Below are 144179 nucleotides of genomic sequence, written 5' to 3'. Positions count from 1 at the left end.
CTCACTCTTTTTTACATTAAGGCGTATCATGTAGGTTAAAGGTTTTTTTGCTTGCAACACACTCAAGTATGAAATTGACGGAAGATAAGAACTACTTTGTCCACTTAGTTTGATTATTTTCCCTCCACAAATTCTATGGGTCCATGACATGGCTGAGTCCTGGGCCAAACTATCCCCTACTCCCCGATCACTCAACATTCCCCTCTTGGATAGAGTTAAACAACAGTAACATTTCAGTCACCCCAAAAATGAACAGTAAACATTATTTGCTCGTTTCATCTTGTAGAATGAAACAACCGAAGAGTAAATCACAGTGACCCTAAATCAACCCCAGCTTAAATGATTGCAAAAAGCTTTTAGAAGTCAATGAATATAGTACTACTATAGTCATATATTACCGTAGCCAGCAAGTATCCTTCCTGGGAAAAATAAGCCAGTGACCCTAAGTCACCCCAAAAAATGGATGAAGTACCACTACCAGTCCTTGTTGATGAGGCTTACAAATATGAGAAGATGTTCCTGCAGAAAATTCTCTTTCAGGGTCTCTTTATGTTTTTTTAGTTACTAGATGAGGGTATGACATGACTGAGGGAAGCCTTTTTGTTACTCACTTCCTATGTTGCTACTTCAAAATGTTCTAGGAAATCTCACACACAGACCATGGGATGGAGTCAGGAGAGCTATACCCCTTTACTCTACGTCATGAGATATCGTGTAGTTGGATATTGCTTGTTTCTGCTACAGAAGCCACTCTAACATAGAAAATGTGGAATTGCACCTGGTGACAACCGTTTTCTAATGCTGATGGCAAGGTAAATGATGGCTACAGACAAAGGGAACTCCCGCACCGCCACAATATAAACCACGTTGAGGTGCTCACTAGGTAGAGAATTGATGTATACAGAAGAAAAGGAAACCTAGTATATCCGCACTCTATCAAGCTAAATGTATAATTATTTTATTAAGATACTTTATTGGTGAACAATGAATAAAAAAATGGGCTTTAAAATAAGAAAATGTGTCAAACAGCACGTGACTGTGGTCATTCGTAACTTAACTAAAGGTAGTTAAGTAGTGTATACATATGGAGATCCTTGATTGATATTTAGGATCTGGTGCTATGTATATAGCCTCCTATAGATATGGAGATAAGTCCGTGATGTACCCAGCACACAGAATATCAGTCCTAATGTACACGTATATTCTCAGAGCGGGTATTGGTAAGCGCTCTGAATCAATGGTGACATATATGTGGTGTATATGTATAACATGTAAGCAAGGCAAAGTAGATATCTGTATGTGACTATATGTTGACGTTTGACTGATGTATTGGTCCCATTCAAACACTAGAAGCTGCCTACCATAAGGGTAATACCTAAGGAGGCGCTCCGTGAGTATAGCCCCTAGAGCCTAATAAGGCAAAGGTCTGCAAGTATAAAATCAATATAATGATTAATGTAGACACCTTCTTGGGGTACCTTGAGCAATGCCTTATTTGCTCTAGTAGTGTAGACAAAATGTAGCATGGCTACGGGACTAATGAAGGGAATATTAATGCATCCTTAATAAAGTCACAGGCAGCTGCTCATGTATATTCTCTGCACTAGATATATATATATTTATTTTTTTGTATTTATATTGGCTGCAGTGGTACACGGAGTGTATATCATTCACCCACAAAGACCCCCATGTACGGGGAGATGTTGGTTGGGGAATGTACTCACCCCAACATATGTGCAGCCAAAACTGTGCTGGAGGTATGAACAGATAATGGTATGAGTCTTTAACATGCGGTGGATATAGTTGCAAAGGTAATTATAGTATATACCAGGACCCATATACACCCACCCTGTCAGGGAAGTGTTAAAGGGTAATATGCAAGAGAAGCACACACAATCAATGCTAAAGCCTAGTATATAAAGGGCAGTGAGCCAATCACAGGAGGGAGATGTGTGAGAATTCCTCCAATGACGGAGCACCGGCTAGGGCAGCAGAGATAGCTAGCACAGGTGCTTATAGATTGCCAGTGGAAGTAATTAGAAACTGCACAGTTCTGCAAGGCTATAACCAAAAGCAGAACCGGATTCCTTACATCACCAAGCGGACGCAGTCTCCCACCTTGTCGGCGGTTCTCTCCCATACATGTTTATTCTTTGGAAATGGGAGTGAGATTACTCTTATACATTTTGATTGAATACAGTTTTGTACAATACACAGTATTGTGGCTTTTTTTCTCTTTTCTACAATCTACACCATTCCCATCCACTGAGGGGTTTCCTGGGATATCGATCCCCTATAGGGCTCCAGTCAGAGAGAGAGAGGAGTCTCTGACAAGTCTCATACATTAGGATCCTTGTGAGTGCAATCTTATCAGAGCTTACAGACTGATGTACTGTATCACTAGTGATTACTATCTGCACTATTATTGTTATTTTATATTTCATGTACCACTGGATTTCACCAGCGCTCCACCTCACACAGAAGAAAAGAAATCAGCAAGGAGAACCCTGAGCGGAGTGGGCACACCGCCAGGCAGCATTGGTAAACCAGCGCTTCAGCACAGTAGTCCAAAGCTGGCCGCTGCGAAGGGAGAGAGCAGCAGGCCACGGGATCCAAACAGTAACCTCTGCTAGGGGAGAATGCAGCAGGTTGCAGAATCCAGACAGGCAGAACTCAGGCCTCTGCGTAGAGAGAAGCAGCAAGCTTTCGGGAAACAGGAACACAGGCCTATGCGTAGAGAGCAACAGCAAGCCTTCGGGTAACAGGAACACAGGCCTCTGCGTAGCGAACAACAGCAGACAACCGGAACCAGGACTAGGGACGAGAACTGGAAACTAGAGTGTAGTGAAATCGTTAGTAACACACGAGACAAGCCAGAGGGCTTGTGGCAGAACACATGTAACGTCCATAAAGGATTTATGCTCGGCACTGGATCAATGCTAAAGCCTAGTATATAAAGGGCAATGAGCCAATCACAGGAGGGAGGTGTGTGAGAATTCCTCCAATGACGGAGCACCGGCTAGGGCAGCAGAGATAGCTAGCACAGGTGCTTATAGATTACCAGTGGGAGTAATTAGAAAATGCACAGTTCTGCAAGGCTATAACCAAAAGCAGAACCGGATTCCTTACATCACCAAGACGGAGCATACATATAATGCTGCTGCCATTATCAGAAACTATGAACTGTAAAACCCGGGGAAAGTCCAAGATGGGTCATCTATGTATCAATGGATTTTTCTAGTTTTTCCCAAATATTGACACCAGTATGCTTCTTGATGAAGCCAGTGCTACACATAGCAGTTTGCTTCATTATGTGAATTATATCTGATGATTTTGAAACAAGGTAAAAAAAAAAAAAAAAAGAGTAAGGCATCCAAATGGTAGTGACTATCATGTAATCTTTAGATTGGCCTGGGCCTCCAGTCCACATTTCTCTGCATAGGTGCACACATGAAATATATATATGCATGGTGCTACAGACTGTTAACAGAACAATTGATATAGATATAAGAGGTTATTCCTTTGTGATGCCTGGATTATATATCTTGAAGTGAGGTAAGGTACTGTGTGTGGTATCCTGGTTGGTAAACCAGCAAAAGCAGCACTTAATACATCCAGGAACCAATATAGTGAATGTCACCCCAATTGAGTACCCAATTTCCTTATAATCACAATAAAAGACATGTAGCAAGCAAAAACTCACAGATCTGAGGCAGGGTCCATGTTGATCCAAGTTCCAGGCCATCTGGGTGTGCCTCCGTCAGTGTGGATAGAGATGCAAAATGAAGAAGAAATAGCAGAGCACAACCGGTAATATCCAAAAAATTAATTAGAAGGAAAGTGCGTTATCCATTAAAATGATTTAATGGTCAAAGTGGAAAAATAGCAAGGCATACCTTGAGAAAGTGCTCTGTGTAGCACGAAACATGTTGGTAGGGTAATGCCTTGCTATTTTTTCCACTTTGACCATTAAATAATTTTTATGGACAACGCACTTTTCTTCTAATTAATTTTTTGGATATTCCTGGTTGTGCTCTGCTATTTTTTCTTCTAGGTGCTAGGTGCACACATGGCATGATGGAAGCTTTTAGGGCTTTTTTGCATTCATCTCCCATTGTAGCTCTGGAATGGCCCTTTCACAGAAAGTTCTTCTTGGTTGAATTTGGAAGCATGACCATAGAGTTGTTTGCAGCTGGCAAAAATCTGGCAAATCAATTGCATGTATGGGACACTACCATAACTGCCATAGTCTTTGTTATATTCTGTGCCACAGGGTGTTTGTGATCAAAGTAAGCTTTCCTTTACAAGAATTCCCTGACAGTTAACAGCTTTTGTGGTAGATAATATGGTATTATTATTAGTGACCTGTTTTTTTTTATTTTTCTGCTCCTGGAGAAGAAAATGCTTCTTCATCAGGATGGAGTATGCCAAAGAAGATGAGCAGGAATTCTTGGTGAGTACTGCATCTCCATCTAAATAATAAATAAATAACCAGTGAGACTGGATCTACTGTAGTAGAGTATTCTAAACATGGTGAAAAGTAATTTGAGATCACACTACTGTAGCTCTATCCCTTCCTGACACTTTTTTGTTCTGACAGGTCTTGCAGGGGATAACATTTCTGCATGGAGCATAACACTGCCAAAGTTCTAGGGTGATCGAGATTCCTGCCTCTGCTGACTCTGCACCTGGTTTTGCCCATTCCATTTTGCCTTGTCACCTGGGATGTCCTTATCAGGAGTATGTGGGTATAAATTGTAACGCTCTGATTCTAAAAGCAGTTCTTCAGAGTTCCAAGGGAAGTTCTCATGTATCTCCTGTAAATAGGTCTATGTGTTACTAAGCAGCTATTTATTTATTTATTTATAAAAATGTTTTACCAGGAAGTAATACATTGAGAGTTACCTCTCGTTTTCAAGTATGTCCTGGGCATAGAGTTAAGATGACAAATAATACATGGATACAATACATAGTTACATAAGTGAACAGGGTATACATTACTGTATATACAAGACATTGCATGCACAGTTAGAGATAATAGTCTTCGCACTGTTATTATTTTGGAGTCTAGTAATGTGCCCTGTTCTTACAGTATGTAGTTGCAGAAAGGATCAAGAAATTCATATCTAAGGAGAGGTATGCAGCATAGATCACATAGGGTTGCTAAACAAGGATTCTGAACATATGTCGAACTAGCCAAATCGGAAGGTTCCAAGTGCATTACTAGTGTAGCGGGGTACCCCCTGGCTACTATTCTATCCAATGGGCTGGCAGTAAACTCTGGTAATAACAGGCTTGCCAGTAGTTGGTATGGGGTTTTCCCCCTCACCTTTTGGTACTGCACTTGAGTGACAGCAGGGGGTGGTACATCCTGTTGTAGCTGGGACAATGGGGTGCCCGCCTTGTGGCTGTACTTAAGTGCAGGACTGCCCAAAAAGTTAGTGTGTTGTTGTTCCTTCCCTCTTAGGAAGGCAGGTCACACAATTGGGATCCTGAGATTAGGTCTTACCTATGTGCTCTTCCCTCCAAGGAGAGTGAGTGTGCACCATACCTCTTCCTCCACTAGGGAGGTGGGGAAGAGCTTGGTGGCTGCGGGTGCCCTTTGCCTGTAGTGATGGTCCAGGGACCATCATCCAGTCTGTTTCCAGCAGAAGACTGCTGGGTAATTGTTACTGCAGAGTGTAGTAATATACCCATTCCTGTTTTGCAATATACCTCCTGCCTGGTGCGTGACCTTACTGGGGGGAAAGTTAATAGTTCTACCGTGGAAGATCACCTTGAGTTCCTTGGGTCCACGGCAGATGGAGGCACTGCACTGCTAAGTAAATATGTGGGGTATGAACCCCAGAAGCCTGTTCCTGTGTCCCCACTACCATTGGTGGACGACTCAGCCCTCCTGGTGCCAGCAGGTATATACACATACACACATTAATGGCCCCTATCTGCGATTGGGTGGGGGAAACACCGTTACTCTAGCTTCATGCAAGACACTTCCATTACGTCCTTTTCTACTCGTAACCAAGTACCTCCTCTGGGTAGGCCAGGATCTACTAGAGGATGATTCCCCAATGCTTCTATTTTGCAATATGTTTTGTATCATCATCAGCATCTTTGTGTATGTTTTTATGTGGGTTTTGGACTGTGTTCATTTAACACGATTTTTGTTTCTAGAAAAGTTCTTGGTGCCCTTTTTTCTATTCCTACATTCATGCACTCCCAGCCTGCACCAACAGCACCATATTTGTGGTCTGAAAGACTGAGCATAAACTACATATGCAACTGCCGGTTCTGAGCCAATGTTTGAGGAACATCTCTTAGCATTTCGCAAACACTCCACTAGATAGTCTACAGCCGGCTGTAATGGATTAACACAGCGTGGGTCCCTCCATTTTAATGGGTCTCGAGCAGTGTGAATCCTACCTGGCTTCACCTGTCTGTAATAGATGCACAGTAAGAGATAGACTAAAACAGTCACTCTAACTGCGCGCCTCTAACAGGCGAGCATGCGGCTTTTATTTTAATAATATATTTTTGTAGCAGGGGATCTCCAGAGCTAAACTGCATTGATTTCACGTCCAGGGACCCCCTGCTTCCCGAGCTACAGGGTGCCGGTAGCCCAGCGGCCATGTTTAAATTCTCCCATGTCACGGCCCATGTGATTGGAAGATTTAAGCAAAGCAGAGGGATAACGGCACCTCATCACAGGGCCTGTAACTTGGGAATCAGGGTGTCCCCAGACCTGCAATCAATGCGATTAAGCTCCAGAGACTCCCTGCTATGCAGGGTGGGTGGTTAGGCCTACCTGGAAGGTTGCGGGAGGGGTTAACCCCTTCATTACCTTTGCGGTAGTATCCGCTATGGTAATGAAAAGGTTAACCACTCCCACTACCCACCCGAGAGGCCTAACCACCCACCCTGGTGCAACTACCACCTTCACCCACCTCCTAGAGATACAGTATAGAAATAATCTACATATTAAGATGACAATGTGATAACATTTATGTTGGCATGACAACAAGAAACTGAAAGCACTGAGTCTGGAATGTGAAGTACATAGCCAATAGAAAACAAAAGAATAAGAGTTCCCATAACCTGGCTTATCCAAGACAGTATGAGGATAGAAATAAATCACTTACAGCAAAGGGAGGTAAATTGCATTGGGACAGCAATAAAAGATGATACAGTGGTTTTGTATAGGCCATCTGTCCCAAACCCTGTTCACTAGTCAGCCAGTGGTGCTGGTATCTCTGCCATGTTTAAATGTCTCGGTCACGTGACGAAGGAGATTTAAAAATACAGTGAGATACCGGCACCCCATACAGAAGCCTGTTACTCTTGACGCAGGGGGTTCGAGGCTGAAATGAATCCAGAGACCCTCTGCTATTTAAATAATTAAAACAGCTTCATTACCTTAGCAGCTAGCAGCTAAGGCAGGCGTGTGCAATATTTTTCCCATGCGCTACCCTACCGACTCTTCCACCCTACTCGCGCCCCCCCTCCTTACTTTGGCTCTAGCATTCTGACGTCATGACGTCACGTCTCCAGAAACCATCTGAGCCAAGGTAAGTGAAGTTTACAGAGGCCTTCGCCGCTCCCCCGGCATTTAATTTAAATGCCTTTGGGAAGCCTGCTGGCCTCTGTAAAAGCCATGCCCCCCCCACCCCCCCCCCCCCTCGCAGGAAATTTGTGCACCCCTGTGATGAGGTAATGAAAGATTAAACCAGAGTACCTGGTTTATTGGGGTAGAAGGTATGGGTGAAAGGTGTAATTGCCCCAGGGTGGGTGGTTAGGCCTACCAGGAAGGATTCGGGAGGGGTTAACCCCTACATTACCTTAGTGGCAGTAACTACTATGGGATAAAAGGGTTAAACCCTCCCACTACTTACATGAGGCCTAACCACCCATACTGGGGCAACCACCCTTCACCCAACCCCTCTACCCCAAATAAAAATTACAATGCAAACACCAATACTAGCCAATACATCCATTGATTGCCAGTGTGGTTACCTATGCCCTCAATGGGAGCAAAGATAACTCTAGTGGCAATGAATGGGCACCCTACTACCCACACCCTCTACTCCCCCCCCCCCAAAAAAAAACCTTGCCTAACATATCTGGATAATAGCGTATTTGCCCATTAAAAAAAATAAAACATTACCCACCCAGCATAGAGTACTGTAAATAAAGGTTGTACTTACCCCTGCCAGGATGAAGGCCGATTTCATCCTCCTCGTCTTCACTGGGCACCGACCGTGAAATAAAAAAATCTAACTACTGATCTGTAACCCCTTAATCACCTTAGCAGTTATTAAACACTATGGTATTTAAGAGCTTAACCTCCCTCCTGCTACCCACCTTATATGCCTAACCACCATCCCTTGGGCAACTACCCCACCCCCTCTACCCATTGATTGTAAAAATTAAAAAGAACCATAAAACAAAATACATTACTGTGACGGGAGACCAGGCATTTGCACCGTTTATACTGAGATCATAACACTGAGCAAAGCGAGTTGATGAAATAAATTATCATTTATTCACTTAAACAGGCAAACACACTGTGAAACACAAAATACATGAGAAAGACTCACTTACTGGGGGGCTGGGGCAAAGTACTAGCCTTTCCTGGTTGAAATAAGCAAAGAAACAACATTTTTAGTTGACCGGGACTTGGCCCGAATTGTCCTGGAACTCAAATCGGCTTGAAGTTCCAGACGCCACTGCTCTCTTTCTTCCGGAGGTGCTGAAATCCCTTGACTGGGAGTTAATCCCAAACGTCCTGGAACTGTTTTCAGCTTGCAATCCTAGCTGCGACCGCTATAGTATGTTCAATTCTCAGAATTTGGCCCCGAAAAGTGGGACAGAAAATATTCTGCCTTGAAATTTCTGGCCGGCTCGCTATTTCTTTCGGAGCATCTTTTGGTCGTTTCAAATTTGTCGCTGCTGTTCTGGTGCTTAGAATCTGATCTCCGGATTGGCTGAGGGATCCTTATAGTGTAACATGGTTAGTCCACCCTGCTTCTCTTTTCCCCCCTGTCACATAAGTCCTTAGCAGTCTAGGCTGTGACAGGCAGTCCTGTGGGCAATTGATCCCCCTCATGCTACTCTCTGAGTGACAGAGGAGGTGGTGACTCATGGTCTGTGTACAGCCTATCAGGGTACAAACCTTGAGCCTGCCCTTCTAGTTCCTCAGGGAAGCAGTACCAAAAGATAGGAGTCTGCTTACACCCTTCCTAAGGAGTGGAAGTGTGTGACCTCTCCTCCCGGCTGGGAGTGGGAGGCCAGTCAGACCCTCATGGGCTGGCTGGGCCAGAAAGACCTGAGGCTATCCAATGCAGAATACGCATCATCCAGAGACCTGGGATTCTCTGAGACACCTGAAGCCGATGTAAGACCACCTGCTGCAGTGATGCAATAAAGTCCTTTGTTCATTTATACCCCTGCCTAAATTCCAGTCTGTGGGCAGGGATGTATGAGAGTGTTCTTTAGTGGGGATTGCCTCCAGAAACCCTGGAGTCCACTGAAGCTGGAGGTGCTGAACACCAGAAAGAACATCAGAGGTCACAAAAATCCTGTCCTGGTCTCCATCCCATCGCAGACAGCTCAGCACTCCTGGACCCTCACAGGTACGCCACACCAAAACACCTTGTAGCTGAAGCAGTATCTCCCAGCGGGTGGGGGTACATGTGTTACATAGTATTTCAGAGTTCATTCATGAAATACTACAGCCAATCCGAGCGTGGGAAATTTCCTACCAACCAATCAGAGCGATGCCAGTCTTCTGAAGCCGGACAAGCAGATCATCTGCATCAGCCAAGGGCATGCACCAACTTGGCACCTCAGCCACTTGGTATGCAGAAGCCACCCACTGGTTCAGACTTCTCACGGTCTGGGAAAGGCAAATGGTAGTCGAAGGACTTTTATTCATTCCAGGATGTGGGTGCTCAGCCTAAACCTCCTGTCCAAATGCTCTTCACACCTCTGACATCCTCTGTGGCTTTCATGCCCAATGTCCGGGTAGACACAGTGGCACCAAGCTGGTAGCCCAGTGACTCACCCAGAACATCGGTCTGGAAAGACCCAGCTCATAATACCATGCACAAGCATATATGTATTTTTAACGCACTGTTTAATAAAATATACATTTATATACTTTCTGAAGTCTTATGGTCATGGGGAATAGAATAAGTTGCATTTTATTCCTACTAGCCATATTCCCCATACACTATATTAGACTTATACTTCAAAAATCCTCGCAACCTTATGTATGGTTGGAGCACCCACAGAACCCCTACACTGGGTTCTGGGTGACCTGGGCATTAATTGGGTATCCCCCATTTAACCCAGGGACCCCTTTACCTTTCCAGGGATACCACATATCCCTATACACCTGTTACCTTTCTGGTCTGTGCTGAAGCAGGGAATTCTAGCGGTGAGTCGTGCAAATGTTTTCAAGGGGAGATTTTGCCAGAGCAATGTGTCTCAATGTATCTGAGAATCCGAACTGATTCCCGGGTACATTTTTGGGATATCCATCAACTCTGGAACCCGGCTAGCTAGACACATTCTGACAACACTTTCTCCGTAAAAAAACCCTTAAAACTCATAGCCAGCAATCTCTGCTTGCTGGCACTCCTGGAAAGGTAAAAACACATACATTCTTTATTATTGCATAATTTTATACAATGCATTGACAATCACTGGACTCAAGAGCTGACACTCCCGAACCCCAATACAAGGATCGTAGGTAACCAAACGGGCTTAACCTTTATTATTGAGCCTGGTTACCCTCTCACTGTCACAATTACATTTAAATAAAATAAAAATTGCCAATAAACCAATTGATTGTCACAGTGGTAAACCATGCCCACAATATGGGCATTGATTTCCACAATGGCAATTAATGGGCAACCTAAAAATTAACAATAACCACAAAATAAAATACATTACATTTTAAAAAAAAAAACATTTGACAATAAACCCATTGATTGTTACTACAGTAAACCATGCCCGCGATATAGGCATGGATTACCACAATGGCAATGAATGGGCAACCTAAAAAAAATCTAAAAAAAGAAAATACATTACAATTAAATAAAAATAAATATTTGCCAAAAAATGCATTGGTTGTCACTGTTCTTATCTATACCCTCACAGAGGCATAGATAAACACATTGCCAGTCAATGGCCATCTTAAAAAAAAGAAATACACAATAAATTAAATACAATCAATGTGTTTCTTACCTTTGCCAGGATGAAAAATCACCCTCCTCATCCAACTGCGGCACAAACTCATGCCCCACTACGAAAAGATTCTGAACAGCATTATGCGAAGAAGTCTATGATCCTCAGTTGCTTGTAGATGAGTCTCTGGTGAATACAGTAGTTCTTTCTTTCCTTTCTTTTATTTTCTTTGTTCTTCTCTTCTTCCTAATCCTACAGGTCCAGGAGATGTTGATCCGATGGCTTCTTGGTGTCAAATAAGACGTGATAGGCCTTATAGAAGGCCTGTGATGTCACATTTGACTCACAAATGACAGGCAGCATATCAAGCCCTTGACAATACTGCAGCACTCGACTATGCCAAAGTCTAGGCGGCAATCCTGGATCGCATGGGGACAACAGAGGATACCTATCGGCAACGCTTCAGAGAAGAGTGATATTCCTCAGGTATGCGACCCCAAGTCCTAGCCCAACGTATACAGGACTACTGCTGGCGCTGGCTAAAACCATAGACCCGCAGCTCCAGCGAGGTCACAGAGTTAGTCACCCTAGAACAGTTTTTGTGGGTTTTACCCCTAGGTGGAAGGGAGTGGGTTTGTTGGTATTCAGCCAAGACCCTCCGGGAAGCCTCTGAACTAATGGAGAACTTTTTAGTCGCAGAACAGTCATGTGCACATGGTCCATAGGGGGAAAAATAGTGGCCATTAAAAAAACCCGGTAAATTCAGAAAAAGCAATTTTTCTTCACTGGGCAGAAGCTCGGGGGCCAAATGGAGGGCTCCATTTGCTTTCGATATGGGACTTAGTATGCACCAACCAGGCCCTACCGGGGAGTGTCCCATGGGAGTCTACAAGAGACTCCGGAAGCCAGAAGGAAGTCGGTGTCCACCTCAGAGCCCATAGTGTGTTTTTTGTGTGGTGAGCAGGGGCACGTCTCGACATTGTCCCCATATGGACTGTAACTATTCTCACACCTACTTGACCCTGGGCAAGGCGATAGACCCTGCCAGAACTAAATTCCTAATATCTTTGGAAGTAGAAGGAATCCTTTGCATTACACAAGTTACTCTTTGATACAGCTCCGGAAGGAAGAAAATGCGTCAGAGGACTTTTTCTGTCTGTCAGTGAACTGGCGATTATGCCCAATAAAATTATTTTATTTTTTCATCTCCAGCCAGCCTTAATTTTCTAGCAGTGCTCAGCCCCTTTTTTCCCTATCTTCTAAAGTGTATGAAGACAGTATGCGTTTCTAGTCCCTTGATGATATTCCATATATACTCTAGAATTTGTCGTCTCAAGTCTTTTAGTTCTTTAATATATTGCAATCCATGGGAAATCTCTAGTAAATAAACAATGCAATTCATATGGTGATTGATTACATGTTAATTAGAAAATAGCATTCCAGTTATATTTCATTTAAATGAAAACTTCTTGTCATCGCATTTGCAACACTTATGTATGACTTGGCAGACTGCGGGGTTTTGCTCTCCTTGGCTATTGTGTAGAATTTCAATACACTAGGTTAGAGTTGCTGATTGAGTTCGCTCCTATAAAAATGATCACTGGGTTTTTTTGTAGAATCGGATTCAGAACTGGATTTCTTCTCAGTATGCTCCAGTGTTTTCTCAAAATCTTTGTAATGAACCGTGCCCCTGCTTTATACTTAGTAATGAATGGGATAAAATGTTCTGAATCAAAATGACTGTTATTCTCTCTACTCCTAAAATCATTATACTTAATCTGACTTTATCTACCAATCTGGCCTTGCTTAATGAATGCATCATCGACTAATCTTGAGCTTTATTTACTTTCTATCAATTCCATTTTTAGCCAGCTCCTCATCGTCTACATCACATGTACAATTTCTTTTTCCTTTGGAACTACTGTAGCTAAATGAAATAATTTGACCAACTGCTTATGATGGTAGCTTGAATGCATCTATTACTATCTTCTTCTTTTTTTTTTTTTTTGAGGTTTTAATGAGAATTTTACTGTATTCAAGAAACATTTCCAAATAAAAAAAAAAATACATTTTAAGTGGATCTGTCTTGTTTACGAAATGTAAAAAATAATTGGGTTTACATACAAGAAAAAACTGTCAAGATCTACACTGGTGCATTTTCAAATAAAAGCACATCATTGCTACAGATGTACAGTATCAAGACTTATTGGCCCAGTACTGTGGACAAAAACACAAAAGCAATAAATAAATCTGTCTCAATATTTATCCATTAAAATCATAGATGTTTCAGCATTTTGCCCTGTAACTATTAGCCATCATCATTCTACTACTAGAATGCATCCTTCCAATAACCTGGTGCCATCAGTGCAATATAGCAGTGTTATAAATAGGCTTTTGTCGTTGCATATTGATTCTGCACAACAATTGCCTTTAGAAACAAACACAAATGTATACGCCTTGCGAGAACGATAATTAATTGTCTAACAATGTCATGATTGTCACGGGAGACCAGATATTTACACCTTTATGCCGGGATCATTCATTGAGCAAAACCAAGAAGTAAAACAAATTGTCATTTATTCCATTGAAACAGATGTACACACAGTGGATTACAATTATACAGAGGAAAACACACTTACTGGGTTGGCTGGGCTACAAAACTAACCTTTCCTAGTTGAAATTGCACAGAAACAAAGTATTTACAAGTCCTTTAGATGACCGGGACTAAGCCCGCAAAGTCCTGCAACTGAACTCGGCATGCAGTTCCTGCCACCACCACTGTTTCCACTCTGGAGGTGCTGAAATCCCTTTACCAGGAGCAATTATCAAACGTCCTGGTACTCTTTTCGGCTTGTAGTTCCAGCCACGACACTACGTTCTATTTTCTGACTCAGATCTATTTCTCCCAGAGCATCTTTTGGTCAGTTCAAATCTGCCGCTGCTGTCTTGGCGCTTAGAATCTCCCGAGCTGATTGGCTGCTAGGTTTCTTATAGGATTTCAGTCCCATTCACAGAATACCTCAACCAATCAAAGCGTGGGAATTGTGCCACCAGCCTATCAGCATTTTGCCGGTTCCCTGAAGCTGGGTTGACACGGTTTTCAATTCTGCAAACGGCATGCGCTCCTCCCACCTTTTTTTCACTTCTGCAATCATCATTGGAAGCTGCACAGCCTGTCAGCCACGCCAATTATATGTGAGTACTTGCATCTACTGAGGGGAACCTGCCAATGAGACTGATTGTGGGTGGGCTTGTACTACCCACCACCTGTCTTCAGGAGCATAGTACCCATTCTGGTTGTTATATATCACTATCAATATTGGTTATTACGGATAACTTTGGAAGGTAGTTCTGGCATCATTATACCTTATTGTCCTGGCATTGGAGCGCTTTTGCCAATTTTTCTACCATTCACAGAATACCTCAACCAATCAAACCATGGGAATTTTGCCACCAGCCTATCAGCATTTTGCCGGTTCCCTGAAGCTGGGTGGACACGGTTTTCAATTCTGCAAAGGGCATGCGCCAACCTGGCACCTCTGCCTCTTAGCATAATGAACCCCCTGCTGAGCCAGGCTCCTCAGAGTCTGGGGGAGGGCAAATGGTTGCCTGATAGCCCTTATTCATGCCAACACCTTGGCATCTCTGTGGCTTTCAAGTCCGGGACCCGAGCAGACTTAGTGGCACCAACTTTGTAGTCAGCTGGTCTCGGAACCATGGACTTAGAAATCCCCAGCTCAAATACAGTGCACCAAGCATAATACATTTTAAACATACCTGATTAATAAAATATACTTGGATACTGTGTCTTGCTAAAAATATCTAAGTCCTCCTTTGTGTCAGGGATAGAATAAGAATTTATACTTGCTATTCTCACTAGCCATATGCCTGCCACACTGCAAAAACCTGACTTTATATTTTTACACAAAATAAACCTTGCAGCTTTATCCTATAGCTGGAGCACCCCTGAACCCCTATATTAGATTTAGGGTGACATGGGCATGAACTGGGCACCCCCCTTTATACTAGGGACCCCTGTACCATTCTCGGAATACCATGATCCCCTATGCCCCCTTTTCCTTTCTGGTCTGTGCTGAAGAAGGGACGCCTGGTGTTGAGCTTCAAGAACATTTTCAAGGTAGGATTTTGACCAGAGCATTGTGCTTCAATGTATCCGAGAATCTTACCTGATTCCCGGCTACATTTTTGGGGTATCCAGTAACTCTGGGACCCCGCTACATAGCCACAATCTGTAAAGAGTTTCTCCACAAAACCCACCCTGAACCTCATAGCATAGCAATCTCTGCTTACTGACACTCCTGGAAAGCAAAAACATAAAAAAATTCTTTATTGTTACATATTTTACATACAGGCACAGCAGTACATATAAGACAGGCAGGTTCAAAAGCTGAGACTCTAGGACCCCAAAACATGAATCAGGGGCAACCAAGTGGGCTTGACCTTTATTAGGGAGCCTGGTTATCCCTTCACCATCACAATGATCATGAATAATAATAATCAGATCACCAATAATCTTTATTGTGTGTTTTGTGTAATAGAAGACGATCTTAATCTAGGTCACAGGTTGAAAAAAGAACCATTTAGAAAATTTTATTAATAATCATGTGTAGCAGTCCCCCCTTACCTCCGGTGAGGGGGAACTTCTAAAGTTTCGCCGGAGCTCCGCACCGATCGGGAGTGTTGAGGCACCCATCGTGAGCATCGCGCATGCGCAGTACAAGTGAGGTGAGCATGTGCAGTGCAAGTTGCGGTGGCCATCTTAAATGGCTCTGCAGATACAGTACTGTGGGACTAAAAGTACAGAGATCCTCTGGGGGGAGGGAATTACCACATGGGGAGTCCCAGCCTAGGGCTCGAGGAGGGATACCTTTGGCATGCATACACCATGCGAGGCAGTCAGACGGAGGGCGGCAAGAGAGCAGGCAGTGTCCAGGGAGCAGTGCCCCTGGACTAGGCCTAGGCTTGCCCCCTTAGGCCCCAGCTACGCCATGAGTCACAGCCAGTTGAGTATTGCAGGGAAGGCCCCCAGATAGGGACTCTTCCCCTTAGCAGTATAGTAGTGATGTGACACTGGTGACCGGACGGCTATGTTGTGCTCTGTGTTCTGGGATCAGGCCATAGACCTACATAATAAAACTCTGTGCCCAGGACATACTTGAAAATGAGCGGTAACTCTCAATGTATTACTTCCTGGTAAAATATTTTATAAATAAATAAATAATCATTAGGTGAGACTCTTCAGCTTAAGCTCACCTCACAAGGCGGATCTGGAATTATAAGGAGTGAGGGGATTGGTGTCAGAGGCCCTGCGAGGTGGGACCTGACCGACCCTTATGATCCATCGGCGGTACCTGGTACCAAAGGTTCACAGGGGTAGCACTACCTGATACAGTGGGTGGGATTGACTGGGAAGGACACCAGGTTTATTGGTGCCACTGTACAAGCCATACTTTTGGGGAACCAGCAAGTGTTAGGCTATTGGGTGTTACCATTGTTATCGTTATTGTTATTTGTTATTGCATGTGTGTCAGTAAACATTAGTTATATACCTCTGTGTGTATTATTCATTACTGTATTTGTTCCTGTGAGGGGTTATCCCACCAACGCTGGGATCCTTCATAGGTGGAGGCGCAGTACTGAAAGGAGAAAGAGCTCACCCCAGGCTCCCAACGGCGGAGGTTTAGGCCTCCTGTGAGTAAACAGGTATATCAGCAAACATAGTTCCCTTAGGCATAGGGAAAGGGGGCTACACATGTAAAAAAAAAAAGAAAAATACTTGCTTCAGAGAAAAGCTATTTACCTACTCACATGGAGCATGATGCAAACATGGCATAACTTGTGTTTCTCAATGAAGACAATCTGACACCTACTGTTCATTTGAATGAACAACCAGCCAAAGAGAAAACTACAGCAAAGTTTTAAAACGCAGAATTAGAGATCATCGTGGAAACGTCAAATATGACATTTATTGGATGAGCGAGCGACGTGAAGACTTCAACTAGACTGTGTGGGCACTTTGGGTGTGTGTTTGTCCGTCAGTTTTTTGTTCGGCTGTTCTCTCTCAAGAGGCCGAACGCCTTGACTGATTCTGATGAAATTTTGGGGGATACCTTTCTGCCATGCTAACTTAGATCTTAATTTCAAATCGGTGCAGCCCCCATCTTGGAATCTGTTTTTTGTATTTTTAAGTGATAACAAAAATATAAACGGTACATCCTTTCGACCGGATTCTTTATCCGAAACATTTAATATTTTATTTTGCAACGTGTCCAACATGTCCAACATTTTCAGACAATTTTCTTGAACCGTTTCAGTCATTAAATATTTAAAATGAAAATAAATTGGTAACCACGGTAACAAACATTCTAATAGGTACATCAATGTAGATATACATACATGCTCAGACCCCATGAGTACTATTTGGATAGATATATACGTATACATTGTCCATTTCGGCTATTTTAATTCCCCCACTTTTTTTTTTACTATTGTTACCAATACAAATCTTTCCACACTTTTTTATTTCTTTCTAAAATCTCTTGAAATTATGTTTATGATCTGTCTATACTGGTTGATAATATATATATATATATATATACAGGCATACCCCGCATTAACGTACGCAATGGGACCGGAGCATGTATGTAAAGCGAAAATGTACTTGAAGTGAAGCACTACCTTTTCCCCACTTATCAATGCATGTACTGTACTGCAATCGTCATATACGTGCATAACTGATGTAAATAACGCATTTGTAACAGGCTCTATAGTCTCCCCGCTTGCGCACAGCTTCAGTACAGGTAGGGAGCTGGTATTGCTGTTCAGGATGTGCTGACACGCGCATGCGTGAGCTGCCGTTTGCCTATTGGGCGATATGTACTTACTCGTGAGTGTACTTAAAGTGAGTGTCCTTAAACCGGGGTATGCCTGTATATATATATATATATATATATATATATATGTAGAGGTATAAAGCACGGTTTTCAATTTGGGCAGCAAGAAGTTCATGTGGCGCTCTCTCTTGAGTAGGAATTCTAAATGACATTATGTTCTCTTCTGCTTTCCCTTTAGAGAGAATAAGTTCTCTGCGAATATCAAGCAGCCCTCATCAGAGGAAGAGAGAAGAGATGCACCTGGTGGCCTCTGTTGCCTGAAGAGTGAACATTGAGCCTTATCCCTTACAAAAATGCAAGAACTTGTCAATGTGTGTGATTCTGGTGGCTGGTGATACTTAATAGCAGCTACGTCCTCGTCGTGAGTCCTGGTTACTGGAAACAGTAATCATAAAATCAATTGAATGAGTATACTTAATACTGCAAATGTTGAAATAAAAGAAGAAACAGGTGCGCAAATCACATCAGGACATGGAAAAGAAGTAGAGACACCAAATAGTGCAATATTGTCAACCCCAACAGTGAAATCAATGTTGATAGCTCTATAAAATTTGCACTCACGTGTACATCGACACATATTGTATATCTGTTGGAGTGTGCATGCGGATACCAATATGTAGGCAGAACCAAACGCAGCCTTAAAATCTGTATCCAGGAACATGTCCGAAACATTAAAATTGGGTTTGACAAACATAGTGTGTCAAGACACTTTTCATTACATCATGGTAAAGACCCTTCTAGTCTTACTTTCAAGGGGATTCAGTTTATTCCAGTTAATAGAAGAGGGGGAGACAGAGTCAAAACATTATCCTCTAAGGAGACTTATTGGATACATAAGCTAGCTACCATGTCCCCCAAGGGGCTCAATGAGGATGTGGATATTTGGGCATTATATTAAAACCTCCAGCCCACGTCCTCATTAGATTTAGTGATAAGGCACTGCTATGTGTTTCCTTCTCCCTGCTGTAGCTTACCTGCTATTTCTAGTTAGATATATATATATATATATATTTTATATTGCTTAAGGAATTTATGATGTCTATTTAATCTTTTAATATACTAATAATGTGTTTCTTTTTATTCCAGCATGGTTTTATGTTCATGTTAGGTTTAGATTATATGCTAGTGTTTTTTTGTTTTTTTTTATATATATGTGATTGTTCATCTGTTAATAAAGTTGTTGTTTTAAAAGTAGAAATAAATCTTCCCTAATACTTTGACCTTAGCTCAGATGATTGGTCTAACTCTAATTGTTTGACCAATGAGACATCTCTGAGAGGTATTTAAGACCTCTGGGTAATGGCCAAATTATTCCCTGAAGTAGTTAGATCTACGAAACATGTTGGATGTATTAATGCCATAATTTTGCCTATATTCATCCTTTGGATTTGTATCACTATCAGCTTATATTGGCTGCCACCGTGCTAACTGAGCGATTTCTGCGCCGGTAAGAGACTGTAAGGGACTCTCCTTCTTCCTCCCTATTGATTCCTCCATTGCCACGAGAACTGTGACGTCACTCCGCTACACCACGTGACGGAGCGGTATCGTGGCACGCTGTGTAAGCCCCTGCAGCTGCGGAAGTGTTTGCAGAGCAATTCCAACAGCTCTGGACTGCCCTAAGATCATAGCAGCTGGGAAAAGCAGCAAATCTACACAGGAGAGACGGGGGACTGTAGGGGAATTCCCCTGGAGGCAGTATATCGCCGGTTGAGGAGCGGTCCCACCAAGTGTCTGAATCTGCAGTATTACCAGGCTGCTTGAAAGGAATCCCCTTGTGAGCAGCGTCCTGCTGTGTGAGGAGTGCATGAAGGATCCCATGCCCCAGAACCATCATAGAGGCTCCTGCAGAGACAGCTGAGTGCCAGACCGTCCTGTTTTACAGCTACAGAGTGGTAACCAGTGTATTATGCACTAAATGCACATGTTATTTCTATCTGATGTACGCAGATTTATTACCCCTTTAACATTGTAATACATTCTATTACTTACTTCACTATTTGGCGTTGTGCGCTGTTTTCTTTTTGTTTCCATTTCTTAGAGTGTGTGGGGTGCTGAGCCACCCCTAATGTTTATAGCAGCAGACGCCCTTATCAACCACATGGTTATGTTATAATTTAATTATTTAATCACTTATTCACTGTGGTATTGTGGTTTACTTTATTTATATATGGTTTAGTCACTGCACTGTATTCAATTATAAGGAGATAGATAGTAGCGCACAGTTTATTTCTGTTTTTCCATTAATAGAATATACATCACTTACAATAAGTAACAGTTACTGTATGCTCCTCACGTAAAGAAAAAATGTCCTAACAATGAAATAATCTATAAATCGTGGAAATATATGGAAAAGAGTCTTGTTGACAAATGACAAAGACTAACTACATGTTATTATTTTGTGTAACTGTACTATACTGTGTTTGCATACAATTATTCCTGAAAGTATCTGCATACAATACCATCCAAATGCATTTAAAATGTGTACATGCTATATAATTTAACAAACATTTGATGTGCAGGTCTTGGCCAGAGAACAAAATAGTTAGCTTAAATGCTGAATAATGAGATAACTTAATTGCCAACAGGAGTGAAGTAAAGTTATGAGTTTTCCTATCATAGTGTCTTTATTGTTTTAGTTATGTGTGAATGTCATGACAGTATACTGTAGCAATTGTATGGTTGATGTTGCCATAGAAATCCCCCTACTTCAAGGAGCAGTTCAGTCTAGGGATGGGGTACATGTATTTGTTCTAATATTAATTGAATAAAAGCAATGTAAGCTCATACTGTAAGTTAAAAACAATAACATCGACTTCTGTATATGTAATGATCGTCTTGGTGATCAATGCCTGTTCCTTTCCTTGGGGATCTTTGACACCATGGCAGAGTGCCTCCCTGGGGAACTCTCAGCCACTCAGACCGCAGCACGACCAGAAAAGGCTTTGAGGTACCTGGGAGGTTTCTCTATCGGGGTTTCAATGTAGCACACATTAATTACAGGGACGATCATCACATATACAGAAGATTATGTTATGTTTGGTAACTTATGAGCCAACATTCTTTTTGTGAATTTTTTTTTAAAACTACATGATTAATAGTAATTTCAATGCAATGATACAAATATGCATATTCGATTTCGACATTTCAATTTTAGATTACTTTTTGGGACGGTCATTCATTAGACAAGCTTATGCTCAAAGAAAAATGTGCACACTGGTTTAGATTCTGTAATAAAACAATTCTATTTATATATCTAGACATACACAATATTAGCAAGGTCAAAACCCAAACCCACTACGTTATAGATATACATATTTGTTTGTCAACTAGAGTGCTAATGGGATAGTGACCCAATGTATACAACAACAGATGAAGAAGTCCCAATGCTACATCCAGGACTGTGCCGTAACTGCAATTTTTGGGCATCCCATGCAAACATTTTTTAAAGGCCCCCCCTCTGTCACTCTCTTCCCCCCTTCCTCTCTAATTCTCCCCCGCCCATCTAACTCTCCTACCATCTCTAACTCCCCCCCTCTCTAACTCTCCCACCCTTCTCTCTAACTCTCCAACCTAATCTCTAACTACTCTCCCCCTCTCTATCTCTCCCCCTTGGCCAAAACATTTCAAGCCAACAACCACATCAAGGTATGATGCCTCAGCAAGTCCTACACTACCTATTTTATACTGTCTTCTGTATTTCTTCCACTTCACAGAGAGAAGAGGAAACAAAACAATAATATAGCCAACAACATGGGATGACATGTGGTACATAAGGGGTTATGGAGAAGGGACAACTCAGTGAGTAAAGACACTGACTGGCACTGAGTTTGAAGCAGGGGAGCCTTGTTCAATTCCCGGTGTCGGCTCCTGTGACCTTGGGCAAGTCACTTTATCTCCCTGTGCCTCAGGCACCAAAAACATAGAGTGTTACAGTATCTCCATGGGGCAGGGACCTGTGTCTGCAAAAGGTCTCTGTAAAGCGCAATGTAAAAACTAGCAGCGCTATGCAAGAACATGTTGTTGTTATTATTATTATTATTAAAATTAAGATGCAATGTATGTGCTATGTGTGAACTACAGTGCAGTTAAAACTAGTTGAAAACAAGATGTGCCCTAATAAATATAGGGGGGGGGGTGTAAATCTAAAAATAAAGTGCAAAAAGATGAACATTCAAATGGGTTGAATTGTTACAAAGAGTAACTACAGTTTTTCCATAATGTCAAACAATTAAGAATTAGAAGCATTTTTATGTGCCAACAATTATTTCACTATTTTGAACGTTAATATTTTTCCAGCTATAAGGAATATGTTATATACAAATTTAACATAATTTATATTAATTGTGAATGATACAGCATCTGTGTAGAATTGCAGGAAACAATTGTTTTGAAATATGCTTTATGTGTTACGAAAGTAGTACAATGCAAGGGCCTAAACAGACGTACCTTTAAATGAAGGCACACATTTTAAAAAACAGGACTTTTTAAAAGATAAACTGTATGAAAACAAATCAATCGAAATGGAGTTAAAAAAAAGTTTATTTTGTAGAGTAAAAATGAATGCAGCCTTAAGGATATAACAAGTTTAAGTTCTGTGCCAATATAAATACATCGAAACTCTGATTATGCATGGACAGTGCGATCAGTGCAGAAGTGATAACATGCATGTTTCACACTAATGTCCACATCTTGGCCAGCATTATAGGCTTGAGTTGCGATAGTGCTATTCTACATACTGTAATTGTGTCTTGCCACATCCAAACACTCCACCTCTTGCAATGATAATAATAATTAGTATAGTATTTAATACAGGTAGCCCAGATTTGCAAAAGATGACGCTAATGTCCTACATACACTGATGCGCATTTGCCCTTACAAAACAAAATTATCTACTTTCGCTATTTTTAAGACGTTAACAAACATTGAGATATACAGTAGGGCTTATTTTGTTTTCACCAGCAGGGAGCACTGTGTAACAGGAATAGAATAGATAAGTAAGCTAGGAAAACATTGATAATAAATGTATTATATACTAAAGAAATAAATAACATCTATTTGTAGTATTGGGGATTTCCCACTTTGAAGTGGAGAGAAAAACCTCAGTATTTATTGTGCAAATATTACATTACAGGTGAAAAATCGTAATAATTCATCGTCATTTTGCCTCACAGCCATGAAAATGGTTGTGTATATTTTAGTAAGCATATGGTTTATAATTGCCCACATGCAGGTAGAATTACTAGTGCAATGGTATAGCTTAATATTTGACTGTAATAATAAAATGTATCGTTAAACATGGCAGTATAAATAGGCTATTATGAAGCCAATTTCTGAAACAATGTTTTTCATGAAACAACAGTAAATATACTTTGTACCTTTTTATCTAGACCAGTGTTTCCCAGCCGGGGTTCCTGGATTTCCCTTCTCCCAGAGCAGGGAGAAAGAAGGGCCGTTGTTAGGGGGCTGGGCAATTTCCACCATCCAGATTGACTGCATTACAGCAGCAGCCATTTAGTAGGAGGTATCAGGAGCCTTGGGGGGTGAGGTCAAGCTGAAGAGGAAGCAGCATGGCCCAGAGAGACGTGCGTCTGTCTCTGTGTCAGTGTGTTCTGTGTCTGTCTCTGCCCCCTCTGTCTCCTGTGACTCTCTGCTCCCCTCTGTCCCTCTGTCTCCTGTGACTGTCTGCCCCCTCTGCCCCTCTGTCTCCTGTGACTCTCTGCCCCGTCCCTCTGTCCTGTGATTTTCTGCCCCCTCTGTCTCTCTGCCCCCTCTGTCTCCTGTGACTCTCTGCCCATTGACTTTCTGCCCCCTCTGTCTCCTGTGACTGTCTGCCCCCTCTGCCCCGTGACGCTCTGCTCCCCTCTGTCCCTCTGTCTCCTGTGACTTTCTGCCTCCCTCTGTCTCCTGTGACTGTCTGCCCCCTCTGCCCCGTGACTCTCTGCTCCCCTCTGTACCTCTGCCCCCTGTGACTTTCTGCCCCCTCTGTCTCCTGTGACTGTCTGCCCCCTCTGCCCCGTGACGCTCTGCTCCCCTCTGTCCCTCTGTCTCCTGTGACTTTCTGCCTCCCTCTGTCTCCTGTGACTCTCTGTCTGTCCTGTTGTAGGGGTGCCTCAGTAACTGAACACTGTCATTACGGATACCCGGGAGAAAAAAGGTTGCAAACCACTGATTTAGTCAGTGGCAGAGGAGAATAAATGTGTATACAAGGAAATCTGAAGTATATGAATTACAATTAAGTTAAGCAATGCAGTCATGTGATACCTTCTCTGCCTATTTAATAATTTAAGATACACTATATAGATTTATTGTGACCTAAAGCCTAACTGAAAACAGATTAACAAAATATAATATAATATGTATTACTGTTTAGAGAACAATACCTAGATGAGGAAAGATTGCAGTCACAACTGACCAGGAATGAGTTATAAAGCTATTTTAAAATAACTGAGATTATTACCCTAATACAAGTTTCACATACATATTTCCCTGAAACAGAGAACTACTGGAGATTTTAAAAATGTTGCATATGATCAAAAAATAAAAGGTAATTTGATTATATTGCATTTTCTGGGAGAACAACTTCTCTTACTTATCCTTTGTTTTCAAGCCTGTATATTAACATTCACTTTTACAGTGCTTTACTTTCCAATAGTCAGAGGAATTCCCCACACAGTTGCTGTTTTGTGGCTGTAGTTTACAAGTACAGCTCAAACCCCTTAAAACGCTGTGCATGGGGTCCAAAAAAACCACATTGTGTTATAAGCAGATCGCGTTAGAAATAATGTACAATTGTATGCATTGTACAATAAAGTATTTAAGATACCAATAATTGTGTTGTAAAGTATTCATAAATACGAACATTGGGAGCCACGCTTGCATCGCGTTATAAGCGGATTCGCGTTGTAACAGATCGCATTATAACGGGGTTGAGCTGTATTATATAATGGAGGAAACTGGTTGGAGTGAAGACAGAGCAAGTTCTCTCAAATATATAGGACATTTTAGAGGTTTATAAAGCTTTGTGGACAGTGCCAGTACTGACACATTTCTAAAACATACAGTATAAGGCCGCGCTTATATTGCTAGCGACGACGCCGCGACCGTCGCCACCAGCGAGAGTTATAATTTGATTTTCAGCGACTGTCGCCAGCGACGTCACAAAAGGGGGCGGGCCGCGGTCTCTGATTGGTGACATGTGGCGACTGTCTCTAAAAAATCAAATAGACCCGGCTTCAAAATTTTGGGTTGCTCCGTCGCTGTCGCGCTTACTATAAGCGCTTGCGACGGAGTCAATGTATTTGATTCAGTGCGACGTCACGTCGCCTTCGCAAGGCAATATAAGGGCAACCTAAGGTAACTTTACTTAAGGCTAATCATTTTATTTTTTACTTGAAAGACCTTAACAGTAGAACTGATGTGGGGATCTTTTAGCATCTAATTTTAAGCGCAAAGTTGAATACGCTTTGTGCTTTCACTCCTCATTAGGTAGAACTCTTAACCCTGCAGTTCACATAAAGGTATTTAACTGACATGTTATTTTTCTATGTATTGCACACGCAGGATATGTTCTAATGACACCTTACACAATGTCTTCAGTACCAAAGGGCATAGACATGGTCATACTCTGAAAAATGATGTGCCTTTTATGCAATGTATTTCAGGTTCCTCCAGCATTTATAATTAAGATTTCGGTCCAGAGTAACCAGTGATTACAAAATGTGATCAAAAGTGCCATACGAAAAGTTGTGGAATTTTAGGAGCACCCTTAATCTCAAGACTTTTGCCAACATTAAATTACACCTCTTTAGCAAACTTCTTATTTAGCAGAATAATATCTTGAGCCTGCTATTTTTGTATGATCAAAAGGCATACGCGGACATTGTTTAAAAGTCACAGGTACTGGAAACTAGAGAAAACATGTTATACAAATGTTCATATAATAAATCTATATTCCCCGGCCGCACTCGGGGCAGAAGATTTCATTGAGCTTTGTGAGGAATCGTTGGCCGACAAGAGAGATGGTGCATTTCACGCAGGTGAAGCAATCACTGTGCCACTGATGATCTTCAAATGAGATGTATTTGGGTCCTCCTTGAGCTAAAACAGAAGTGTATCAGAAAAAGTTGGTTACTTTGGCAGACTGTACAATGAAATACTGTATGTGGGTGAAAAAAAATGCCCCCAATATTAGAGATTTAATTTACCGAAATCTGGTTTGCTGTATTTTTCCTTGAACTAAAAGAAAAACTATCAAACTTTCCAAGTCCAAATTTTTTTTTTTAAACATAGATTCTCCAGCAAAATAGTTCAATTTTAAGAACTTTTTACTAATATTTTCTGTTTCTACCGCTTTTTTTTAAATAACTTTTTTGAAATGTTAATTTTCGTTAAATCTTTTTTTTTTCTTAAACATTTTAAAAAAAAATGTAAATTCAGTGATTTAACAAAAGTTAAGATAAATTAAAAAAATTTAAAAAGGCAGTTTTTGTGATGCATTCAAACATTTGACCATCGCAGTTCAAAATATTCATAACTTTCGACAATTTTCCCTAGAATTTAGCAAAAATGGCAGAACTGTATATAAATGGTAAGGTGATGAATTTAGGGTTTTAATGTTTAAGAAAACTTTTTTTGGCCAGCTTTGACAAAATATTTGCCCCCTTCACAAACTTCAGCAAAAAATGTGAACATCTGTCATGTTAAAGCAAATAATTTTTTCTATAACTGTTTTGGAGGCAATACAGAAACAGCATGGAGGGTTTGTTTGGTCTCTTATGGCATGGCTGTATTGGTCATACATTTAGAGACAACTCTATTTACAAAGTTTGTTCAGCAACTTCGGTGGAATACAATTATGTTCCCAAATACTGGCACATGTATTAGAATTATTGATTGTCCTGCAGCTCAGTGGTCATTATGGATATTGCGAAAAGGATAAAACAAAGTTTATTTTGGCCGGAGCCAACAGGAGCAACTAAAATGCACAAAATAGTTTAACTACCCGAAATGAGGGTTATGGGGGGAATCCTCTCTCGCTACGTGCTGGGCACTGCCATAGCTATCTTACCCAGGATGGTCTAGAGTCTAGGATTAACCATGGCTAAACCTATGAAGTACATGTTCACCTGACCATGTGTCTACGTTCTCTCACTTCCCCAGTGTTTCCCAAGCACTTCCCTCCCCCAATTTAGATTATGGCCCAAGCCTTCATTGTATGCTGGCAAGATTTTGTAGATTACCAGCACACCACACAATGGAGTCTTACATTCACACACAGTAAAATATACAAGCAGAATCAACACAGGGAATACATTTTCTACATTGGGAACTACAAACAAATAACGAGTCGTTTTAGCTGCAGTAAGATGGCCATGTGAGCCTATAGCATAGGTAGCCATCTTGACAGATGGGGCAAACAGCGCACTTAACCTTTAATATGCTTGCCAGGCTGCCCCTGCCATCACGCTAGAATTTGGCAAAAATGTATTTTTCTGTGCCTGTGAGGTTTTATCCTTCTTCCACTATTTTAGATTTTTACAACACATTGACTGAATTATTTTATGTAGTGTGGATACATTTTATAAAAACTACCAAAAATATAATTTGGCTACATAAATGGCAGATTTTGTTATGCAAGCAAATCCAGAGTTTGCTATCTAATTCCGTTGAAAAAATATTGTTTTATATTTATTTCTTATGATATTATTCCATGGCTCATAAAAACATTACTCAGTATGTTACTTATCCTCAGTTTTCTATCTAATTCTGCAGATAAAAGAATCATTCATATTTTGTTTCTACATCTTTCCAACAATTCCACAATAAATAGAAGAAGAAAAAAACGTGCATGTTAAACTTTTTCAGATTTCTAATAAATGACTTGACTTTCCAGAAAAGAACAAATACATGCATGTTGCACCATTTCTGCCACTGGGAGAATTTATCTACAAAGCTCATTGCGGCGTTAAGATTAAACATAAAAACCTTCCAAGAATCATTGCAACAATGAAAATGTCACACTCCCAGTGAGTGGGCTGAAGAAGCTATACAGCATGTCATATAAAAATAAGGATCTCTTCTACTTTATCATTATATGCTGTTATTTATCAAGAACCAATAGGTCATTTAAACAAACTTTTTTATTTGCCGTTGTATTTTGTTGATTTTCATTATGACGTTTTTATACTTTTGGCTTTATGTATCAACGGGCAAAATCGTTATTTTGTCGCAAGCTGCGCTAAAATATACCCACACCAGGATAAGTCTATGTATTAATCTTAGTAGCGCCATTTTGCCATACGTCTGCATCTGCCTGCGACAAAATGTGGGATTTATGGAGGAAGTGGCAGGAGTTAGGGTGTAGTTGCATTTGCATATTTGCGCACTTCTACGTAGTAAAACATTTGCAACTTGCCTTACTTTTCTGGACGGTTTTCTGCGTTGGTATTCTCTGTCACCTTATGGTGTAAGGTTTTCTCTCCGCACAAATTATGAGCAGAGCATGCACCAAATTAAAATAATGACAAATGCACATGAATACACTTCCAGCTCCTTACCAAATGACTGAGCTCATGTTACACTCACCAGTAATAGGCTTAGCACAAGCAGTGCATTTTGTCGCATATAGGATACTGAAACAGTCCATACAGTATGGAGATTCCTCTCGTGAAGTAAACTTTTCTCCAGCCAGTTTTTTGTTACAGTTAGTGCACAGAAAGCAATCATTGTGCCATTGCTGCTCTTGGAAAGAAACCTCACCTGTGGTGATTGCCTGATTTAAAAGAGAAAAGTCTTACTCTTGGACAACATATTTACATGTATTAAGAAAGTTGTGAGGGCAGTTGGATGCAAGATGTTTTGCAGGCATCTCTTAGGGGTTTTTTCATTGAACTGCGATAGTGAAGTCAATTGGAGTTTCCATGCGAGAGAGTCCCAATCGACACTGTCACTGTTTAATGAATTACTCCCTTAGGAGCATGTGCCCCATAGCTCCTATTGACTTAAATGGGAGTTAACATCGGTGCAGTAATAACCTGTACTGGCACTTGATGCATGTGCCCCTTAGTGTTCTGAGAGCCATGTACCTTATAGATCAGGAGTGGGCAACTCTAGTGCTCGAGGGCCACCAACAGGTCAGGTTTTCAGGGAATACCTGCCTCAGCACGGGTGGTTCAATCAGTGGCTCAGTTGAAGACTAAGCCACCTGGGCTGAAGCAGGGATATCCTGAAAACCTTACCTGTTTGTGGCCTTTGAGGATTGGAGTTGCCCACTCCTGTTATAGATCAACTATCAGCTTTTGGAAGGATGTCAACTGTGAACAATCTGAAGATTTCAAACCATTAGCATTCTGCTGGTGCTTTATACTGTAGGGCCAGGGCCTCTATTGACTGGGGTATGGACAGCTGTTTTTCCTTCTCTAAGAAGCGGAGAGCTGGAAAATAAAATAGCTCCAGAAGTCAGGAGATCTCTAAAAACAAAAGTCAAAGTTTGGTAGATTTTGAGATGATCCTTAACCTTGGTCTGATAATGCAAAAACTACAAATACAACGCAACAAGTGGTTCAGATTAATTAAGCGCCATTAAATGTGGGCAAATAACGCAACGTCACCTAAAACTGGAACACAATTTTCAGTGAGATGATGCCCTATTCACTAAAATAGTCAAATCGAAAATGGCTGAACTTGAGCTCGTTGGGGTAATGTCACGTTATTTTAAGGTGACTGTACATTATCCTAAGATATTGTGACATCATTCTCCCATCACTAATAATCAAGTGTGATGATTAAAGGTACAGTATGCTTTTTATGAAAGTAAAACTGGGTTAACATTACATTTTTGTTTTTTTTATGCATCGTTACTATTGCTGTGATGTTAACTTCACATTGTTTTTATGATAATTATCCATTTATGATATAAAATACATGTAATAATTTCGGCTTTTCTTGGTTTCATTTCATGCGCTCCTATTTTTGTTCTTTTGTTCGCTGAGTGTGCCCCGCTGATCACGGGAGACGAGGAGCTGCGGGGTGGAACCAGACAGCCGAGGGGGGAGTCACTTGGAGGGACAGCGCGCTCAATAGCAATATGTTTTTTCACTTTTGGAAGGGCCTTTGTTTTTATTTATACTTTATTTCACTATAGTATACTTAGTACACTATAGTAGTTGTAAAACTGTAAAGCAAAAGAAGCGCAGACAGTGAGAGGATGTGTAGTGTATTATTTTTAGTTGGTTACAAGGTATACTTTGGACACAATAGAAATGTAAAGGGAAATGTTGTCAAGAGAAAAAAACAAACAACCACTTAAGTCATCATATATAAATAGATTTAAATTGGACTAAACTCTTACAATAGAATAAAAAAAATCAAACCATGCATGAATACACATAAAAAAGTAAAACCGTGCATAGAAAGGATATACAAAAAAATAGAGCTACAATATAAAAAGATATAACAGAATGACACCTGCCGGTAGGCAAAAAGAGACTTGATTTTTCAGACAGACAGACCTTTATTAAGAGCAGAAAAAAGCTAAGTTTCAAAGGAATATTTGAACATATAATCAACACAGTAACTACACAACACAATATTAACCACGTGGCGTATCCCCACAGTACTTGGGGTGTGGTGGCACTAGTGTCCCAGTGTCCGTCCCACAACATCAGTCCTCACCCAAAGTGTAGGGGAGAAGCGCTACCCCTGAGAACTGTTGGTGCACTTAGATGGTATGCCTTCCCGGGCACTCCAGTACCCAGGTACTGCTGAATAGCACATTAATCCGTCTGATCCCTGATGTAAGTCAGTTCAGTCTGGCCAACGACGGTGTCTGCCTCTTCGTGGTGTGAACTCCCGCTGGACTGTCTCACCTTTAAGAGTCTCTTAGTAGGGCCTGGGTATGGTCCCACACCGCAGGCTGCGCACACCGCGTGCATCCATCATAAATTTGCTGACTGCCACTAATGTGCTAAGGGGAGCGTCCCTGTCTTGGGGACTTTCCTACAGCACACAAGCTAATAGTGATGGGGTCTAACTGGGACCTAAGGGGGTATCTGGCCTAGTCCAGCGGAGTACTTCTCCCCAGACCTTACCTCATTGCTTGCTGTCCTGCTCCCGACTGACGTGTGGTGCCAAGCGCGCCAAATGTATCTATATTGGTCCTCTGTGGGTCCAGGAGCCCTATGCGCTTTCCTGCGGCATGTGTTCGGCAGCCCCAGTGGCTGCTGGGACTTGTAGTCCCTTGCCGAGCCTCCTTAATGGCCACCGCAACTAATTGGGCACTGCACATGCACGGGCCTCCCACTGCGCATACGCGACTAGTGGCAAGATGGCGGCGCCCTTTCCCGACGTCCGCTGCAGAGCTTCGGCGACCCGGTCGCCCCACTGACCGCCTGCAGTCCCTAATGGCCCCGAAACTGCCCGCATGCTGCACCGCCATAGCCTCCCCCTTACCGCGCCCGAGGTAAGGGAGGGAAAGGGAGACCTGACTACAATACTGTATTATGCTTGTGAGTGTATCTAATGTACCTTATAACCAACAAAAAAAAAATATACTACACTATCATCTCCCTCTCTGCGCTTCTTTTCCTTTACAGTTTTTCATTTTTAAAGCTCTCATGGAGAGCCTATTCCAAATAAGCAGCACTGGAGGACATATTCAGAAACAAGTGGGAACATCTTTTGTAATATTGTTTGATAACTTTCTTAAAAGACAGTGTAGCCATGTTGTTAAATGGCCTACAGTTTTCCCTCATGCTGGCAGTAAGCCTGGTAAGCACAGGGTTGCCAGCATCCATCATGGAGGTTTGCCCTCACACCCTGGTGAGGTGTCATATGTATCCAAGGGGAGTGGTAACATGCTCTGAGTCCACCGTTAGTGACATCAGAGATGTGCCAGGTTCCTAACCTGTGTTGCGACCGAGCGGAGCCACGTGTCGCCTGTGCAGCGGCAGCTGGAGAAACGGAGTCCCACGGACGTGGTGACTAGTGGATCCGATGGCGGAGCAGTCGGAGAAGGAACCATCCCACGTCGACGGAACGGTAAGAGACCCTCTTGGCCCCTTCAGGCGATGGCGGTGGTAGCGGCGGAGAGAGGCCCAGACCAGGCCCGAGCGGAGCCACGAGCGGAAGCCGCCCTTCCAGATGTCGTAGTGGAGGAAGAGGTCCCGATTGGGGACCCAACCCAAGATGGCGACGAGTGCCGTGAAATGGATGACCTCACTTCCGGTGGCCATAGCGGAGCCGGCTGGAAGATGGCGTCGACCTCGCGATCGAGCAGTGGTACCAGGTCACCTGGGTCCAAGAAGAGCTGGCAGGCCCTGCGGAAGCCTGGGAGCAGCGAGACAAGAGAACCGGAGGGCAAGACCGATAGCACCGGGCCAGGTAGCGCCGAAGTGCGGGTCGTAGCCCCGCGGATGCCGATAGCCCATCCCTATGCCCAACCCCCGGCCGTAGTTAAAGCCCCTGCCCCTATCACCTTTTCATATGGGTCCCCATCCAGCCAAGGGTTGTCTGGGGAGTCCCGAACCCCATCAGATGAAAGGACTGGGGAGAGCTTGGACTGTTTTACGTCGGATGATGGGTCGGGGGGTGGGGGGGAGATATGCTCGCCAAGTGTCCGTGTCGAGTGATTGCCCTAGCTCCGTCAGCGTGCAGGTGATTAGTAGGCCCAAGAGATTAGGGTCCCAATCTCGATCAACAGGTACCTCTGGGATATCCTCGGGGGGAGAGATAGAAGGGGAATCAGAGGAGAGAGCGGTTGTAGTACCGGTTCCCGAGGAGGTTAGGGAGACCCGGTGATGGGCACCCACTTTCGAGGGGTACGAGGCCTGGTTGGACCGTACCCGGTTCATCTTGAATCAAGATGGGGTAGTGGACTATTGGTGGGCCCCCGGGGAATTTACCGAGGAAGCTCGACAGGAGGAAATGAGGCTTCGACTGTATGATATCAGTTCAGGGGTAGTGGACCCACAGGGACCCAGTAGGTTGAGGGATCCGGTCGAGCCCCATGAGCCCTTGTCATGGGTGGTGCCAGGGAGGGCAGGTGGCGCTAGGTTGATCCAGACAAGCCGGGCGGAACGGGCCATAGTGACCCGTTATAAAAATTCCCATGGACTGGAGTACCCCTACGTCCCTGAACCCCTCATGCAGGAGATAGAGGAACAGAGGGATGGATGGTTAAGGGAGACTATTGAAATGTACATTGTAAATAAAGTGGGCGATATTACTGGAAGAAGAGCAGAAGAGAGAATCTCACAGCTAATGAGGGTGTGGAGTATAGGGCGCAGCATATACATGCACAAAGCAGTATATAGGCCCGAGAATGGCTCCCCTTGGGAGTACAGTATAACGGTAACCTACGTAGCTGGCAGGGGAGTGAAGAAACCAGACCCCAGGCACTATTATTAGGTATAGGGGTTAGGGGGGGTCTGTTTCTAGTACAGTGCCATCTGCTGGTCAGCCAGCACTGAAGAAATTATGTATAAGAACGAAAACTGTATAATGTAAATTTGTGTTATAATTATGTTTTGCAGTGCTTCCTGGACGAAGGTACACCAAATTTAGGTCCCAGACGGGCCGTTGGGATTCACCAGGGGGAGAATGTAGCCAGTTGTTAAATGGCCTACAGTTTTCCCTCATGCTGGCAGTAAGCCTGGTAAGTACAGGTTTGCCAGCATCCATCATGGAGGTTTGCCCTCACACCCTGGTGAGGTGTCATATGTATCCAAGGGGAGTGGTAACATGCTCTGAGTCCACCGTTAGTGACATCAGAGATGTGCCAGGTTCCTGAGGTATATAAGGCACAGCACTGTCCAAAGTTAGTAGTTCTACAAGGTTGAGCAGAGCAGAAGGCCAGAGTGTACTAGTGAAGCAACTAGCGACACTGCTCTAATTGAGGGCCCAGCAGCAGCCAGGCTGGCTGGGCCTACACTGTGTCCAGGGACCTGGCACAGGAGGTGATTCCACTTCATTAACAGAGCATACCTTTCAAAGGGAAGTACCAGCCAAGATGAGCGGCTGAGTTGCTGGCTGTGAAGGGCAGCTATGAAGACAATAAAGATGTCCAGTTCTAAATCAACTCCACTGTGTGAGACTGAAGTTACTCTCCAGCGGAAGGCACCACCCAGAAGGAGTTCCTCATCAGAACCATCTCCTTGCGGATGCAGAGATCCTGATGAGGTGGAGGCGCTGCACTGTATGTAGGTAGGACTCTAGCACACTACCTCAGCTGCCTGCCTGGGTTGGTATTCCCCACACAACATCATGCGGGAGACTCAGGAGTCCTGTTGCCAACAGGTGCACCATCAGACACGACCATGTAATGGTTAGACCACAGGGGCCAATGTGAGATTGGGTGGGTCAGCTTTGCCAGAAAATCCGTTACAACAGCACAAAGACTTAAAAGTCTTTCTGGTTAAACTTTAACAATTATCTTTATGTACTAGGTTTAATAGAACTGTGGGGATTTCATTATATTGTTTTAATATATTTTCTAGAATTTGATGTTGACTATACAGTATATACTTTCTATCTTGCTTGTATATACAAAACATCTCTTCAGATAAAGAAACTACAAGTCAGCACACATGCTATTTTATATCTAAGATTCCCTCCACAGCGCACAGAGTAAACCTGCATACAGGCATACCCCGCTTTAAGTACACTCACTTTAAGTACACTTGCGAGTAAGTACATATCGCCCAATAGGAAAACGGCCGCTCACGCATGCGCCTGTCAGCACGTCCTGAACAGTAATACCGGCTCCCTACCTGTACCGAAGCTGTGCGCAAGCGGGGAGACTATAGAGCCTGTTACAGATGCGTTATTTACATCAGTTATGCACGTATATGATGATTGCAGTACAGTACATGCATCGATAAGTGGGAAAAGGTAGTGCTTCACTTTAAGTACATTTTCGCTTTACATACATGCTCCGGTCCCATTGCGTACGTTAATGCGGGGTATGCCTGTATAAGAACTATAATAGTTATATCTGCACTTCTTTCTTAAAGATGGCGTTACACGTCACCCTCTTTTTTCCCCACAGTAATTCTCCAAGAACAAGAGGAAACCGAGAGGAAGACAAATTTTACCAGTGATTTATCCAGTAATGAGTAGACAGTTTGAAAGTGGGATATATAGTAATTCAGTTATAAGGCCAGGAGACTGCCCAGACTCTAAGGAGTTGCCCAGTAAGGCTTTAAGAGATTCAGGTATAGCATATGAAGAGAAATTCATAGGTAAAAATGGGTTGATAGGAGAATTATTGCCATAGAGGATAGCAAAGAAAAATATCATTTGGGAGCACATTCAAGTCTCAGATAGGTCTGCAGCCCTGCTTTTCACCATTAGGCTGCAATTCCAGTCATGTCTGTGACACGCGCGCTGGTGGGGGGGCGGCGCGTGCACAGCGCTAACCGCGATCTGCGGTCTCCAGGAGAGAGGGAAGCTTGCGATGGGAGGGGGTGTGGTCGGGGATTTGCGGGGGCGTGGCCATTACGTCATGCGGCTGGTTCGCCCTCATTGGGTGAACCGCCGGTGGGGGCGTGGCCACTCCTCCGTCGCAAGGTTTGAACTCAATTTCATTGAGATTTTAAAATCTTGCAGTACGGCGCGGCTGCACCTTCTGCGTGAAGGTGCGTACTGGGCCCTTCCCCATTGAGGGGCGGTGCTTACACGCACAGCGCATGCCGCACCGTGCGCTGTGGCAGTTACTGGGACCGCAGCCTTATCTCTTAGGCTAGGTCCCCACTGCCTGCTGCAGCGCGCACTATGGCATGCGCTGCAGGGACAAGAACTGTCCCTCAATGAGGCTGGGCCCGCTACCTACCTTGGCCGCAGCGCTGCACGGCCAGATTTTTCTGAAGACAGGAAAACTGTGTTCAGGACTTTGGACGGAGCGTTGGCCACGCTCCCGGCGATTCAGCCAATGAGGGTGAACCTGCCAGGTGACATCATGGCCATGCCCCCCACCACGCCCCGTCCCGCCCACCCTGTCTTTCCCCCTGCAACTCTGCACAGACCGGGGAACAGAGCTGCACACGCCGCCAGCCTGGCAGGCGCACGTGTAGCGCCGACAAAGGGGCCATAGCCTTAGCATACAATGCTTACACTGCAGCCAGGGATTCTGGGAAATAATTCTGGGAAATAACATGCAAATGAGCACACAGTGTGTCACCATTTGCTTCTTATCCTTTTTTAAATGATAATTGAATCAATATGCTCAGACTCATTACCTTCTTACAGGACTTGCACTGATGAGCATATAGCTTCTCATAGCATGGCACACAATATATGCCTGGCTGCTTGGGAACAAAAGGCTTAGTTCCTAGTGGTTCTTGACAACTTTGGCAAATAAAACAGGTTTCATGCCAGTTACTTCCCTTAAACTCCATTTTACGAGATCCTACAAAACAAGACGACATTTTGTTAAAACAATAATCAATAACAAGCCTCATAGTGTTTATTTATTGTAAAACATTATGTCATGGTAAGGCCAGTTTTACACTCCCATCATTTAAATTTGAAGTTGATCATAGAGTGAGGCAGAAATTATTAACTATACTTGGCGTGTTTACAGAAGACATCATTAAGTTCTTATAAGAAAAAAACATATTTCCTATTAGGCAACTGTAGCACAATTAGAAGATTTGGGTGAACTTCTCTATTGAAGAAAAGAGCAGCATCTCCAGACTATTGCACTTATTACTTTGGAATTTCTGGACTATTGGAAATATACATATTTGGGTATTTAAATAATTTCTTATTCACAGTGGTCTTAGCGCATGTGGCTTTATAATGTCAAGTATTTTATTAGTATAAGGATATTATTTATTGGGCCTCTCTATTTCTTTGGTTAACTGTAGCTCAGTGTCAGGGAGGTTCCTAGTGTAGCATTTCAACTGAGCTATCTGGTACCATTCAGATGACTAATTTGCATAGATCATTTCTGATAGACAGGATGTATATACTGATCATCTAGTTTAAAATTAGGGATTCCTGACGTAGCTAGTTTTCTAGCGAAACGCGTTGAATTAAGGCAGACACGGAGCAACAACGTGGAGGAAAGACGCCCAGCTGTTTGGTGTTTCTTGCGGCCGCAATTAAGAGCACCTGTGGCAGAGCGTCCCTACTCCCACCAAGCGCAACTCACGGAGAGGAAGGAGCGGTGAGATTGTATCTTGCCTGAACCTCTCTGTTATACCATTGCCTGATTTTCACTGTTTTATTAGGTTCCTCTACGTGGGACTACTGTTCCTGTACACTCTAAGTGTGACATGCTCTAACTCACTGTTCCACATGTGAGTATAATGTTTGGGGATCACTGCTCATAAACTGCCTATTGTGCCATAAAGTGCTGTACTATTCTTCCATTTTTTTCTTTACATATATATGGTTTCCCGCTCCCTTACCACATCCATCCATCACGTTCCAAGGGAAACGAAGACTTTCCTTTTTTGTCTAAGTTGAGTGGGTATATTTCATATATTTATCTTGCTATCTGCTATTTGTGGGTACTTTATTCGGTTTCCTTGGTTATCAGTGGGTGTTACCATCCCACTGTTCTCTCCTGTTTGACTGTGACACTCTCTACACCTAGGCGCCAGTCCTGGTTTTCCTTTTGCAAGGATGTATATACTGTTCATCTAGTTTAATATTAGTTCATTTCTTGAATATCTACAGTACATGGACTTTGATCCCAGCTCCTATGAATTTCTCATGGTTGGACATATTGCCTATAACTTATATCTTATTGGCGTGCCCTCCTTCTCTGCTTACACCACACATCACAGTATCTTTCTCATTGACTGCTTGCCAGATTTAACCCCTTGCCTGTTATTTATCCACACATTATGCTTCACATAAAATTATAAGTTTAAGATCCCCATCATGTGCTGTAAGACACCTTCTGATGCTAGAGGACCCCTTATGGATCATTGACTTATGGCAGAAGGCTACTCAGTAAATATGGCCCTAAATCTTGAATTAATATAGCAATACAAAACTCTTCCTATAGAAATGTGGTTATGTTGTTACAAGTATTGTAGACTTCAGAAAGTATAAGATTAGAAAAATGTACAGTATACAAAGGAACTCTCTATGTTGTATGACTGCCTGGAAACAATGCCAAGCAGTTATATTCTCACTTCATATACTGTACATTGTGAAAGATGATTGAAGATTTATTCAAATTCACTTTAGGTAATGAAAAGTCCCAAATTAGCTAATGAAACATTTTTGTAATGTAACGTTACCAGGCATTATGGTCGCCTTGCAGTTGAAACACTTGGAGGAATACTCATTAGAATAGCACTCAATGCACAGCAAGAGCTCGTCCTTGGCAGCAAAAGGCTTCTCCACCAGAGAGCGGGTACATTTGACACACTTGAAACAAGCTTCATGCCAGTGACTGTCTTTGTATGCAAAGTCCTTCAAGATAAACAAATGTTAATTCATGTTTTTAATTAAAGAGTAAACAAATATGTCTCTGTTGCTATCAGTAACCATCTCAACGTGTGAATTAAGTATAATATACAGATGCAACCACCAGTATTAGATCACTTGCCTGGGTAAAAACTAAGGCATCTCACAGTAAATGCCTCAACATTTCCGTGAGATTCCTAATGGCCCATCTGATTAACACAGCAGGGGTCCCTGCAGTCCCTTTTCCAAGGCAAGTGATCTAATACTGGTGGCTGCATCTGTAACTGGTAAGCAGAAAAGTACATCCTTCAAGAAGGTCGACCATCGTAATTAACAGTTTCCTGTGTCAGATGCTTTCCATTGCAAGCCTGTGTGCCAGCAAAGGGTTACAGAAAAAAAAGCAGCTTTCATTACTAGACATACAGGGAATCATTTTACAGTTTTGCAGAACGGAAAACATAATATGTGTAATGCGGCATCACCCCAGCTGCTCTTATAAGTACAACAAATCTGCTTCAATCATCTAAGAAACAAACAAAACTCATATTGTTTGAATAAGATATACTGCTCTGTAGTCATCAAAGAGCGAATCGGCAATATTGGCCATTGACTCTAATAGCAGATATTAATTTGATGACACTGAGGCACTGTGTGAAAATATTATACAGGCCATCTAGTAACCTAGATAGTGATGTACTAAGGTGTCCTGGCTCATAATAAAAATTCCCTGCAATCTTCTTATTACATTTGTAAACTTAAGTATGAAGGCTATTTGTATTCATCTTTTGTCCCTGTGAATTAACAAACTTTTGCCATGTTTCATTAATTTTCTTTTCTACAATGATTTTCATTAAACTGGGCATAAAAAGGTATTGTCCAAATAAGAAATTCACAGTTGACAGATTTTGGTGCAGTTTCATAACTTCGTGACTTTTTCTCCAACCATGACTGTGAAAAATTCATTATGAACACAAAAGTTTATCACTGTTTTGTAGACAGTCATTTTACTTATCCAGTGATTTTTTTAAGAACGCAGTGTTAATCTTTACCTTGGAATTACATTCAATGGAGGTTTTGCATCCTTCACAGATGTTCGCAAAAAGGCTTTCAAAGCAGTTGACACAGTAGACACTGTCATCTTTTACTGTATATTTTTTCCCATAAAGGGACTCCTTGCAGTATTGGCATTCAAAATCAGTGCTTGCCATACCAACTGGTCAACTGAAAAAAAAAAAAAAATATTATTAAATAAGGATTTGTGCTGTCATCTGTCAGTCTCAGATTAACTACATTTCTGGAAAGTATGAAAGATTAAAATATGTTAATAATAATAACAGAAGCCTTAATTATCTGTATGTATAAACTGAATTATTATATAAATTGCCACATTTGAACAAGTTATTCTTTCCATTTCTTTTCTCTAAAAGCAGAGTTTATTGTGCAAAATTTTGCACCTGGATTATCAAGAACTGTGAGACCCATACATACAGACCAAAGCAGACAAATATATAAAAAATATATATACAGATAATCAAGGTGATAATAAAAGATTTGGTTTAGTACTGTAGGTTGTTGTCTTGGAGTGAATTAACTTGCAGCAGACCCTAAATAATATATTAACCCCTCCTCTCCCCCCTAGCAGATGTATATACATATACAGGTATAGACAAAGCCTCTATGAATAAAGGGTGGCAACTGTTATATATAAAAACTCTAAATAATGACTAATAGTCTGATTAGTTGCCTGCCTGAGACAGGCCCCTGACGAAGCCAGAACAGCGAAACACCACTTTGGTCCTACGCTTACGTCACAGAATGCTCGCTATTCCTGTGCTTCAGTAGAACCGATGGTGTGGTTTACATCGCCAGTGCTGCTGCTTCCCATGTGATGTTTGTTGCCTTATCCTTTGTTTGACTACCTGCATACCATTGCTACAATTATTATTAGTACTTATGGACAGGACTTTCAAGGAGGTGGTTCATATGCAGCTTCTGTTACCTTATGTGCTACCACCGGAAAAAATCGGGGCTGTTTTTTAATAACTCAGATGATTTTGCAATCAAGTGCTGCCTTACAGGGCTACTACTTATAAGGATATTTATTTATGATAGATATCATGGGACTTTTGTTTTTTCAATGGACTGTCGATTACCAACACCTGTGATCTAATTTTTGTGGAGCGGATACATTTCTCAGATCTGGTTTCCATTACTATTACATTTGTTACATTGTTTATACACAGATACTCACTGGTACATGTATTACATAGTATTTTGCATTTTAGGAAGCGACCATGTGTTACCCCTCTGTGATTTATGGTTCTCTGTAGGTTCACATTTACCTGCCTAGCATTCATTCTATCAGCAACTTTGTTTAGGCTTGTTTAGCTTTTATTCTTTTCATTGGCAAGGGGTTAGTTCGCTCTGTAACTTTACGTGTTTTTTTAGAATTTTTATTTTCATTATTGTTTGTATACTAATAAAAGTGTATTTTGATATTTTTGCACACTACTGTGAGTGCCAAATATGGACATGGTTTGCCAGAATGGTAATAAATGGGCATGCTACAAATAAAAAAAACCAAGCACTGAATAAAATACATTACATTTCAATAAAAAAAAGAAACATTTGCCAATAAACCAATTGATTGGCACAGTGGTAAACCATGCTGATAATATGGCAATGAATGGGCAAGCTACAAATAAAAAACAAGTACACAAAAAAGGATGCGCAAAAAAGAGAAAATCATCAGTCAAAATTGAAAATATAAAGTTATAAATTGACTCAATATTACATAAAAATAACACAAATATATTACATGATATAATAAAAAGATCCTGATAGATCTAAGACCCACACAGTCTATGCACTAAAGGAGTAATAAAAAAAAAAACAAGCCCTGAATAAAATACATTACATTTCAATAAAAAAAAACATTTGTCAATAAATTAATTGATTGGCACAGTGGTAAACCATGACCATAATTTGGGCATAGTTTGCCACAATGGCAATGAACGGGCAAGCTAAAAAAAAAAAAAACAAGCAACACATAAAATACATGACATTTAAATAGCAGTCAACATTTGCAAAAAAACTGCATTGATTGTCACTGTGCTTATTTATACAGAGAAAGGAGCATAGATAAACACATTGGCAGTCAATGGGCAACTGAAAAAAATAAAACAATGAAATTACTATACAATCAATATGTTTCTTACCTTTGCCGAAATTCACCCTCCGAATCCTACTCCAGCACCAACTGTTCATCCTCGACGCAATGCTCCTCAACAGCCTATGCGCAGAAATCCATGGTTCTCGGTTGATTGAAGAGATGTCTCCGGTAAGTTATTTCATTTATTCTACTTCTTCTTCCTTTTCTTCTTTATGTACCATGTGACAGCTTCCATTTCTTTTTTAAAGGATGTGACGTCATAAAAAAGGGTGGGAAGCCAGCCAATCAGGAAGGATATGCTTCCCTCCCTTTAAGATGATGTCTCCAGAAAAAAAATGGAAGCCATCACATAGTACTCCAACCAATCGGATTGGTGGTGTACCATGTGATGCCTCACATGGCATATCTCCCAATCCAACTGGTTGGAGTACCATGTGCTGGCTTCCATTTTTTTTTTTAAAAGCTATGACGTCAACAATACCATTAGGCTTCCAGTGTATTAGGTACTTAGTATATCAGGTTGGTCTACCACTATCTGACCTGTCTCTACTCTGTATCACTGTACCAGTCAAATAGTTCCAGTTGGGTTATCACACTCAGGTTACCTGAGTGTGTTGGATGTGTATATATATATATATCCAGTATACAGTGTTCAACAAACCCGGTCGCCCACTCGCCAGGTGCAAGTGGAAATTGACTGGTGGCCAGTTACATTTTCCCTGCTCTACAAAATAAATCCCCTGCTCAAAAAAAAAATCCCTCTAGATGATTGGCTGATTCGGCGTGACGGAGCTGCCAGGACCTTTTATTTTTATTTTTCGGCGTTTAGCAGTCAAGCCGCCCTTCCTTCTCTGCACGGGTAAGTAAGTGTGTGTGTGTGTGTGTTGCTGCTCACGCGCGTGTCCCTGCCTCCTGCCCCCGGTCCCCTTGGCTGGCTGATTGGCCGATTGGGCGTGACGTGGGTTGCAGCTGCCAGGACTTTCTTTTTTTTGGCGCTGAGCAGTCAAGCCACCCTTCCTTCTCTGCAGGAATAAATAATGGAGGGGGGGGTGTTGCTGCTGCTCCTGCTCATGTGGTGTCTACCCCCTCCTGCCCCGGTCTTTGTGGCTGGCTGCCCGCCTGGGGCAGGAGGTGGTAGCAGGGGTATTCCTTTCCCCCCGGTCCCCGGCGCTCCCTTGGCTGCCCGCGCGGGGTGTGAGATTGACGTGGGGGGGAAGGGGGAGCCGGGCAGTGGTTGTGCGGGGCAGTGGTGGTGCGGGGGTGTTCCTTCCCCTCGGTCCCCGGTGCTCCCTTGGCTGCCCGCTCAGGGTGGGAGATTGGCTGCGGCGGGGAGCGGGGCAGTGGTGGTGGTACATGGTCATGGTGTCCTGGTGGGGAGCCGCCTGCTTGGCAAGGTTTAATTGTAACCTCAGAGTCTGATAATGGATGTATTTGTTTCCTCTGTTAGTAGTTCTAAACATATGAAAAGTCCAAGAAAAAATATCTGTAATAGGGTGTCTTCCCTGTCTTTGTGCACAGGTACTGTAGCTTTCCATGTGCTGTTTAAAGGTTTGTTTGGTGTTGTATATATTCTGTAGCAATGCAGACTCTCGTAAAATGCTATAGTACATGTCACAGGAGACCAGGACTCTTTCACGGGATCAAGCACCTGACAGGACACACAGATCAAATATATGGGTTTTATTACAGTTGGAGCCAACAGACGCAGCACAAAATCACAACAGAGCTTATACTCACAAACTTCAGCACAATACAGAGGAAATTACAATCACTTAGGTGTCTGAGGCCATCAACATGACTGTAGTAAGCTATAGCACCGACAAAGTTTATTGCAGCAAATGCCGCCGGTTCACCGGGATTTACTCCGGCTGGTGCTGAGGAAAGTCAGCACATCAGCCGCATCCAGCCGCGTCCCCTCCGTTCCCCCCCCTCCAATCCGCGCGCAATTTACATACCTTCCCGACCCCCTAGCTGTGCCTGCTGTGCCCCTCTGCTTCCCCGCTCCCCCGCTTACCTCACTTCAAACCTTCAGGGGAGTCGGGGAAGCCGGGGAAGCCGGGGAAGCCGGGCGCTCACGTGACTGTGACGTCACCGACGTCACGCGAACGAGCCGCTTGTCAACGCTACTCCACGCTGCCGCCACGCATCCTGCCGGGCGGTTTTTGCTGCAATAAACTTTGTCGGTGCTGTAGAGTATCCAGGAAGTGCTGGATGCAAATTGGAGTAAGGTAAGTATAAATCTCCCACTTCAGAAAGGCACACAGCCTCGTCTACGATGTCTGGCACAATCTCAGAGAACACCATTTAGTCCATCTTCACAGTCCAAGAAAAATCTATGGAACTGAGGTCGGCTGTCTCTTTTCTACACTCCCATCTCCATAGGAAATCATGAAGAATGGATGGCGACCAATCACAGCGTGGATGCTGCGTGTGGGACCAATTGCAGAGTGAGCTACATAGGCCAATCCGGCCTGTGGAAAATTCAAGCTAACTAACCACTGAGACCTGAGTCAGTTGAGTCTCACACTAAAACCTCAGGGTTGTAAGAATCCGTGATGGCCTGTGTCGCGCACCTCGCAGCGCAGATCTACCTCAACCCACGATCGGGTGCTCCGTTGCGTCCCTCCCCTGTGGCATGTCCTGTGGTGTTGCGGTTGTCGCTCGTCAGCCTCGGGTCACGCGCACCGCACTGTGGGAAGCACGAACTCTGCTGGTCCCACCTCCAGGCTCCGGTCCTGTGGTGACGTCATCAGCGCACAGCGCACATGCTCTAGGCGCGGATGGCGCACGCACACTGTTAATCAGGGACTGGCTTCTATACATTAGGCCTCGTTCAGGGTGCCAGCTGCAGGACTCGGAGGGAGGGCGGGAGGGAGGCAGGGCGGCAGTTTGCTGGGCGATCTGTGTTTATCCCCCAGCAGACTTTTCAGTGTTGAGGAGGGGGCAGGGTTACACACGGCAGGTAAAGTATCGAGGTTGCAGTCATGAAATCATTCTCAAGAATGATTTCATTGGCTGCCTAGGTCCCTGTGACGCTGCTGCAGCTCCAAAAAACGAAATTTTCGTTTCTTGAAACTGTAGCCAGCTTCAACTCCTGGCTTCGGAGACAGGGCAGTTGCTACCCTGACAACCAGTATTCAAATTGAATACTTTGTTTCTCACGGCAGCACGCAGGGCAGCACGCCCTCCCTCCGAAGCCAGCACCCTGAACGAGGCCTTATACCGCAGCTGCGGCGGACTCCTCCTCTGCCTATCACAGCAATGGTTACTGGTGAGCTCTCTTCCTGCAGGCTTCCTTTTGGCCCCTGGTACTATATATGCTCAGTCAGCCTGTTGGCAATATGGCTGAGCATAAGACTTCATTCTGTGCAAAGTGCTTACTGCAATCCCTGCCTCCTTGTCTTGTATCTTGCATCCTGGTTCATATTGATCTATTTAGATTATTATCTGGTATGTTTTAGATTTTGTTCCTATCTTATATTTACATTTCCTTCTTTCTCCCTTCCTCTAGTAAATATTTTGCGTCGTATTTTATATATTTATTTTTATAATAGTATTTAAATACATTGTATAATGTTATTTAGATGTATGGTAATTGTATTAACTGTTTATATATTGGTATGGTATCTTTGTAGTATTTATATTATATATACTAGTTAATTTAGTGAATATTATCCTTTGGCACTCACTGCTATGTGTTGGGGCACTTGAAGTGGTAAATTAACATATTGTAACTGATTGGTTGATAAGTGCCATCTATGGCTACAAAGAGCTAGAAGTCAGACTGCAGGATATGATTCTTGAGAGCCAATGTGAAACATATTGAATCTATGATCCTGGGAGGACTGGAGACTGAAAGGACTGGCAGTGCATAGCTGGAGAAACCAGAGAAGCCACTTCCGCCCATAGTTGGAGTACAACCGGAAGTAACCCATGCGGATGCGTGCGGTGTTTGGCGGTTTGATCCATGACACGTGCAGCAGACCAGTGATCTCTTCAGCAGTTCTCTCCCACGTATTTTTTTTAACATTATCAAATGTGAGTGCAATTGTTTACTTGTTACTTTGTGCAATTTATTATCCCTACAATATCACACTAGTGCGATATCTCTCTTCTTATTTATGACTGTTATCTGATGAGAACAACAGAGGGTGTATTACAACACAAACCCCTACCGAGGGACACACAAAACGGCTCCCATCAGAGAGAGATGAATCTCTGATATGCTGTATTACATCAGAAGAATACTAGAGCAAAAAAAGCACGAAGTATACAACTTGAAAAATGCTAAACACGCGGGTAACACATTGTACTATAGGATTTCTCAGTGAAATAGTGAATGGGAAACACACAGGGACAGGGAGAGGGAAACAAGGGATAACCACAAAGGAAGATGGGGGCGGAAGGGGGTAGGTGGGAGAAGATCAACAGGGAAAATAGGGGGGCAACGTTTCGGGGTAATGACCCATTTCTCAGGCCCGTTCCTAAAGGGAAAAAATACCTATGGTACTTCCCTATGCCCTGTGTACACAAATAAATCCCAATCCTAAATAAAGTACAAACAAGCTCCAACTAGTGGGGCTAAAGGGCCAACGAATCAAGGAAAATGTCGAGCATAATGAAGCACAATGTTCATGAACAGATCAGAGGGAGATGATGAAAAGTATACTGCTATTGGTTAAGCCGTGGTCTTCGTCTCTGATCTCCTGCTGCTGGCGTAAAAAAATGGCTGCATTCTATTTAACTCCTATTGCAACCCTATGATAGAGTATCTGCTAGCCCAGGGGTGCGCAAAGTGGGGGGGGCACCACCCAGGGAGTGGCACAAGATTTTTCAGCGGGGCACAGCGGGTGCAGAGGCACTGTGCTCTTCCCCACAGCATTTAAATTAAATGCTGGCAGATCGCGGGAGGCCTCTGCAATGTCTCCTACCAGCAACGTGGCATCAAATGACACCGCAACATCACGTTACCCCACGTTGCCATGGCAACATAACGTCACACGACTCCGCAGTATCATTTGATACAGAAGACAAGGAATGAGAGGGGCGCGAGCTGGTAAGGAGAGCAGGCAGCTGTGCGAAGGGGGGAAAGTTTGTGCACCCCTGTGCTAGCCGACAGCAAAGTATCTAACTAGCATATTAGTATATATATTATCATGTTACTGCTGTCAAACTTTACAACAGTATCAACTATTGTAGCAGCTACCATCATTCAGACAACTGAAATAAGGTATTGCAGCATTAAGCTGACATCGTTATCCATATACAGCTAGTTCTATAGCTTCTTTCAAAATGTTACTACACCCTGGGCTGAACCATCTAGCTTAATAAGCCTAAAGATACCTAACCAGCATATCACTTTAATATCTGTTACTGGAACTCTCTCTATTAACAGTATAAGTCTTCATGATGGTACCTTGCATTTGGATGAAGAAAACTGTATACTGTGTAGCATTGGTGCATTAATCCATTTATGAGACTATCTACAGCTGGTTCTGTGACATTTAGTACTTGGGCTGGATCTTTTAAACCAATAATGATCCTAGTACAGGAAGCTTTTTCATTAAACCATAATAAAAGCTGAGTTTTAACTTCCTTATTGTCCTTGTTCTCAGGGGATTTGAATGCACTGTGTAGTCACCTACCTGTTCTGAAGTTGCGTGGACTGTTAGATTTCCTAGACTGACTGCTGATTTCAGTGATAAGCATAAACTAGCAGTTAAATGACAAATAAACGAGTTATTGGTGTCTAATATTATATTTAATCAAGATGTTAGGACATACAGATAAGTATATTGCCAAACACTATGTTCTCATTTCTCTGTTGGGGTTATTTTCTATGGACTTTGTGTACATACTTTATTCCATCGTTATGAAATGTCACAATTAAGGTTTACTTGTTGATATGTTAGCATTCTGCAGCACGTGTGCATGCAATTAGTGTCTCTTTATCACCTTGATCTGGGGCGGATTTTTTTTCTGTTATTGTTCATAATTACCCTTAGTGCACCTACCTAAGGCCCCCGGAGGTTGTACACTATCACCAGTCACTTCAATTATAAACATGTCCCTTTTCATCGGTGTTTGCCCATTAATACAGACACCATGACAGCCCAGGTTACCCTCCCAAGAGAAAGAGAAACAAAGGTATTTTTTGCAAATGACCGTTAACCCCTTTGTTGCTGTATTTGTTCACACAACTTAATACATTTGTCTCTAGTGTGACAAGCGAGTATCATTGTTTCTGTTGTTCTATATCACAAGTTGCCTCACCTATCCTCCTCATGTCTGCCCTGTACATTTGTGTATCTTTAGACACTTTATTGCCCGCATGTTCTTATACTGTTGCCCTTTACCTTTATCCCCTTTTATGTACAGTATCTCCTGTTACCATGGTGTACTGTAACCCATGTCTACTTGTTGTCTCCCTCTGTTCCCTTGATGGCCCATCTGTAGTTTTCTGTGGCTTGTGCCATTTGATTCTTAGTCCTTAATATCACTTAGATATTCAGCCTTGGACAAACCCCTTTGCTTATTTCTCTCTGCTCGATGTTGATCTCAACATAGTTCCTTGAAATACAAAAGACTATGTCATTTTCCTTTCTTCTAAGTATCTATGTCTTGTTCTTTTATAATACCATCTCAAACTCTTGGTCGGAGGCACCATTACCTTGTCTTCCTAAGAAAATGCATGAAACAAATTAATCTTTTTATAAAGAAAACTGGTAAATTTGATGCATATGCTGATAAAAATAATTGCCAGGTTACACTATTAGTAACAATCTGCTTCCCTACATAGCTCCTATATGCTGTTATAGTGGAGAAATGCATGCATACTATATACTCACCCCTGTGAGAGAGTCGTCCTTTTTGCTGCAGTACATCTTTTTCAATTAGTGGTGAAGTAAAATATGTGTGCTGTCAATAATTATGTTTAGAAAAACAGTGTTTTCTGTTGATATGTGATTAATGCGTCTGTCACTGCAATCAGTGGAAAACATATTTGCATACTTTACTTGTGGAATTTTAATACTGGAAGATTGCTTTTCTAATATCTGATTATACCTGCCAGTACCCTTAAAGCTTGCATAACAAGGAAAACAAAAATCATGTCATGTTAATGAAAATTATGTTGAATAGATTTATGATTTATAGTTATGAATACAGTATAGTTATAGAAAATGAACAAACAAGATTCAGTGTGACTTCTACTAATTAATGAAAAGGGGGGAAATATCCTAAATGTATTGTATGTTCACAGCAAAATGTATCAGCTCAATAATTTCATAACAATGTATATGTAGCTCAGTAACAACTGGTTCTAAAAGGGTTTAACAGCCTTAACAGGTTAACTGGTGGGGCTCACTCTGGTATTGCCCCTCCCTGTATTTTTTGGGGACCTGTGCTGTCACTGTAGGGAGTATAGAGTGTATGTATAGCTACACCCTATGTTCTAGAAGCAGGTCCTGTGAGTCCTGTAAATAGGTTTGTGTGTACAGTATGGTCAATAGTATTAAGATGTCACCATTTGTTGTTTTCAGTTAGGAAAAGTGTCCCAGTCTAAGTAAGCGGCAGTAGTAAGGGATTACGATTGTAATCGCTATTGATAAGGATGAAGCGGGTCTAGCCTGAATGGGCGGCACAGCAATTGACTGGGGGGCTCGGCCTACCCGAACCGGATTGGCCGCAAGAGCGGCCGGGGGAGGGATCTCATGGTTAAAGCAGGCAGCCAGGAGGGAGGTCCGGCCTCTTGCTCCTGGCTGGCCAAGGATTGCTCCTGGCTGGCCAAGGATTCGGTGGTCCCTCTCCTCTCCGGTACTATTAAGGTAAGCCCCCTAAGGGGGTAAATTCCCGGGCACTCCCCCCTCCCATATTGCCGTGGGTTTTTTGGAACTGGCGGCGAGGGGGGATGCAGGGAGGAGAGGGACTACGGGGGCCGTCCATATGCTCACCTTCATTGTATGGCCGCCCCTGTCCTCCATCTGGCCCGGAGCGCCGGGAGGAGGGGGGGGGAGCAGGAGGAGGGGTGCTGGGACTCCTGCTCCAGCGTTCTCTCCAGCGCTCACTCCCGCAAGGCGCGCTCCACGACCCCACGTGGTGCCGCTTCCCGCTACGGGTAGTGGTTACGTGGGGGGAGCGGGGTCAAGGAGGAGAGGCGCCGGGTTTCCGCTCCCACGTGGCGCCGCGTCACGCTAGGGGAAGCGGTTACGCGGGGGGAGCAGGGAAAGGGGGGACGGGTGAAGGAGGAGAGGTGCCGGGACTCCTGCTCCCACGTGGAGTCCGATCGGGGCAAGCACGGGGCGGGGCGCGGGTCCCCCGCGGGACACGTCTCACCCCCGCAAGGTGGGGGGTGGATGAAGAGCTGGGGAGGAGGCAAGCTTCTAGTGCAGCGGTCCGCACGGAGAAGCAGCCTTTGGTGCGACACACTCCTTCCCCCTGGTGCCCACGTGATGCTCCGGCGGTGAGGGAGGGCGGCCTCCTTCGTTGCAAGAGGGCCCACGGGGGGGAGGCGGACATTGGGGGCAAGAGGGCCCACTGGGGGGGAGGCGGACATTGGGGGCAAGAGGGCCCACTGGGGGGGGGGGGCGGACTTTGGGGATAAGAGGGCCCACTGGGGGGGGGGGCGGAACATTGGAGGCAAGAAGGTCCACGGGGGGGAACATTGGGGGCAAGAGGGCCCGCTGGGGGCATAAGGCCCCCAGTGGGGGATAATTGCTTATACTGGGCAAGTTTTTTGCTTAGGATATAAGTATTCGCCAGACGCGTGGGCTAGATAGCATGTCATTAAAAACATGGGCCAGATATGTGGTATGTACGTGGTTAGTTCACCAGGTGTTATGAGAAAGTAGGTGTTATACAGTACGTCAGTAGCAGAGAATGTGGTATGCAGTTCATTAAAAAATTTCAAAAAAATAAAAATAAAAAAGTGCTTTTTCAGGTTGTTATTATGGAGCAGGTCACGAGGGTAGGGATGTAGGAAAGCCACCATGCGTTAATATTATATGGGCCAGAGAGGTGTTATGCATATTGTTATATACGGTACGTCAATCAATATTAAACAGTTCACCATCATGTTATCACGTTGTCAATATTAAACAGTTCACCATACGGTATTTCATGGTTCTTTAACGCCGGAAGTCACGTATGGATGACAGGTATCGTTAGGCGTTCATAGGTATTAGAATCGGGCTTAGATGCGGTGCATAGTCATGTGGTAGACGTTTATACGGGTTAGGGGGGGCTACGGGCGTAGGTGGGCATGCACATATGGTAGAATAGATATACATATACGTGGATATAGGTATATATACATGCATATGGGCATAGATAGGTATATATAAGGAACGATACGTGCACATAGATATAGATACACGTGCATATAGGTATATATACGTGTATATAGGTATATACATAATTTTGAAAAAAATGGATAGGCAAGGGGTAATGTGTAATTTTGTTATTACAGCAGTTGCCCAGGAAGGCAAAGCACTGGCACGCAGTGCTTTTGGGAATGTCTTTACAGGCCAGTACGATGCGGCTCTTGGCGGAAGCACAGGACCACGACGAGGGGTGGCTGCACCAGCAATTGCGGGCATTGACGCAGGGATCTGGAAGCAACCAAGGAGGGTCGAGCAGCCGGGAGAGCGCTCAAGCGAGTTGGGAGGCCACGTGCACCGAGGCACCGCTGGGCGCGGGGATAGCGGCGTGGGTCGGGCCGCAAGCTGATTGACAGACGGGCCATGGTAGGGGCGAATGGCGACCAAGGTGGAGGAGCGGAGCACGTGGGTCCGGCAGCAGGCACGTGCAGGGGGGCGGGCTGGAGCCCTGGATGGTGGACTTCCGATTAGGAGTGGATGAATCCGGTGGGGTGTTTCAATCTTGCTTTCTCTTACAGGAAAGACTGGACCGGTCGGGACACGTTCGACCTCGCTTTGCGGCGCTGGTACGTCGTCCACGACTCGTAAGCGGACGGGGCGCCCTGGTGGGCCTGCGAACAGAACTCGGAGGGGCAAGGGCCTCGAGGTTGGTCCCGACAGGCGGTTCACATCACCGCCGGGGACAAGTAAACGTAAGAGAGCTACGCATATAGAGGGGGCTACCTTGCCAGGCATCCGCGGTTCCCCAATACCGGAGAGTTCGGTAGCATGGGCGGCGGACAATGCCGAGGCAAGACTGATCAGCATAATGGAAAAGGTCGTTCAGGCGGCATTGCTAGCAGCAGGCGTAGGCAAGTCTAGCAAGGCACAAGGAGGAACCGCAGCAGGGGCGAACCCCGGAGCAGCAAGCACGTCAGCTAGGATTACACAGGAACAGGCTTCGGCAGGGGAAGCAGGCGTTAGCGGGGGTGTGGGATCAGCAGCTATCCAGGTAACAACAGAGGGAGGGTCAGGGCAGGGAGTGGGAGTTACAGCAGCAGCTAGTGCAGTAGGAGGACCAGCGGAAGGGGTAGGGACCGGGGTGCCAGTAGCGACAGCAAAATCAAAGAGGGTAGGGGATGCGGCATATGGTGATTCGTATACAGCGGTCACCGGTCCCTGGGCGCACATCTGTCAGACGAGGTGAAGGAAAGAATTTGGGCAGGGGACTATGTTGAGTTACTGACGTTGCTTCCTGGGTACAACAAAGCAGTAGCGAAATCTGAGAAGAAAGGGGAAGCTAAGAAGGACGATGTAGAAAGACGATTGTACCCACGCACTTTCCGTAACTGGGTGCAGGCGTTCGGGATATTGGCAGGCGTAGTGGGGGAAAAGGAGCCACAATTATGCTACGCGTTGTTTAAATACCAAGACATAATCAGGAAGGCATTTAAAAAATACAGGGGAATGGGATGGTGGACATACGACGTGGAATTCAGGCAAAGTATGCAGGAGAATAAAGGGGTAGTTATGTGGGACCGTAAGGATGTCGACTTATACTTAGATCACATTTCGGGGGGAGGAGGTTCAACCTCTCGTGGGGCAGGCTTTCAGAGGGACACGTGCAGTAACAATTCACAGGAGGGTTCGGAATTGTTTGCGCGGCTGGCAGGAAGGGGACGCGCAGTCGGTAAACAGTCGGGCATATGCTGGGGTTTTAACGAGTCAAAATGCAGATTCCCCAATTGTCATTTCCAGCATAGCTGCGCCGGGTGCGGGGGCCAGCACCCCAAGTCCAAATCAAGACACCCCAATAAAGCGGCAGCCGAGTTTTGGCAGAAGGGGTCGGGAGGCAGCGAGCGAGGGTATGGCGGTACGGGCCTGATTTAAGGGGGATTAAACAGGCCCGTCGGTGGTGGCAGTTGGGGGGGTGGGGGGGTAGGTGCTTGTGCAGCCAGAGGGGGCTCGGGGCTGGTAAAGCAGGTTGAAGCGAAGGGGCAGGTCACCGGGACTTACTTCCGGGTGCCCCCTCTTGCATTGCCCAGCACCGAGCACTTTCTGGCGCGGACGGGCAGCACGCTATCTCAGTTATGATTATGTTTATTATTAATAAACAAAGCCGCGGCCATTATACCTCCAGACTGTGTCCTCTCGTTATTGGTACATTTTGTTATTACATTTTGTAATGAAGGTGAGAACAGCTAGGAACACCCTCCCTCAACCCTCTCAACCTATTACAGAGTTGGAATTTAGCTGTTTCTACCCTATACTGCAGTTTATATTATATTACTAGTCTGGATACTAAGAAAGTGAGTCCATTTGACAGTCTAAGGATTGAGCCAAAGAAGTGGAAGTGATTTGTTACTTAGTTCTAAATTTAACAATTAAATACATATTTCACATGTTAAGAGATTCTTCAAAAATACATACAGTAAGTAGTCTATCCCCACTCAATGTTGTTAACGTGGGTTTTACTACTTTTCTTAATTTTTATACATATTAGTGGAAACGATGCTGACAGAGCACAAGTAATGATGGGTCTGATTAAGTTATGATTACACTGATTGGATTTTATACACTAACAGTGTAAAGATGAGAATTCTGCTGGCTGACAAGCCTCAACCCCTTTGTACAGGCCACAGAGTGTACTGTGTAAGTGGGCCTATACTGTTTACCTACTCCAGAAAGTTAGTCACCCGCTATGACCAAGTATAACCACTGTATATAACTGCAATACAGTGTAGAGAAGAGAGAGAGAGAGAGAGCTCATACAGTATGTCTTGCAAAAATTGTGAAATGTTCAGAAACTGAACTGTGAGACACTTGTACATCTCTACTTAGAAACACATTGCTAGACTGTACAACAAGTATTTTTAACCTTCTCCCTCTCCAAACAGTGTTGGCCTTACTACAGTAGCAACAATACATGTATTTCTTTTTATCATGCATTTATGCATCCCAGCACAGAACCACTACTTTCTAATTCACTTTAACCTATACCTGCATGTACATTATAGCAAAACATGGAATTCATTTCTTCTCTTTTAATCCCTGAGGAATATATTAGTCAGTTTAAGTGGAATGTGTTCTGGTGTTCTCATCTAAATCACCCAGAGGAATATTGTCTGAACTTTATTATTAGTTTACTAGATGCTACATGTTCCCGTTGTGGAGGTCATCTTGAAACTCTCCCAAGAGAGAAAGCAACCCACTGCAATCTCATGACAAAAAACAGCTGACTGTACATTGTTCCCTGGTCATTTATTTTTGACAACATATCGAAGAGTTATTTTATCATTTATATAAAAAAGCAAGATATATTGATTTTTTTAAATAGTACATAATATAGGTGGAAAGCTTTTCACTTAATTCTTGAAACAAAATATAAAAAGTACATTCAAGTTTCAAAAACTCATTGTGAGAGTGAACAAATACTGTATCTTTAACTCTGACCAAATTCATTATCTGCATCTACATAAGGGGACATGTAAAGTTGTCTACGTTATATTTGGGGAGGCAAAGAAATATAAAATATTTATCAAAACGTAATGTTTAGTAGGCATTGAACACCATCAATGTATATGCTTGTGGAAAGCATTTTAGCATACACAATACTAATGCAAATTCTTTAATTACAAACTGCATGGTTACTGTAAAAAAAAAACTCCTTTTAACTCATGCATTGGCAAACTTTACAATAACTAAAACATGTTTCCATTATGAAAACTAGTATACCCTCATGAAAGTTAACTACAGTATGTGCCTACTATGGAGCTGTTGAATTTTAAAATGTAGCAATCACAATTTCTATGAAATAGCTTCAAGCTATTAGTCCTCGGACACGCTTACCGCTGGCGTGCTGAGGCTCAGGGAAAGCGGGTGCTTTCTCTGGACTTGCGGTTGCTTACCGCAAGCGCTCCCAGCAGGCGGTCCGGGGGCGGGCCATTGACGTCACGGAGCTGAACCGCTCACGTGACCGGCCTGTCTCGCCGGCAAGTGGGGGAATTTTAAATTCTCCTAAGACCTGCGCTCTAATTGCAGCTGTAGGGGCTCACTGCTGAGCGGGAGCGCGCGTCAGCACGCTTCCGCCAGCAAGCGCCAAACATGGCCAAGGCCTTAGGTAGGATGAGTCAATCCTAAATTTGTCACTTTTAGTTTTGGGATTAGCAGTTAAATTCATTAGAGTGGAACATGGAAATTAGAGAATGATGTGATCTATTTTGAGAATCCAAGTATCCACAGACTAGAGATGTGTGAACTTGCAGAGTTTTTTTTAGCCACTGTATCGCTCAAACATTAAAAAAAAATCAAAAACAATCCCGAGAATCTCCTGTGATCATTTTGGCCAAAAAGTTCTAAAACTTTTGCTGGAAATTGTTTAAATTCGAGAAAATTGTCAACATTTGCCAGCAAGTCTATTTTCAAACAACAACATCCAGACCCAGAAATATGTGTTACGCTAAAAAAATAAAAAAAAAAACATCATATTTCAGGTTATTTAATTTTGTTTTTTTTACTGGGAAAACTGCACGTGAACTTTTAAAATGGTTCAATATATTTATTTGGCACCAAAGGGCAAGTTTTGCATGGTTAGTGAATTTGGGCCAGAAAGTTTGTACGCCTAAAGTATTGTAGGTTTTAGAGGAAAGAGCGGTGGAGATTTTTACTTGGCAAACATTTTAAAACGTTCGCCCATCTCTAATTTGTACCCTAAACTATTAATTAACTCAATCAAAACAGACTACGTTCTTGCAGATTCAATAGGTATTATTATAGATAAGTATTGTAACATAATTTTTCCAATTTATTACTGAGTATCAAACAGACGCTTGTGTAAACATAGTTAGTCAGTTCTATAGCATTGCAGGTCCAGTGATCCGTCCTCAGATTAAGTACTAAATTGAGGGCTACAGAGAGGATTTCCTGGGCCTAGTATTACATTTTCATTAAATCGAGCTTCATCCAAAATGGTGGAGTGTGGTGGTGGGGGGGGGGGGTAACTTGTGGGTTTCTGGAACCAACAACCTCATTAACTACGTAATGGCCTGAAAAGTTTAACTACAGAGGAGTGGGCCACACCAAGCCCTAAAGGAGGGCTCTCCGAGCCACTGGGACCTATACACCATGCTTGCCTACTTCCAACTGTCGTTATCCCTTACTAATTTATACCATGAAGGGTTATTGGGTCTGAAACATTATAAAATGACTCACTCTGTGAACAGAAACCTCTGTCTACATGTATGTCTACAGGAAAGGAGTAGGAATGGGGCCCATTCTAGTAGCCTCAACAGTGCATATCCATTTGAAAAGAGCCCTTGTTGCTCGGATATGCAGGTCACCGTATTTGAAAAGCCCTTCTTGCATGTTCAAACCGTGCAAGAATGTTTTTTTGTTAGAAGCTGATTTAATTTTAACAAATCAATGTGATGTGGCCAAAATGTCTCAATCTTGCAAATTTCGCCAATTTGTTGGTGTTCTAATACCTCTATTAAATCCAAAATGCTAAACCGGTTGGAAATATTAAGACATTTTATTGCCCCAATAGATGCGACATTAGGTGTTTTAGCGCTGCTGTTCCTGTGCTGTCTACCTAATAATGTACATTACTGAAAACATTACTAATCAATGAATCCCTGGTTGGAACAGTTGAAGGACCAATGCAAAGCTGAGGGCCTTGAATCCAGCCAGTGGCCAGTAATGCCATTTTCTATGTGATTATTAATATAATGGTTTAAATACATGTGTTATATGATTTTTTTTTATAACAATACAAAATAAAAATCACTGCTCTGTAAAATGTACCTTCTCATTTTGGCGGCATCTGGAGACAAATGGAGATAGAATATATTGCCCAATGTCACAAGGAGCTGACATTTGAATTTGAACCAGCCTCCTCTGCTTCAAAGACAATGTCATTGGTTTCAGACTCCATTAATCACTGACCACTAATATATGTAAATATATGAAATACTGTTATTCCACTAATATATGTAAATATATTCACTAATATATGTAAATATATGTGAACTATATTCACATGCACTCACCAATGCCTCAGAGTCTGTTGTAGTCTGATCAACGTTTTGGCCCCAACAGAACTTTGGTCAAAATATATATATATTAAATCTATATATATAAAACTGAAATGTTTGTCTGTGGTGTTTGTCTGTGGATTTGTGCGTTTTGTGATTGGTTGGCCCCTCTCGCTGTCAAGCTCTCCCATTGGCTGAGGGGCGGGGTGACATCACACACTTGGGCTCACAGGCAATCTTCAATATGCCTCAGTCGGCCGCTTCTCCTCACTGCAGGTAAGCTCCCCCGACGCTTCTCCTCCTCACCCCGCGCCTAGCTATACTGTAACCTCCCCCGGCGCTTCTCTTCACCCCGCGGCTAGCCACACTCAGTGGGGACCGGGAGTGCTGGGGAGGGGGGGAAGGAGCGTCTGGGACGGGGGGGAACGAGCGGCTGGGGACAGGGGGAACAAGTGGTGGGGACGGGGGGGAACAAGCGGTGGGGACAGTGGGGGGGGGAACAAGTGGCGGGGACAGGGGTGGGGGAACATGTCACCTCCACGGGAAGGGGAGGTTTATAAAGGCCTGGCTGCTGATCATGAATAGGTGCCGGTCATCAGTAGCTTTCCGAAAGTTCTCTGCAGAAATAGCAGTCCCAGTGGCAGACAGGTAGAGCTCCAGGCTAGGAGTGCAGAGACATGAGTTCAAGACGCGCTAGACACATCATTGACACCAGGGAAGATGGAATTACAACTGAAATCTTGAAAGAAGCTGGGAAGCAAATAGAGAAAATCCTTGCAAAACTCTTGATATGTTGCCTGAAGAACAAGAATATTACAGAAAAATTGAGCAATGTCAAAATTATGCTCGCCACACAAAAAAAAGCTCAAAAGCTACTGTACAGAGCAATAAGTCTACTTCCAATCACTTACAAGATCTTTTACAAACATACTCAGCAATCAGCTGCAATAGACTGTGGACTTTGGCCACCCAAGACAACAAGCAGGAGTTTGCACTGGATAAAAAACAATGGACCACATCCAAGTTGTTGAATACGCTCTACCACTCAGTTGGGACTCAAAAATGTTGAAAAAGCATTAAATTCTGTCTACATCTCTGTTTTTAAATTCATTAAGACTTCATGTGAATACCACATCAGCCATTAGATTACATGAAGATACAAGCAAGATAAAAATTAGCAGGGAGGTACGACAGGGAGACACAATGTCATCAACACTTTTCCCAGCAACAGAGACTATATTGGGAAGAAAAAGGAATTCAAATCAACAGTGAATATCTGACTCACCTACAATTTGCAAGCACCATTATTATTTTTGCCACAAATCCAGAGCACATGGAGCAACAAATCAGAGAGCAAGAAAGGAGGTGAGCTCCATATAAACATCAGTAAGATCAAAGTGATGTTCAATAAATGTGTCAATACTACAAAGATCGAAATCAATGGAATGAAACTAGAAGAACTTGAAAACTATGTCTACCTTGACCAGCAAGTTTAAATGGATAGGAACCTTTTCAATGAAATCAATAGGAGAATGACGATGGGATAGAGTGCGTGTGGAAGAAACAAGACAATCTTTCAAGAGAACCTTCGACTGTGCTTCAAGAGGAAAGTGTCCAACCGGTGTTGTGGGGGGGGGGGGGGGGAGTGATGCTCGGCAAATCACTCGGGGAAGTTTCACTTCAAACATTAAAACGTCAGTGGGATGGACATATCGGATGAATAAATTACTATTGATGGACTAAGATGGTACTCAACAGGGTTGCAAGAGATATCAAAAGACCAAAGCGACGACCAAAAGTAATATGGGAGGATAAAATTAGAAAATGTGTTGGAACTGGAGTATCTGGAAGATAATTGGGGAGGCTTTCATCCAGCAGTGGATAGACAAGGACTGCTGATGATGATGATTAATTCTTTATGAGGAAAATATTAGATTCCCTGATCTTCCCTATAAAATATGTGAATATTTTCATTTTTTTGTATGCACTTTTTTTCACACAATATCAGAGAAATAAGCCCTCAAAATATTATAACCTGAAGCACATTCTGAAGTAAATGTTACTTTCCCTTACATTAGAAGGGACACAGATAGTGTCCATTGATATCTGAAGACTGTCACCCAACAGGCTTTAATTTCAGAGTGTTACAAGATACTGTACATGGTAATACATAGAGAAGAATGAAGGAAATATTTCAATAAACTGGGATACAGGAAAATATAAAACAAATTGAATTACTATACAGTATGTAAAATGGAAAGGGAAAATGGGAAATTAAGTGTTAAAAGGTACAAATGATTAAGAATTAGATGTTACATGCAAATAGCAGCAAAACACATTTATGTCAACAAACTTCTGAAATGGACAGTAGAATTAGATAAAAATTGACTGCCACGAGAACAGAGATTAGCCAATGACAATACTGTTCCCTAAAATTGGAACACAAAGTTCCAAATCCCCAAAAAATGATAGATGCACAGAAACATAAAAGTACTTACAGACGTATATATTTTGACTTTCTTTTGATTTGCCATTTCCATCTACAAAATCCTAATGACAAAAGTGAAATGGGATACAGTAGGTTATATTGATACATCAATTACCTAAGACATATGTTCTGTTCTTTTGAACTAAAGGACAACTTGTTGCTGTGCACTGAAAAAAATATTTGGCAGCAACAATAATAACGGTAATAATAACATGGCAATGAGGAGTGATTTATATAAAGACTTTTCAGTGTCAGAAAAGTGCTTTTTTGGTAGTACTAATGATAAGCAGGAACAAATAATATATCATCAGAGCCAGAGACACAGCATCTGAGACAAACCCAAAGCTACATAACTGCACAAAACTGTATTTTTCAGCTTTGTAATAAAGTAACCAACCAGACCTTGTCATTTACAAATATTTGTTCTCATCTCCAGGCCACTTTTGGAGAAGAGCTTCACTTTACATCTAAATTAATTTTTTTCTGATAATTTGTAATATATTAGGGCTTTTTCAGCCATACTCTCTAACGCCTTTAGTCAATGTCATGAGAATGCAATGGAAGTTCATGCAACATTAAATGTCTGTTTAATCTGTATTAATAAATTCATATGATATTTTATTATATTCATATTCACAAGTTCAGAAGATCCTAATATGGTGTAATGAAATCACCTTTAACTAATTGAAATGAGTGAGGCTGACTTTCTATACATCCTTCTGAGCCAAGCACCTCAACACTTCAAACTACAGGAGAGCTGATCCTCTAAAGAACACACACACACACAGACACACACACACACACACATATTATATATATATATATATATATATATATATATATATATATATATATTTACCAGTTGTAGGTGCAGTATAACGAGACAGCACACAGGTAGTTGTAGTAATCCAAATAGTGTATTATGCATACAAGGCACCGCAACCAACGTTTCGGTCCTCGTAGAGGGACCTACCTCAGGGTTGTGCACTGGTCAAAAGACTGTGACAAATACTTATACCCTCACCAAACTGCATACCATTACCAAGGAAACCAATTAAAACTCCCAGAAAGGAGAAATTCCACGAAGGAGGCACCGGAGCACAGCAAGAAAAAGGAGGGGGCTAAACATCAAAAGAAGCTAAAAATCCTTTATTCCGTGATAGACATCATGGTATGGGATGTGTAAAGAACTCTAACGCGTTTCGGGCTGTCACCCTTTGTCAAAGGGCGACGGCCCGAAGAGTTCTTTTACACATCCCATACCATGATGTCTATCACGGAATAAAGGATTTTTAGCTTCTTTTGGTGTTTAGCCCCCTCCTTTTTCTTGCTGTGCTCCGGTGCCTCCTTCGTGGAATTTCTCCTGCTGCTATTTACATACGTGACGCACGCTCTATTGGACATCACCAGCTCTCAACTGTGAGTTAAACCCATTCCGATCATTGCGGTCTGGGGGTTCTATATCTCTCTGTCTTGTTGTCTCTCTCCAGGGGGATGGCAATTACTGTGCATTAGGGGGCCAGATATTATTTACTGACCCATACCTTTGTCACACAGGTCCCCCACATGTAGGAGTATGTTTAGAGACATGGATTTATATTTTCAGAGAGGGGTGTCATTAGGTCCATTATAACTTGTTATACCATTTGAGATTATACTACACATTTTGGATACTGACTCTCTACAGCTGAGCTTTGGATCTTTGGAACTCTGTTTCCTATTTGCTAAAACTCCCAGAAACCCCGCGAAAACAACCAGCTGCAGTGGGAGTAGGAACGTTCCAATAGGAATCCAGATGAAGGTCACGTGTAACGCCGTGACACGGCTGCCTGGACCGCCTTCTATGGCCAGAGAGACCCGTCAAGTAACCCGTCCAGTATATGTCCTCATTATCATGTCATCAGGTAGTAAAGGATACGATGCCCAGAGTCCATAATGAACTGCGCATGCGTCCCTCATAGCGTCCTGGGTAGCCAAAGTATCAAGTGTGACGGAAGGTTGCACATGCAACTGGTATCTGTTGTCATTGCCATATCATCAGGTAGTCAAGGAAACCATACACCGGCGTCCACGATGAGCTGCGCATATGTCCCTTGTCATGATCGCAATCACGTGGTGGGCCCACAAAGCTCTTCCTCCAGAACAGAGTGTACGGCTCAAAGTTCCTAAGCTCCCTGGTTCCCCCAAGTATCAGTAGTGCAATGACGCTATGGAATATCCAAACAGCCCACGTGTTTCATAGACAGAGTTCCGACTTCATCCGGGACTCATATATAAATAAACTATTTATATATATGCTACAATATACTGTATGTGCATCTGTATGCGTATATATAAAGAGAAAAGAGAGAGCTCCCGCTCCATAGCGTAAAATTGTAACAACAGTTTTAATATATAAAAAAGAGAATACCGGTTGCACTCACAAGTGTAACAGATATAAAAGCACTGTGGATATTATTACCAAACATCTTCCATTGTTTCACCTACAAATGTCATGCTGTTGCCTCATTCTATGAGTATTTCTTATTTTTTTATTTCTCTTATCTACGGTATGTTTGTTTTATTATGTGTATGCTTTGTTATATTTGTGTTCTTTGATAATTATGTCTATAGGAGGTGTTTGTATTTTGTGTTGCATTATTTCATTTTGATTATTTAAGTTTTGGTAAGCTGTGTTTTTATTTAAATACAGTCAGATATTTTCTTTATTACGTAATTATGGATACCTATCTGATTCACTAGCACCTAAGCTTGGTGAGTTCCTTCCCTACGTTGTACTGTATATTTGTTTAAATCATCTACAAACACGCATAACAATTGGAAGGCTAAGGCTTACAGTATGTAGCAATTGCAGTCCAGGTTTCTGATTAACCTGCTGAATCCAAGCTAATTAATTGCAGCTGGCCAGTTTTATAAATCCAAGCACGTCTTGCTTTGTACATTGTTTTGGGTACTGCAGAGAAATTACTGGTCTGTGAAACATTTGGTCATGCTTTGAGTTTTTTCCGATTACAAAATCAACCATTTTGATTAAAACTGTGCAATTATTTTCAAACATAAAAATATGGGCTAGTTAGAATAGTATGCGATTAAAACGTGGAAAACATGCTTTCTTATTTTTAGATGAAGAAACTGTAATGCAACTTGCAGCAATGTTTCAGTTCACTTCCTTATTAAGATTTTTCAAATGGTCTCACATAACTCAGCCAGGCACAATACCTTTGGGCTTGGCTGTTATACTCCCTGTTACATTGCTGCATGCAGGAAAAACTCCTACTGTTTTTGCAGCGAAGGCTCAGTGCCTACTGCCAGCTCACCACATTTGTCATGCCTTTGCGGCATGACGTTGCAACACAGACTGCACCAGTGAGAGCAGTTGGCTTAGATGAGGAGGCAATCGAGGTATCAGAAGACTATGTAAGGTGGCAGAGGGATACAGTTTCTACATCCAGGGCCGCCGACAGGGGGGGACAACCGGGACATGTGTCCCGGGCCCGATGGTTGCAGGGGGCCCGGCCCAGGCCTCGGCACTCCCCCAGATGCAGGCCTTTCCCTCACTCTATCCCATGCTGAGCTTCTGACGCTGGCACGCTACAGGCCTCTGTGACGTCAGCGCACTGGAAGTAAGCTTGGCCTAGCTTCCGGTGCAGGCCGGCATGAGGAGTCACGGCGCACACCGACGTCGGAAGCTCGATGTGGGACAGAGTGAGAGAAAGGCCTGCATCTGGGGGAGACCCGGGGCCCGACAGCAACTGCTTTGTCTGGCTGCCGGGTCCCGCAGAGCCACCCGGCCCGAACAGAGACCTGAGACCATCCCCAAGGTAAGTCTGTTTTTTGTTAATATGTATTGGGGGGTGGTGTATTTTTAATATGTATTGGGGGTATTTGTATTTTAATATGTATTGGGGTAGGTGTATTTTTAATATGTATTGGAGGTAGGTGTATTTTTAATATGTATTGGGGGTAGGTGTATTTTTATATGTATTTTTATATGTATTGGGGAGAGTATTTTTATATGTATTGGTGGATAAGGTGTATTTTTTATATGTATTGGGGGGTGGGTGTATTTTTTATTATGTATTGCAGGTGGTGTATTTTCTATTATATATTGGGGGGATTCTACGTATTTGAAGGTTTGTTTTTGGTATATATTTGGGGTGTGGAGGATTTGTATGTATTTAGGGGGTGTTTTTTTTGGGATGTATTTTGTAGAAGGGGTGAGTGAGAGTGGGGTAATTAACAGAAGGTGGGGGCGAGTGAGAGGGGTGAGGGAGTGAGTGAGAAAAAGAGGGAGTAAGAGTGAGACCCAGGGGAGAGAAATACATGGGAGTCGGGGGAAATTGAATGAGAGTTGGGTAATTGATGTAAGGGGGTAGAGTGAGAGGGGGTGAGTGAGGAATATGGAGTGAGAATGAGAGGAGACAAATACATGGAAAGAGGGAGGGAAATAGAGGGGGCTTGTGAGGTGTGAAATGGGGGTGGAGGGGGTGGCTCGCAAGACTGCCGACAGGGTTGGTGGACGCAACCCGGGTGGGGGTTCCGGACGTAACTCTAGTCCTGGGCCCCAGGAAATCTGTCTGTGGCCCTGTCCACCTCTGCCACCCCCATAGAATTGCCCATGAGGTCTTTACATGATATATCCATGCTAATGTTTTTTTTCATAGTAAAATATAATCCTTCATGATAGATTAAATTGTATTATACAGAACTTTCAAATTCTCACTAGTCTTCTCTTATTGTGTAAGAGTATACTTGAAGAATAAGCCTTTGAGGTTTTAAAAGGTTTTTATGCAATAATTAAATGTATGTATACATTGGTCCATGTAAATGTACAATCTATTCTATGACAAATTGACACTTCTCCAAGATTGTTTTTCGAAAATTACTGTAAATGCATTGACACACCTTCCTCGTGGGCCAGAAACCAGGCAGTTTTCGTATCATAAAGCTGACAAGGAGAAGCTGTAGAAACACGTGAGGTGAATATCCAAGACTGCAGACCTGGCTACCGAGAGTAGGTGTAAGATATGCTTTTATGACACCCCCTCTTTCCCTCTTTTTAATTTTCTGTACCCCACAATTTATTTGAATGAACAAAATATTAGTTTAAAAAAAGGATATGGTTGTTTTTAATATATCATTCACAAACCACGATTTAGCAAATACCACATTGATACAATTTCATTTGGATGGAAAGCTTTTCAAATTTAGCCTTTAAAACTACAGTTTTTGATTACCATATAAATCTCACAATAAAAGCATTTGGTAAATTAATTGCTAACATAGACCTATATACTACCAAAAGCACACTGCTTTAAACTGAAAATACATTAACAAAACAGCTGAGGCTATTAATAAAATGCTATTTTGCGCTACAATTTTTCATTCCGAGCTGTAAAAAAATAGACCATGTTGTATATAGAAAAAAAAGAAAGCCAAATTGTTTCCCTGTAATAGTTCCAGGTGTAGCAAAGCTTAGTGACTTCGGTGCTGCTGCCAGGCGCGGCACGAAAGGATTGGCACTGCGGGACATCCCATTCAGTAGCATGGACTTACCCCGCAGTTTCATCACAGCAGACACGGTCTCAGGCACTGCGGTCCTTTGCTTGTTTGTCTGCAATGCCGAGGACAGTAAGTCCGCACACATCTGTACTATTTACTAAAAATAAAAAGTCTCACATACAACGCAAACAAGCTGTTTAATATGCTGGTGAGTTTCTTCTTGTGTCTTACTTGCATTTTGAATATACTAAGATGAAAACAAAAATGAAATGCAAGGTAAATATATTGTGAAATTACCGTTAGATCAAGTACTATATGTCTGAAAGACAGTGTTTGAATTAAAATTACTATTATCTAATAGTCACATTTTGGCCAAGGTTTCCCCTGTTGTTGATTGCGGAAAATAATATGTATCCTTGCTTACATTTTCAAATGAGGTCATTAGTCACGTAGAGGTCAGAGAAAAACAAGAAATGAGTCGAAAAGTTTTCTTAAGTCATGTGAATGTCACTTCAGACTTTATTTGTGTTCCAACCCTGACCTCAGAAAGAACGTAAAAGTATTTGCTGGCAAATACACATTTCTTTAGTAAGTCAGTTAGCCGAGATACATGTCAGGCTAACTTTACTCTGCTTATAAATATGTATTGAAATCGCCATCTCATTCTGGGATTTGCAGGTACTGTATTTTGTTTGTTACTTGGCTTAAAAAAATACCAACAGGATTGAAAATACAAACAAATATATATAAATAAAACAATATAGTGTGTATGGGTATGGTGTTCTTAGAAGATACTCCTTCTTAAAATAGCACTGCTTGTTTCAGAAGACATAATACTGAATAGCCCATACATTATGCCTAAAATGCTGACAAACATATTTTTTAATATTTAGGATTCCTAACCAGTTTTAAATACTTTTTAATTTTCTTATAGAATGACATTTTCATTTGTCTTTATTAATGGTACAAATATTTTTATGGTATGTCTTATGAGGTTTAGGGGCCTATTCTATAAACTTCGATAACTAACATAGCAAGGATTTTGAGCAGTTCCCGAATGATTTGGCAAGGTTAAAGCTCCAATGACCTACCAAACTCATTTGGGAAGTGCATCTGCGGCAGCGCTCCTGCTCAAACACACCGAACGGGACCTGAAAAACATCTCCAACACGCGTTTTTTATAAAATCAACTTATTCTAGTACCTCCGATGAGATCATCGGGGCTCTCACCTAGCGAGCTCCTCACAAATTTAATCTCGCCACCCTAATGGTGGCGAGATGGGATTTGCGAGTAGGACTTAGATTTTTTTTTATTTGTATTGCATCGTATTGAAGCCGGGAGTCCTTGGAGCTGACATGCATTAATACCAGGTCTGGAGAACCCCTGCTTCAATCCAATGCAATTAAATACATTTACACGCAGCTTCATTACCTTAGCGGCTAACCGCTTAGGTAATGAAGGTGTTAAACACCAGTGCCCAGTTTATTGGGGGTAGCGAGGGTGGGTGAAGGTTACTACCGCTAGCATAATGAAGGGGAAACCCCTCCCGCTACCCACCCTGTGCTAAACTGCTCCCTTTATGTAGCACTGCCGCTTGCCCAGGCTGTTTGCGGCACAGTCTTCCAGGGTTTGGTTCTTATAAAAGGGGACAAACACGTATATACACACAAGGGGCACTCAGCCCTCAACCTTCAGTGGTTTATTCTTCCATTAGTGATACTACACATTTTTAAACACTGTCACTTTAAGACAAAACAAACTCATAAAAATAAAACCTACTTCTGTCAGGATTCTAACTCACATGCATATCCCTATCTGCAATATTGGCTGGCTAAGCCAGTTACCCACTTAAAATAACACAAAGAGATAACATTGAGTCCTTAACTGTGAGATGGGGAACAGTGTCCCATTAGATTCTCAGATTCTGCAACACTTGGGGGGGGCATCTACCCCAAACTGGATCCAGGGGAGCAGCATGCCCCAGCCTCCAGGCTCTAAGAGAGAGACTGAAGCAGCAAACCTCACTGCCATATATTCCTCTTCCTCAATTAGGCGAGCAGGTGAGTAAAAACCAGAACCACTAATTTCTGCCCTGGAATGGATCATTTTTTCCCTTTTTTCCACTTTATGCCTTAAAATCGGACAGACAGCTGCCTAATATTCTGGGACTATGTCACAACCCGGTATGCATCAACACCCACCATGGGCCAAATAACACCTTCACCCACCCTCGCTGCCCCCAATAAATGTTAAAACCCAATACTAGTCAATACACCCATTGGTTGCCAGTGTGGTTACCTATGCCCTAAATGGGAGCAAAGATAACCCCAATGACAATGAATGGACACCCTCTATACCCCCAAAACATACAGTCCAATAATGGGCAAAATTACTATTATCCAGATCTGGATAATAGCTCATTTGCCATTAAAAATAAAACATTATCCAGCCAGTATAAAGTAAATTAAAGTTGCACTTACTCCTGCCAGGATGAAGGCCATCTTCGTCTTCCTCCCCATCCTCCGTGGAAGCAACATAAAAATAAAAAACAAACTAATGGCCACTAACCCCTTAATCACCTTAGCGGTTAGTAACCACTATAGTAATTAAAGGGTTAGCCCCCTTCCTCTGCTACCCACCCGGGACACCTAACCACCCTCCCCGGGGCAACTACACCTTCAAAGTTCTACCACACTGCCATCCCTCCAGTATGTTCTTCAAACTACCTTGGACTACACAATCCCAACATCGGGAATCAAAATCAATAACTGACTTACATCCCGTTTTATGTCACAAATTAAATCTAACATGCACCGGTGACCCCCTCATGAAACAAAAAGATTCCACAACCGTTGCCTATCCCGCGTTTTATCAGAGAGCACCCGTACACACTTTATACTCCTTTTTGCTAGCCATATTACATGAACATGGTACACTTGCAACTCAAGACAAATCCCATATGGCAGTTCTGCTCCCCTCTTAGCGGCTCAAAATATATAGGAATCTACACACATTCACACAAGCTTGTAAAATGAACCTAAATAAAATAATCTACATTTCAAGCAAATTAAAAATGAACCCATTGTAGCCATATGTAACGAGTGAACCTATTGTGAACCTGCCTATTCTCCTAATACAAAAAAACAAAAAACAAAAAACACAAAAAACAAAACTGTGCGCTACTACCTAACTACCTATAAAGTTTAAATGTATAAATATATACAGTACAGTGACTATACCATCAATTTAGTGATAAAAAATGTATAAAAAATTAAACCACAACTCCCACAGTGAGATAATTAAACATTAAATAATAAGTGCCACATAACCGTGTTGGGGATAATGGCGTCTGCAGCTGTAAACGCAGGGGTGGCTCAGCACCCCACACACACTAAGAGAATGGAAACAAAAGAAAACAGCGCACAACGCCAAATAGTGAAGCAAATTCAACAATATATTATAGAATTAAAAAGGGGGTAATATATCTGCGTACATAAAAAAAGGTTGGTAAAAGGCATGTAGTGTGTATCACACTGTTTACCACTCGGCTGTTAGCTGTAGATTCAGGTGCTTGCTTCCCTCTGCTGCTGCAGCTCAGTTGATTCTGGGGCAGGACGTCAGTCTTTTCACTCCCAAGGGGATTTCCCTTCATGCAGCCAGGTTCAGCAGCTGGTACTGGGGCTCGGTGAAATCGCTCCTGCTTCCTAGCCGATATGAAGCTGCTCCTGTACCTCGGCAGGTGTATCCTCTGCACAGAGGTTAAAACGCAGCTTGCTGCTGTCTTCACAGCAGTGGTGGATTCAATAGGGAAGTTTGAACAGTCTTACAAAGTCTCTCACAAGTGTCCAAAACAGCACACAGGATGAAATAAAAACAGGACAGGCCAACACATAGACAAAGGCCAATGTAAGCAGATATAAGGCAATAGAATGTTACATCCAACTAGTTTCGTAGAATTAACTACTTCTTCAGGGAATAATTAGGCCATTACCCAGAGGTCTTAAATACCTCACATAGATACCTTATTGGTCAACCAATTAGGGATAGACCAATCATCTATAATAGGTAATGGTCTGCGTGATAGGGAAGATGTGTAGTTTACTTTTAAAACAACAACTTTATTAACAAAAAAACAAAAACAAAACAATACCTATTTAATATAAACTTACATATAGACAAAACCTAGCATAAATAATTAAAAACATGCTGGAATAAAAGAAACACAATATTAGTCGACTTAAAATAGACACCATCATTACTTGCATAAAAAGATGTACAGTAACTAGAAAAAAGCGTAGGATAAAGAAAGGAAAACAGAGATACAGAGATAAATGATACATCCCCTAGGTACAGAGGGGTGGTGAGCTAAAGATTCAATAAAGTGCCCAAATATCCACATCCTCATTTAACCCCTTAGGGGACATAGTATCTAACTTATGTATCCAATATGTCTCTTTAGAAGACAATGTTTTAACTCTGTCCCCTCCTCTTCTATTTACAGGAATCAACTGAATCCCCTTAAAAGTGAGACTTGACGGATCTTTATTATGGTGTATCAGGAAGTGTCTAGATACACTATGTTTTTCAAAACCATTTTTAATATTTCTGACATGTTCCTGAATCCATTTTGGGATCACATCTTGACGTTAAACCACGGTTTATTTACAGGAGAGCAAAAAATATCAAAAACTTGTTAGCTCCTAGTGATGTTTTTATAAGTAAGAGCAATACTACATCGAAAAAGAACTGGCTAGGGCCTAAACCAAAAGGCAACTATATCTGTGGTAATTGCACGATTTGTAAATACCAACATCCTGACAAATACACTTTTTATTCACAAGTAACGAAGGAAGTTTTTAATATTGATGACTTTATTCTATGTACCTCTACACATATTGTATACCTATTGGAATGTGCGTGTGGGTATCAATATGTAGGCAGAACCAAACGCAGCCTTAATGTTCGGATTCAGGAACATGTCAGAAATATTAAAAATGGTTTTGAAAAACATAGTGTATCTAGACACTTCCTGATACACCATAATAAAGATCCGTCAAGTCTCACTTTTAAGGGGATTCAGTTGATTCCTGTAAATAGAAGAGGAGGGGACAGAGTTAAAACATTGTCTTCTAAAGAGACATATTGGATACATAAGTTAGATACTATGTCCCCTAAGGGGTTAAATGAGGATGTGGATATTTGGGCACTTTATTGAATCTTTAGCTCACCACCCCTCTGTACCTAGGGGATGTATCATTTATCTCTGTATCTCTGTTTTCCTTTCTTTATCCTACGCTTTTTTCTAGTTACTGTACATCTTTTTATGCAAGTAATGATGGTGTCTATTTTAAGTCGACTAATATTGTGTTTCTTTTATTCCAGCATGTTTTTAATTATTTATGCTAGGTTTTGTCTATATGTAAGTTTATATTAAATAGGTATTGTTTTGTTTTTGTTTTTTTGTTAGTAAAGTTGTTGTTTTAAAAGTAAACTACACATCTTCCCTATCACGCAGACCATTACCTATTATAGATGATTGGTCTATCCCTAATTGGTTGACCAATAAGGTATCTATGTGAGGTATTTAAGACCTCTGGGTAATGGCCTAATTATTCCCTGAAGAAGTAGTTAATTCTACGAAACTAGTTGGATGTAACATTCTATTGCCTTATATCTGCTTACATTGGCCTTTGTCTATGTGTTGGCCTGTCCTGTTTTTATTTCATCCTGTGTGCTGTTTTGGACACTTGTGAGAGACTTTGTAAGACTGTTCAAACTTCCCTATTGAATCCACCACTGCTGTGAAGACAGCAGCAAGCTGCGTTTTAACCTCTGTGCAGAGGATACACCTGCCGAGGTACAGGAGCAGCTTCATATCGGCTAGGAAGCAGGAGCGATTTCACCGAGCCCCAGTACCAGCTGCTGAACCTGGCTGCATGAAGGCAATCCCCTTGGGAGTGAAAAGACTGACGTCCTGCCCCAGAATTAACTGAGCTGCAGCAGCAGAGGGAAGCAAGCACCTGAATCTACAGCTAACAGCCGAGTGGTAAACAGTGTGATACACACTACATGCTTTTACCAACCTTTTTTTATGTACGCAGATATATTACCCCCTTTTTAATTCTATAATATATTGTTGAATTTGCTTCACTATTTGGCGTTGTGCGCTGTTTTCTTTTGTTTCTATTCTCCTAATAACTTCCTCACCCAAAGCAAAACGGGCTGCCTCTGTCGTTGCCCACGGTCTAAAAGGAATGTGTCCCGTACACCGACCCATCCAACCTCAGCTTTGCTAGGCATGCTTTAAACACTCTTCCATCAACAGCTTTCCCAGGGTCCAGGATTAGAGTTTCCACTTAGGCCCCCTGTGTTGACAGCCTTCTGGAGTGAACAGGAACTTTTTTGACTTCTCCTTCTATAAAAGTTTAGGGATACCAGGACATCACAAGAAACAGGAAGAAATAGTTGCAACAATTGATGGGTCAATCCTTACTTCAGGTACTCTGAAGTGGCATACTCCTCCATTGAAAATTACCTGCAGTAATGGACATTCGGAAATTCTACAGTTTGATCTCATTGATGCGCCTCACTTCCTTGTTATCCTGGGAATGCCCTGATTGACAGAACAGAATCCAAGCATTGACTAGGATATAAATTCTATGAAGTTGTCATCTACGTTTTGTAAGAATCACTGTTTTGCAGAAGCACCCGAGAAACAAATGATGAATCAAGCTGTTTATCTTTGCTCTGGAGTTTTGGAGATCCACCATACAGGTGCCATCGACAACTCATTACCAGAAATAAATCATGGTTTAAAGACATTGTCGATCAAAATGAAAGCCAAATCCCTGCCCCCTCCTTGCTCCTTTGATTGCCAAATTGATATAGAACCCAGCACTAATATCCCTTACAGCAGAATTTATGCACAGGAGAAATCGTGCATGAGTCGCATTGAAGGGCATGAGTCCAAAGAAAGCAATATGGTGGGGAAATATCTCAGGAAGCTTGGGCCTTCAGGATGTTTTGATTTACCTTCTTTTAGGCGGGCCCAACAACCCGTGCCAACCGGCAGGGGAGGGAGGCTCGCTACAGTATCTCTGGAGAGCTGGGACCCGGAAACAACCATGGGCCTAGCAGCCAGACACAGAAGTTGGACCTACCTAATTAGCTGACCAGCTACAATTGACCCTCTTCCAACAGAATGCTGGCCATTTAATGAGAATATATAATTAGACTATTGTATATATATTTCTTGTTCTTCATGCAAGATCTATAACCTGAGCTGATGTGACATGGAAGTAATTACATTGTCTCTTCACAGGTATGTTTTAACCCACTGATTGATCTGCAACCCGTTGTTTTAAAAAGAATTACACCACCCAGCCTTTATTATTGATCTTTGGTATGTTTTGGATGGCATGCTGCTAATCGTCCAACTTGTAACAGGCAGATTTATTGGGGGGCGGGTCATGTGACTGCTTACATGTATACATGTAATATCAGTTTAAGGGAAAGCATTTGCAGGGTAGCATTTGCATCTAAAATGATGCATCTCACTGTGATCATCTTTAATTGAGAATATATAGTTAGACTATAGCTTGACTACAGGTTGACTTGGGACTGCATCTTCTACACAAGACAACAAACGGTGAGCTTATCTGTCCACACTATGATCCCATGCTTGTCAGCCTGTACTTTTTTTTTTTTCAACTTTCATTTTTTATTTGTGGAAATCAAGTATACAGAAACTCACCTCCCATAGGTGTACTTTACAGATTTTCCACTTTTAACAGCCGTTAACAAAAACAGTATCAGACAAATATCATAAGGGGTAACAAAACAGGACAAACAAGACATACTAGACTCACAAGACTGGGGGGAGGACACAGAGGGTGGGGAGGGGAGGAGAGGAGGGGGGGGTGTTCTTGCGGTGTATTGAAGACGGGTCCGGATGGATCAAGGTGACTGCTTCTTGGCGCTGCTGATTTTGCTGCTTACTGTAGCTGCTGAATGGCTCTAGCTAGGGTATCCCTACGTCCATGTCCTGTCTGTCCCATCCAAGGAGAACGCATTTGTTAATATTAATGCAAGATTGTATCGGTGTCCACCCCTGGGATATTGGGTTGGTTTAGCCACGGGCCCCAAACTTTTTGAAATTTAGTGCCAGAGTCATTGACCCAACTCGTCAACTGTTCCATCTGGCAAACTTGCCAAATTCGGTTTCTAATTTTCGGGATAATTGGGATCTCATTCTGCTTCCACAGTGCTGCGATCTCGCACCGGGTGGCGGTCGCGAAGTGCATGACCAATTTGTGTGTCGTTCTAGACATGTCCTGGGGCCGCCTGCCCACGAGGAACAGCCACGGGTCCAGGGGGATCTCTAATTCGAGAATCCCTTGCAACCAATCTCGAATTGCTTCCCAAATCGGGGCCACCCTTGGGCAAGACCACAGCATGTGTGTAAGGTCAGCCAATTCCCCGCACTGCTTTGGGCAGAGCGGCGAATAACCTCTGACAAATTTAGCTAATTTCACTGGGGTATGGTACCACCGCATTAGGACCTTATATGCGTTCTCCTTCAACGTGACACATATTGAGCTCTTTGCGGCAGCTTGCAATATGTGGTCCCATTCTTCGTCCTCTAAGCTATCCCCTAGATCTGTCTCCCATTGTCGCATGTATCGTAGTCGGGGGCGGTCTATATGAGCCGGACAGACTACCTCCCTGTACATCCGAGATGTCAGTCCCCGTGTGTCCGTTGGTCTGGAACACAGCTGTTCAAAATTAGTTTGTGCAGGACGAACAGGAAATTTGTTATAAAATGCCCTGACCTGGAGGAATCTAAATAATTCTGAATTTGGGAAATTTGATGCCTCTTTAAGCCAATCGAACGTCTTGATAGATCCCTTACCCCCCAGGTCCTTTAATCGGTTGTACCCTGCCTGTGTCCACTTTACAAATTTATCGCTCAACAGCCCTGGAGCAAAATACGGGTTGCCCCATAGGGGGGTCATTAATGTGTGGGGGGTGGTTAAGTTAGCTTTAAATTTAGATGTCTCCCAGACCGCTAAAGAGTTCGCCACTGCGCAGAGCGGCGTTCCAATGCCTTTTTTGCATCGTTTTGGTAGCCAGATCAAGTTATGAAGTGCAATTGGCGCACAACATTCTCCCTCCAATTCTGTCCATCTTCTATTTGTGGGGTCCGCATGCCACAAAATGATTTGGGTCAATTGTGCCGCTTTATAGTACGCCATCAAGCAAGGTACCGATAATCCTCCTTTTGTCACTGGTTTTGTCAGTAGATTTTTTGCAATTCGTGGGCGTTTTTTATTCCAAATAAATTGGATGATGTGAGCTTGAAGGGCTTGGATCTCTGATTTAATAACCGGGATTGGTAGGGTTTGAAACAGATATAGCAGCTTGGGCAGCAGGTTCATCTTTATACTATTAATCCTGCCGAACCAAGATATCCCGTAACCCGCCCAAACCCTGAGATCCTCCTTTAGCTTCTTCATCATCTTGGGGAAATTTGCCTTATACAAAGTATTGTAATCCCTGGTGATATATACCCCTAAATATTTGATTGCGGAGGTTTGCCAATGAAAATTAAAATTAAGTTCCAATAATTTTTCAGTTGGTTTTGGCAAATTGATATTGAGCGCCTCTGACTTAGCCTGGTTAATTTTGAACCCTGAGACCGTGCCAAAGGTACCCAGGATCTCAAAGACACTGGGCAGGGACATCAACGGTTTAGAGATAGTTAGGATCACATCATCTGCATATAACGCAGCTTTGTGATGTTGCTCCCCCACTCGGATTCCTGTTATATTGATATTGATAAAGCGCCTCCACGGCGGGAAACGCGTCAGAGTTTTTTAATCCAGTGTGTCTGTCCTTTTTTGGCTATTATGCCTAATAAATAAACTTATTTTTTGCATCAAGCCCTCTTCATCATTTTGGCAGTGCTCTGCTCTTTCACTACCATATATTGGGGCTTAACCTGATGTGGGCTGCGAGGGGTTCAATACAGAGAGCGAAAAGTAATGGGGACAACGGGCAACCCTGACGGGTCCCCCTTCGTATATTAAATAATTCAGAGGGGAAACCCTGATGTCTTACTCTAGCTGTGGGTCCTGCGTATAATGCCATTATTGCCTCTAAAAAGCGGCCTCCGAACCCAAACACTCCCAGCGTCTCTCGTAGGTAAGACCAATCAATACGATCGAATGCCTTTTCGGCGTCCAGGCTCAACACCATTGACGGTATGTTTTTCTTTTTCGCCAGATCTATCAAGTCTATTATCTGCCTGGTGTTATCTGCTGCCTGTCTGCCTGCGATAAAGCCTACTTGATCCGGGTGGATCAGACCCGGAAGGACACTACCCACCCTGTTTGCTATTAATTTGGAAAAGATTTTTATGTCTGAATTAATCAGGGATATTGGCCGGTAGCTCTTGCAGTCTGCCGGGTCCTTACCGGGTTTGTGGATCACTGAGATAGACGCCTGGAGCATCTGGGCCGGGAAGGGCTCTCCCTCCAGGATCCCGTTAAATAATTTCAGTAACTGTAGGGCTAGTATTTTACAAAATTTTTTGTAATACAAATTGGAATAGCCGTCAGGACCTGGGGCCTTCGCTGGTTTGAGGGACTTAATTACCTCCGTTATCTCTTCCAGGGTGAAATCACCCTGTAGGGCCGCTTTCTCGACCCTGCCCAGGGTCGGGAGTGATGCCTCAGACAGGAACCTCTTTAAGGTAGCCGATGTTTTTTGGTTGTGGGTGACCTTGTCTCCATCATATAGTGTAGCATAGTATTTTCGAAAAGCTTCCACTATCTGTCTCGGATCGGAGGCAAGATCACCCCTCTGAGTTTTTATTGCCGCTATCCGGAAATTTGGAAGCTTGTTTCGGAGCTTATTGGCTAGTAAGGTATCTGGCTTGTTGGCTTTTTCATAGAATCTGCGCTTGGACCAAGCTAACTCCTTCTCGGCCCGGGATGATAACACTAGATTAAGGGCCGCCTTAGTATCTATCAATTCTTGCCACGTGTGCTGATTTTTATCTACAGAGTGCTGTGCAGTGAGGAGTGTTAGTTTCGCCTGCAGCTCTTTTATTTTGGATGCTTTCTCCCGCTTCCGCTTACCAGCTATGCTCATGAGAAATCCTCTGAGAGTAGCCTTATGGGCTTCCCAGAGCGTGGCTTGCGATTGTACGCTTCCTATATTTTCTCTGAAGAAATCCTTTATCCGATCCCTTACCGCCCGTTCAGTATCGGGGGCCTTGAGAAGAAGCTCGTTAAGCTTCCAATTTGCTCCGGGTCTCTCCAGCCCTGTCAACATGCACCTCAGCTCAATAGGCGCGTGATCGGACCACGAGATCTCATGGACCTCTGTATGGCCCACCACTGGAACCACTCTGTTTGATACTAGAAAGTAGTCTATTCGGCTATATCTGTCGTGGGGGTGTGAGTAAAAAGTGTATTCTCGGGCCGTTGGATGTTGTTCTCTCCACACATCCGTCAGTTGACAAACATGTAGGCCGTCGCGTATGGTTAGTAAGTCCTGTCCGTGGGCAGTGTTAAGTTGGGTGCATCTGTCCAAGTCAGGGTCTAGTGTACGATTTAGATCTCCCGCAAGGAAGATACTTCCTTTTGCCAAATTATGTAATTTGACGAAAAACTGCTCGAAAAACGTGGGGTTTTGCTCACAAGGAGCATAAACGGACGCTAATGTGACTTGTTGGCCTTGTATAGTGCCTGTTAAGATCACGAATCTACCCTGAGAGTCAGCGAAATGTTTCTCTATGGTAAAGGCGAGCCTGTTGTGTATAATAATCGCCACACCCCTTTTTTTGACATCTGCGGATGCAAGATAATATGTTCTAAAACTTTTATCGAGGAACCTTGGGTGGTTTAGGCGGGAAAAATGCGTTTCTTGGAGAAAGATAATGTCGGCCTTCCGCCGGTTATAGTCCCTAAAAGCAATTCTCCGTTTAGAGGGGCTATTAAACCCCTTCACATTATGGGAAATCATTATAATATCGTTACTCATCTGAGCTGTGTGTTGTGTGTATGCTACGTAACGGCTGATGTCCCTGTAGGGTTCTTTGCGCCTGCTGGAGTCTTCGCCGGCCATCTTCTCGCATTTTCTGGGGGGGAAGATACATGAGGGGAGGGGGGGAACATCCAGACAGACATAAACAACACATATAAACAGTGGTCTCAGAGCCTCGGTACCAGTACCCCGGCTGTGAGACCATCGCCCTTGGGTACTCAGTGTAGGCGGCCAGGTACTCCCTCCCCCCCTGCCCCCCTCCCTCCCTCACTGGAATCCCCTCCCAAGGGACTTTGCCGGTCATTGGGGTTGATGTCCTTTCCCGTTCCGGCTGTCGGTCCATGCAGGAACAAAAGCAGGCTCGAACCCCGCTATCCAGCCTCCCTCCTATACATTCTTCAAACAACAACTAGCAAACAATGCTTTCCTATGATCATTCCTTTGCCCTACTTACTCCCCTTTAATAACCTACCTCTCCCCCTTGTAATACATTATCCTTGTACCCCTAATTGGAGCTAATAATCCCGCCTCTGTGTCTCTGTGTGGCGCCTCCGGCCTTTGCTTGGCCTGGTCCTATGTATCCCTCCACCCTCAGTGGCCGCTGACCTCAATGAGCGGGACCACCAACTACAGAGATGAACCGACTGCACCGGAATCGAGCCTATATTGGTTACCTGGGGCCTTTTGATCTACTTCTTGTTCTCGCTCCCTCCCTTCTATTTTCCCGTGTGTATTGCCTTCTCACCTCTGTCTTTCTCTTATTTAATCACTTTCCTATCTCCGATCTCTCTCCACTTCGTCCAGAAATTCTTCTCTTAAGCTAACCTACTCTTACCTTCCACTATTTCACCTTCCCCTCCTTTCCTGATAACCTACCTACTCCTCTCTACTTCACCTCCCTACTCCTTCCCTCTCCGCTTTCTCCTCCAACCCATCTACCTACTACTATTCTCCTTCTATCCACTTACCCTAAACCACCTATTTAATCTACTTACCCCTTCCGATCTCGCCCTATTACACGTCCCCCTCCTTCCTTTCCACCTCACTGTCCCCTCTCTCCCTATATAACCCACCCTATCTGCGCTGCCCGTGCCCCTCTTATCTGTTTCTCCCCACTGCCCCCCTCAGCTCTGTAATAAAACATGTCCATCAAAGGTTCTTTTATTTGCCGCCGGTGCAGTCCATGGTGACCTCCGCGTGGTGCTCCGTTGCCGTCACTGTCCTGCTTCCTGGTCTGTGTGCACCTCCAGGCTTCCTTCCCTTTTCTGCCGGGATCTCCGCTACTCCCGGCGGCCCCCGTCTCCCCACCGACGGCTCCCTCACTCGCCGGCGCCTGCTTCCGGCTCCTCGCGATGACGTCGCGGCCAGGATCTCTTCTGCTCCTTGCCACCTCCAAGATGGCCGCTCCGGGTCCCGCCCCCTCCGGTGACGCATTTCCTCTGGGCGCCATCCTGGATTTGACAACTCACCAAGGCGGACGCATCATCTACAGGGCCTCCCGCTCACCTCGATCTTCCCGCCTTCCTGGTTCTGCGTTCCAGGGTGCCTGCGCTGTCTCCGCCATCTTGGTTGCCATGCCATCTCCACGAGGTAAGTCCAAAAGAGTTTTTTTTAACAGGTGCCCGACATCCCGGGTATGCGGCATACACCAGCTCCGGGAGGGGGGGGGAGGGGGGGGGGGCGAGGTGCATTAGTCCAGGGCAAAGGTATATAGTTCTTGACTTTTTGAACATTAAACTGACAACTTCATTAAAGCACAAACTGTGATGAAACATAATAGTTATACTTTTCCTCAACCGTGAGTGGCCCCTTCATCAGCTGTGCTTCCGACTGTGGTCCAGGATGGTGCCGGGGCCGGCTCTTCCGTCTCAGAGGCCGTGGGGGTCAGCCGTAGCCCCAACTTCTTGAGGAACGCCTCACCTTCTCCCGGGGTTTTCATACTGATTGGGCGTCCATTTTTAATCACCATCAGCCCGAAGGGAAATAGCCAACGGTAGCGGATGGCCTTATCCCTGAGGCATTTAGTTATGGGCCACAGCTCTCTTCTCCGGGCTAATGTAATTGGGGCAATGTCCTGAAATACTGCAATTTTGGTGCCCTCAAATTCTCTCAGGGGTGCATTCCTTGCGTGCTGCAGCACCGCTTCCCTAGTCTTATAGTGATGGAGCCGCACTATAATGTCCCGCGGTCGTTCTGTCGGTTGTGGCTTTGACCGGAGCGCCCGATGGCATCTATCCATTCCCAGTTTATCCTGCGGGGAATCCGGGCACATATGGGCGAGCCACAGCGCCACGAACTCCTCACAGTCTCCCACAGTCTCTGGGACGCCCCGCAGGCGGACATTGTTGCGCCGGTCGCGGTTTTCTGCGTCTTCTTGTCTGTCTTTTAATTCGTTAATTTGCGCCTGCAGGTCCGCTGTCTTTTTTGTATTGCGCAGGCCAACCTTGGCGTTAGCATCCACCTTCACTTCATGCTCCTGCGTTCTTGCCCCCAGGCTCCCTACCTCCTTTCCCAGGGCTCTAATTTCAGCCTGCAACATGGATTTTAAGTCTGTATATAGTCTTTCAAAATCGCAGCGTCTTACCGGCAGAAGACCCTGATCTTCCCCTGTATCCCCCTCCTCTGATTCTGATCCAGTGCGGGAGGTGGGTGCCCCTGCTGCCGTGGCTCTGCTCGGTTTACCTCCGCCAAAATACTCTGGGAGCCCCTTTTTTTTAGGGGTTTTAGCTATCTTTTTTGACATCCTGGATGTTTAGTTAGTATAAGGTGGTGCTTTTATTTAAGTCTTGCCAGTTTTGTTGTTCGCTTTTTTAGAAAAACAGGGAGTGAGGCACAGAGCTCTCAGTTCAAGCTTCCATGCTCCTTGCTTCCCCGTCAGCCTGTACTTTTAACCCCCCCCCCCCCGTACACCTTATTTACTGCAGCCTCTCTCAACAGACTGCACACAACTGCCCCCACCCCGCAACCAACTTACTCTGCAAACCCTGAATAGGCCCTAGCATTGCAATGCAGCAAAACATTTTGGAAAGGAAAAGGTATCTCTGCTGTTTAGTCTGCACACACTCACTTGGCTCACAACACCTTCATGCAACATTACCTACCTCTGTGATAATCAACCCGCTATGTATCTCAAATTTGTTCTTGCTTGTGGCCTCATGGAAATGTTACTCTCTCAATCCATTACAATCCCCTCCCTCATGGCCCACACCCAATATCATTATACACCCTGGATTACTCAAAAGCCTTGCACTATCTCTTGAATGTTGGTGGAGAACTCTGAAAACCAGCACACCAACAACCGCACACTCTAATGGCAAACGTCACAAATTTACAACTTGCAAACAACTACTCAAAATTCTACTCATACTGTTACTCTCTTTAGAAGGTGATATTGAACTGAACCCAGACCTCCCTTTTCAACTCTGTCCAATATTTCTGAGAATACCCCCTTCAAATCCAAAAAAGATCTATATGTCGCCCATATAAATATCTGGAGTCTGCTGCCCAAACTGGATGAACTAAGGGCAAGGTGCCTAATGCATAAACCCAAAGCCATTGTTCTCTCAGAAACATGGCTAACCCCTGAAACCCTTTATGCTAATATCGCCATTCAGGGATACTCCATTTCAAGGAAAGATAGGTTAAAGAAAGGAGGAGGGGTGTTATATTATATTGCAGACACCTTACAATTTACACAGTTAAATTGCCCTTCAAGCCCACCCTCTTTTGAAATCCTAATTGGCAAAATCTGCCTCCCCTTTTCTAATGAAGAAAAAAGAAGTGCAAGCGCAAATAACACTACTCAAAGTGAACGTGATAAACAAAATATATACTGTCCTTAACAGAAAGTGCAGCTTCCAGAACAGGACTCAATCCCAGTCCAGATAACAAATGGCAAAAAAACAACAGGGTCGCAAATTTCATCCAGGACATGAAAAAGAATAAAAAGCAAAAAATAGTGCAACACTGTATATTAATATAAAACAGTATGGGTTAATCTTTGAATGTTAGACTTGCATGTTCCACATGATAAACAGGCAGTTTGGATATATAGAGAAACCAACTCTGAATCAGTCCAGGTAAGTTATAAGTGTCTTTGAGGTAAGCATTCAGACCATCCTGGGTCACAACACAGGAGCTAGGCAGACGATACTCCCAAAGCAGCCTTAGATCCTGCAGCACGGCCGATAGGCAGTCACTGGGCTGAGTAATGAAGTCCACCAGCAATGAATGAATGCCCCCCAAAGTCTCTGTACTGCACGACTCCACCCTACGCTTTTCAACTGTCCATCTTCCTCAGGGGTAATCAGCCCCTGAGGAAGACGGCCAGTCGAAACGTGTAGAGTGGAGTTGTGCAGTACAGAGACTTTGGGGGGCATTCATTCATCTAAGGCTGCTTTGGGAGTGTCGTCTGCCTAGCTCCCCTTTTCTAAGCCTGTCCTGATTGCTGGCATCTACCGCCACCCTAAAGCCCCTCCACAGTCCCTGACTGATATCACCCAGTTTCTTGGCTCCATTTCCTCTCTGAATGAGAAGAGTGAGCTGCTAGTTCTTGTGGATTTCATCTAGAATTGGCTTGACCTTAAAAAATACAAAATCCAGATACAAAGCAAGTCACTTAACCTATCGCAACTCATTTCCCAACCCACGCGGACAAACCTGAAATCTCACAACTACTCCTTGCTAGACTGGTTTCTCTCCTCAAATCCCAGAAGAATTCAATCCTCTGGTATCCTTCCTGACATTTTCAGTGACCACGCAATAGTGTACTGTGTAAGGAAAATTAATTAAATCACCCCAATCAAGCCCTAAAGTTCTCCTCACTAGAACATTTAGAAACTTTAACCCACAAAAGTTTCTGTCTAACCTTACCAACTGCCCTTGGTACAGAATCGACTTAATTCCCGACCCCGATTCTGCTCTTGACTATTTCCAATCCGAGTTCTTAAAACTCTGTGATACCCATGCCCCACTATGCAGAATAAGAGTAGGGGAGGCCCACTTTCCATGGGTTACAACTGACCTTATAGTGCTCTACCATTTCAAGGATGCCTTGTGAAAATGCCACAATGTAACTGGCACTACCAAGGACCTTAATAATTACAGATGCCTGCGGAATATGTGCAGAAGGCAAACAAGACATGCAAAAGCACAATATTACTCTGACAATCTTCGCCAGAATACATCAAACCCAGATAACTTGTGGAAGGTTATCCATAATATATACCAGCCTTGTAGCCATCAACAACCAAGTAATATCACTATGGAGGATATTACTCTGACAAATCCCACTGACATTGCAAATGCATTCAATGATTACTTTGTGGGGTGTGCTACTAACTTATTAGCGAAACGCAACCCAAACCACAAACATGAACCTCATTCTGAGAGTACCCCTATAGCTCCACCATCTCCCAACACTGCTCATCATTTTCAATTTGTCCCAGTATCTGAAGAGGAGATTACATAAGAGCTCCACAAATCAAAACTAAGCAGCCAATGTGGACCTGATTTACTGCAATCTAAGTTCCTAAGACTTGGTGCCCCAGCTATTGCCAAACCAATTACTTCCATAGTCAACTCTATTCTGTCTGCATGCCATATCCCTAAGACCTGGAAAACTGCCAGAGTTGTCCCAATCTTCAAAAGTGGGGACAAAAACACTGTCTTAAACTATAGACCAATCTCTCTTCTCCCAATACTATCCAGAGTCATGGAAAAATGTGTTCACTCCCAATTAAGTAATTACTATACCAAGACAAATTTCCCTAGCCAATTCCAACCTGGCTTTTGCCCCAAACACTCCACAGTAACTACACTGCTAAAAGTTTCCAATGAGATCCAGTGTGGAATTTAACTGGAACAACTCACTGGTGCAATATTCCTAGATTTTGCAAAAGCTTTTGATACTGTTAATCATGTTATCTTGCTTAACAAACTCAAGTGCTCTGGAATAAGGAAGCATGTTTTCAACTGGTTTCATTCTTACCTATCAGGTAGATCCCAACATGTGTCTATATTAGGCTCTAACTCCAATCCCTTGGATATCACCTGTGGTGTCCCGCAAGGCTCTATTCTGTGACCCCTGAAGATCATCAATGATCTTCCTACAGCTTGTAAGGGAGCTTCAATACACATGTATGCAGATGACACAATCTTATATGCACACAGCCCTAGCCTCTTCGACCTTGAACACATACTGTACTTCAGTCTGACTTTTTGAGACTTGAAAATTGGATTTCCCACAACAAACTGTTTCTAAACACTGACAAGACCTGTAACAATGGTATTTGGGACCAAGGCTAAATGTTTCCAATGACTGAGCTCCAGATCAGAACCAATGCTAACACCACCCTAACTCCTGTTACTAGTTTTAAATACTTGGGCATATGGTTTGACTGCCATTTAACATTTGGGATGCACATTGATATCCTGACATCCAAAACCTATGCCAAACTAGGTGTACTTTATAGGAACAAATCCTCCCTAAGTCTGCTGCTCAGAAAGCGGATCGCACAGCAGATGCTAATGCCAATTATCGACTATGGGAACATAGTATACGGCTTGGCACTCCAAACCCACCTTAGCAAACTTGATACCCTCTACAAATCACCACCCTAACACCTGTCACTAGTTTTAAATACCAGGGCTTATGATTTGACTCCCACTTAACATTCGGGATGCACATTGATACCCTGACAACCAAGACCTATGCCAAACTAGGGGTACTTTACAGGAACAAATCCTCCCTAAGTCTCCTGGTCAGAAAGCGTATCGCACAGCAGATGCTAATGCCAATTATTGACTATGGAGACATAGTATATGGCTCAGCTCCTCAAACCCACCTTAGCAAACTTGACACCCTCTACAATTCAATTTGTCGTTTTGTTCTCCAAAGCAACTACAACACACATCACTGCGAAATCGTCAAAGAACTAGATTGGTCAACACTAGAGTCTAGGCGCAAAGTTCACCTTTTCTGTCTTGCCTTTAAATTCTTCATGGGCAAGCTAGCCAGCTACCTGAACAAGCTCCTCACCCCTACCACTTGCAGCACTTATCACCTGAGATCAGACTCCAAAAGACTATTCATGGTCCCAAGGCTCAACAAAGTATCCGGACGTTCCTCCTTCTCCTTCCGTACACCCCAAAACTGGAACAACCTACCAGAGACTCTCACATCCACCACCAGTTTAAGTTCTTTCAAATCTAAAGCTGTCTCACATTTTAACCTGGTCTGTAACTGTTTCATACGCTCATAATATATATTTTCTTTAACTGTTCACGCAATGTCTTGTATATAATGTATACCCTGTTCATTTATGTAACTGTACTTGTAACCATGTATTATTTGTTTTACTCTGTGCCCAGGACACACTTGAAAATGAGAGGTAACTCTCAATGTATTACTTCCTGGTAAAATATTTTATAAATAAATAAATAAAAAATAAATAAATCAATATTCCATTTTGTTCTCCAATGAAACTACGACACACATCACTACGTAGTGCTCAAAGAACTAGATTGGTCATCACTTGAGTCTAGGTGCAAAGTTCATCTCTCCTGACTTGCCTTCAAATACTTTCTGGGCAAGCTACCCGTCTACCTGAACAAGCTCCTCACCCCTACCACATGCAGCACTTATCATCTGAGATCTGACTCCAAAAGACTGTTCATGGTCCCAAGGTTCAGCAAAGTATCCGGCCGCTCCTCCTTCTCTTACCGTGCACCTCAAAACTGGAACAATCTACTGGAGACTCTCACAGCCACCACCAGTCTGAGTTCTTTCAAAACTAAAGCTGTCTCGCATATTAACCTGTTACATACACCTATGATATATATTATCTTTAAATGTGCAATGTTTATATATAAAGTATACCCTGTTCCCTTATGTAACTGTATTTGTAACCATGAATTATTTGTCATCATATCTCTATGCCCAGGACATACTTGAAAATGAGAGGTAACTCTCAATGTATTACTTCCTGGTAAGACATTTGATAAATAAATACATTTCCACAGAGGTGTGCACCAACTATAATGCACAATATAATAAAACCTTATACATTCTTACCTTATCCTAGTCCCAAGGTCATAACAGTTGCAAATCTACATGTCATTATCAAGAACATGCACAAACAGTAGAAGTAAGTGTAGTGGTACTCAGGATTGTACATTAATACAGGACTGGTATATTAAGTAATCGCCAAATCCTTAAATCATTTCTCAAATGTCAACTTAAACTGAACAAGGGAAGAGGCATCCTAATGACATTCTGGCATCAGGACCCAGCTTGCCATTTTTAAGAAAATGCCTTAATTTGCTTAAAGCTTCAACATCACTCTCGTTACATGAATATAAAGAAATATGTTTTTGAAAATGAAAACAATTTCTAAGCATGACACTAATGTATGAGCAATGTGTCCAATCCTGCTTTTGTTCCTGTAACTGTATAACACTGTAACAACATTAAATAATTATATAAGTCTGTAAAATAATCAGTAATTATAACTATTGACTTACAGAAATTAAGCAATTCCCCCCTCCCTTCCCCTTCGCCCCCCCCCCCTCTTCACCTCCCTCTTCTTCCCCTTCCTTCCCCCCCCTCCACTTTCCTTCTCCTCTTCATTCCTTCTCCTTGTCTCTTATTTTCATTCATGTACATTCCTCTACATGTATCTTTCTCATGTTTCCTCCATTGGTTTTGCCTTTTGTTATATAAAACAATTTGTATTATTCTATTTAATAGATATTTTATAACTGCAATAATGTCATATCACCAAGGTGCATACATATATTATATGACAGGATCAACTTTGACCTTATTATATTGGTGTACAAGATTATCAAATGGTAACACCACGTCAGGGTTTATTATATATTCATCTTTATGTTTATTGATGGATATTTATACCTATCCTTGCTCTTGGTGATAATTGACAGATTCATAGGGGTTAGTCCTTGTTTTAATGTTAATGTTTTTGTTCTGATGTTGATGTTTTTGTTTTGATACAAATATCTTGACTCAAATTTAAACATCTAAACATTTATTTGTAGACACAGTTTAGTTATATTGAGATTCATTTGTCAGGAGCAATACAGCCTTAGATCCTTGTTTTAGTGTAATATTTATTTTGTTAATATATGTTTTTTATTCACAATTTGTTTTAGGGGTATAATGGTTAGAATATCATCTGTCCATTTTTGATATGTTACATATTTCAAATGCATGTTCGATATCCCTTTAACTTATTTGTTGTTTTTATGTTACCTTTCATTCCCTGCGACGCTTGGTATACACTCCCCACATCTTGGTGAGATTGTTCAGTAATTAAATATGCAGTAGGTGGGAACTACTGGGTGTATACCAAGCCACTGGTTAGAGCGCAGGGTCTGATGGGTATTTTAAGCCGGTGTTTTCTTTAATATATGCATCAATACAATCCACACAATTATAAGTAATTAGCTACGTTGCCGGTCAATCCGTTCTCCTGTAATTGATCGTCAAAGATTTTGCTTGGGGGTTCACTAAATGGCTGTGGGTGAAGCAGAAGAGGATCAAAGATGCAAAGTTCCATGGGGAAGATCATGCGACCAGGCAGTCAATAGATACAATTGGTGCACTGCTAGAGAGGGGGCAGGGCTCAAAAAGGGGTGTGCCTGTTTCAGAAGAGGAAGGGGATGTGATTTTGTAAATTGTTGCTATAGAAGCAAAAAAATGCTTGTTACATTATAATACATTAAACAATTCATTTAGAGTTGTTTTTTAAAAAAATGCTACAAGTATTTTCTCATAGTACAGAACTGATTTATTAAAAAAAAAAAACACACATGTAGGATATTGCTTGGTCTGCAGCTTTAACTCTCTCTTTCAACCTGTGTTAACTGCAAATCACAAAAGAGTGCTCCTAAAGCAGTGGATTTCCACCTTTTTTTGGTTAAGGAACCCTACAATTATATTGTGAAATTCTGTGGAACCCCAACTCTCTCTAATAACGTGTCTGAGATCAGATACATTGTAAGGAACCCCAACCCTCTCTAATAGCACATCTGAGATCAGATGCATTGTAAGGTGTGGATCACAACTTGCAAAGCTGCCAGAGGTAAGTGGAGGGGGACACACTCTAACTCCTTACTCCTCCCCTTAATACTCCTCCCCCTCCCATTTCTGAGGCCGCTAGCCTTAACTCCTTACAGTCACCCACTTATGGCCTACCAGTGGGGGGGGGCGGCAGTGGGGGGACAGGGAAGGAGAGGGGCACCACAGTCATGGGTGCTCTACGACAATAGCTCCTGGCTTATTTCCCTAGATGTAGGTACTAATCCCTTCCTTCTGTTTTATGTTCGTGTTTCTGTTACATTTCAACATTGACCACCCACCTTGCTACTTTCTCTTCCTTCCCCATCCATCATTTGATTCCCCCCCATATGTCACTTAGTGGTCAGTTCCTCAGTATCATTCTCCTGATCTCCAGCCATTTGAACCCACCTGACTGCTTTCTATACTGCTGCATGCCTTCCATGTCTTGGTAAAACCTTATTTCCATCCCTAAAATCATTGTCCGATAGTGCCTCTTCAGTTCAGCATTCAAAACACAGCATGGAAAACATAATGAATATAACATCTCCAAATCCATATACCCTCTGTACCATATTTTGTAAACCTAATGCACTTATAATTCCCATACTCTCTCTCTAACCTCCCATCATACCACCAAAATGGTATTGTTTTAATGGTAATACCTTTCTCCAAATGTCTACTTTTTATGTCTCGTGAGCTTATATCTCCATTAAATAATTATATAAGTCTGTAAAATAATCAGTAATTATAACTATTGACTTACAGAAATGAAGCATTATCAAGTGGCACCAGTAACATTACTCCACACTGTTTTTGTCAAGTAGTGTCAATAAGTGCAGAAATGTTTGTAGTTTTTTCAGTCCTTAAATGCCATTGTAAATAAACAGCAGCCTTCCTACAGTACATCGCACTAATATTGCCATTGCCTCTGCGTCCAATAGTCTTGAGTTTATCTACCAATACTGTATCAATCAATACATTAAACCATGAATGTTTCCATTAAATAGCATTCACAGCCTTCTGAATAGAGGAACTGAGGAAATTAGAGATATAGATCATTATGGTTTAAATTTTAAGTAGTGAAGTGTTAATACTACTAGTAACACTTAACTATTTTATTCTACGTTTTATTGTCCAGAAATGCTCATAGTAGAAATATAATTTGTTTTATTTATGACTAAATCACATTATTATATAATGCAGATGGTGAATGAACAGTGACAACGAAAAAGCATGCACACATTGAAAATAATACTTTGGGAAATAACTTTGAGATATAGAAGAGAAGACAAACACTCAAACCTGTTTCAATCCCTTGAATATCATCTAATGTAACAGCTACTTCCTCATAGCATGCTTTTGATTACATTATTAAAATTATTGTGAGCTGCTGGTTGCGGAAACGTCTCAAGAGAGTTCAAAGGAATGGCAAACAGTATGGCGAGAGTCCTAACTGTCTATTTACAGGCATCTATAACAGCACCACTTGGCCTACGTAGCCTGCCCATTTTCTTACCTCGGACCCAATGAGATCCTTGGCATCTCCTCATATTTTGAATGGCGACTGTCCCAAATAGGTTTTTATTCTTTTCTTTATTCAGCGCCCCTAGACAATGCCATGGTAATGTGACACCATGTGACGCTGGGATTACAGAGGAGCAAGAGGGCGGCAGAAAGGAAGCAGCTGACACAAGCAAGTGACTTCCCATTAGGTCCTATAGACCCGAGAGTGCGGCAAAAGCATATGGAGGCGGCAATGTTTGCCGCCCCAACATTTTGCCGCCCTAGACCCGGGCGTAGCGGGAAATCTGACACTGCCTGTATTAGTCTCCGCCCTCTCTGTTGGGAGTCTATTCTGTAAATCAACCACCCTTTCCATGAAGTTCTTCCTCGTACAGATGTAGCATCCAGTAACATGATATGATGCGTAACACTGCCGCATTATTAATGCAAATTGTACCATAAGCACCATTGAAAACGATGGTAACACGTGACTTATTTCCTTAAAGTATGCAGTATTTTCTGCATTAGTTCTTGTGTTATTCCACATTAATTCCACATAAACAAAGAGATTTGTTTGTATGACATGTAGCTGCACACAGTCTTTTGCAACACAATTTATATTGTACTGAAGGACAGATATTATGATATAGCATTGGATATCCTATATGCAGCTGTGTAATTTGTTGATGGATTATAATCTAAAGCAATAACAGCAGCTGGAATAGTTTTCTTTCCCCTAAACCTCAATTTAACATGTTAAAATATGAATGATAAAAGCCATTATAGAGTAAATAAGCATGTACGTACGGGCCAAGGGGAAACAACAACCCCCTAGGGATTATGAAGTATAGCATTCTATCTGGTTAAGGAATGTTTTCTAGAGTCTATTTTTGTTTATTCCATAAAAAACACACAACATTTATCCAAATTTTCTACTCTGAAAAATAAGAGTTCTCTACATTATACAGCTAAAAAATAACTCAGAATTATTAATAGTGATGCCAAAAATTACTTAAATCAGATACTAAACCCTCACCTTGTTAGAGTATTAATCTTTTTTACTTTGTTCCACAGCCAAATGTTAACTTCAAATCTATCGATGGAATGTGGCTATTAGATTCATAAGCTTCTTTTACAACTCTTTGAAGTTTTGAAAGCTTAATTTGAAGTATTTGTCTTACACAGTATTACTGGTATACTGTATGTCATACTTGTGAAATCAACACAGGAAATTAAGATACTCTTATTTATAGAAATAAAAAAGTACAGTATGTGCTACTCCAGAAGTCCTCCAGTGGGGAAGGGAAAAGGGAAAAATAAATATCGTGTACAGTAATACTGTATATCTTGAATAAGTAGAAAAAAAATAAGAAATACACTCACATGGAATACCTAAAAATGGGCATATAGGATGTAATCTCCGAGTAGTATGGCGTTACAAATCTTTATCTCATGAGATCAATGTCAGGAGGATATACCATGTAGAAGAAGAGACACAAATATCTAGAGTAATACAGTATGTCCAAAATGTGTAATATAAAAAGGACACGTGTCAGTTGCACTCACAAAACATATACTGTATACAAACAAAAGTTCTTAACCAGTCTCACGGTACTGATGATCTTGTCTGAAGCTGATGGAACACTCCGTTTTGTCCTTTCTGTAGCACTTCTGCAGTAACACAGACTTTTTTTTTTGCTTATAGTCTGTGTTTGGGACTTGCAAGAGAAAGTTTAGTATAGATCTCATATCAATTGGTAGGTTATTAGTGTGTATTGACTATTTAAGCGCCAACAGTATCTATCTATCTATATATATATATATATATATATATATATATATATATATATATATATATATATATATATATATATATATGCACACACAAACCCAGCAAGCTCAAACGCCCACACCCACTTAATCTTGACTATATGTAATGCCACATAGACTGCCACTGGGCTGTGGCAAGTGAATATAACAAACGACAGGGGGTGCCCAGTGCTACATCCAAATGACAAAACATACATGGTAATAATTACAAGAAATAATGCTTCAGTACTAATAATAATGCTAATACTAATAATAATAAAATATGTTTTTTTTAGTTAGATATTTTGGCCAAAGCATCATAAGCCTGCACACCAAATTGTCAAGGTAAACCATAATAAGTGCAAGTTCTACACTACACTGCATTCTGTTCCCTATACCTCTGTATGAGGGGGAAGAACCATAATAGTACCCATGATGGGACGCCACCAATTTAAGCCCCCGGACAAAGCAAGGGGTAGCGAAACGTACGTCGGGGCTGTGTTTGTACTCCCCTGGAACCCCCCAACCTGGCTCAGGACTATCAGTGGATACTGACCCCTACAACTTTGTTACCACTCCATTTCTTTCACAGGACATCTATACTGTACCTATCATCATGTGGTGACTATTGTACTGATATAGCATGGTTCTTGTATTGTGTTTATTTTACACAAATTCTACTCTGTTGTTGGTTGTATAGTGGTACTACATTGGTAGATTACTTCAGTGTCCCTAATCTAGATTAACCCCTCTAATTTTGACCGGCCGGTCAAGGGTTTAAAGAGCAGGTTATTTTACATTTTTGGTCTCATTGTAGAATGCACTATATTTAAATTTTTGTGCATCAACCTGAATCAATGTTTCTTGGGGTTCCGTGGGGACTGTTTTAATATTTTGTAATCCATGTGCTTCTTCATTGAATAAACTCTATTACTATTTATTTTTGCTTGAGTGCTTTTGGTGGGATTCTTTTTTCTCATTCATTATTTTGTCCCCAGCACCGTCATCAGGTCATAATAAATTGTTAATTTGATCTTACATTTTGATTATAGCAATCTTGAGTTATTTTTCTAGTTAGTTGCAGGCTTATTTGTTTGTTGTGATATATATATATATATAGTATTCTGCTTTAACCAGTCTTCACACTCCACTTACAAATTGCATACAATTTGATCTATAACCATCAAAACAGTTGTAATAAGAGAGTCAATGGCAGATATTTTACACTCCTTCAAAACCTAAAATATACAAGATCTCTGGATTTCAAAACCTTTAGCAAGTAATCACAGATTTTTTGAAAAGTGTCTTGCCCTGTTACATGCGGAATATTGCACCTTTAAACAAAGTACTGTGTATAGCTTAAATCTCAGCCATGTACTGAACAACTTTTTTTCTAAGTTTTTTATCAATCTTTACAAAATAAAAATTGTGAATTTTTTTTATTATTTATTTATTTATAAAATATTTTACCAGGAAGTAATACATTGAGAGTTACCTCTCGTTTTCAAGTATGTACTGGGCACAGAGTAAAATAAATAATACATGGTTACAAATTCAGTTACATAAATGAACAGAGTATACATTATATACAAGACATTGCATGCACAGTTAAAGAAAATATATATTATGGGCGTATGAAACAGTTACAGACCAGATTAAAATGTGAGACAGCCTTAGATTTGAAAGAACTTAAACTGGTGGTGGATGTGAGAGTCTCTGGTAGGTTGTTCCAGTTTTGGGGTGCACGGTAGGAGAAGGAGGAACATCCGGATACTTTGTTGAGCCTTGGGACCATGAACAGTCTTTTGGAGTCTGATCTCAGGTACTGCAAGTGGTAGGGGTTAGGAGCTTGTTCAGGTAGCTGGGTAGCTTGCCCATGAAGAATTTAAAGGCAAGATTGGAAAGGTGAACTTTGCGCCTAGACTCTAGTGATGACCAATCTAGTTCTTTGAGCATATCTCAGTGATGTGTGTTGTAGTTGCATTGGAGAACAAAATGACAAATTGAATTGTAGAGGGTGTCAAGTTTGCTAAGGTGGGTTTGAGGTGCCGAGCCATATACTATGTCTCCTTAGTCAATAATTGGCATTAGCATCTGCTGTGCGATACGCTTTCTGACCAGGAGACTTAGGGAGGATTTGTTCCTGTAAAGTACCCCTAGTTTGGCATAGGTCTTGGTTGTCACGGTATCAATGTGCATCCCGAATGTTAAGTGGGAGTCAAACCATAAGCCCAGGTATTTAAAACTAGTGACAGGGGTTAGGGTGGTGTTAGCGTTGGTTCTAATCAGGAGCTCAGTCACTGGAAGCTTTAAAAATTTAGTCTTGGTCCCAAATACCATTGTTACAGTCTTGTCAGTGTTTAAAAACAGTTTGTTTTGAGAAATCCAGTTTTCGAGTCTCAAAAAGTCAGACTGAAGTATGTGTTGAAGGTCGGAGAGGCTATGGCTGTGTGCATATAGGATTGTGTCGTCTGCATACATGTGTATTGAGGCTTCCTTACAAGCTGTGGGAAAATCATTAATGAACACTGAGAAGAGTAGGGGCCCCAGAACAGAGCCTTGCGGGACACCACAGGTGATATCCAGGGGGTTGGAGTTAGAGCCTGAGATGGACACATGTTGGGATCTTCCTGATAGGTAGGACTGAAACCAGTTTAAAGCATGCTTCCCTATTCCAGAGCTCTGGAGTTTGTTAAGCAGGATAGCATGATCAACTGTGTCAAAAGCCTTTGCAAAATCTAGGAATACTACCAGTGAGTTGTCCCCGTTCCATTCCACACTGGATTTCATTGCAAACTTTTAGCAGGGTAGTTACGGTGGAGTGTTTGGTACGAAACCGAGATTGGAATTGGCTAGGGAAATTTGTCTTGGTATAGAAATCGCTTAATTGGGAGTGGACACATTTTTCCATGATTTTGGATAGAATTGGGAGAAGTGAGATTGGCCTGTAGTTTGAGACAGTGTTTTTGTCTCCACTTTGTCTCCAAAATGGAATACTTCAGCAGATATACTGTATAAATAACATTCAAGGAAGAAATAAGTGAGACGTGGAGGTTCTGGACCAAACAAAAAGTAACTCTAATGGAGAATCACTAACTTCAGGGAGACTCTACCAGATATCCCTCCTACAAACATGGTATACAATATACAGTTTCTGTATTTCTGCCATACCCCATGAAAAACTCTGGAGGTTCGAAAGCTTGTAGCATATCAACTACTTGTTGGTCCAATAAAAAGTCAAATCACCCATCTCCCTCCTTTGTTACTACTTAGAGTTTATGGAATTATTAATTAAACTTTGATAGCGCCGATCAGGGCACTAAGTGCTAAATGTTTATATAATGTCCATGTAATGTTAAAAATGAGTGAGCCCAACTCAAAGCAGAGTTGACATTACTGTTCTAAGATATATTTATTAAGGTCTCGTGGTTTTAAAATAAGGACAAAACTGATGGGGGAAAAACCATTGGTAAAACAAAACAAAACAAAAAAGGAATCCCACTGAAAACAATGTATTGACTAACTAACACTTATTCCCTTCAGCGTTGTCTGCAACACATTGTGGATATTAAAAAGTTATGCTGTCAGAACCACAGGGGTCCCTGCGCTGAGTCAATCTCATCAATTTTTACAACAAAAATACATTTGTTACTTTGTCTGCTTTGCATAAAACAATCAATAAACTGATAAAATAATTACAAATCTGTTATTACATATACTAATAGAGTATGTTAGTATACTTTTATAAAGAAGTAAATTAAGAGAGGGGACACTTCAGACTATATTTACTAAGCAGTGCTTTTCCATAAGGCACTTTTTGGCACCGCAAGGCCCTTTGTAGCCCATGCAAGTGAATAGCCCTGCTGAGTAATTATGGATCTAAATGCTTAAATTATTATAGCAAGCAATGTTTGAAGCTCTTGAAAAATGCTTCTGGATGCGGATTAAACTTTAACAAAAAAAATCTCCTTGCAGTTATTTCAAATATATTTTTCAAAGAAGTGTACACATCTGCAGAACTTTTTTTCTTGTACCATGGGTAAAATATGGAAAATTGAAGGACCAAGATTCAGAATCTCTTTATTATACTTGCCATGCTCTGTGAAACCCCAGTCCCCACCTGCTTCTGTTGTATTATGCTAACGCCACACCCGATCATAAACTGAGGAAGATAAATTAAGAGCAACAAATCTTGGTACTGTATATCATTGATGAAAAACCCAGGAGCGCCATTACTCCCTGAGCATCTCACAGACCGGGGATACAGGATTCTCCAATAAGGAATATCGGATCTTGATCAGCGTTAACTGCCATTTAAGTCCACGCCGACGGAGCTCCAATATCCCTTATTGGAGTTACGTGAATCTCCCCAGAGTTTGATACAAAGCTCCATACGCTTGATTTCATTCTTTCTGTTATTAACAATTCTGTATCTATGATGATCCACTTGGGTTATGATTTACTGGGATACAAATGAGTCTTTTCATTGCTTTGAATGATCACCAGATAATTTTTTTATAATGATATAATACATTGAAAATGATTGAATGGTTTATGGAAGGAGACTTTATATGAACCATATGAAGGCACTTGGAGATTTTCAAGTAGAGTTCTGATTAAACATTAGGAATAATGTAATCAGAAAATGACCACATTCATGAAATAATCCTCTCTCCGATTACCAAGAAAGGAAATATAAATAACTGTCAAATAGGATCACTAAAAATTGATCTGAGAGATATTTTCTACTTCCACTGAAATTCTGTAGTAAGCATTTGACTTTCCAATTTTATATTGAAATGTTTGCAATGAGTATGGCTGCACAAATATACTAATAAACAAGTATTAAAATGATTTGTATATTACCTTGCAGGGTTTTTGTCAGCGATACACAAGATAAATCAAACCTGTCAAATAATACATATATATATATTTATTTTTTTCTTAAGGTTGATTCCTTTTCTTTTTTCTGTCTACAAAATGACTCAAATATTCGTCCCCATCATTTTCAGTATTGTTGTAGAAGTTCAATGTTCTTGGGTGGATTCTGTGGAAGATGACTGTGTGTGTAAAGCTAAGCTAACCTAAGAAATAGTTTCAACTGTACAGATCTAAAAAAAAAAAACTATATGAAGATATTTTTCAAAAGTAGCCACACTGAGAAAAGCAAACATTTTCCTAAATAATAGTCGAAAACTGAAGCACTGAAAACATGTTAGGAAAGGACACATTATAACAAACAAGTACGATCACTTTGACCCTTACACAATGTTGGATTGCTGTGGAAGAACTTGGAAAGAAACCATTGTGTTACTGTCAGTTACATACAGTATACTCTATGGAATAATTACCAGTATCAGTATGTGTATTATAGGATGTAACAATCCTTAAAAAAGTAACACATAATAAAATAAAAAATATGTACTTACACTTGCCTTTTCTGTCTCGCAGCTTTCAGTGGTAATAGCTACGGACGTCTCATACACTGAAGTCAAAGCAGCAGAATGATTTTCCAGAGGTCTTGTGTTTGAGGGCTTGTCAGATTTTGGCACTCTTAAAAGGTTTTGGTTTGTTATTCTTCAAACTCATGACATCTAATAGGGCTGGCTCTCCTCACTCTGCAATAACGGATGTTTATATTCAGGTCCTACATTTGCTAATTAAAGAGAGAAACATATATTTAATGACGACTGTGAAATTCAGGCTGCTTCCTTTTAACCATGGCCAGGCCCCAAAGGGCTAACTTTGTGGAATGTTAGCGGCTGAAGAAATGCCTGGAATGTGTATCTGATGGTGCACAGTCGAGACCAGCATATGAAGCCAGCAGCAGGAAGAGGGAACTCAGGGAAATTGAAAAAGAGCCCAATCTAATATTAGACTAAAATTACAGTTCACAATTATAAAATGTATTTAATTTGTAGCTGAATAATGTGAAGTAGCGGTTAGATTTTGACACCTTATTGTTAAATTCAAAGTGATGGAGTTAATAATGAAATAGAAATGTGATGAAATTGAGAAATGTAAGGTGTGGTAGTGAAAAGGTGTGTCATTTCCTTATATTTAATCCTGCATTTGCAAATAATTCAAAATAAAACATTTAGATAATAATTGTATTATTCATCATTCAGGCATAGAAAAAATATGAATATTTGCTACATTGTGGAGGGCAATATATCAATTACCTAATTATATAGAGCATTCCAGACTGGGGGATTTGTTTGAACTATTATTGAGTAGAACACAATGCTAGAAGTTGTATTGGTTCCAGAAGTCTGAATTCTAATAAAGGTTTGATAGTATTAAAGACAGACAATAGTGTGTATCAATGACGTCATAGAGGTACCCAAGCATCAGTTTTTAAAACAGTCACCCTCTGAATTGGGAGAAAAAAAATATATATATATATATATATATATATATATATATATATATATATATACAAATGTAAATACAACTGTATGCTCATCTGCATGTCTTAGGCAGGTATATATCCCCATTGGGAGCCGAGGAATACATTTCAATTGTGGTTCTTGGAGTACCTGTCCTGTTTTTCTATATCAGATGTGCTGCTTTGCTGACACATGGACAGTATGTACCCTTCATCAGCTCTATCGACACATAATAAACAAAAATAAGACAGAAGCGCATGCCCCAAAATGTATTACAGTTTATTACAATAACTAGGTTGGAGTAACCATAAAAATGCATCTCACAAGCAAATGATGCAAAATCGCAGTCAAGAAAACCTGATCACAGGTGGGGTATACTGCTCAGCTTAAGTCCCAGAGTCTAAACAGAAGATATGGCACACCTCTCTACTGTAGCCTAGGCCTGGGTGACCTCCCTCGAGCTCAGTCAAGTAGGAAGTGGGACAACATAAGGGCACAGGGGAACGCTGGTGACGCCGTGGAGGAATCCTTACTGGGCGTCCGATGTTTAAAAAACAAGCCCACTACTGCCCACCTGCATGAAGACAGGCCCCCGACCCCTGCCGTCCCTTTCCCTCCCCCTCCCCCACCGTCCCTCCCCCGCCGTCCCTCCCCCGCCATCCCTCTCCCTCCTCCCCCCTCTCCCCCCATCCCCCCATCCCTCCCCCTCCTCCCCCCCTCCCCCTCCTCCCCCCTCCTTCCTCCTCCTTAATGTTTACGCCCCCAATGATAACCAAATCCCCTTCCTAAGAAATCTCTTCGAATCACTGGAGCAGCAATCCCTCTCATCCCTCATCATTGGTGGAGACTTTAATATGGTGCACAAGACAAATCAAACCCCGCCCCCACCCTCCTACCATCTACTCCCTCTCCATATGCCACTCAGTCCCAAAAGAAAGCTAAGAACTTCAGAGACATCATTGAGGAATACTCACTAGTGGACATCTGGAGGGCTCAGCACCAGGGTCAAAGGGATTATACCTTTTTCTCCTCCCCTCATCAGTCCTACTCGAGGATCGATTATTTTCTGGGTACGAGTAATGTCTTCCGGGCGTCCTCCCAGTCAGGCATAGGTTCAATCACCTGGTCCGACCACGCACCAATCGACCTCACCCTATCCCTACCCTTTGTGAAAAACACCCAATATAAATGGAAGTTAAACGAATCTATGCTGAACTGTCCCGACACGGAAATAATAATACGCCAAAAACTAGCAATGTTTTTTCAAATTAATGCAGGCTCCGTCTCAGCCCCAGCTATGCTCTGGGAGGCTCATAAAGCCTCTATCAGAGGAGACCTGATCTCAATCGCATCCTATAAAAAGAAAACGAAACTTAAGCTACAAAAGGACTTTACAGATAAGATCACCCAACTGGAACAGCAACATAAAATCACGGCGTCTAAAAAAGCGCTAAAACAATTAAATCTAGCTAGATCTGCCCTGAAACCGACCCAACTCGAAGAGGTGGAGAAAGTACTGAGGTGGTCAAAACAAAAATATTTTGACAAAGGCAATAAAGCAGATAGGCTCTTGGCCTCAAAGCTCAGGGGCGCCAGAGTTAAATCTCAGATAGCCCTCATTCATACACGAAAAGGGCAGATCTCATACATAGAAAAAGAGATAGCCCAGGAATTCGCAGATTTTTACTCTGACTTATACAACCTCCACCCCCCAGACCAAGACCCGGTCAGCCGCAACACAATTACACAATATCTAGAGCAATGTAACCTCCCATCCCTATCCCCCGAGGAGGTAGAGAGTCTGAACAACAACATCTCCCAAGAGGAACTATCTCAGGCTATCAGCTCACTCAAGTTATCCAAAACTCTGGGCCCAGACAGTTTTTCAAACTCCTACTACAAAATGTTCATGCCGACCCTCTCCCCCTACCTATTAGACATGTACAATTCCTTCCATCAAGGAGAGCCGATTCCTGCCACAATCACAGCAGCAAATTTAGCCATAATTCACAAGGAGGGTAGAGACCCGCTACTATGCGGCAACTACAGGCCCATCTCCCTATTAAATACCGATCTCAAAATTTACAGTAAGATCCTGGCAAACAGGCTAAATGCAATTCTCATTAGACTCATACATGTAGATCAAGTAGGCTTTGTGTCTGGAAGACAGGCCTCCGACAATACCCGCAAAATTATGGATATAATTGACCACGTGCATCTCACCGGTTCCAAAGCAATGATTCTGAGCCTTGACGCTGAAAAGGCGTTCGACAGAATCAAGTGGACTTTTTTAGACCAAACAATGCTGAGGTTTGGCTTCTGTGGCCCTTTTTTGGAGGGGGTGAGAGCCCTCTACCAAAACCCAACAGCGTATGTTAAATTATCAGGCGGCTTCTCTGACCCAATAAAAATTAGGAACGGGACCAGACAAGGTTGCCCGCTCTCCCCCTTGCTATTCACCCTAACCATTGAGCCCTTGGCGGCCAAAATCAGAGAAGAAGAAAAAAGTATTAAGGGGATCCAAATTGCAGAAAGAGAATACAAAATTTCTCTATTTGCTGACGATGTGATTTTGACCCTCGCGGACCCCCATACCTCCCTCCCCAACCTACAAAGGCTACTGACCCAATTTGGGTCAGTCTCTGACTATAAAGTTAACATGGACAAGTCAGAAGCCCTAAATATATCCCTCCCAGCCCAGACGTGGAAACTCATTCAAGCTAACTATAAATACAAGTGGAGTTCCACCTATATTAAATATCTTGGGGTTAAAATCTCAAATTCCTACAATACCCTCTTCCAATATAATTACCCCCCCCTATTCGATCAGATTAAAAAAGACCTGGAAACTTGGAAAAAACATCAAATTTCCTGGTTTGGGAGAATAGTTTCCGTTAAAATGAATGTTCTCCCAAGGCTATTGTACAATTTCCAAACACTCCCAATTACGGTGCCACAAGCGGCCCTGAAGAACATCCAATCACTACTGCTCCAATTCATTTGGAACGATAAAAGGCCAAGAGTCCCAAGATCAGTGATGCTCTCATCTAGAGCTAGAGGAGGTATGGGGGTCCCTGATATCATCAGATATTACCTCGCAGCACAACTGAAGCAGGCCGTAGTTTGGAATTGCGACCCAGCCTCAGCCTGTTGACTCACAATATAGTCTCAATTCGCGCGTCCCCACTCCCTCCAAGTGGCTTTATGGACCACAGGTGGTGGCGGGGCTGGTCCACAGAGCTTAAAAGCAAAGGGAAATATGGTCTGCTAGCTTCCCCCTCCCAGCTCACTCCAATCTTTGGGAACCCCAATTTCCCGCCAGGGTGTTCCCCAAGACAATTTGACCAATTCCAGGGTCATAATATTAGGATGGTTGCTAATCTGCTGCAGGAGGAGGAGATATTAATCTATCAGGCGCTGAAGGACAAATTCCAGATCCAGGGCCTTCACCTGTTTAAGTATTTACAAGTTCGTCACTTCCTACTATCTTTATCCCCAACCTCCAAGTTCCCCCCGCTGACCAGATTTGAATCCATATGCATTAAAAATACCTACCAAAGAGGCCTGATCTCCGAGATATATAAGGGAATAGAGCCAACATGCAGCCCCCCGAATCACCGATACATGCAAAAATGGTCGGAGGATCTGGGCCTCCAAATAGACCTGGAAGACTGGGAGGAAATTTGGGAGCAAGCCGCTAAAACATCAATCTGCACAACAATAAAAGAAAACATCTATAAAATTATATTTCAGTGGTACCTGACCCCGGCTAGGCTGAGCCAGGTCTTCCCGGGCACACTGGATCTGTGCTGGAAGGGATGTGGTCAAAAGGGGGACATGGCCCACATTTGGTGGTCATGTCCGGAGATTCAGAGGTACTGGACCATGATCCAGACGCTCATTTACAAGACCACGGGGCTCCCCCTTCCCCTGGAGCCTCTGACTCTGGTGCTGAGCAAACCCATCGATGATCTTCCTCCGCCGATGTCAAGGCTGATCACGACAATGCTGACAGCGGCCAGATGCTCCATAGCGGCCGCCTGGAAACAGGTAAAGCCCCCCTCGAGAACTACAGTAGTCAGAAGAATCAATGAGGTCATGACTATGGAGAAGCTGACAGCTATGCTCCAAAAGAAGATGCCTCAGTTTCGGAACACATGGGACCCCTGGTTAGAGAGATAAAGCCCAAAAAGGCCAACCACCTAGACCTTTCGTCCCTTCCAGACAGCAGGAGAGAGAATCAAGGAAGCCTCTGGACGTACCTTTAACCCATTCACCCATTCCCCTCCCCCCCACTTGTTTGTTACCCTCTCTCCCTTCCCTCTTTTACCCCTATGGAAAACGTGAAAATGTTATTGGTCACCACCTGATTGTATTGAGTTGAAATGTTGCGGGCTCATGACATTTCTGTATGTACTTTTATATGTGAACGTGTCCAATAAAAAAATTGTTACAAAAAAACCCAACAAGCCCACAGGTAGCAGGAACCTCCGTTAAAGTCTGCGTTCAGGAGGCGGGGCTAAGCACAGCACGTCAGAATGATGTTGCTGAAGGAGCAACCAACAGAAAAAGCCCTACGTGTTTCATCACATTACCAGCGACTTCCTCGGGGGTATATAGACAGTTTCACAAAAGGTCCATTTATATATACCTATAGCAACTGTCGCCAATTTGCAATCACAGGTATTCAATGCAGATACAATCAAATCTTTAAAGTGCACTGGTATATAAAATACATGAATGAAAACAATGTTTAAAACATATTATAAAAAGTGGTATATAAAATGATGTAAAAAAAAATAAAGGGAAGCCATAAAACATTAATTGGATTAAGAACAATATAAAACCAATACTAACATGTATGTTATATGATCAATGTATTGTGAACACCTACACACATATATGTTTGACTGAGAGAGACTTTGAGTGAAGAACAGTTTAAATTTGTATTGTTTTTCTAGATCAAATGTGTTGCTTTGCTGACACCTGGATGGTACAGTATGCACCCTGCTTCAGCTCTATCCGCATATGTGAGTGTCTTGTTACATCTTAATCGAAGCCGTCATCCAGCAATTCGAGTGAGATCACTCCCTCTTGACAGTGTTTAGGAGCAATAAAATACATTGGTGACTTAGGGCTGTATAAAGTTACAGTACAGTCCTTGGGCACATTGGGGGTAAAGAAAATAAACAGGTAAAACATGGTGCAGTATGAATAGTGAAAACATGTGAATAAAAGAAATGTGAGACAAGCACTCACAATATTAGTTCTTGTTAGTATATACAGATGTAGCCAGACTTACTGTCCCCACTGAAATCCGCGGTTTGTCCATGGCCGCCGCAAACAGTACAATTTGCGTCCAGGGAGGATTAAACCAGCCAGTGTTAATCGTCTCGGCCAGGCTGCAACAGCTGTGCAGAGGAATCCCAGAGAGAAAAACTCTTTCCGTGTCACCCAAGAGCAGCTCTTACAGACTCCGGTCTGTCCTCTCCCTTGATAACATAGATACCCAAATATGGGCCTGTACATCATGAGGGGGAGAATTAGAGGACCATATTCGGTCATCTACTTCAGCGGAGCGCAAACTTGTCCTGCTGCGCCCCCGTCTGTCTGCTCCGGAGCTCTCGCCTCCCCCCCACCCCCCCCCAACCTGGCAGCTGTGTCAAATGATGCTCTGGGGTCACGTGACATCAGGTCACGTGACCCGCGGCATCATTTGATGCCTGTGATGTCACATGACCCCGGGGCATCATTTGACACTGCATTGCCATGTAGATGCGTCACAGCTTCTGAATCCCGGTAAATGTTATTGTTGCAGTCCTGACAAGAACCCCTGGCATTTAATTTAAATGCCTGGGGGAAGAGCTCGGGACCTCTGCAACTGCAGAGGGGATAGAGTGCCCACAACTAGGTCTACTTTTCTTTACTCAGTATATTGTACTTTCTTTGACCCAGAGGGGCACCATTCCCTACTACACTTTTGGCTGAGCGAGGGTACCCTTTTTCTGTGTTTATCAATAGGAATCAAGCCCAGAGGTTTATATATCTTGTAGCAGGGGGTGCCCAGAGCTGACATTAATGGGGTTCAGCTTGGGAGAACCCCTACATCAATCCTGTAAAGAAGCAGCCTTTAAAATATACATTGGATTGCTGTAAGAGCTGCTCTGGGGAGACAGAGAGGAACTGCTTCTTTCTGCGTAGCTCTTACAGGCTCATGTCAGGCTTGGTATAATTACTGCTGCGGGGGTCCCATTCAGAAGCAGGAGCCAATGCTGAGTTAATCCTCAGGGCCAAATTGAGCGTGGCTGTGATGTGGTCTGGCAGTCGTATGCGAACACGGCACCAAGAACAGTGTCTGGCTATATCTGTATTTCTTCTTGGTATGTTACTAGGTTAATTCTTTATGGGTACCTTCCACTGTATTGTAGCAAATATACAATATGAAATAGCAGTATAGCTTAAGAACGTTTATTCAAATAGTAAAAACGACCTGGGGTTGTTTGACTTTCCTAAAGAGGGTGGCTAGGTGTGTTGGGAGGGGTGGGAGATGCCCCCAGGAGTTTAGGCCTCTTTATCCCATATTTACTGAGCGGTGCTATTCCTTAAGACACGAGCGCACAAACTTTTGGAGCTGTGCCCCCCCACCCCCCCCCCCTTACCTTGTTTGCCGGCGTCAAGTGACCCCCGCGGCGTCATTTGACACTGGGTTGCCATGGCGATGGACACGCTCGATCACAACAATAAAAGTAAATTTTTGTGTCAAAGCTGTGCGCACACGGCGCTCGGCTGCTTGGCGAGACATCAATTTGATTTGGCCGCGCGCTGGCGCGTCACATGAGCGGTTCACCCAAGGGTGAACCAGCTCCATGACATCATAGCCGTGCCCCCCTCCCTGACACGACCCCAAGTGCGAAATTGGCTGGCCAGGAATCACCCAGCGCCTGACGTCACAGCGCTCGAACGCCAGCAAGCACTCTCCCACCCTGGATGAGGCCTTACAGACACCTCACACGATCCCCAGGCATTTAATTTAAATGCCTCAGGGAACTGTGCGGGGCCTCTGCAACTACCGCGGCGCCCCCACAAAAAAAATCCCACGCCCCCCACTTCCGCACCCCTGCCTTAAGACAGCTACTGTGTGCCATGACCCGTCTGCTCTTGAAATAATAAAGGTACAGAACAATAAAGTTCAAACGAGTATGCAATATCAATGTTTCAGCACTCGCACAGGTCTTTCTCAAGACAATCAGTGATCATTGATTTTATTTGTGTTAGAATAATACATAAAGATTACGCACGTCGCCAGAAAACAGGTACTGTATTTTAATATTTACATCACAAAAACCAACTGAACCTATTTGCACTAAATTGGCAAAAAAAAAAAAAAAAAACACCCCAAAACTTGAGAATTCCAATTTGTGGATGTGTGACTTCACACTTCTGTCTGACATTATGCGTTTATATGAAACCGCTGGTTAACTCTGATAGAGAATCCCTGTATGAACACATAGAACCAAAAGTAAGAGGCAAACTGCAGTTTGTTTATTGGCCTGTCTTCTCTCAAAGCACGTGCAATATTGCATTACCGTATAAAAGAAAAATATTTCTTAGAAAAAATATTTTGCAATGCATGAAACAACTGTAAATTGTCTTTAACAGTTTAGTTTATCAGAAAAAGCTATTAAACATGTGTATACTGCATTTCAAAAGGCGGTCTGTCTAATGCCTAAAACACTAACAAAACAAAAAATCCCCCTCCCCCCCAAAAACGCATTTGTTATTGTTATAAAATAAAGATGATCAATGTGTGCACACAATGTGGCATAAAAACATTATGTATCAATAGAACATGTTACAGTATTATTCCATTTTCAAACTGGGATGAAATGAAAAACACGTTGAAGAATTTTAAAACAAAAAGGCAAAAAAAATAAAACACATGAACTTTGTTTATTTTAGGATGCACAGTACAATTACAAACACAGACCCCTCCATGTATGCCCAGCATTACTGTACTGATTAATGGTGCAGTTGTACTACTTGATTTTGAAATTGTAACTTGGATTAACAAATGTAGGCTTCTGACCATTTTTAAAATAGCGTAATTTCCCCATTTTACAAAGGCATTCTGACTCTTAGCTTGAATGTTTACTTTTAATTATATCTACTGAGTTGTAAAGAAAAAAAAAATGTATGTGATTTTCTGAATTTACGAAAATAAAACTGTCTGAGCACGTGAGAGTCATTAGCAAAACGTATAAAGATTACTCCTCTGTTACAGAGGGCTTTCTGGGTCGGAGAACAAGATCCTTGATAGTGGCTGACAGCTCGTGAAGCTCCTTTCTAATAGTATCAGGCCCTTTCTCCATCTCCACTGCAGGTTCTTCCAATGTTTGACAATGTTCAACATCTGAATCCTCCGTCTTTTTTGTCAGCCCCATCAACTGTTTCACCACAAGACCCTGGAAGTTGATCAGAAGGCTATGCTGATCCTGACATGAGAGAAAGGCATGAATACATTAATCACAAGGAACTGTAAAATCAAAACACAAGTGTTACTCCTCTTAACGTTCAAAACATTTATAAAAATAAAATGCAAAACAATATCTATTTGTGACTGCTGCACCGATAAGTTGAAGCTGAATGCACCAATTCCTCCCACTGAGCACACTCATATCTCTCTTTAGTTGGACAAACCCATCCTCTACTGATAATTACAAATACACTAAAAAACAAACATCAGTACAATAAAATACTCAAAGTCTTGTAGTTCTCTGTTGAAGCCATGAATTACAAACAAACTTATTGTAAGGTGTACGTGAAGGTATTTCAACCCCTCACACCCCCAACACCACCTGAAACAAAATCATTGTCCATATATTGTCATATGTTACTTTTTAATATTTGTAACTCAATAATAATAAAAGTACTTGGTAAAAATCACATGTGCTAGAACTAAGTTGGGGCTTGGTTTCAAATATTTATCAAATAGTAAAGGATTCTTGTGTCTTTGTAACAATCATTACATCCCAAGTTAAAAACTGAAGGTTTTATTCCAGTACAGAGGTGTGGGATAAAAGCTGTAACAATAATATAAATAACAGAATGTCCTTTGCTTTTAAACCCTGCCAGTGCGAAAAACAAAAAGAACTTTGAAAATAATCATTCGAAGAGTCAGCTTCCCACAAAATATGCAATGGGTATCACCTGTAATTCATAAAAAAAAAAAAAAGCTGTGTGTGCTGTGCACGCGCTTAGTAAGTGAAACTTCTTTGACTTTTGTCACAGAAATTGTATTTGTGTTCGTGATGTTTTAATTAAAAATCAAAATACAAGTTCATTGACAAAACGCAAATAAATTTGACAGAATGCGCGTGCTCGGCACACATCCCCTGAATTAGCTATTTGCACTGATTGTTCGCGTGTGACCGAGTGTGCGCGCGTGTGTGACCGAGAGTGCGCGCGTGTGACCGAGAGTGCGCGCGTGTGACCGAGTGTGCGCGCGTGTGACCGAGTGTGCGCGCGTGTGACCGAGTGTGCGCGTGTGTGACCGAGTGTGCGCGCGTGTGACCGAGTGTGCGCGGGCGTGTGACCGAGTGTGCGCGGGCGTGTGACTGTGCGTGTGACCTTACATATCCCCTTGCACATCACCCCTCCTGCACATCACCCCTCCTGCACCTTGCATATCCCCCTGCACATCACCCCCCTCCACATCACCCCCCTCCACATCACCCCTCCTCCACATCACCCCTCCTCCACATCACCCTCCTTCACCTTATATATCCCCTTGCACATCACACATCCCCCCTGCACATCACACATCCCCCCCTGCACATCACACATCCCCCCCTGCACATCACACATCCCCCCCTGCACCTTACATCACCCCCCCCTGCACCTTACATTCCCCCCCTGCACCACCTCACCTCACATCACCTCCCCTCACCCCTGCACATCAGATCACGGCGGCAGAGCAGAACGCCGGCCTCCTCTTGCTCTGCTCGGTGAGGCTAATCAGGCCCCGCTCCCTCAGTCAGCGGGAGGGCGTGGCTTGAGCGAAGGGACCCGGGACACGCTACTCTTCCCCTTCCTCCCCCCCTCCCCTCGGCTCGGGCTGCGGGAGGGAGCTGCTGCGGTCTGCCGTAAGGTAAGCAGCTCCCTCCCCCTTCACCCACAAATGCCCTCACACTCAGGAAGCGCCGGGCTCTCTCTTCCAATCTCCGGCCTCCAGCGCTGCCCGCCCGATCCGCACACACCGCTCTGCTTCCTCCCGGTTACCCTCCATGATCCCTGGGCTCCTCTCCTCCTCCGACCCCGGCGGCGCTCAGTCAGCGGGACAAAGGAAAGCGGAGGTAGGGAGGAGAGAGGCTGCGCGGCATGGCAGCAGTCGTTAGGAGCGGCGGCTATCGCCGCCGCATATGTCACGGTGTGGGGCTCGGGAGGGGTGTGGGGGGTGATTAGGAGCGATTAGGAGCGGCGCCGCCGCCGCAACGTGACAGGGGCGGTGTGAGCGGAGCGGCGTCCATTACGTGACGTCACTTCCGTTTCACATTTCACCCACATCCATCCAGTTTTATCCCATCAGAGGTGCCACTAAAGAAGTTTCACTTCAAAAAGTGTCATTTACTTTGAGTAACTACAAACATCTTAAAATCGCTGCACTACTATGTTCTCATGTCTCGTTGTATAGTTATGTATTGTAGATGATATTGTTAAGCACAATACCTCAGGGATCTTTTTGTTGAGGAAAGCAATAATTTGTGGAACGCATCTTCCTGGGGCATGAAGCATACAATGTGTAGACAACTGAAACAGCAAAACGACCGTCAGGTGTAGTACTAGGGCTGCGTCTTCTGTAACTTTCAATTGCTCTATAAGAGCTTGTCGATGCTGGAACACCACTTGCCTAAAAGTACACAAAAAATGAGGCAATTGCATTAGACTCATAGTTTTGCCATGCAAAAATCATCCGGATTCTGTTTTGGTTCCCTGTGACCTGGTGAATTTGCCAGGTTTAAATCTCCTTTGAAGAGAAACAAAATGGCTGCTAGATCTCTGGCCAATAGCAGCTTCCTACTGGACAGCCATTTAAATCCCCTTTAAAAACTAGGAAGTAATACTGGTGTGTACTGATGGGTGAATTTTTTGCTGAGATTCAAATCCATGTATTTGCAAGCTCCATTAACCTACTGATTTTCACGGATCAGTCTCAAGGCACATTTGCTTTACCCACCCCCCACCCCATCACTCAAAATTTGCAAACAGATTTCAATGCATAAAAATCCTGCCCTACCCACACAATAATCCAGCCACCAGCCCAGTCCCACACACCATCTCCTTTCCCTCACAATCACAGATCCTAATTTAGTAAAATCCCCGAAGCATTTGCACAAATGTATTACTACCCAATCCGTCTTCAGATATTTATTCAAATCGGATTTTAATTTAAAAATATTGAGGTCTGCATCTGTGGAATCACGGTGGTCGCCAGATCTGAAAAAGGGGTGTTCCACTCTGGAGGACCCGCGGTTCCAATTCTAAGGAGGTGGGGGGTAAGACAGGATTGCGTTTTTTAAGTACTTTGGAGGTACTGTATAAGGAAAGCGTGATATCACTATAATAAGTTCCCCAATACAATCACCAATCTTGACTGCCTGTAGAAAACGAGATCTCTGTTTTAGTATTTCCGTCCGCTCCTGCAGATTATCGAATACACATGAAGAAATCTCACAAAATGAGATATTCATGTGCCTAGCACACCAAATTCCATAGCCACAACCAAATTCTGACCTAAAATGACTTCTATGGTTTGACATGCAAGAACTTTTTAATGAATACTGCAAGATAGGTTTCATTGTTAAAATATGCATTTTCAGATGGAAACACCACTCTAAATTTAATGAATAGGCCCCTTAGTCGCTCATGTCACAAAACAACAAAATGTGAATGTTAATTAAGGATAAAAACACTACGGGAAAATCAGCAGGTTTGGAAGAAGAAGTAATGTTAATTGGCAAACTGTTCTTCTTATATTTTGTATTTTATGATAATCTGAAGCCTAGCTCGGTGTGGTGTTATGTCAAACTAAAAATAGGAAGGGGGGAAGAAGTGGATAGAACTCTCGCTTCAGCTTAAATTAATATATGAATTAATATAGACATGGTGCTATAGGGATTAACGGCAAAAGGAAGGAAAGATTCCATGTAGACTGCACTCAGGGTGTCATTTGTAAAATGAGTGAAAATTAAAATCCTTTTAATTAATAATAGTATAAAAAATATACCAGATTGGTAAAGTGAAGTCTATGGGCAATCGGTTATCTATATACATAAAAGTAACAAGATAATAACTGTTAATTGATTAGGTTCCCTATTATGTCCACTTGACAGGGTATTGTTATATAGCTTTTACCCTTACCAGATGATATACTAGATAAATAAATCTTCAACAAACTCTAGTGACAATTGATAAGACTCCATATCTAGAGATAAGAACTGGAGCACTAAAAATCCCCCCTGTTAATATTGAGGGGTAGGAGTGGACTGGGTTGCAGTTGGACTAGTAATGCCTGCTGACAGCTGTATTCCCAATTATGTACACTTAGTATACTGTTGGATATTATCTGTCTTTATAACCACCTCATCTACTACAGAAAAACAGAATCACTAGATGTATTGGCAAACGGTAGACCCCAGACCTATAAATCAGACTGGAGAACTAAGTGGTCCCAAACAGGTAATTCTAAGTTTAGAATGTGGACTGGGATATAAGTTTTACTTGAGTAGTGGTAGCACGCAGTGTGCATGCTTGCTTAGTATAAAATCAGGACGCTCAATGGTTACTAAGCTACTGGCACAATCCAGTGGCTGAGAAATTAATGCTTAATGAGCTAGGGGAGATCGCATAGTGTGTTGGTTTAGGTTTTTGAGCTGGTGTGATAATACAGTAGATAGTGAGAGGGACTAATCAAATGCTTGTGCTATGCAAAATGACTGCAGCCCTTACACTCAACCTCATATAATTAGGTAATTAGTACAGTATATTGTGTGCATACTCCCCTACTTCTCAAAAAAACATAGTAGATCATTCACTCTAGTAGATAGCATGTAAAATAAAAGAATCAGCTATTTTAGCTCGTCCTGGTACTCATCGTCAAAGTTAGTAAGCTAGTGAATTAGCCATTATCCAGCCAATGGGACGAGGCGATGAGTCAGATTACAGGGTTTCACTGTAACGTAATTAGATTCACAAAATAGTAACAATAGGCACACAAAATCTTATTTTTAAATTTAGAGGCACGGATCAGTGTCCGTATCAAATTATAGCCTCCTGAAGCTAGCTACGCTAGAATTGATTTAGGCAATCAATAACAGAGTTGCAAAACCTTAGGCGATTTTTATCAGCCCGCTCATACAGCCACCTCCCCCAGACTGCAAGCAGCGAGCGTCGTAAGGTCAGCACGCTCCAACTTCCCACACGTTTCGCGTCATGCACTTTTTCAAAGGTTTCATAATGTTTGACTGATTCTACTTCTGGTGAAGTTCTGAATGAAAACTCATCAGAAAAAAAATAATGAAATACGTAGGCTGGTATTCAGCAAGCCGTGATGCGGGGTATCGCACCCAAGAGCTACCAGTAACTGAATAACAATTACAACAGATTGGAATGTGATAACCTGCATCGAACCTTGAGGAGTTGGAGCCAAAGTGCCAGATTGTAAGGTAAATAAGAGTGCAAAGAAAAACCTTACCTTTCTTTCTTTTTGTCTCCTTTTTTCAGCAACATGCCACATGCATCTGCGGCTGAATCCAAATACAAAATAAATTCTTCTATACTCTGGGGGGGGGGGGGTGAATAAAAATAAAAATAAAAAAAAGAATAGTATTAGCTTTACAGTAGTTTATGTTCTGGGAATTATTTGAAACAGTGTGAAATACAACTCTTCAGTACAAAACAGGATCACACATAAATGTTGATCTGTTCTCTGATCTTTTATGAACCTTGTGATAATCATGAACAAACCAAAACCAAAAAGGGGTCAATTAAAATTATTATGGCTTCAACATAGAGCTGCAGACCTCTATATCTGAGCATAGAAGAAACCTATGCTGTCATACTGAGCCCACATTTTTTTTAGCTGTCCAAATGATGAGCAACAAATATTTTTATACACACACACACACACTGTACAGTTAGGTCCGGAAATAATTGGACAGACACAATTGTCATGATTTTGGCTCTGTACGCCACCACAATGGATTTGAAATGAAACAACCGAGATGCAATAGAAGTGCAGACTTTCAGCTTTAATTTAAGGGGTTGAACAAAAATATTGTATAAAACGTTTAGGAATTGCAACCATTTTCATACACAGTCCCCTTATTTCAGGGGCTCAAATGTAATTGGACAAATTAACACAATCATAAATAAAATGTTCATTTTTAATACTTTGTCAAGAATCCTTTGCAGGTAATGAGTGCTTGAAGTCTGGAACGCATGGAGATCACCAAACGCTGGGTTTCCTCCTTTGTGATGCTTTGCCAGGCCTTTACTGCAGCTGTCTTCAGTTGTTGTTTGTTCGTGGGTCTTTTTGCCTTAAGTTTTGTCTTCAGCAAGTGAAATGCATGCTCGATCGGGTTCAGATCAGGTGATTGACTTGGCCATTGCAGAATATTCCACTTCTTTGCCTTAAAAAACTCCTGGGTTGCTTTCGCAGTATGTTTTAGGTCATTGTCCATCTGTAAAGTGAAGCACCATCCAATCAACTTTGCTGAATTTGGCTGAATCTGAGCAGACAATATATCCCTATACACTTCAGAATTCATCCGGCTGCTTCTGTCTTCTGTCACATCATCAATAAACACTAGTGACCAAGTGCCATTGTAAGCCATGCATGCCCATGCCATCACACTGCCTCCATCGTGTTTTATAGATGATGTGGTATGCTTCGGATCACGAGCTGTTCCAAGCCTTCTCCATACTTTTTTCTTGCATCGTTCTGGTACAAGTTGATTTTAGTTTCATCTGTCCAAAGAATGCTGTTCCAGAACTGGGCTGGCTATGTTTAGATCTTGTTTGGCAAAGTCTAATCTGGCCTTTCTATTCTTGAGGCTTATGAATGGTTTGCACCTTGTGGTGAACCCTCTGTATTTGCTCTCGTGAAGTCTTCTCTTTATGGTAAACTTGGATAATGATATGCCTACATCCTGGAGAGTGTTCTTCACTTGGCTGGATGTTGTGAAGTGGTTTTTCATTACCATGGAAAGGATTCTACGATAATCCACCACTGTTGTCTTCCGTGGATGTCCAGGCCTTTTTGTGTTGCAGAGCTCACCAGTGCATTCTTTTTTCCTCAGAATGTACCAAACTGTTGATTTGGCCACTCCTAATGTTCCTGCTATCTCTCTGATGGATTTTCTTTTTATTTTTTTGCAGCCTAAGGATGCCCTGTTTCACTTGCATTGAGAGCTCCTTTGACCGCATGTTTTGGGTTCACAGCAACAGCTTCCAAATGCGAATGCCACACCTGGAATCAACTTCAGACCTTTTACCTGCTTAATTGATGATGAAATAACAAAGGAATAACCCACACCTGTCCATGAAACAGCTTTTGAGTCAATTGTCCAATTACTTTTGGTCCCTTGAAAAAGAGGGGGCTACATATTAAAGAGATGTAATTCCTAAAGCCTTCCTCCAATTTGGATGTAAATACCCTGAAATTAAAGCTGATAGACTGCACTTTAAGTCCATATTCATTATTTAACGGTAACTTGAATTTATTTTGGTACACAGCCGAAATAACTAAACTTGTATCAGTGTCCAATTATTTCCGGACCAAACTGTATATATATGTGTGTGCGTGCGTGCGTATGTATATATACTCAGTTAAGTTATGGTGGGTAAAAAAAGTGACAAAAAACCTCCACAACAAAGCATATAGCAATTTATATATATATATATATATATATATATATATATATATATATATATATATATATATATATATATATATAAATATATATATTGCTATATGCTTTGTTGTGGAGGTTTTTTTTTATATATATATATATGTTCATCTGACCTCGCATGTTCTGTTGTGGCTGAAATACATCGACGACATTCTTATCCTCTGGCTGGGTTCTGCCGTTGAGTTTAGGAGTTTCGTCGATGTACTCAACCACAACGAACATAACATTCAACTTACCTGCAAATTTAGTCCCACATCGATAGATTTTCTAGACCTTAAAATCTTTATTGACGCTAGTGGAAATGTGGGGACTGATATTTTTAGGAAGTCAACATCTACCAATTCTATTTTACACGCATCTAGCTTCCACCAGCGGGCATCAAATTCAGGGCATTCCTCGTAGCGAATTTATTAGATTAAAACGCAATTGTTCTACAGAGGAGTGCTTTGAAATTAGGGCAGTAGAGATGGAGAGATTTATATCTAGAGGATATAGTAGAAAAAATATCCATCAGGGGTATCAACAGTGTAATGAATGAATGTACAACATTGTTACAACCTAAAAAGAACAACATTGATTCCAAAATTCGATTCATTGGAACTTACAATGACAGATGGCGAGAACGTAAATCTATTCTCCAAAAGCATTGGCCCGTCCTGTGTACCGATGGAGAACTCAAGGACACATTGGGCGATAAGGTTAATTTGACAAGTAAACGTTCACCTAACTTACAAGACCGTTTGGTACACAGTCATTATACCCCTCATACCAGTGAGACATTTCTTACTATTAAAAGAAAAGGTTTCTCCAAATGCAGTAATTGCTCAGCTTGTAAATTTATGACACAGACTGACAACTTTACCAACATTGATCATACTAAAACTTACAATATTGGCTATATTTTAAATTGCAAATCTAAAGGTGTCATTTATTGTCTAACTTGTCCCTGTAAATTAAAATATATAGGCATGACGACCCGTGAACTTAGGTTCAGAATTTTAGAGCATTCAAGGAACATTAGATCAGCTCAGCGGGATTTGGATGCTTTCAAGAAAATCACTTCTGTAGCAAGGCATTTCTTACAATGTCATGCTGCAGACAGTACGTACATTTCAGCATTTGCCTTTGATAAAGTGTCCCTGGGTATTAGAGGAGGGGACTTGGAAAAATCCCTTCTCAAAAAAGAATGCAGATGGATTGTTCTTCTAAGTACCATGCAGCCCAAGGGAATGAATGATTTCCTTGGCTTTGCCATGTTCTTATAACTTCACTTTGTCTTTTTCATCTGTATCATTTATTCTGACTATATTGCTTAGCGAGGTTGTAGGACTTACAAATATCTACTTTTACTATTATTATGGCATACTCTTCTTTATTCTCTCTGCTCCCTTTATTTATACTTTACTTTCCCTCTTCTGTTCTACTATTTATTTTTTTAATCATTAGTTATTATTTTGATGCTCATATTGATATGTTTTTTGTAGCTGCTTCCTTACAATTTTTGCCTTATATTTCGTAAGGCATATCACCTCATTCATGTCTAATATTTGTGTGCTTCTATTTTTTATATTTCATTATGCAGATAAGAACTTAATGAATGCTGACTCTGTCTGTTTCCAATGTCCTGATGACGTCATCAAGACTCTTGTACTAAGATGCTACAGTCTGTAGTATATGCGCTTGTGCACCAGAGTAATCATGCTGTCAGCTGGGATTTCCCTTTCCTGGACGCATCGGCATTGCCTGCTTCACCTCGGGCATCTGTGTAGATGACGCCGCACTCCAGTTACGTCTCCGCTATTGGTTGCGGATATGAGAAGGCGACGCCGACATGTATTGGACACAGTATAAAGCCTAGCACACCTCCACTACTCTTTTACCACTCCGGGATGAAGCCCCCCATGGGCGAAACGCGTAGAGTGTTCACCATCGGCAGCTACTTATGATTTTGTCAGCGTAACTTGAATATCATGGTGCTATTCCTGGGGACTGCATGATTTATTCCTACATATGCTGAGTATCACTTTCTCTGCTGCCTAGAGTCTTCCCCTTTTGTGGGATTTACACATATGTTTGCCTGATTCAGCATAGGGCACTGGCTCTCACTTGCATTTTATAGCCATGTGTCCTGCCTGCTTTTTTGTATAATCCACAGGCATCTTTTGCATTCATGCTCCCTGATTTGTTTATTATATATTTTTCTCTTTATTTTTCTGGTTATTGCTGTTCAGGGTTTGAGTATTTGTTATCTTATTCTCCCCTGTGCCTCCCCCTTGGTTTAAGATATTATAATTATTTTTGTTCTTATGTACACTATTGTGTATATAGGCTTATTCATGTTTATTTTTTTTCCCTTGCCCTGAGTCCAGCTATTTGCTCTGCAGCTAGGGTCTTTAGGGGGTATTTGTACCATTTAGCTTATTTGTATCACTTTATATAATTGTTAGGTTTATTATTATACTTTTTGATACATTTTTTGTTATTTGTTCATTTTTCAGCATAATCTTTTTTCATTATTTGTCAGTCACAGTTCCTGTATATTTTTGCTGCCTTTAGTGTGTTAATGTTTTTAATGTTAGTGTGTCTTATCGGAAAGTTTATCGGTTCCTGGTTTTGTCCTCTTCATTTGTCTTGAGCAAAATGATTGCGGTAATAAGATCCCCACCCCCGCAGTCTGGCATCCCACGTCACTTGCTTCTAACAATTTCCTTTGTCATAGTACTTTGGTTTGAACCAGCAATGCAGACGCTCTTTCGTTTTAAAGAATATAATTGTAACTTGCTTTGTGCTTTTGCGTTCCAGAAAGCGAAATAAATATTTTGTAGCGGTTTTAGATAAAACCACCCCAAGCCACAACTTCTGCTGCCGCACTGAAACTTCCAATGAGCCGCATAAATTCTTCTACAATTGCCAAAGACTATTATTAATTATTTCGTCATCTTGACCATTTGCATAATATTTTCTTCTAGAAGACACGCTACTCCTTCCTGAGTATTGATAAGCAATTCTAAAAAGATTAACACCCAGGAGTGATAGAGATTGCTTTATTTTACATTTATCTGCGAGCCCAACCATCTGACCCTTTGCCAGTGGCAGATTTGAATGTACCAACGCCACGCTTCGCGAACGATCTTTAATTATGATGTCGTCCAGATAAGGGATTACAAATACTCCCTTCTTTCTAAGGTGTGCTGCTACAACTGATATAACTTTTGTCAAGGTCCAAATGGAAAGGTCATAAATAGAAAGTGGTTTTATGCCACACAAAATCTTAGGTACTTCCAATGGCTTTCCTTGATTCGGATTTGCAGATACAGATCTTTTAGATCTAGGGGGGCTAGATAGTCCCCAGGCTCTAGTGCTGCAATGATCAACCTCAAGGCTTTCCAATTTGAAGTGCCAAATGTGTAACTATCATTTCACCATCTTGAGATCTAATCTGTCATGCAAAGGCAGTAGAACAGACTCAGATTGAGCCATGCTATCTCAGATAGTTTTCTGAGAAGGCTGGTCGGAAAACCACACCCAAGAGACTTGCATGCTTCTCCAGGAAGTTCCTAGCCAGCTCCCCTGTGCTAGTGGCAACAATGTGTCTTCCAAGCTTCACACCACCTCTCCAACTCCTCCCGAGCTGATGGTACAGTGTAAAATATAGAATACTCCCCCACCGGTCTCAACCCACAGATCCCATAGTCCAACACGGGCTGGAGAAACTTCGATCAATGCTTTGTCTGGAGTAGGTAATCAGAATGCATCTTAATCAAAATAAAATGATAAAAGGTGGTGAGAGTTAGGTAAAAGGATCCCTTCTCTTAGTAGATAGGACAGAATGACAAGCCTTGGAATAACTGATGCCTGAGCCAATGATTCTGTCCTATCCCCAGCTACTGTATAGGAGGAGCCGTTTTCCATTATGTGACATGTTGCCATGTCTCAGAACAAACAAAAGTTAGAAGTGTCTGAAAGCATAGCTGCAATAGGCTAACTGGAAAAGTACAGTACTTACCTTTCCAGACAGAGAACTATGAAGCTTGGTTAAAGGGCCTTTGGCTTCCTCTTGAAGTTTTCCTAGAATTTTTTTTCTAACCTGGAAAACAAAGTACAGTATACTCAACTTTAATGCTGTATAACTATTTTACGAAGTCAACCAGTATATTTCTGTTAAACCTATGGAAAATGGTTTTAGAAAATAGTAATGCTTGTTTGCAAATATTTTAACACCGCTGTAAAATGTTTAAATAAATTGAAGATTTACACACACACACACACACACACACACGAAAATGTACTCAGATTTACGCAAAGTTAAAGTACAGTGTGCAAGAAAAGTGATGGAAGGAAGCGCTAAACACCTTAACAAATAATGGGTATACAAATGAATAAAACACGATAAAACCACTTCTGAGAATAAAAATTTAAAAGACATAGTAAACAAATAGAAGAACCTAAAATAATAATACCAGTAATTAAAACAATAGTTAAAACAGTAGTAAGTTCCAAAACGTAAGTCCTGCAGCCACAGTCCAGATCAGGGGATTTCCTGGTCCCCTCACAAGACTAGCGAAAAAGTTTATCTGGGCGTTTTGGGCGCAAAGGGCTGAAACAGAGGAAAAAACGGTGTTACATATAAGAACACTGTTCTCTTCCATACATAGTTTTTCCTCTGTTGCAGCCCTTTGCGCTCAAAACGCCCAGATAAACTTTTTCACACTGTGCAAGTAGTTATATGTATATTTATACTGATTCATGTATGTCATTATATAGATTCACTAAAACCTATACACCTGGTTTCTATTAATATCATACAAAAGCCAATATCGCTACGCGACGTCATAACTAATTTTGGAGGCATTTCCTATCAGTATAATATCTGTCAATTGCAATTTCTCAGAGTATTTAAATTAGACAGACCCAGATCTTCTGCCAAAATTAGATATCTAAACATTTGAAAATAAATGAAAACTGAAGGCACTGCAATTTCTTTCAAAAAGCTCTGAAATGTATTATATAGCTCTAGAAATATATTCTAGTTTTGTATTGTTGCAATTCAATTTATATTGCTCGCACATAGTTTATTGGCAATTGCAGGTGAATCTTCAGCACATGAGCACCTCTGTTATACCAATATATATTTGCAATTTCAGGATTCTGTCTCTACGCAAGTCTTTTTTTCTTGGAACCTCTACACTTAACAAATCAAATTTCTAAATCTGCTCCAGCCAATCTTCAACCAAATAATTGTTGAGCGAGTGATTGGATTTTATCTTCTTCTCTACACGATTCCATTTTCAATCACTTTATCAAACTCGTTCAAGAATTCATTATCTGACAAAAAGGAGAGTTCAAATCGAACTTACAGCCTTCAATGCTTTTTATTTGATTTATTTATCCGATCTTTTACATTTGAATCCTTTCTTGGGAATATTGATAAACTCCCTAAAATGGAAAACGTGATAGTTGGCCTTGCTCTTGTGTTTTCTTTACTGAATCAAACCCCTCGGACATTGTAATAACATGATCCAGTCTGAAGACTCAAATGATTGTGATACCCAACTTCCCTGCTTTACCACTGGAATTAACTGACCATTTTAAACAAGGCATCTGATATAATAAACTGAAGCTGGTGGGTAAGCAAAAGAAAATGAATTACACAGAAACTAAAACATGGGCAACACACACCTACAAAGATTCCACTCTGATTCATTTGAACAAAAATACAATGTTCTAGAAGGTGTTTCTTTCATCTGACCATTTTGAATCATGGAGTCTACTGTGACTTGAAATTAACCCACCATAGAAGACACACTTTGCCAACACATTATATTCCACTCGCGTGGGAAAAAGTTGCACTAGTCTCCCACTCCACCAGAGTTTCAGTCTCACCTGAGCGATGAGAAAGAGCTTCAAGCTTGCCCAGATAACTGTGAATCTACATGTGTTTATTTTAGCAAATGTTAATTGAAAACATTGACATGGTGTATGTCACTGCATCCCTGGGCAACCACCATAAACTGGGCAGTTTGTGCAATTCTATGTAATGGGGCAGCCCTCAGAGTGCCAAAAATGCTAGTGAAAAGGGAACGCCAATTAATAATTGAACAGCTTGAGAAAAGGTCCCACTTGGCACAGCAACACTGAAAATAAAAACATCTTTTGTAGAATATGTAAGATCAACACACCGGAGTATATGTATCAAAATATTTCAATTGCAGAACTGGAGAAAAAATAGTGCCAGATTTATAAAAGCAAAACATTCATTTTTAATAAACGTATTATTTTTTTTCCAATATAAAACATGAAGCTTTATATAAGTAATAATAATAATAATAATTAAATAGCCCCTACTGTCCTGTCTATACTGTACAGTAGGTGTAAATTCTGTCTGTCCTGTGTTGATAAATGCCAAGCAAAAACATTAATCTAAATAATTTACAAGGTCTGTGGAAGGCTACAGAGCTTCTGTAAACCATAAATTTTCTTGATACTAGTCGTTAGGAAAGTAAAAACTATCAATCTACTTTTAAGAGAAAAACAACTTCATTTTGAACTAGTGGAATGTTTTGCAGAACTAAAGGTTTTGAGAAAATCTATTCAACAATTCAGTCACCATTTTATGATTATCAAATAAAAAGGTTTAAAGTGGAGGGGAAAAAAATGATTACCTCTGTAGTGTTCTTATCATTATCATAATAGCATAAAGTGCACATACCTCACTGGTAATGGTAGTATAATCTTCCACAGCCATCATAAAATCAGCAGCCAGGAAATTGAAAATAAGATTAGTAATATCTGTGCATACTGTCTTCAGAAGGTGTTTGGCCAGGTTGCTTTGTGTTTCATCTGGAAAATATACAAATGTTACCTCACATATAGTACTCTCTCACAGTTGGATATGCTGGTACAGTTCACAGAATGATAGCACCACTGACCCGCAAAAAGTTTGATTCCTTTTTCAAACAAACGGATATTGTTGTAGAGGTTGGAAATTTCTTCTTGGAAGTCTTTCATGGTCTGTTTCCTGCTGGCCCCTGAAGCTGATGAGGTTGAGGACATGAAAACTGAGCGCACCACCTCCTGGTAACTTTTCGTTAGGGGCCTGCAAGATACACACATTTATTAACAAGTGTTTAATTGGTTCTGCCTTCCGAATGCTTGTAAAACTATGTTTTATTTTTTTAAAGAGGGGGTCTAACTGAGCGACTTCACGACTACAGCATCCTACCCTGCTGCACACTCTTTTCTTGCCCACGCAAGTGGTGGGGCGGAGTCCTCAGAGAGCAGATTTAAAAGCATGACATGGTTTGCACTCTATCAGAGAGATGACAGCAGAGGACTGTTATGGAAAAAAGTCAGGTGGTCAGAATAGAGGGCACTCCGGAAAAAGGAGCTATATAGTGTAATAAAATAAAAGCAGGCAAGTAAAGAAGTAGGTACAGTACAGAAAAGACTGTGGAAGTCAGAGTGAGCGGGAGGGAAGGGAATAGAGAAATATAAATAAAGAGTGATGAGTAGCAATATAGTGTGAAAGGAAGAGAAAAGTGTGAAGAAAACCGGTAAATACAGATATATGCACCCGACAAAACCTTTGTTCCCCACTATCTTGTCAAAAGACCATGGCAAAAATAATGTGTGTTCTCAGTAGGTGGCCACCACTGCATGGTCATGATGTTTTCTGCTGGAGTACATCACCCGCTTGGGTCACACAACCGAGTATGGCTCACTACTTCAGTTTACCTTGATCCTTCCTAATTGTTGAAACGTATCTTGCAGTGTAACCTTTGCTGCATACTTAAATGTAACCTGCAAAGAGGTGCATTGTACTATCTAAAGCCTGTCACTAATAAGTACCTTAAAGTTTATTAGCCCCATCTCTCACATAGAGACTGTAAGCCACAACATTTACACATTCCATATCCTTACAAATCAAAATAGTGCTCATTCTTAAACTGGCCTCAATGATACAGAATCTGCTATTTAAAATAGAAATATTACTTTATGATCACTCTACTAAACATATCAAATTTGTTGATCTTCCTCAAAATGTCATCAGATGCCCTAAGCCAAAAACTTCCCAATACCTGACATGTCTTTCTATTAGCAGCAATTCTATCAACTTCCACATCATAGACTCTGCCACATGGTGTGATGACATGGTCTTTCCAGTCCCCTTTTTACTCCCACTTCTATGAAGTTTCCCTCAGCACCTTTTTACGGTCCATCTCTAGTGAGAATGAATGGCCGAGTGAGTAAAGACATGAAGCAGAGGAACCAGGTTCAATTCCCAGTGTCCACACCTTGTGACCATGGGCAAGTCACTTTATCTCCCTATGTCTCAGGCATGAAAACCATAGATTGTAAGCTCATCTGGGCAGGGATTGTGTCTGTAAATCCTATATACTCACTATACTGTATTTATGAAGCGCTTTGAGTCCCATTGGTAGAAAAGCGCTATATGAAATAAAGTTAATTATATATTTATACATAACCATACGGATTATACAAGAAAAATAAATTTAAAAAAATACGATGGGTAACTAACCTTATTAAATTTTCAGAGAGCTCAATGATGAGATCATCTGGGCAATCTAAGACATGTTTTCTTAAAACATCCTGAATTTCTTTCAGAGACATAAAAGGCATCTCTCGTTCCTTGTGTTTATCTGATGGGGACAAGAACAGTATTAACTAGCGAGTAAACATAAAACATGATTCAAGTGTCAAACTTTACTAGTCCTAAATGACTACTATATATCAGTTTTATCCCCAGTAATTAAATAGTGTCATGTGTCAAAACTGATAAAACTGATATATAGTAGTCATTCTCGACTATAAGCATGACACTATTTAATTACTAGGTTTAAAACATTGAATATTGCTGAACTTTCCATATGTGCGTATACACTGCACAGATCACAGTTGAAGTATTTAACCTTTCACCAATTAAAAATAATTATGGCAAAATAGCATTGTTTGCTTGGTGTAACATTCCTCCAACACTGTTTATCACAGTTTAAGGATTTAAAAAAAACATTAAATATTTGGTTCTCTGTTTTTTACTTAACATTAAAACTTGAACATGTAAGACAATCACACATTAGGCAGAGACAATGTTTAAAATTGAAATAAAGGATTAAATAGCTAAAAAGAGAATAATTAAAAAAATATCTTCCAAAAATATGCTAAAGCCTTTCTCCAAGGTGCACTTACTTTTCAACTTCTGAAAGAAATGTATTTTTTATTTAAAAGCCCTAAAATCTTGCAGTATTTCAAACTATTGAAGGCAACGCTTGAGGTGTGAATCAAAGTATAACCTAAACATATTAGATTTAACTTGTCTGCATCGCTCACTGGTTAATTCAATGTTTTTTAGTAAGTGAACTGCAAACAAACTTTGCACAAAAAAAAAGAGACACTGTGACCAATATATATTACGTGAGCTTGCTGTCTGGGACTCGTCATCGCTGTCGTCATCTTTTCTTGCCTTCTTCTTTGCCTTTTTTATTTTTATTTCTCTGGCATTTCCACCACCTCCACTACCACCACCACCTCCTCCTCCTCTCGTGCTTCCACTGCCCTCTGGTGGGGAAAAACGTATTTTAGCATGCTTACAAAACAAGCACTTTGGCCTTTGAAGTGCTGTTAAATCAAGGCAAATAATGTGACGTCACCTAAAACCGGGACGAGTTACGTTGTCTGAGTTAATGCCTTATTTACCAAGGTAATTATATGCAAAAATAACAGCTCTAGTTGAGCTCATTAGCATAGTGTTAACGTCACATTATTTCAGTATAACACTTATCTTCAAATGATATGTTATTTATATGTCTTGGTGTAACTCCCATCCAGACCCTGAAAAAGGGCTTTTGGAAGAGAGGTGAGGAGAGAGGGGAGGGCCCACTGCCTTGCATAGCTCCTATAAAGCTGAAACTATACTCCACATGGTGAAATACCATGAACAAACACACCTAAAATACTTGGGAATTATACCAACTGAAATCATTGACATTTATTTCACATATTTCCCAGGTATCTTACCAGGTGGAGTATAGGTTAATCTATTTGAATGTATATGGCTAAATGGGCCCTCTCCTAACTTTCTCTCTCCCTCTCCTCCAAGCAAAGTCAGCCAAATTGGGCAGTACCGGAACACGGACTATGGGTCATGTGATATTGACCCCTGCCGTGTTCCCAATCAACTTGTCTGAGGCCGTGAAAGGATATTGTTCTATATAGTGACTGCATCTCCAGAGATGACTATGTTGGTGTCCTTGCAGGTTGAGGAGGGACGCTCCTGTATAACATAATTACACCTCAGGAGTCAGCATAAGAACACAGGTCTGGAGGAACGCTTGGACAAGGGGAATCCTTTATGAGCTTTTTCATTTTTATTGACATGTACATTTTTAATATTATTGTTTTCTACACAGAAGTTTTTACTTTCATTTTAGTTCTGATGCACTTTATTTGTTCATGTTAAATAGGAAAGGAGAGTTTACAAAGTACAGTAAGTGATTTCATTTATTTATATGACAATCCTTGATTCCATTTCTGGAAACCTCTCTCAGGAATGCAGTGTGGCCCACAAATAAAGCAAACAAACTGGGGTTAAGTTCCAATTCAAAACTAAAATCAGACAGATAAAGAAAAAAAACTAAATGTGAAATGAGAACATTACCCTGTCACAGACACTGGAAAGCTACAACGTGCTTCTTGCACTCTGGCACAACATCGGGTTAAATTGCATCAACTACTAAAAAGGTCTCTTTGTGAGCATACCATTGAATATAAAGGCTTGACAAAAGCAAATGATCCCATATCACAGACACTAATTTTAATTACAGTTCAGATTAAACCAGGCTGCTGCGGAAATAATTCAAACCTACAGTAGATGATTTTTCCTGGTACTCCGACTAGACAGTAAGAGTAGTACATTTGCATTGAAGTGGGTAATTTATCTTTAGCCTCTAATGTATGTGATGTCAGAACCTGTGCTAACTGAAAGGGTTAGGTTTTTCTCTCTTAAAACCGCAATGCAATGTAATGATCTTCCAAATAGGAGCGATCGGAAGAGATGGTTCACAAGCCTCATACCTGTACCTGTAGCATGGTCATGTTTACATGCATCAAATGTTGCTATTTGTTTGGCATGTCCCCCACAGTTTATACATTGCTGTTTTTATGTGGCATTGCAAACCCTGCGCAAGTTGTTTGTGGGTGATGAAATGACTCGTGTCCTGCACAGCTGTTATTATGGAAACTGTACATATTTTGTTATTGTCAATTACCGTTCTCAAGAATGTCATCCCAGAATTTAAAAGACAATATATTATTGTAGGTTTCAAATTATGTTGGCCTGCTGTTATGAATATTCTAAGTCAGGGGTGGCCAACTCCAGTCCTTAAGGGCCACCAACAGGCCAGGTATTGGGGATGTCCCTTCTTCAGCACAGGTGGCTCAATCAATCTGACTGAACCACCTGTGCAGAAGCAGGGATATGCTGACAATCTGACCTGTTTGTGGCCCTTGAAGACTGGAGTAAACCCCCACTGTTTGAAGTTAACCGATTTAAAAATGAGGGGTGCAATATTAGCAAATTAACGAAAAGCTTTCAAAAGTGAATGCAACTTTAGTGTTTCTGTAAGCTTTTCAAAGCTCCCTTTCATGTGCAAAGCAGCAGATGTGTACAAACTTGGTGAGATGGAAACTACTGCTACGAGCTCATACTTTACCTGTTGCTTTCTTCCGTCTTTCTTCCTTTTTATCTTTTTTGCCCACTGTGACATTTTCGAATATAGATGCTTGCTTAAGATCTTCTTCGGTTACCAGGAACACAGGGCTACTTTTCATCTCCTAAACATAAAAGTGATATTATTTTTGCATTCATACGCTTTTCTTTAGTACCTCCATTATTAACGCTCAATAGAAATTAGAAAAAACTAAACTGAAAGAAATACATTTACTTTTCTGCAATATTTATTCAAAAATATGTAAGACAAAAATCCAGAAACTACAAATTTTTTTTTTTTTTTTAATTAAGAATAGTAATGTACAACACCCACATACCTTTTCAGCTTTGTGGTGCATAAGATTGTTGAAGATATCAGTGCATTCAATTATAAATATTTCACTGACTACAACGGTGTCACCAAAGACTCGAGCAGAAGACGGTTTGTTCAAAGTCCTCATCACCTGCTGGAGTATGATCCCAGCGTCTTCCACAGAAAAACAGCTTGGCAGCAACGGCTACGATTTAAATGATGATACAGTAAGTAAGAGGTGTCCTTAAAATCTCTCATTCTAATGGAAGCCTAACGCTGGATATATATAACGGCCCCTATTCTGTATGCTGTGAAGATGCTTCCCCTCTCGTGCTGCAAAAGAGGAGAGCGTCTTTAAAATGAATGGTATTCAATTTTTCTTCAGCCCAGCTGCTTTACAGCTTACTGAATAAAGGCCAAACAGGTACCGTATCCTTACAAAGCATAGAGGATCAAGTCATTTTTTGAGACTTACAGTATTAGCTAATGCTTATGCCACCCACAATTCGGAGAGAGGTTTCAAGTCTGTAGATTTGAATTAGGCTTGGTTCCCGCTGGCTGCTGCAGCGCCCGCGGGGACAAGAGCCGCCCCTCATTGGGGCCGGGGCCGCTGCGAGGGGTGGCTGCCACGCTGCGCGGACAGTTTTTCAGGCAGACATGAAAACTGTGATTAGTAGTAGCGATGGAGAACTAGGCCACGCCCTCCGGCAGTTCAGCCAATGAGGGAGAAACTGCCGGGTGACGTCATGGCCGCGCCCTCATGATTCCCCCCCCCCCCGTCTTTTCCCCTGCAGCTCACTGCAGACCGGGGAACTCTGCTGCACGCACCGCCAGCCTCGCAGGCGTGCGTGCGTGCAGTGCAGACAGCAGAGCCGTAGCCTTAAGGGTGTCCAATTTTATGAGATTCGTCATCTCATCTCATTCAGCTACGAAGGACACCGGACTCGTGTTACGTGAGGTCTAATTCCAGACTTCTTTTTGTTTTGAAAGATACATCTAGGCATTGTGAATTAAATAAAGAGGTCTGAGTACAGACAAGGTTAGGACGATGAATTAAAATGTTTATCCTTGTAAGCAAAAGATTCACATTTACAAGAAGTATTTTCTAACTACACATCTTAAGAAACATATTTAAAACATTTATTTCCAATTATACTACAATCTTAGTCATAGATATATAAAAAAACATATTTGTATCTGATTGTTAAAGCACATGGAAGAAAAAAAGTCACACCCCCCCAAAAAAGGCCTAGAAACAGATTTTTTTTAATAACTAAAAAATGCTGATTTTAAAAAAAAAAACAAAAAAACATTACAGTGAAATAATTTTTCAATGGATAGAAGTAGGTAAAAAAAAATAAGGAGTACTAAAAAGTATTTAAAATAAAAGAATTGGAAAAGGACAATGCTTTAATCACATTGCCCAAATAATCTTTATGTGACAATCCACCATGTTTAGCTTATGATAAAAACTTACCATTACATCCAGCCACGCGCCTGAGCTTATCGCTTCCTCAACTGAAGCTTCCACTTGATCCACGATGCCTTGACCAACACATGCTGCCTTTAAATACAGTAACTGGACAGACTTGTATCTTTTCCTGATGTAGCCAACGGGGTCTGGGATTCCGAGTCTGGACAGTGAATCAAACTCTGACATGGAAGAAGAAAATATTTAGACGCTCACTACCTTGCTAATGGTACCTTTAGAGCAGTCAAGAGGTCATCTTTTGTTCTTAATGGAACTCAGGAACTTCCGCACTGAATACGCACTCATCAAATTGTGTAGGAATTAGATGTCGACTCCATCAGCACTGGTCATTGAGTTTCTAATATATACTGTATATATATTCAGAATTTTACAGAAATTATAGCCGCACGTGCTAAAAATAGAAATATGTTGTACATATTGGGGTGATCACAAAAAATTGCGTAGTATGCAAGTCCTTCATCTTTTTCTTTAAAAAATATCCCAGTTGAAACCCCAAAAAGTCATCTAAAAAACGTCTAACAGTTATCACATATAATCTTGGGCATTTTATTTATCACTCGCTAGAATGTTTAAACATAGTGAATTTGCATTGTGCACAGTTTTTCTTTCTTTCTAGAAACCTCATATTCTTAAGAGATTAGTGAGCATTCCCACCCCACCCCAAATGAATGCTTGCAATTAGCGAACTTTGCTTTTCTCTGTTCTGGCCATACAACCAACACTTCTTTATTTTCCATCTAAAACAGGATGTACCGTAAAAATATTTAATTATATATAAAATAAAGATAAAGCCACATTGCACGTCTTGCCGGAATGAATGAAAAGACAGTGTTTCCATCCCAGATGCTGCATTCTCTAAAACACCTTAATGTAGCTGTAAAACAAGATTCACAAAGGCCTCCTTGTTTTCTGAAGGGAGAGAGAGAGAAAGGGGTTACCTAGGTAACCGTTTTGCTTCAAAAAAGCGTCCACCCAATTGCTCTGAGTCCTGGCGTAGATGTCTGGAATAAACACAGCCTTATCCTGCCTCCCGCCGACCACCGTGCCCTTTAAACGTCCACAGTTAACGAACTCCTCCAGTAGGGCTGCAAGCAAGGATGAAAACAGGGAGCACTTTCTAAAAGAATCCGTAAAGTAAACCTCTTCATTGCCTACCACATGCTGCATACTAATGTATTGTGGACCCCTTCACCAGCTGGAGAGTTCAACTTATTAAAGGACAGACGTAGCAGACTGCATTGGTCCCCCAGAGAAAACAACACGTCCGGTTATAAAGCTGTATATCACAGAATTTCCACAAGACTCAACGGCAGTGTTGGTGCTGAATATTCTACTATATACTGTACCCCAATTTCAAGCCCATCCCGCTCTCTCTTACATACATACATATATAAATAAATAATAATGGGGCAGTGGTGGGGGGGCACAGAGTGCTATGGTTTCATAAGAGAGGACTTTCTTGGTACATTCAGTGTGGGTTTCATTAAATACTGTAGGATGTGTGTGACATGTCAAAGCTCAATGCAAAACCACATTTAAAGAGAAAGCAAATATAGCAGATACTTAGCATCAAAGTAGATCTTAAGTTTTCTCTTCTGCACAGAGTAAAAACATTTTTGTTTCTGAAAAATTATTATCTTGCACAAATAAAAACTTTTTTTGCGTGCACGTTTCTTGATATACGTTTCAATTAAATGAACATTCCAAATAGAACATATCTATTAAATCTGGTGGTCCTTAAAACACATTTATCAAAAAAAAAATTTAAATAAGCTATACATTTTACTACAAAACATATGTTATTTTTGTCAAAAGCTGCATAGTTTATGAAATAGCTGGTAACACTAAGAACAGCACACGTGTGTGCTACAGATGCAGCGGCCGTTATTCGAACATATCACGCGTTGCATACCTCGGAATACCCATGTCATGGCGCGTCATTACCGAGTTTGGACTCGTGTTTATCAAGTGCAGAAAATGGAATTTTAGTGATCTGGTTTTTAAATTGTGCAAATTGACATCACATCACAATTCATTTATTTCTGCCACGGAAACGCGAAGAATTGCGCCCAAAGAAATCGGAATCCATGAAATGTAAAAAACAGCAACTGTGTGATTAGCCGCGTGGAGTACAACAGCGCACACGAAAACGGCTCCGTGATATGTTCGAATAATGGCCGCTGCATCTGTGTATAAACTTAATCTAAAGCAAATGCATCAATAACGGAGAATGAAACACTGTCGCACAAAATAAACACATCCAAAACATCCTGCATAAATGATGTAAATAAACACTTACAATAAAGGAGATGTTCCTGAAAGCCATACTGGGAAATCAAACTGATTACTGGTGTTGGTCTGCAACAAAGAAAATAGATAACAGGATTATTATGCCCGTCTAGAATGAAATCTGGTTTCAAATAACCGTTTAGCAAAAATCCTAATCTCACCACTACATCGTATGTGTGTGCTATGTGGATCTTTATTTACACTTTTCTGGTATTTACATTTTTTTCAAACTAATGCTGCACTGCATGTTTCTCTGTTCATACACATCTCAAATGTTCAGGTTAGGTTTAAAACTTCACCTGCTGGGGGGCCACGAGGACTGGGAGTTGAGCACCACTGCTCTAGAGGAAACCTTCCATACAACTTTCAATAACAGTCAGGCTGCCAATCTCAGATTATGCACAGGATAGAGAGAGAGAGGGATAGAGAGAGAGAGGGAGAGAGGGAGAGAGGGAGAGAGGGAGAGAGGGAGAGAGGGAGAGAGGGAGAGAGAGAGAGAGAGAGAGAGAGAGAGAGAGAGAGAGAGAGAGAGAGAGAGAGAGAGAGAGAGAGAGAGAGAGAGAGAGAGAGAGAGAGAGAGAGAGAGAGAAATAGGGGCTGAATATGATGAGAGTTTGGCGTTTGAAACATGCTTGCTGTGTTATGCTATGTAGAATACAGGCCGGAATATAAAGTCTGCTGATAGCTTATTGGGAAACCTCTTCTACTACCAAAATCATTTCCTGCAGGTTTGCTTAAAAAGAAATACACACAAAATCTTACTTTGTGATTGCAGTGAAAAGACCCCGGATACGCGCCCTGTGGCGAGACACAAACGCCTCGGTATAAATCACACCTCTGTTGCTTTGATCGATCTTCCCCTGAATAATCCTACCAAGTCGCTGGGTCAAAGACTGTAGATACAACAATTATCAAGCATCAATTCTGTTTCTGTATCTACTGATTGTATGTTACTTTCTTATAGTCTAAAGGTCTGTCTTGAGAAGCACTGTGTATATGTTTAGCAGTAAATAAAAATATAAGCACATACAGTACATACAAGGTAGTAGGATACTAAGGGAAACGGCATAATAACACTCAAGATGTTATGTGGTTTATGAGAACAATACAATTTGAAATATGTATGTTTTGCCACTGAAATTAATTACTCACATGCATTAATACATGTGACTACATAACTACAAACAACAGACTTGTCATGTTTTGTATTTGAGGCATTTTGTACTGGTGGAGGCAGGTACAGTTGTAGCCAGACTTCTTGTCCCGAGCCGCGGCATAAAAAGCAAAATGCTGCGGCTCTGGAGACAGTAAAAGCTGCAGTTGCATGTGGGGGGGTCTATTCTTCCAAATGGGAACCCACGCAGAGATTTCCAGCTGCTGAAGGATTACACAACTTCCCTAGGTACATCACTATGTGCATTTTTCTGTGAAGAGAACACAGAGGTTGATACCCGCTCATCCCTTATACATTTATAGATAGGTGCACTAGGGGAAAAAAAAATTGTATTGTATCAAAAGAGAAAATAATCCCTTCAAAGACCGAGGGGGGAAAAGCCCCAATTATATGCACTCTGACCCTAGTTATATTAACGTGATGGTAGAGGATTAAACACTTTATGATATTTGGCCCACTGACTAAATCAATAGAGCAAATAAAGTGAATCCCTTCTAGTATTAGTAAGGCTGTAGGATAGAGTGGAGTATGTCAACTGAGCTCAATTGTTGCCAATGTAACTATAGAAATGTTTCCACTGTATCAAGTTCCCTACACCTGTCAAGTGAGAGTTACTTGATGCAGAAGCAGAGACCGGGTATTAGAATCATGCATGAAAAGTATATGCTTGCAAACGGATTTACTGGTCTAAGCCCTACTGTACAGAGAGGTAGGGTAGGAGGAAGGCCCCTTTCCAAAACTCCTACACCAATACTATGTACTGTAGCTCTATTCAAATTGTTGGTTAAAGTGCACTGCATGTGGAGATGTAGTGCAGATATTAGATTGGCGTTGGAGCGATTCCAACCTACTTATAGTACAGCGCCGCGTGGTGTTGGGAGCTCTTATTCAGCTGCCTGATTGGAAGGACGTCGCTGACAGAATGACATCAGCGGAGACTCCCGACGCGCATTTTGCGTGTGCATGCTTTTTCAAGGTGTGTAATCCACTACCATCGGACTAATCCAGCTAATACAACAATAGGTTTAGGGTGCATATAATTGAGGGCTTTCCCCCCCCCCCCCCCCCTCTGTCTTTGGTGGGATTATTTTATCTTTTGATGCTGTACATTTATCTGTAATTAAAAGAGCAATCTCGCCAAATTTTTGTACTGAATGTTTTTTAACCAAACCACTTCATTTTCAACTCTGGGTACCCACCAGTTCGAATTCTGGCCATCAGTGCTATCCAATAGAAAGCCAGAAACTAAAAAGTTGCGTTTGCTATTGTCCAGCGAGTCCCAAGAGATTTATCGGCCATATTGTGTCCCCGGGAGTGAACTTTAATCCAATAACTTCACCAGTAAGTATCTCAAGAACCCGGGAGTAACTGCAGCTGAAAATACTGCAGGTCAGCGCCCGAGACCCTAGGTTCAAATTATGTAAAAATGTATGTAAAAAAATTAAATAAATAAATAAAACACAGCTGGACAGGATTGTGGCTTTAAATTAAGCTTATGTTTAAACTTCATAAAATTTCCCACAAAAATAGAACTGATGGTGCAAAACACATCTTGCAGTATGAAAGCATCTTTCCCATTTGTGGAGATTCCGCCTCAATATACAGTACTCTATAGAAAGGAGGAGTGAGGTTATTGTTACCCTCCACGTTATGTTCCAGTAAATGTAAGATGCAGCAGATTGTATGCTGTAATGAAATAATAAAAATAAAGGATTGCTCTTGAAATATGGTTGTGGCTGGAACATTTATCACCTCTGTCAGGAAGTCTCCTGGAAGGTCATATGTCTTGCACAGCTCTGATATAGTCACTTGGCCAGCTTCCTGCAGTTTATCATTAACCTCTTCTGCTATTTGGTCCAGATAGTTGCTAATAAAGAAAGAAATACAGGTTGAGATTTCTGGCACCCGCATAATGCAGGAAAATCTACATTTAAAAAGTGTTGTCCTTGTGTGGAATTTATGAAGATTCTCTGCTCCATAAATTATGTATTTTGTTAAGCGCATTTTGATCCTCTTCTTTAAAACAAAACAAGTTATTTCCAACAGCTTCAATCGCAAATTTGTACTCTCTGTCGTGAGCACTGTATGCCCAGGTAAGTGAATGGGGAAACTGTGCACTATAGTTAACGCAGCTTTGTGAATAAGCACCTTTCGCTGAACTACAGCAGCAACTTAAACCCCAAGTCCCACTAGGACTGCCCACATTTCTTTTTTCTTCTTCAAGCCCTGCCTTCATTTCTGATCACATAAGTCACACTGAAATGATTCAGCAGTTTTCTGTTTTGGAGAAATAAGGGTAGAAGAAATGATCCTCCCCATTTGTGGTTTTGTAAAAAAAAAAATCCATTGGAGCTCACACCATCTTAACTTTGGAATCCCACATTAGGCTGCGCTTACAGTGACGGCAAAATGACATTGCCGTTGCGTTGTGGCAAAACAAATGCATTGTCGCGGTCGCTTATGGTGCACGTGACGGCGACAAAGCGATGGAGAAACAGTGCTACCAGAAATCTGGTAGTCACTGATATTTGATTTTTGAAGAGACAGTCGCCACATGTGACTGCCTCTAAACCCATCACAGAGCGCCTATTGCACTCTGCCCTCCCTCTTGGAGACACGTCACTGGCCTTTTCGCCAGCGACGTCTCTCAAACCTGAAATACAACTTTTGCGACGGCGACACCTGTATAAGCGCAGCCTAAGATATTGCCTCTGCAAATTAAGTCCCTAACTAACCACTAATAAAAAGTTACAGTTCATTGGCTATTGTGCTTTTCACATGTAGGTTTCTAGGCCTAAATTTGCAAAGCACTGGGGTTCCATTTTAGGACTTCAGATTAGAGGAATAGTCAATAGCACGGCAACGGAAATTTAATGCCAAAACTGGCCAAATAATGAGTCACGCAAATCTAAAGGCAGAATACAGGATGAATGGCAAATAGCCCTCCCCCGTCAACAACCTGTCTCACTCACTTCCACACACCTCTGGAATGTCCTTTCCTCAATATTCAACTAGCACCCTCTGTCTCCACCTTTAGGACCCGTCTTAAAACACACCTTTTAACGAAGCATATGGGTAGCTCTGTGGCTGATTCTATACACCTCACACATCAACCATGGCACCTTGCAGACACACATACCAGAACACCCTCTTCGGAGGCAGGGATTCCTAATGTTAGTTCTATGTCTCAAACGCTTATTCCCATTATATGTTATATTATTATGTTGTGTATTACTGCTGTGAAGCGCTATGTACATAGATGGCGTTATATAAAGAAATACTGTACATACAATTTCAACTACTGTACCGGAAAGAGACCAGGGACTCATTATTGCAAGGTTGTAGAGGAAGATGTATTAGCAGCAGAAAGAGAGAGGTGGTGATGCTACTTTATACATCATTGGTCACACCTCACTGTGTTCAGTTCTGTAGACAATACAGTATCTCCAGAAAGACAAATAAATGAGCGATTGTACAGAGAAGGACTTCTGGGGCTGCGCCCCATTGCCTGCTCTCCCCCAGTGCTCACGCCCCCCCCTTCCTGCGTGCTGGCGTCAAATTATGCCGTGGGGTCATGTGACGTCACCCCGCGTCTTCATTTGATGCTGCGTTGCCATAGCGACACGCCGCCCGAAGCCGGCTGAATCATGGTAAGCGAGTTACAGAGACCTCGCGCGGTCACCCGACATTTAGTTGAACTGCCTTGGGGAAGAGCGCGGGGCCCGCGCCCCCTCCAAATTTTTTTCGCACACCCCTGATCTACACCATCAAACTTATCATCAGGACGTACTGAAGGACCTTAATATGCAGAACAGCAAGAGGGGGCATATGATAAAAACCTTCAAATACATCAAACTTTTCAACAAAGAACATTTCGGAGAAAAGCTAGAACAAGAGGTCATGCTCCGAAGCTGCAGGGTGGCAGGCCCAGGGGAAATGGAAGGAACTACTTTATGGAAAGGCTGGTGGATTACTGGAATAGCGTCCCAACAGAGGGGTATTATAAGGGGAATAAAAAAATGCTTGGGATAGACATAAGGCTATCCTAAATATAAAAGAAAGCCAAAGTTCAAATAGTGCCTGGCGGGTTACAGCAGATAGAAAAATTGGCAGACTTGGAGGGCCAAGTGGGTCTGATCTTTCGTCACTTTCTATGTTTCTATGAACAGCAGACTGCCACGCTATTTTGGTAGTCACTGATTAAACACACGTGCCACCCCTCTTCCCCCTGTCACCTGTAAAAATAAACACTGCATTGTGAATTCCAATTATTCAATCGCTCTGTGCTCTGTTCAGACACCGTGTTTTATCCAAAAGCTATTTCATGCACAACTCTCGGATTTAAGATACTAAAAGTTGGCACAGATTTGCTGAACTTGTGACATTCCCGCTGTCTGGAACTGCCGATCTTTCAATGTACTTTTATTGTACCCCTAGTAGGGAGATGTATTTTCATGTAACCTGAAACACATGCACTTGTCCTTTGGGTTTGTAAATCTAAGACTCAGTTTTATTATAATTTGATGGGGGTTAGTGACACTTTCCTCTTATGTTAAGGGGCCACAGTTACTGGATTCATACCAGAAAATGGAAATAAATTCCATTTACACTTTGAAAACAGATGCATGAGGCAGCCTGTTATCATAAAACACATAGCTGCCACGAACAATACAAAAATGATAACAGGATAATGTTTTTGTGAAAATATATATTTTTTTAATTTAAAAAGCTGAAGAAACCTACTGCGCCAATACACCTTTCCCCTTTCCGGCGATCAATTTAAACAGAAAACATAAAAACACGGTGACCGCACAATTATAGACATGTCACAAGGTATCTTTCACTTGTACACACTTTTGGTGCATCAACATGCATTCAGAGAAATTGGAAATCTATGTACAGCACAGAGCAGTGCAGTGCAGTGCAGAGAAATGTGGTCTGTCTGACAATTGCTTATCAAAATAAAATCTCTTTGAATAACTTTATATGCATTTCGGGGGCCACCTCTGAGATGGAGCAGCACATTATATCTATGATTTGCAGCAGTGTTTTAAACCAAAACTTCAAATTGATGCACTGCAGGCTCTTTATTTTCACTTTCATCAAGCAAATCAATCTTCAAGATATAAAATGTATTGCTGCTATCAATATGCCAAAGCATTCTGAAACTTCCTAGCTATCATTTTAGATACAAATGCACCGGGAGAAACAAATAAAAGTGCTTATAAAGTATCTCAAGTTGGTGTAAAGTACATGTCAGAATGCGAACAATCAGCTTGAAAATAATTCCACACTTACAAAAAACGATAAGGCAACAAACAAATGATAAGATAGAGAGGATACCTTCCGTATCATCTCCTCAACTTTAAAGATCTACACTCCTCTTCCCCTCCATCTCAACTTCACTTTCTGGCTACAGTATCCCTGCTTGTTGCCTGCACTGTGCGTTCGCAAGATCCCTGCGTCTCCTTTTCACCCCTACTGTTCAAATCAAAATGAAAAAATACCTACTGAACGAAGCATTATAAACGCCTGGACTAGTGTCTAGTGTTCAAAATGACTACAGAAGCCCTTACCAACCATCATCCTTCGGCACTGCCACACACTGCACTTGACCTCAATGGGAGTTTCTAAGCGATAATGCCCTGACCAGCACTATCTGAATGAATAACTTTGATGAATAACCACCATTATCTCCCAACATACCACTTATCATATCTATTTTGTAAAGTGCTATGCACAGTGTTGGCACTATATAAAAGAAAATATACATCAAGTAGGTTCCAGTTATAAAACTTTTGTAATTCTTCTGAAAAAGTGGCTCTAGAGACTTGTCAGGCGCATATTCTGTGCTATCCCTCAAACTCCCTAAAGCTGTAATACAAAAGGGATTGGGTGAGGAGCTACTGTATAAGCAGCAGCACAGTAACATATTTAAGATGCTAATAATTTTAATTTTGCTTGGTTTCTGTGACAAACACTAGTGGCTATCTGAATCCAAATCGGAGGCCTTGTTTTTAGAGACTCAGGGCTGGATTTAAAATACTCTGGAGCAACCATTTGGACCGTTACTGGCCGAAAACTCACAGGGCCAGATCCACAGAGCTCCATTATATCAGGGCAAATAACGTGACATTACCTAAATATGCAAGCTATGACCCAACTAACGCATTGTTAAACCCCAGCTTTAACTGTTACGGAGCTCTGTGAACAGGTCTTGATAGAGGGAACAGCTCTTTTGCGTATCATTATTCCCAACGTCCGTTATAATAACGCACGTGCTCATTACGGCTGAAAACAGCACTTAACACTACGTTAGTGAGCTGCGAAGATGCTCGTTAGCAGTTAACAAGATGTTAATTTAAGGTAACATCTCGTTAAGTCAATAACGCACCTCTGTGAATCTGGCATACGTTTCATAACAGAAAATGCAAAAATATCTCTTTTTTTTAAATTGAGGAGAATAAGTCGCTAATTTAACGTGTCTAATGTCACGATGATCATAAAGGCAACACAAAGAACTCTTTGATAAAGTGCCCAGTGCGTGAAACGCGTTAGAGGACTGCTTTTTTTCTGACTGCCATGCTATTGGTGCTTCCGCAAATTAAACTGTTTTAATCAGCAAGCCTTTGATTGGACCCCGTTTTTTCTACCAGGGACTGTGCTCTCTTTCTTCCCGTCATTCAGGCAACTTTCAACACTAAGAACAGCTCATATAACCCTATCTTTCTGCTTACTTACTCATCCACAAGCTGTCCAAGCACCAGCTGGATACTTTTGTCTAGTCTGACAATTTCATTGGCTCTGCTTTCAATATGAGTCAGGTCAACATTGACCACCTATAAATAAGAAAACATGATTAGTTGACAAGCCAGTGCCATAATTATTTAATAACAGCAATTATTACAAATATTGAAAGACTGAACAGCATACAAGTCCCATCCTCACAAGGAGCCAGAGCAAATGTCACTTTGAAACCAAAGATCAAGTGAGGGCTTTAGTAATACTATGTATAGCGAAAGTAGAGGAAACAGGACAAGCTGACGTAATCTGCCATCAACTCTTCATATGAAAGAACTGGTCACTAGGCAAAATATATTTAGTATAATATAATTACTTTTTAAATAATACGAATACCCAAGAAAATGTAACCTAGTATGGGCACTCGTCCATCAGCTGGATGATTTATGAAAAATGTCAAATTAACTTTATTAGATATCCAATTAGAAATAAAACATAGGTGGTTAAAACGATGATTGAACACATACGTGATAAAAAATTAGACCACTATGTTAAATGCTCAGGATCATAGAAATAAGCTGTGGTAGGGTTTTAGTAAATCCTATCAACAAATGTGTAGATGTAATTATCCACAACAAAGGGGTGAATATAAATATCCCCTGTCCTTTAATAAGAACATGAACTGTAGGGTCTGCTGATAATCTACTATAGCTGAATAGGTGCGGTAATTCTCAACTTCAAACCCTTGCCTGGTCTGCCTGGTTGGTATGAATATGGGTAGTCTAATACCTCCTGGATGTCAAAAAAGGATATAACGATCACAGCAGGCAACAGAAACACTGTGCAAAGTAAGCACACACCGTTGTAATGAAAAATCGTCAACGCGCACGTTTCGCGTAAACACGCTTTTTCAAGACAGGTACAGCCCTTATAGCTTAGACTTTGAAGGAACGCGATCCGACTCACTTACCTGCTCAGTACATCCTTCTATCTATTTACCAGTTCTAGTCGCAAGCACGGGGGTACAATAGGTTAACTGACAACAACCCCACGGCTAACTGATTGTTTCCATCACCGCAGGATCGCGATTAGACTCATACAGTCCGCTCGCTAGCCTGCTATTCTCAAATTGGTGCCGGGTCCCTTTTTCATTACAACGGTGTGTGCTTACTTTGCACAGTGTTTCCGTTGCCTGCTGTGATCGTTATATCCTTTTTTGACATCCAGGAGGTATTAGACTACCCATATTCATACCAACCAGGCAGACCAGGCAAGGGTTTGAAGTTGAGAATTACCGCACCTATTCAGCTATAGTAGATTATCAGCAGACCCTACAGTTCATGTTCTTATTAAAGGACAGGGGATATTTATATTCACCCCTTTGTTGTGGATAATTACATCTACACATTTGTTGATAGGATTTACTAAAACCCTACCACAGCTTATTTCTATGATCCTGAGCATTTAACATAGTGGTCTAATTTTTTATCACGTATGTGTTTAATCATCGTTTTAACCACCTATGTTTTATTTCTAATTGGATATCTAATAAAGTTAATTTGACATTTTTCATAAATCATCCAGCTGATGGACGAGTGCCCATACTAGGTTACATTTTCTTGGGTTTTCTTGTTCAATTACCTACCTAGGGAGCACCACCATTATACCTGACCTTAACAGTTGCGGGGGTAACCTTACTAGTATCCGGTATTATAGAATACCACTGATTAATTCACCAAGACAAATATAACGTAGGGAGAAGCAGGAATGCACGAGACACCTTATTCAGCACTTAATCATTATATTTCCGGTAGAAGAAAAGTCAGTGAGTGTGGCCTCACTTAAGCCTAAACGTAAGTTAGCAGTGTGGAGGTTAAGCTGAATGTAATGATGACATTTTCTCTTTATAAGTGACCTTAAAAGTAAAAGAACAGAAGGGAATACTTTTTTCCCAAAATATTTTAATGTGCCTGTTTTGCACTACAAACCTACTTACTACCTGATTATGTGTATGTGTGTTTGTACGTGTACGTGTACGTGTGCGCGTGCGCACACACACACTTTATCACTTCCATTTTATTAAACTTTTAAAGCTTGCTAAAATAAAACAACGCTTTTTATTATTAAAAAAAAAAAAATATTAACATTATGCATTCTGGTGTTTCCCCAAATAGAAAAAAAATTGCGCCCAACCACAGTAATAAACGCAGGAAATAAATAAGATTATACACAGCAACCTGTGCAAACATTATAAAGCAACTTACCTGTTGCAGGTCAACAATGTTCACTCGGCCTGAAAAAGAAAAAAAAAAGTATTTAAAATGAATCCTTTAAAGAGGCAATCTATGCCTGTTTTTCCCCCCTTCATTTTTTGTATTCAGGATTGAAGCAGAGGGTCTATGGAAACCCATGCATTTCAGCTCAAGAGAGAGCCTGCTTCTGGAAATACCTGCCTCCGTAGTGGGTGCCGGTAGTCACTCCAGTGTTCACATTATGGCTGCTTTTCAACCTGCGGCCCAATAGAAATCCGTAACATCACCCGGTGCGGCTTCCTATTGGCCGATGTGACTTGGGGCTTTAAACTGCAGGTGATACCAGCAGCCCCTTTGGATGCAAGTATCAGCAGAAGCAGGAGGTACCGGAGCTCAAATGAATGAGGTTCAGCTGTGGAGGCTCCCTACTGCAATCCTGTATTAAAAAATTAAAACAAAAAAAAACCCGGCTTGGGTTGCTCCTTTAAAATCTAGTTTTAGCAAATTCAATTGTTAATGGTTACGTCTTTGCTGTCAGAGTGAGACAGTTTTGGCAGCTCCTTCAGATTTTAATTGTAAACTGGTAGAAATGGAAAGACAAATTAAATGGTAGCAAATCATTTCCCGGACTGAATCAAACACAGTATGTCAATGTATAATTCTTTAAAACCATAATGTCACCGATTCATTGTATTTAAGTCACAATATTAGTTATAAGCCGAGAAAACAGAGGAATAAGTCTGAGGGAAATTAAGTGCAATTTTATTCTTCCTATCCAGGGTCTGTCAAATGAATTAAGTGGCACCAAAAACATGAACATAGTGCAATAAACACAAATATTGAGAATGGCTAGATACTCAACAATAGTTTATTCTATTCAATAACTGACAAAAAAACCCATTAACAATGCCCTCCATTAAAAAAATTCAAACCGGCTTCACAACACAGCCTTCTCTTTATGCTCTCAGGCCTCGGACACAGTACAGGCGCGTGCGACCGAGCGCTTGACGTCACGCACGCCTGTACTTGCCAAGATCTGTGTCCTGCAGTGTTGAGCGATGAGGGACGTGGCGAGGGCGTGCCAGGGGGGGCGTGCCCGTGACGTCAGCGGTTCACCCTCATTCTGTGTCTGTTTGCATGTCATTTCCCAGAATCCCTTGCTGTAGTGGGAGCACTGTATACTGGGTGATAATGGTTGAAAGGCAGGGGTTGCAGACCTGTCTAAGGCCTCGGCCATGTTTAGTGCTTGCATGCGTTAGTGCGCTGAGGCGCGCTCCCACTCAGCACGGAGCCCCTACAGCCGCAATTAGAGCGGCTTTAGTAGGGGCTCGCCTACGCTTCCGCAAGCGCGCGGAAGCGTAGGTCTTAGGGGAATTTAAAATTCCCCCGCTTCCCGGCGTGACTGGCCGGTCACGTGAGCGGTTCGCCCAATGAGGGCGAACCAGCTCCGTGACGTCACTGGCCCACCCCCAGACGGCCCGCTGACAGCGCGTGCGGTAAGCAACCGCAAGGCCAGGGAAAGCACCCGCTTTCCCTGAGCCTCAGCACACCAGCAGGGAGCCTGGCCGAGGCCTAAGACATGTGAATGTGCTCACAAGTGATATTCTTTATTGGCTATATGCTAACGGTAGAGGTTTTTTGTCGCCTTTTTCACCCACCATAACTTAAATAATGAGATAGCAATATTGTCTATGTTTTTTTCCTAAAAATGTTCTTCCGAAAACTGTACTCGTATTATATGCGCAGAACTTTAGGGTCATATTATGTGCGAGGCCGTACTATATGTGTGTGTGTATATATAAATAAAATTCAAAATAAATAAACAAACATGCTTACCCCTGCGAACCTGAAGCTCATCTTTGATCTCCTTAGCAATCTGGGCTGGTGTAACATATTCCTTTCCATCAAGAGTATGCACCACATCCAGCTGTTTCTCAGCAATCAGTTTAGCAACAATCTCTATGCAGTTACGCTCAGACAGCCTGTGTGCAAGAAACATGCATCTGAATATCTGTACATGAGATTTAAAGGATTTACAAGCACTTCGGCAGAACATTTGGAGAAATCCCATTCTTCCTCCAGATGAAGAAACTTGTCAAGTGTCTAAAGCTAATGGACTAGTTAGTTAATTGGTTAAGAAATTGCTTTTGTTGCTTAGAATGATTTAGAATGATTTATATTTTTACCCGCAAACTAATATTTGAACAAGTAGCCCTTTTGATAATCTTTACAATATTATTCCAGTTTACTTTCTTGTGTGCAATTTCTGATATTCCTACCTAATGCCCATTGTCTGTACGTCTTGAAGTATGAGACGTCAACAATCACTGATTTAGTCATCAAAAACACACAGATTTAATTGGACTCTTACTTATAGAAGACATGTTTTTCCATTAATATTTATTTATCCACAATCCCCAAATCTCACTTATTGGATTCATTAGAGAAGGTTGATGTCTTTAACGTAGATGTGGACTGTCCAACAAAAGGAAATACAGGGCAAAGGATTTTCAGAAATGTTACTGGGAACCGTGTGGTCACACGCGCACAAAGATGGGGGACAAAGTGCACAGGCAGATAGGGACACAGTGCATGCACACACAAACAGATGTGCACAGATGATTGAACAAACCGGCACACAGTGCCAGTGCACAGTCTATTATAAAGAATAGACAGAGTTAAAGGCCATTTAGTGGCAGCATGCAAGCAGATCCACACCGACACGTACTATGAAAAATATAATGTACAACAGTAACTACCAACACACTATTTATATCTCAACTTTCACGAGTCTGTAATAAACCCGAGTGCACGGAAGTGTCTGCTCGCTTCTCTCACCTGCCAATAAATAAGTATGATTCGTGGTTTCTAATCAGCAATTCCTACAATTTAATATATAATGTGACTTCCCTGATCTGTGTGAGACTGACACCTGCTGCCAGTGAGCTTATCCCATGGCCCCCGCCTCACACCTGTGCACAGGATCTGTCACTGCCTGTTCTCCATTCTCTCTCTGTCTCTCACTGCCTGCTCTCTGTCACTGCCTGTTCTCTCCTCTCTCTGTCACTGCCTGCTCTCCTCTCTCTGTGCATCTCTCACCCTGTTAAAGGCGCTGCGAGACCCGCTTCCCTTGCTCCAGGAGCTGCACTTCCCTATTCAAATGACCGCCCTGAAATCTTCCCAAGAAAAGGGAAGTCGGCCTCAGCAAATTAAATAAGACTCCCCATGTCTCCTTCCCCCTCCCGCCTCCCCCTCCTCTGCAGGGAGGCCCTGCTCTTCCCCCCTCCCTCACTTCTGCACGGTGTCGTTGAGCTGGGCTCGCTGGAAGTCGGCCGCCAGCCTGCGGATTTCCTCCCAGTCGGCGGACATGTCTGCGGGGGAATCAGAGCGTCTCCTCCGCTCACCACACACGTCAGCTCACCGGCTACGGAAAGCGAGAGGAGACAAGGGACCCGGAGGACGGCTTCGCGCACAGCAGCACGTGGGGGGAGGTAGACAGGGAGATAGCAAGTAAACAACATCCTGTAGTAATGCAGTGAGATGTGTGAGCACAAGGGGACACCGTCATGTCTGTGACACACAGTAAGACAGAGGAAGGCATTACGCTTTTTGATTTCATAGGCTGCACTCATTTACTTTAATAAATCACACTACACTTATACGTTTATAAATTACATATGATTATTGTACAAGTAGCCCAAGGGACATGGGAATCTTAGAAAATTCAGTATTATTTTGTTTTTAAATCATCACCTTAAAATATACACCATTAAGCCATTGTATTTGTGTGTTCATCCAAAGCGTTTAATCTATAATATAACATCCCTTATTAATTTGAATTCATCGGAAACTGGTGATGCACTTGCTTTCTATAGGAATATACCACCCCTAATACGCCCACATCACAATTCACAGAAAAAGAAGTTTCAACTTGTTCAATTTTGATCCATATTTACCAAGCAGTCTTCTTCCATAATGCATCTTCCAGCGCTGGAATACGCATTACAGCCCATAAAAGTCATTGCTAGAAGGTGTCGTATGCTTAGTTTATATGGCCCAGTATGTCTCGTAGCCTTCAATGGAGTCTCGTTGATAAAAAGCATTATTTTTCTACAAAACTACAGTAACTTATTTTGGACCCAGATAAAGTAAGAAATATTAATTATTCAATATTCAACAGATTTTAAAAATACTTGTGTCACTTTGTAGAACTACCCCAACATATCCCTGATAGAGCAGAATACAAAGACACCAACATTTACCACCAGAGCCATGGGATTACCCAAATACATTGCCCCGATGCCTCTTCTATGTATTCATAACACTCAATACATTGCATGCAAATATAGTGATGGCTGGTCCAGCTATCTCTCTACCTTCCCTGTCATGTAAGTTCTAGTAAGACAGTGACAGGCTATCCTATGGGGTTTTTCCCCTCATGCTGACTTCCTGAGTGACTGGAGTGGAGATGACACATTGATCTATGATAGCCAAAGGTGGTACAGATCCTGGGCCCTCCCTCTTTGAGCTTCAGCAAGGATTTGCCTAAATTATAGAATGAAGTCCAGCCCCTTGGGGGTGAGTCCTTCAGTAGTGAATTGGGTTCCAGACTATCCCTTCATGGGGTAGGAGCTTTCCTCGTCTCCTCCCTGCTGGGAGTGAGACATGTGCTCAGACCCTCATGGGCTGAGTGCATAATCTAATCCACCAAGGCCCCACCATTACAGACAGGCCAGGACCACCCAGAAGCCAGGGACCTACCTTATCAATTGGAGCATACGCTGCAATGACACCAGCAGTGGCTGCTGTAATTAAGATCATCCTCATGTATACTCCCGCTGCAGTCTGTGTGGAGAGAGGAATTGAGAGTAAGGACTGTCACTGGCAGGGACCGCCTTCAGCCTTGCTGAAGCCCCCTATGTCTGGTATGTCACCAAGAAGGAAAGAACCAGAGGAATCCCCAAAGGTCTGCTCTGTACCCCCACACCATCGCTGGCATCTCATCTCTCCTGCACCTCACAGGTATTCAGCACTACAACTAGCAGTAGCAGAGCCATGATCTCGCAGAGGGAGAGGGGGGGGAACATGCACTACACAAACAAGTGCCCACTAAAAACTGCTTTGTGTCACTTCGTGAGAGTGCTGACAATGGGGGAAAAGTGGGCACAAATGTCCAAAGCCCGGCGGAGGAGGGAGGCCTGGCCAATCTCTGGAGTTATGCCAAACTGGAAGTCGGGTGAAACTTGCGTGATCATCTGGCCACACCACTTCCTCTGCCAGGTCCATGTGGAAGCCAGCACTCGTGGCCATGGTTGTGAG

General features: G+C 41.9%; 2 protein-coding genes across 4 annotated transcripts; both read right to left on the bottom strand.

Moving 5' to 3' along the window:
- Positions 1-22622: 22622 nt before the first annotated feature.
- FHL5 (four and a half LIM domains 5) lies at positions 22623-96256 on the bottom strand. 3 transcript variants are annotated; one of them, XM_075597495.1, is made up of 7 exons: positions 95947-96256; positions 59581-59632; positions 39572-39743; positions 38354-38528; positions 36335-36504; positions 28686-28872; positions 22623-26198 (listed from the first exon to the last, which is right to left on the bottom strand). In XM_075597495.1, the coding sequence occupies exons 3-7, from the start codon at positions 39728-39730 to the stop codon at positions 26047-26049; spliced, it is 843 nt and encodes a 280-aa protein (XP_075453610.1). In that variant the 5' UTR covers positions 39731-39743; positions 59581-59632; positions 95947-96256; the 3' UTR covers positions 22623-26046. The 3 variants fall into 3 exon arrangements, with proteins under 3 accessions (XP_075453610.1, XP_075453608.1, XP_075453611.1); XM_075597493.1 differs by lacking the exon at positions 59581-59632; XM_075597496.1 differs by lacking the exon at positions 59581-59632 and having other exon boundaries at positions 95953-96256.
- An 8581-nt stretch (positions 96257-104837) lies between these two features.
- On the bottom strand, positions 104838-142321 carry UFL1 (UFM1 specific ligase 1). Its single transcript, XM_075597492.1, has 19 exons — positions 142153-142321; positions 140697-140842; positions 138873-138901; positions 136609-136706; positions 131620-131734; positions 129456-129586; positions 128704-128762; positions 127343-127489; positions 126390-126565; positions 124938-125117; positions 124604-124724; positions 122307-122450; positions 121414-121534; positions 119804-119970; positions 119584-119714; positions 116881-116961; positions 110657-110742; positions 107632-107812; positions 104838-105398 (listed from the first exon to the last, which is right to left on the bottom strand). Exons 1-19 carry the CDS (start codon positions 142227-142229, stop codon positions 105171-105173), a joined length of 2418 nt encoding a protein of 805 aa, XP_075453607.1. The 5' UTR covers positions 142230-142321; the 3' UTR covers positions 104838-105170.
- Between the last annotated feature and the right edge of the window lie 1858 nt (positions 142322-144179).

Source organism: Ascaphus truei, chromosome 4 (assembly GCF_040206685.1).
Source record: "Ascaphus truei isolate aAscTru1 chromosome 4, aAscTru1.hap1, whole genome shotgun sequence".
NCBI lineage: Eukaryota > Metazoa > Chordata > Amphibia > Anura > Ascaphidae > Ascaphus > Ascaphus truei.
The sequence above is the reverse complement of the archived record's forward strand: the minus strand, read 5'-3'. Positions and strand labels throughout refer to the sequence as shown.

What these genes read in the sequence shown, in the direction of transcription:
- FHL5 (XM_075597495.1), bottom strand. Translation starts at nt 39,730, where the DNA reads ATGGCAAGCACTGATTTTGAATGCCAATACTGCAAGGAGTCCCTTTAT. An exon ending in CAAGGCGACCATAATGCCTG is followed by an intron (nt 36,505 to 38,353) that starts GTAACGTTACAT and finishes CTTGTTTTGTAG; the next exon opens with GATCTCGTAAAATGGAGTTT. An exon ending in AGTGCAAGTCCTGTAAGAAG is followed by an intron (nt 28,873 to 36,334) that starts GTAATGAGTCTG and finishes CTTTTAAATCAG; the next exon opens with GCAATCACCACAGGTGAGGT.
- UFL1 (XM_075597492.1), bottom strand. Translation starts at nt 142,229, where the DNA reads ATGTCCGCCGACTGGGAGGAAATCCGCAGGCTGGCGGCCGACTTCCAG. An exon ending in ACATTGTTGACCTGCAACAG is followed by an intron (nt 136,707 to 138,872) that starts GTAAGTTGCTTT and finishes TCTTATTTATAG; the next exon opens with GTGGTCAATGTTGACCTGAC. An exon ending in GGAGACAAAAAGAAAGAAAG is followed by an intron (nt 107,813 to 110,656) that starts GTAAGGTTTTTC and finishes GTGTACTTTTAG; the next exon opens with GCAAGTGGTGTTCCAGCATC.